Consider the following 104213-nt stretch of genomic DNA (forward strand, 5'->3'; position numbering starts at 1 on the left):
CTTTAAAGACTTGTGTATGACTTAGGCATATAATTTTTTATTTATTTTTCAACAAGTAGTAACTGGGTCCCACTTAAAAAAGGGCCCTAACTTCTTTTTCCTCTTCCTTTGGTGACGTTTTTCCCTCTTCTCTTTTACTTTTTATTTTTTTATTTGATTTTTCGCTCGATTATTATTTCAGATTTGTATTTTATATTTTAATAATTTTATTTATGATAAGTAAGAAAAATATTTATAACACTTATATAAATTTGTAATTATTTTTTTAATTTATATGATATCTTTTATTCCTGAAATTCAAGTTAGCTAAAATTCAATAAATATTTTATTTATTTACTTTCCTTATATGTTTCTTAAAAAATAATAAATAAAATGATAACTTTATTAATTTATTCCTTAGAAGACTTCTTTCGACTTTACAAATTTTTATTTATACTTTTGATAAAAAATAATTTTTAGAACAAAAGAAATTATTTATATTTTGATTTTATATATGAAAAATTAAATAAAAACAACTATTTATTAAAATATGAATAAATAACATAAAATAAAAAAAATTAATATAATAAAATAAAAACTTATACGTCATAAAAATCAAATCAAAATTCACTACATAAAAAAAAACAGAAACTAATTAGATTAGCTAAAGATATTTTAAATGAAAAAAAAATATTGAAATAAGTGTAAAACAAAAAATAATTAAAGAAAAGCATAAACTAATTAGATTAGTTAAGAAAAAAACATTTTAAAAAATAAAACAAAAAATATATTGAAATAAGTGCAAAACTAAAAAATAAATGGGAAAATTTCATATATGACAAACTTATTTGATTAAACAACATTATATGGGTATAGTTTACCTAATTACATTATATGGGTATAGTTTAGTTATTAAAGGTGTCTTTAATTTTGTATATAATTTATTATTATTATTTATACAATTCTATTTTAAAAAGTTGTTTGTAACTTAAGCATTAAATATGGTAACAATAAATCAACATAATGCCACAATTTTAGGGAAACGTCCCTTTTTTTAAGCTAAACGTTCAAATTCAAAAAAAAAATTCATACAGCCATTGAAACAAAAAAATAATTATTATTTTTTTGCTCTTTGTGAAACTGAAGTTCAGCAATTTTTGCAATCGAATACAGGTAAGTTTTTATTCGATGAAATTTCTTGTTTATTATTGCAATAACTATACAATGTTAAATTGGTTTTAGAATTTGTGAATTGTTTTCGATCGTTTGTTTTTTAAAAAAAAAATCAAAATATGATTTTGTTAAGCTGAATTTGTGTTCATTCGTTAGTGTGAGTGGTTTTTTAAAAAAAAAATTCAAAATATGATTTTGTTAAGTTGAAATTTTGCAATATACAATTATTACTGTTCATGTAATTGTATATGTGATTCGCGGTATTTGTATATTTTGAAAGCGACAATATTTAATCAGTGTTCATAATTGTATATATTCATAAATCATGTGTTTTATTTTTGATAGAATTACATACTATTGTAGATGTAGTCTTTGTATATTAAAAAGAATAACAGTATAAAAATTCTATGTCATACGATTTATTTTTGGAAGAAGTATACACTATTGTAGATGTAGTGTTTGTATATTAAAAAGAATAACAGTATAAAATTTCTATAATTTGATTGTATAAAAATTGTTTTATTAATTGTATATATGATCTCATTGAATTATTTGAAATATATATAAATATTCTTTTCATAAATGTACAGATAATGGGCTCATTAGCTATTTTGGTCATGCATTCTGGAAAATGGGACGATACAAAGAGTTACGTTGATTATACTATAGAGGGAGTAGTTTTTAAGGAACAGTCAACGTTTCTTGATTTTTATACTACTATTGCCAAACAGATTGGCGTTGATATGATTAATAAGACTTTGAAGATTGAGTACAAGGTTGAAGAAAGCAATAAACGAATGATTATACACAATGACATGGGTGTCACAGTTTACGTAATGCTAAAAAAGGCCAACATTGATAGACAGATTTGTATATGTATATATACTCAATATATACTAACTTCAATAATTGTATATAACTATATAATATACAAATTCTAATCATATATTTAAATTTTCAATCTGTATAACTAAATTCAATTTTTTTTATATATATATACAAAAAAAATATAAGTTATATTGATATGTGTACATGAATATATAAGTTAAAGATGATATTATATTCAATAATTTGTATATAACTACTACAATATACAAATTATACTCACATATGATATTTTCCCATTTATATGACTAAATCCAACTACAATATGTGTACATGAATATATTAGTTAAACATGACATTATATTAAATAATTTGTATATAACTACTACAATATACAAATTATAATCACATATGATATTTTCCCATCTATATAACTAAATCCAATTACTTTGTGTACTAACTTCAATAATTTGTATATAACTAATAGAATATACAAATTCTAATCATATATTCCCATATACAATACTTAAATATACTATATACAATTACTAAAACATGGAATATACTATATACAATACTTAATTTAATATTTTTTGTATATTGACAACTAATTAACCAAAAAATTGTATGTAACATTGTGTTTTAAGACAGTACCTCTTGATTATAAAGTTCTTCAGATCCGACTACTTCAGAAGCATTTTCCTCTGATTCAATGTTTACAGCTTTCCTCTTTCTTCTTCCTTGTACAATTTTAATGCCTCTAGCTTTGGCATTTTTAATAACTTGTTGTACTGCCATAGGGTCGTTTTTTTTCTTTGATCTCAGCTCTTCCATGGTTTGTTCTTGTATAACTTTATTTGATTTCCCCAAAGAACCCACATCAACCCCAAAATCTTGTGTTAGCCCCATTGAAAAGGATGGTAAAATGTCAACAACATTGACATGCAAAGGACTACCTCTTGTAATCCTCAATGATGAAGATGATTCATTCATTGTTTGACCAAATTTAAATCTATCAAGAACAAAAAATTGATTATTTCATCAAAATATATGAAAAATAATAATAAACAGAACACATATACAAATTTTAAATAAGTAAAAAAAAAGGTAAACAACTAAAATTAAGGAGTACTTACGAAATTGATTCAACTTGGGGAGGGAACTTCGACTTCGGGAGGGAGAAATCTAATTTTAGATAACAATTTGAATTTCAAACCGGCTAGCTGGAGTATTAAATGTAGGAGAAAACGTTGGAATGTTAAAAGGAGAGAGAAAATTGTATGTGAAAAGGAGAGAGAAAATTATTTTTTGTATAATTATATACAAAATTAGAAAATAAAGTTTTTATACAATTGGTTACATAATAGGTTGTGGACCCCATTAAATATAGCAAAAAAAAAACTAAAATTATATAAGGTAAATAAATTAAACTATACCCCTAAGATATAATTAGTTATGAATGTTTGCCATTTCATATAATTTTCCCAAAATAAAACATAAACTAATTAGATTAGTTAAGAAAACACGTGTTAAAAAATAAAAACAAAAAATATGTTTGAAATAAGAATAAAACAAAAAATAAAAAAACATCAACTAATTAGATTGTTTAAAAAAAATATTTTAAACAACTAAAAATAAAAAAATATTGAAATAAGTGAAAAATAAAAAAAGGAAAAATGGTCAAGTATCTCCTCAACCTCTGTCCAAAATTAAAATTTTAGGGACACACTTATACTATAATAAGGTCCTATTACCCCTGAACTTATTTTATAAGTAATTTTCTACCCCTTTCAACCTACGTGGCACTAACTTTTAAAAAAAGAGTCAACCAGCGTTGGATCTCAATATAGTGTCACATAAACTGAAAAGGGTAAGTTCCGGGGTAATAAGACCTTAGTATAATATAAGTGTGTATCTGAGATTTCGGACATACCAAAAGGACTTAATAGATGTCACTTGTCACTTGACAGATGGATCATATCCCATTTATTAATTAAATAATGTCTCACACAAGTATGATTTGACATACCTCATACAAAATAAAATTTTTTGATATAATTATTCTATCAAGATACATAAAAGTAATATTTTTAAAAAATAAATTTTAAAAATATTATATATAAACTGAAACGTAGACTTACAATTCTGAGATGGGCTTTTATTGAATATGGAACAGAAGTAATCAGCCCAAAGCTATTAACTAGACTGGATACTCTCTTCATGTGGAGTCCAGCGTAATTGTTGTTTACTATTTTCTATGTAGAGCAACTTTCACATATAGCAAACAAAAAAATCATATTTGTATGTTATAGCAAACTTTGCATAATTGCGCTCCGTAGCAAACATAAAAACTGTATAATTCGCTATACATATACAAGTGTATAATTCGCTGGCCTAAATTGTATAATTCGCTGGCCTATTTCGCCGCAATTGTATAATTCGCTTTGCATATAGTTGAATCGAATTAAAATGTATGTATATTGCATAATTATAAGTGTATAGCAAGAAGATATATGTTTTTCTCGCTTTATACAAAAACAGAAACACAATATATACACTTCTGTTGTATAAAACTAGAGAAAATTGTATTTCACTGCAATTGTATAATTCGCAATTGTATAATTCGTTGGCCTTTTTCTCTGCAATATTTGAAGTAAAATGTTTGTAAATTGTATAATTAAGTGTATAACACGAAGATATACATTTTTGCATGTGTATATACAATTTTCTCTCGCTTTATACAAAACAGAAACAGAATTATACACTTCTGTGTATAAAGCGTGAGAGGTGAGCGAGAACGGTGAGTGGCGAGTGAAATTTTTGGGAGAGAGACGCTGGCAAATTGTAGCTAATGTTTGCTATGGAGCACAATTAAATTAAACCCTAGCTATTCCATTTAATTTAGATTATTAGTTTGCTATTATATACAATTTTTCCTTTTATATATTGGTTGGGCTTTAATGATTTTCGCAAAAAGCTACAAACTGTTTCTTCACTTTCAAATTTTAGAAAGTCCATTTTGTAAGGTCTACTTTTTAGAGAAGTTTCCAAGAACCAAGTCCATTTTGAATTGAATCTTTATAAATGTGCTTTTAGTTTTATGTCTTATTTGATAAAAAAAATAAAAATAAAAGAGTGTGACATAAATTAGACAAAGAAGTATATAATATTGGCATTAGCATGACCTCAAGGCAAAATACTTAGGCCCGTTTGGATGGGCTTAATAAAAGCAGCTTTAAAAAACTACTTTTAAAAGTGCTGAAACTTATTTTTAAAATAAGCAGTTATGTGTTTGGATAAAAGTGCTGAAGTTAAAAAAAAGTTGTTGGTGTGTTTGGCAAATAAGTGCTGATAAACAACTTTTTAAATCAAAATGTCTGAAATACCCTTAAAAGCTGTTAACATAATAAAAGTTAATTAATTTATATTTTACAGCCATAAATAATTATATTTTGCTATCATTCACATATTTCTTTCTCATCACAAATTATTTATAAGAGGAATATAAACTTATTATAGATTTTAAAAATATATAATTTGAATAGATTAAAGAACGATTTAAGATTTTATTTTAGTTTCATCCATAGGTAATAATAATTGTCTATCATTCACATATTTCTTTATTATCACAAATTATTTATAAGAGGAATATAAATTTTTATTTAAGTTATATGTGCAACTTATTTTACATTTTAATAATATATAATTTAAATAGATCACTTGAAAGATTTAAGATTTATTTTATTTTCATAATTAGTGATAGCAATTGTCTATGATCCACACATGAAAAGGGAAAAATAGAAGAAAGAGATGTTAGGGTTATGTGGGTAATTTGGAGATTGCATAAAAATAATAAGGGCAAAAAGGTAAAAATATGGTCAACTACCCCTACCCAGCTTTTAACTTTTGGCTTAAAATAAGTTTTTCTTAACTTAAAATAAGTTGTTTTGACTATTGCCAAACAACTAAATAAGTCAAAAACCAGCTTTTAAGTCAGTTTGACAAGCTTTTAAGCTGAGCCAAACAACTCTTAACCATTAGAAAGAATCCATCTATGCATACTTCTCAGTTAAAGACACAAATCATCTTACTACATACTAACAATAATTAATATATACTATTGGATGAAAGCTGCAGTAACATGCAAATGAGTATATATGGCTTTAACAAATTAAGAGAATAACAAAAAATTTTGAGCTGGGGATACCCTGCTTTCCTTGTTCTCCATGAAAGGAATCGAAATATCTAAAGAGAGAAAAATAAAAAAACAAAGTAAAGTAGAATAAAGAGGCCTTTCAAGACAAAGGAAGACTTTTTCTCCATAGGCTCCAGCTAATCTTACTCATATTTCATATACAAACATTAAGTATTAGGTTTCTTGCATCCATTCCTTTATTCAGATTCTCACGTTGGACTCCATTTTATTTTTTTTTTGCTGTTTTTCATGCATTCTCTATGTTTGTATAAAAGGGTATCCCCTGTTTTTCCATGAAGATTATCAGCCATCTCTAATTTCAAATTAATTAATCAACTAGATGGCTAAAAACATTGGCATTCTTGTTTGTCTTCTTCTTGTGATTTTGGATGTTGCTGCTGGTATACTAGGAATTCAAGCTGAGGTAGAACAAAATAAGGTAAATGACAATTCATTCGGAAATTATGATTAGTATAAAATGTTTAAATGTGTAGTCGTCTCATCTAATAACTTTAGGTTAGAGCATACTTTTAGTTAGTTAATTACATTCTTAACACGTGCCTACCTGATTTGTTATTCACGGGGCAATCTTTTTTTTTGATAGTGGGTAGTAGGGAGACAGGAAGCTAGAATTTTTGTCTGTTCTTATCCCATGTTAAATGTCTGGTCATCTCGTCTAAAATACTTAAGTATTGAGAGGGTATACTTTAATCTACTTAATTACATTTTGTGGCAATTAACACAATTAGGCTTGATTTGTTGGAACAGGTTCAGGACTTAAAGGTGTGGATCTTTGAATGTAGAGATCCAAGCTATGAAGCTTTTAAGCTAGGATTGGCTGCAACAGTACTTTTGGTTCTGGCACAAGTTATTTCTAATCTGCTTGCTGGTTGTATTTGCATCCAGTCCAAGGAAGAGCTGGATAAGGCCTCTTCTAACAAACAACTTGCATTTGCTTCATTTGTATTCCAATGGTAATTTTCCAAACCCCCCTCTCGTCTCCCATTCCGACTTGTTTAGATTTGCACTGGGTAGAACCATTAAGGGGTAAAACTTTCTTTGTCAAAAGGTTCTCCATATGCAGAAAGAGCTCGAACCTGAGACCTCTTGTTAATGGTTCAATTCACATTATATCCCCTAGTGGTAACATGGACAGATTTATTTATGAGGGCAATGAATGTTGTGGTGCTAATAAATTGTGCACTTTGTTTATGTATTACTTATCTTATTCATGGTTGTAGATTTAAAAAGAAATTGTTCTGATACTAGGATCATTATGGCCATTGCATTCTCATTGCTGGTAGCCGGAACATTGTCAAACGGGAAGGCAAGAAGATCTTGTGGCATATCACACCATCGTTTCTTGTCAATAGGAGGGATATTGTGCTTTATCCATGGACTTTTCTCAGTTTCCTACTACATCTCTGCTACAGCCACCATCCAGGAAGATAAGAAGCTGAATCAACAAGGAGGTCATGCATGAATACAAAAAAAAGTTACTCTCTTCCAATATATGCAGCCTTCGCTAACAGAATTAAATCAACTCAGTGCTCTCTACGGGAGAAATGAAAGCAGAGCATGTATGGAGAACTCATCATAACCGAGTCCCATATTTCCCTTTAAAAAATTCCTAATATTTCATGTAACATTTCTTGAATTTTTATGTTATTTGTAACTTTTTCTTGACCCTAGTGTAATTTGATGTTCATAATATATGTCCTGAGCAAACAGTAACGTGAGCTGTGTTGTTTTCCCAAAAGAAGAGAGAATGTATTAAAAGCATTGTTGGTCTGACTCAAAACTTATACTAGTTCAGTATTCAATGTAATTTTTGCAACTACTTTGGGGCTTAATCTGAATATGATTTCACTGCTTCTTTTCCAATTAGCATCCTTGCTGTTACTAATCTATTCCTCTGCATGCTAACACGATACTTAACATTCAAAGTACTTAAATTTGAGTCAAGTAGGACGACTATGTAGATTTGGAGGGTTAGGTTTGGTCATGTAGCTCTGGTGTTGCAAGCCAGAAGACTTAAGACAGAAGATGTAGTGAAACTTCATGATTGAGGTAGATTTTTATGTGAAACAAATTAAAGATTAAGCAACACATTCAGTAATCTGGAATGGTGCAACCATGTTTATCATTTGCAGGCCTCAATCAAGTGAAATTCCCAATCAAAATCACATGCAGAACTCAAGTTGAGGCTCTCGGATGCAGCACTAGTTGTTTCAGATTTTAAACAATTCTTCCAAAATCATTCTTCACAATTGATTCAAGAAGTATTCGTTAACTTACAGGAAGTAATAACATAGTAGAGAAAAATTTTCTAGCCCAGGTTGGCCAAAACATCATTTAAGGTAGTTACAGTTTCAGCATAGTACTTCTGTGCTTCAGCACTGTTCTTGGTCTTTGCTGCATGGTCCAGCTGAGGAAAGAAAATGAGAAATCTTTTGTCAGAAAAAAGCGAAATCATAAGCAACCCATCCAATTACTATGTCATTCATGTTATTAACCAAGAATTTAGACATTTGACTTACATCACTAATGGTCTTAAAGAGCTTTCCAGACAGATCCTGGAGTTTTCCCTTCTGTTCTTTTGGCATAGCAGAGATAACAGTCTTAAGGTCATAGCGAAGGTATTCTGCTCTGAGACGAAGGTCATTCTGGACGTAAGGCCAGGCCTTCTTGTCGATGAAATCCTTGACACTAACAATCTCCTTGGCTGAATCCTTAACTCTCTGGGCTGCCTCAGCTGGAGTCAACGGTTGAAGGTAAAACCTATTCTTCAATGGCAAACTGAAGTCCCTTGCCTCATCTGAGTTCAAAGTTCCAGCTGCCCAAACCAAATTTCAGCATCAGTACGGAAATTCCATACATTATCCTTTCTAGTTCAAATTGTTGGAATTTTCTGTACATCTAATTTTACCAAAATGAGAAATCATGATAGTTCCAACTGCATGTATATAACTACTTCTAAATCTTGCATTCCTGCAAGAGGCTATTACCACAACAACTCGAACAACTTTACCAGCTACGGCTAGGCTCCCCTCACACAATATTACTATTAAAATTAGAAGGGATTGAAATCATCTTGTCAAAATGCAATCTTTAACTACTTCATATGAGCCCCTCATTTTTTTTGTCTTTCTCAAGTTTAATTCTCTCTTTTAATTTACTTAAAGACCTTTCTGTTTGACATGATCTAATAACAAATCTAAATCAATCTATTCCTTGATCTATCTTTCAATTGGAAATGCTGATATAAATATCAACTTGCTTGATCTAAAGGTTCAAACTACTAAAAATTGAAATGCAGCATTGGAGGGTCACTCCTAGGTTCTCTGTCTTGCATATCTGAATCTTACACTATATCAATTGTCCGCAAATATATCTGTTATGATATTACTATTGTATCGTTCGATTAATCAGTGATGAATCTAGACTAGGCGCGTGTAATTCAGAATTTATAAATCTATGTCTATAAAAGAAGGAAATTGATTCATCAGCAGGAAAGAAAGCAAAAGGACGACTTACGCAATCCACCCGAGGGAGGAGGTGGGGGGCCAACCTTAATTGACCTGGCTTCAGCAAAAGCTGCTTTAGCAACGGAACCAGCTAGGCCAGCAGCAACAAGACCAATCATGGCTCTACGGCTAGTTTCGATGTCAACAGACCCCTGTTGGGCTCTGACAGTGAGTCCTGGTCTAGACAAGGCAATTCTGTTGGTGCTAACAGTACTCAAGCGGGCTGAGCCACTAAGCTGGAGGCTACCATCCAAGACAGTTTGTGAAGAACCAATTAGGCCACCCATAGAAGCCATAGCATGAGCCATTCCTCAGGACCTTTTTGTTTTGGTGATAAAATAAAATGTTTCAGGTAAGACTTGATTACAAATGTTTGGGAATTATAAGTTAATGTTTGTGGTACGTATGATTTGGATATTGCAATTTCTGGTGCCTGTGATGCAGAGTGATTACACTTAGGATCACCTTATCTGGTTTTGGATATTCCATCAGCCAATCAATGCATTAATTGTTGACATGTTGGATTCGGGTTACTTTACAAGCTGTAGCATCTTGACACCTGGACCAAGCAGATTTTGGGTGTACACATCATCATATATGACAGATATTTGTTGAAATTGATGAAACTTTTAGAGCTCGTCAAATGAATAAAAAAATAGTTCAAAAGCACTAAACTTCTATTATACTGATAACTTAATAGTGTCGCATAAAAAGTGATTCTTTCCTTTCGTTGGAAATTGATTTCCCAGTTGCAAATGTACGTCTCTCAGATTGTTTCTTCATTAGAAAGTTTTCACCTTTTGGGGTTTAACACGTACGTACAATTGGAAATTCCAAATTGATGTTTGTTACAAATTACTTTACCTCAAATTTTTTACATATAAGTGATTATAAGGATGCGAAGATTAAGAAATTGTACAAAACTTCTGAGATTTAGCCAAATTTGTACAAGTATCAAAATTATCATCACTTAAAATAAGAGAAAAAAAGGTTAAAATACCCTTTAAAGATATGCAAAATTCAATATTTGTTGTTCGCTAATAATTTGTCCCAACCCTGCTCCTAAAAACCTAACTGAGCATAATTTTAAAGCATAAAGTTTTTTTTCTAAAAATTTCACTGGACAACTTATGATAATTTAAGATTTCTGCCATAATTTAAAAATATTTCTAACTAAATTCTAACATTACCATAACTTGTTAAGGCACATCTTGTGACTAAAATTATGACAATTTGTCAGAATTTCTTGTGACCAAAATTATGATAATCACAACAAATTATTAGTAAGGAAAACTTGCTCAATATCAATTACAGTGATTTTCTTTTGGGCTGACAAACCAGAATTTTGCTCCTACTTTAGGTGAAATGATTATTTAATTTATTTTTACACTTTTTTAAATTGAGGTTAAATTTTAAATAGTGCCACGGGAAGTTTCTATATGTGCAAATCAGCTCGGCCCTCTAATGTGTCAGACCCAGGTCAGCCCATGTGACATCCTTATATTTGGTTAATTTTCTTAGCAGGCAATACCCAACAATTATAAATGGAGCCATAAATTTTTACTCCTTGCGTTTAAAAAAAAATATTTTTATTTTATTTTTAATTTATTAATTTTTTTAAAATTATATTTTAGCTTTTCACGTGATATATTTAAGATCACAAAATTAAAGGGCATTTTGATACGGGTTTGCCGTAATGCTAAAACTATGGCGAATGCATCTATCGTCATTGATGCATAAATAAAGATACCAATAACTTTAGAAATATAATATTAAATTCCAAATCAAATTAGAATATCTTTTTTAAACCAAGAGAATAGTAAAACTTCAACTCAACCATTGAAGTTTGTTGCAGAATCGAACCCGATCAATAAGTTGTAGTCCAAATGATAATAGAATTACTTAAATTTCATATACATCTTAGGTTACACGATATTTTTACTCTCTCTTATGTGTGCTCCAGAATGCTACTGCAATTCCTAAATCACCACTATAATTGTGCAGTTGTGCCAAACCCAAAAATCAGATGAGGAAAGGACAATCGTAAGTTTTAAAAAATCATGATTAATTTCTACTTGTATTATTAAAAATAAAACCAGATAAGGAAGAAACTTCGAAAAAGGTCCAAAATTTCTATCAATCTATTCTTAGCCAAAAATGTATAACTCATAAGGCGGGGTCCAATTCTTAATTCTATTCGGAAATTTTTTAGACCTTTTTCATCTTTTAAGTGACTATTTTGGATAAACACAAACTTGGCCTTCTCAATTTTGAATAATGGAAGTTGAAGAACAGGGGACCAAATCAAGAGTTGTCAAGGTAAACTCTAAGGAATCATGGGATTTTCATGTAAATCAAGCCACACTTCAAGGATGCCCTGTAAGTAAAGCCTGAATGCTTATAAAAGTTTTTATTTTTGTTTCTGAAAAGTTGGTATCTTTATTGAAGTTTCCAATGTCTAGTATGTGTAAAAATTCATTTTTTCCTTGTGGGTATTTGTAGATTGTGGCACACTTTACGGCTGTTTGGTGTATTCCCTCTGTGGCTATGAAACCCTTTATGGAGGAGTTGGCTTATATGTACCAAAATATGTCTTTTCTCACAGTTGATGTGGATGAGGTCAAGGTGAGGTCTTTTAGCCCTTTGGTGTAAAAGACACAACTTTAAAGCCTAAAAGATGAGAAAAAAAGGATGCAGAAATTTGCCTTGCTTAACATACTTGTAAGGGCTAGTCTAGTTATGAGAGGTTACTTGCCTGTGGCATCCCTTTGAGAGATATAGGCTTAACCTTGTTAATGGTAGTTTATATTATATTGTATCATTGTGTGTCTCTCTGGTCGGCTTTTTAAAGTGTAGTCCACTTCCTGAGTAAATAGCTGAGTGTATTCTAGATGTTCGAGTTAATTTGCATGACTTAAAGGCATGTGGCATAGTAATAACTTCGGTATAGATTTGAATAATTGTCATTTTGTCTTGATCATGTATGATTTGTATCAAGAAATTCACAACGGGATTGCTAGTGCAATATGTTCAATTATTCAAGGAAATGCTAGAAGCGTGTGGTTCTTCATTGATTAAAGGTTACAATTAAATGAACGAGAAAGGGTAAGAGCTGGAAAACATTTACCGCGTAAGAGGTAGTTTTTATGAGCCAGTTTACTTGATAAAAGAATAGCGAGTTGATGTCTTATACTAGAGCTGTAAAGGTCCTTCTTTAGCTTTCTGGTAGTATATTTCTCTAATTAAATATAGCATGTTGAGATCTCATAACAAAGTATAAAAGATGCGAGGATCCAATTATTGGGCTAAAATTCATCCTTGTTTACAAATTTTTCGGAAATGCGCTCCGTCTGAAAGCTCACAGCTTGATTAGGAAGCACATTTGAGATGGATATTTTGAGGAGTATGTGATATTTTGGACTTAATGTATCCTCTGATCAAATAATGAATGGTACTGGACTGTTTGGTTTCTACCTGCCCTGGGTTTAATTTATGTTGCTTTTACAGCAGAGTTCAACGTCATGGATAGGGATGTCATTTGGCGTCAGGGGGGTCTTTTATAAATCCTCTACACCAAGTCAAAATTTATGACTCTTGAAATGTCCTTAATTGAAACCATCTCTTGTATCTTCTCCTTCACTCAAACATTTAATTTATGAAAACAAGTCATTTCTCACTAGTCTGAGAATAATATTCAGTCTCTTTAGTTTCATGAGCTACTGGCGTGGACATATTGTGCCTGTTCTCCGACAGTTGCTTAGTTACATGGTCAAACTTATGTTCATCTGTCCTACTGTCTAGTGTCTGGAGGCTAGTCCTTGATTATGATGAATCATTCATGCAATGAGGTAAGAGTGACCTAGGCATATAATATGCCAATATCACATCGTGCAACAAGAATATATTCGTAGACAAAGTGATAACTCATTTACGTTCATAAAAAGTTGATTAGTTTTGTTCTTCCCTTTGATTCTCTTGGCTTGTCTACTATCCTGGGCCTTTCAATCAGACGAGGAGGCAACTCCTGTTGTACAAAAGCTGAGTCCTTTTCTACCTAGTTAATAATTTAGTATCATCCACTTGAAATGGAGATTTGCATGAAAAAAGGAACTGTTTGGACTATAAGATGCTTCTGGTGGGATTTGTTATACTAAAGGTCCTGCAACACCCGACATAAAAGGCCTAGATTGACATCTTCATCGTTTTTCTGAATATTTTTTCTACCCTTTCTATTTTCTGATGGAATATCCCAAGTTCCATTTTTTGCTTATAATCTGATCTAGTCTATTAAAGGCATTTATTCTCTAGTTGTCTCAACTTGACACTTCAGGCTATTTGGCTTCTACCCTTCTACAAAGTCATTTGATATTATTTACATGCTTGTCAAAGGTCAACAGAGTCAACCATAATATTTTTTTTATCAAGTTTTCACCCGGTGACAAAAGTTTGTTTTGCTGCTTCTCATTTTCTAAAACATTAAGCAATCAGAAAGACTCACATGCTCACTATAATACTAGAATCCTCCTTTACCTTTTCTCAAAAAGTAAATGTTACTTGAATTATGAAGATATTAAAACCATGAAATTATTTACGAAGAAGTGACGGACAAACACACCTCTTTTGGATTTCCCATATTGAATGAGAGAATAATGATATCTGAGATATAAGCTCTTCCAACTGTGCTGTCATTTATTTTGTTATTTATGATATAAGCTCGTTGATCTTTAAGACATTAGAGAATAGAATAGTCATTTCAATTATTTGCAAGTTGCCAAGTTGAGAGATTCTTGCTCTCCTGGTTGCAATTCCTAACCGCAATTAGCCGTGGAATCTGCATATATTTTGTCTAGGGAAAGGCTTCACCTTTTACCAGTCACTTCAGATACTTTTTTGCATTGCTCAAGATTTGTTAGATTAAGACTACTGGATTCCCATTTGTGGAGTGACTTTGATGATTATCTAACCGAATTATTTTTCAGTGAGTCCTGATCTTTTCTCTATTACTTGTGGTTGGAGAATCTCATTAATTTAATTAGGCTGTAGCATAATTTTGGTATTTCCAAAAGAGTAATTCTAGTTGCGTTATTCTCACAATGCTCCTCTGCTGTCAATTTGATCTGTTGAAAATCCAGTTGCACAAATTTCTATAGACTGTTGAGTTTCTCGATGTTGTCCATAGAAACCATTGTCCAATTATATGATGATTATATGTAACTGAATTACTGTTATTTGAAGATTTGTTATTTATCTTTCACTTGTTAAAAAAAAAGATTTGTTATTTCTCTTTCAACAAGGGGTATTCCTAAAATCCATTCGAGTAGTAATATTCTGGTTTAATATGCTAACATAATCTTAGAAGATGGAAGCTTTTGTTCAGTTGATCGATAGACATAGTTGGCTGATATAATTATGGGCTACCACTTAGTTTCACAACCTTGATCCTTTTTACAACTTGAATGTTTGGTCATATTTTTTTCAATCCCGTGTTCAGATTCAAGCAACAATGCTAGTTCTGATATATGCGAATACAAAAGCATCAGGACAATAAAAGGTGCTTGAGGAACTCAAGATAAATCATATTGTTGAAGTTAATTCTACCTAATATACACACTTTTTGTTTTGCGGTACCTAGGAGGTGGCTAGCAAATATGAGGTGAAAGCCATGCCAACATTTCTGCTGCTGAAAGGTGGAGTGCCAGTTGACAAGATAGTTGGTGCAAATCCAGATGAGATGAAGAAAAGGATCCACAGTCTTGCTCAATCCAACCCCACAGATATACCCTAGTCCAAGTACATATCACATATACAAACATAAATATATACTGATATGCAGTGTGCCAGTACTACAGAAGCTTCTTTTGTTTGTGTGGCTTCTGCTGTTTCATCTTTAAATGTCAGATAATTCCATATCCACTTATAGTTGAGTGTTAAAAACAGTTATGTATTCAAGGTTTCTATGAATAATGTAACAAGTTAATGAACGTAATACGCGGTGAATGGCTTTTCTGGACACTGAGAAGGTATTTGGCCTTGTATTATAAGTAGTGGTCCTGGAATCTATGTGCATGCATCCTGAAAACGGAAGGTCTTCAATTTCTCTTTGCACCAGTAAATGTGTGATAAATGAACTTGCCACGAATATGTTAAAATACATTTTTCCTTTTGTTATGGGAAGAGCCACGTAGGCTCCAGGACAGTCTTCATCGAAAAATTATGCTATATATATACGTATAATTTTAATTTAATATTGACATATATAGAATTTGGACTCCTAAAAATTGTAAATAAGGCGCAGCAGCGTTGGTAATAGCTGGCGATATCCTACTCTTTGCCCGGGTTTGATTTCTCCATAAGGGTATTTCTTTTTTCTTTAATTATTTTGATGTAAACCCGAGTTCAAATCCCTCTTTCACTAATTTTTTTTCAATTAAAAATAAATTATTTCTTTAAATTTTAATACCTTTTCAGTGTGGAATAAGATTTCCTAAAATTTAATACTTTTTCCTCGTGGATTTTTTTTCAATTAAAATAGAATTATTTCCTTAAATTTTATTACATTTTCCTTATGTAATAATAGTTCCTCAAATTTTTTTAAAAAATTGCCTCATTGAATAAGGTTTTCTTTTTCTATAAATAGGAGACTCGATAATTCAAATTATATTACCATATTATAAAAAGAATAGAATCTCAATATTTCTAGACGGTTGTATAGTGTCTTATGTAGAAAAGAAAATATTTCATCGAGTATAATTGCACTAACATTTTTAAATTATGTTTTCAATAGTATTTTATTTTCTTCGTGTTAGTTTTGAATTTTACACTTGTAATTCTATTTAAAAAATTACTTATATTTAATTAAATATTGTTTAACTTAATTATTTGTTTTGATAGTTTAAATTATCATTTTTTTTTAAAAAACAAAGAATTATTATTAAAAGTTTGGACACCCTTGATAAAATTCCTGCCACTGGACTCACTCATGGATGTCGTTAAATTGCAACTAGAGAAAGAGTTAGATCAGTGAGAGGTGAATCTAATATATGTGGGTATTCACTATTCATTCATTTTTTCATATGTATGCATAGGTCGAGACAATTATGGAAGTACTAGCTTCCTGGATCAAGATGTTTTACCAACAGTATATTTTTTTGGTACCAACGTAGAGATTCGTCTAGCACATATGTATTGCTGTATTAGGCATTGACGTAAACGAGTGGAGAAATAGAGTGTGGTTTTCTCACGCTTTAGTTGTTTTCAAGAAAGTATCAAATATATTACGATGGCTACATGTTAACTCGATTTTATTGATAGTTTAAGACCATCCCGTCTATTTCTTAGCGTGAATTGGATACTCATCCTTTTACATCTTTCTACTTATAAGGACGTGAATTACGAAAATAGTGAGTATATGGAATCTCTTTTTCAGGATACTGAAATAATGAAAGATTTTTTTTTTATGTAATTGAAAGCTAAGCAAAGTCATGAAACTAACTAACCACGTCATGGAGCAAGACCTAGAGTGTGGTGGCTGAACTCTCCTCAAGTGTTCCATACTGAAAGGAAAATAAAGGCATTTTTACTCTATGATTTAAGAAATGTCCAAATTATTATACACAAGTTTCCTGTACATTTATATGTAAAAAAAAATAAAAAAAATCTTTAAGCTATGAACCCAATCACATAACCAAATACATTTTACGGTTGTATCAAGACTCTCCAATCTCCCCTGCTTGTCAAAGAGGAATAATATATTTTCACAAAATGTATGTTTGGTATGGAGGAAAACATTTTCTGTTTTCTTATATCTGGGAAAATAATTTTTTAGGAAAATAAGTTTCTCAAAAATGAGAAAAATGACTTTCTTAATAGATACAGGGATAATAAGTTCTACAAGTGACATTTTATGTTTATGGCCGGTATATATCTTCCTACCCATTCAAGACCCCCAATCTGTACCCCTTTACCATCCAACTCCCCACTCACACTTCCCTCTGCCTCCCATTACATATAAATTGCTTTTGAGATAATAATTTTTCCTTTTGCCTACTTACTTACCAACACTAGAAAACAAACAAGAAATCAACTTTTGTTTCAAGAAAACACTTTCTTAAAAAATAAAAAAAATTTTAGATAGCCAATCAACTGAATTATTAAGATGATGGTATATATCACATATCACACTTCTCAGAGTGACTTGTTGCATTAATTGGGATACATAAATAAATGGATAGTTGCTTTCACGTAAATTATTGCTACTAATAAGTTTGGTTACATGAATGAATGAAGTCAAAAAAAGGAATAGTTGAAAAAGCAACGTCCACTAATGGATGGAAGATAGGCATATAAGATTTCTTTGGAATAAAATATCTAGGCATAAATGTGCATAGGAGGGGACCATTAGAGAAAAAGAGACATTGTTAATGGTGGTAATAATTTTGAAACACTTTGAAGGGCTCTGAATGCCTTATTCTCAAAGACAAACAGCATCCTTTCTTTTTTTCTTTTTTTTTTCTAATATATGATTCTTGAATCCATACTCAAATTAATATTTTTGTCATAACAAATAGGACGAGAATAATAGCGGAGTAATAAATAAAACATCCTAAAACTATATAAACATTAAGCTGTAGTCGTGACACACTATGACACCAGTACATTTTAACTACTAGTAATAAAAGTATACAAATAAGAAACATAGAATCATAGATCACTCATTTTAGATCTTGAATTTGAAATATAAAGGGACTTTTGGAAATTCTCTAAAAAAAAAATTCAAAAAAATATTCTAATTTATTACATGCACAAGCTAAGAGAAGTAACAGATTATTAAATTACTCAAGGTGTTTTAAAAATTCTTTCTTGAAAACTAATCCAATTTTTTCAAGGATAAGGCTCTAAAATCTATTCGACTATGGTGAAACTGTAAATTGCACACCTATTTATGTCTAGTTTTTCTTATTGTTTTTTGTGCAATTAAGAAAAGTAATAAAATCCTCACGTAATTTAAGGTGCGTAACTTACAATTTCAATATATATAAAGATTCTTTATGCCTTTTTTTTTTCTAGTGATGAATAGGAATGATACAACTTTTCACAGAACATACAAAAATCTTCACAAAAGTTGACTGTTCAAACACGTTTTACATACACTCTTTACTAACAAAGTTATCCAAAAGTCGTCCACATGCATTAAAATAAATAATATTAGTGACAATAAATATGAATATTAACAAAAATATATTAAGTCTTTGTGGATATTAGTTAATTATTATTGGATCTAAAGTTATTATAATCTTTAGAAATATTTACAAAAAATTATTAATTATCACTAAATATGTATTAAAATAGTTAAAGATTAATGATTAAACTATAAAACCTAATGGCCCAACACTAATATATGCACTATCCCAAATAATTCAGAATGATAATTAAGAGCTCTTGTTCATGCATAATGTACTTAGGAGTCGTTTGTTTGCTGATATGAGTCAGGAATGTGTTAGTAACGCACATGATTAACTACGTAGAATTTAATTAGTTTGCCTATATAAAATTATAATTTATGTATAGGTTGACTGATAATTCATATATATATATTTAATTATGTGAAATTTAAAATGATAATCAAACATGATGACTGGTGTGCTGAATATTATATAAAATGAAAATGAAAAAAATGTTTCAAATATATTTAAATTTTAATAATAGTTGTAACTGGTCCAAATTCTTGGCAAGACTTATTTTTCCTACATTATTTAATAGTATATTTTAAAGTTATATAGGTGATTATATGACACAATGAAGTAATATGTTCAGCTATATACTTATAATATTTGAAATACACTATTAAATAATGCATGGCGTAATATATAGGTTATGTCCAAAATTTTGAGATTGTTATAACAATAAAATTTAAACATATTTCATACCTTTTTCTCCTAAAAAAAACTAAACCTAATTAATTTTCTTTCTAACGGGGAATCAAATCACCTTCTAAATTTTATCGAAATAAAATAAGACCAACGAGTAGCCACTATTCAAATGGTATTCCCTCGACAATTGAATTATTCTAATAAAGAAAAAATATATTTTTTTAGAGAACTACCATTGATTATTCTTTTGGAACAATTTTATCTCCTCTTTTGACATGGTATAATATATCACGTCTAGTGAATTAAACAAGTCATTAAAAGATACTAAAAGAAAACAGAAGTTACAAGACTTATGATTATACTTTATAGATTTTAGCTTTTTTTCTCTTATAATAATTAATAATATCGAAAAAATATTGAAAACAGATTTTAATCGATATAATATACAAGGACAAGTGGCATTTTACAAGACTATATTGATAATTACTTAGAACAAAAAGTAATTAAACAAAGTCCTCCCAAGTAGGGATATATTCACTTTTAACCAAAAATTTGCATTTCAAATTTGAATTTATAGGAAGAATTTTATCTTTACCTCAATGGACATTCATTCATACTGAAAATACGAATTCAAGCGAGCCAGTAACTTTTTAACAAGTATTACTCCCTTTATGCTTTAAAATAGAATATATAGTTATGTTTTTGTTTTTCCTTTCGGTTTGTACTTAATTTGATTCTCGATTATTCAAAATATATGTCATAAGTCTCACTTTAAAATAGACTATAAACAGCTTAGGGATTAAGATTTTGATTAATTAATTAAAAAATACGGGATAAGACATATGTACTTTCTAAGATATATGTACATCTAAATCTCATAAACATACTTAAATTTAATTAATATTATATTACCTGTTAAAACTTGTTTTTTTCCCCCATATTATTGTGCAGTTTTTGTTTTGACATGACATCTTCAGTCAATACATATTGATTGTATTTATAAACATTTGTCTATGTGTTTAAATTTTATTTTTTTAATTAAAATATTATTTTTAATTTTTTTTTCTTTATCTGTATTTAGATTAAGTTAATACATTTCTTTTCCCTTGTATCAGAACTCTTTTTTTTTTACTTTTATTCATTTCTTTTTTTTTATCTTTTAATTTTATTTTCTTTGTATGATGTTTTGATTTAATCTTAAATTTAATTCTATAAAGAAAATAATAAAAAATAATTAAATATATATAAGTTTTAAATCAATAATTATGTATACTAACTAATTATAAAGTTATCAATAAAAAATGACATGTATTCAATTTGTGACATGTCAACGTTTGTGGTGTATTTATTTCATCTAAAATTAGTTTGTGGAGTGGGGATAATAGGCCCTAATTAAGTTTATGTGTATTTTTGAAATTTTGGTCAAAATGTACTTATGTCTTATCCCAAAAAAAAGTAAATATTATCACTCGTTTATATAAATCTAGTGGTCAAAAGAAGAATGAAAAAATAATTGAATTTAACATAAATTATTAATTTCATTCTTAAATTATTTATAACTATAAAAATACTTTTCTACGCAACTAACTAAATTCAAATATAAACCTTAATTCGCCATATGACATAACAAATTATTTCACACTTATAAATGCATAAGATTCTTAATAAAAGAATATAAAAATACTCATAAGAGAATTTAAACATGTATATAAAATGGGACTGTATTTTTAAATTTAATAAATTAAATATATATTTTTGAAGAGTAAATTAATAATTCGGATCCAGTATGTAACGGTGTCAAAAGCCCATGCAAGTGAAAGCTAAAAATAAATAATAAAAAAAAAGTGCCAGTGAACGCTGACGTCAAAAGTAGGGGAAGTCTCAACTTTTTCACAGTGAAAAACAAAATCTCCCTCCACCACACATATAATTTCCTTCCACTTCTCCTTCTCCTCCTCATTTTCCTCCTTTTTTCCTCTTCCACCTAACACCCAACTGGAATTGGGATACCCTACAATCTTCAACTGAAATTTTCCGGCACCGGTACTCCTCACGTCGGAGAAAATGGCGGAAACAGAGGAAGACGGATCAAATTGGCTCATAGAATTAGGGTTAATGGAAGACCTTCCTTCTCTTGAACCCAATGCTCAATGGCCCTCCAACGCTTTTTCCCTTCCAAATAATCTCAGGTTCTTAATTTATAGGGTTTCTTTTTCTCAACAGATTTAATTAAATTAATCGATTTTTTGCCCTTTTTTTTTTGTTTGAACGTTTTGTCTAACGATTCAAGTTTCATTCTTTAATTGTTCTTCTTTTTTAAATAATTAAGTGGTAAAATGGGAATGTGGGGTTGAATTTTTCTTGAATAAAGAACTTGAAGTGAACTATTCAAAATATCAAAAAATAAAATAAAGAACTCTTCTCAAGTGTACTACTTAAAAAAGATAATAGAAACATTTTTTTTTTCTGAAGTGTATGTTGCTAATTATCACTAGACTGCTAACTATCAAGTAGTTTTAGCTTGTTCACTTTCTTATTAAAATTGACAAAGATGATTTTTTTTTTTTGCTTGGTCACTTGTAAAATAGCTTTAGTTCCAGTTTCGATGGGCAGAGGTAAGTTCAATCTAGGTTCTGGGTGATTTTGTAGCTAAGCTGGTCTATTTCAGAATAAGGGAGGCTGTGGGTAAGATGAAGGTTATGTAAATGTTTTGTTTGTGACAAATCCCACAAGAGACACAAACACTTTTGGTGATCTTTCCATCTGTCCTAGCCAACATGTTGGCGGGAGGTGATAGGCATCACTGGGAACTACACGAGGTGCGAGAAAGTTGACCCAGACACCACAATTATCAAAAAGAAACTTTTGTAGTATGTTCAAGTTTATTCCTCAACTGCCAACGTCTTTTGCATCATCTATAGCATAAAAGTAAGAAGATTTTGTTAGTCTAGTTGGATTTGGTCTAGGTGCCTCACTGCTGTCAAATGATTGGTTTTATTGTTGTTTAACTCTTTGTTGGATTGGGTTATCGATAAACATATTGGTCTTCAAGGGTTTCCAGGTTAGATGTTTTAGCTAATCATGTAAAATACTGAATGGATAAATTAGGAGTTTTGCTGAGATGCAGAGATCACAAATAAAAGAAGCTCCAAATGAATATGAGTAAATGATTTCTTTGGCCTTCTTTCGTCTGCACTCATTTCCTTTTCTCAAACAACAACTAACCTTAGTCCCAAACAGGTTGGAGTCAACTATATGAGTTTATGAGCTATGTTTCTTCATTTTCCTTTTCCCCAACAAGTTAAAAAGAACCAATTTAATGATTGAGCATGGATATGTTTTGAATATATGAAGTTGAAGGTTTAGATACTTGATTTTGAAAAAGATTTTCCATTTTTGTGTTGTACAACTAAACTAATTGATAATCAAATCAGTGTGGTGAATGTGATGTGTTTCTTACCTAATTACAGTTCTGGATTAGAAGATTCCTATGGCAACTCAGATAGTTTGAAGGAATGCGGCTCCAAAAAGAGGTATTTTTCTTTTAATCAGTTACTTGATTGGAGTTTTTGAAGGAAGAAATAAAAGAGTCGAAAATAGTAGCCTTTAGCACCTAACATTAGAATATGTCTTGTGCTATGTATATCAGAAAATTGAAAAGCAGCACTGATGCTTGTGGCATCATCTAACGTATCATGTCCTTCCTGTGTTTGTGAAGTGTTTCTTTTTCCTCTTCCCTATATGATAGAGACTCTTAATTTATTTCAGGGTGAGATCTGGAGCATGTGCATCTGATTCAAAAGCACATAGGGAGAAAATGCGCAGGGACAAGCTGAATGACAGGCATACACTCTCCCTCTCTCTCTCTCCCTCCTTTCTCTTTCTGTGTGCATGCTTGAGTGATGGCTGTGCTGCAATTATACTTCTGTTTGCTTCTTATTCAATATTTTTAGAATACGACAAGAACATACTAGTGTAATCTCACAAGTGGGATACTTTTAGAATATAAAATTGTTTTAATATTCTTCTCTGTTTTTCTTTTCAAGGTTTCAAGAATTAAGTTCTATTCTGGAACCAGGAAAGCAGCCAAAAATGGATAAATCTGTTATCCTAGGTGATGCGGTTCGTATGGTGGTGCAGTTGAGAGATGAAGCTCAGAAGCTGAAAGAGTCGAACAACAACTTGCAGGAGAAGGTTATTGAATTGAAGGTGCGATGATTATCTGGTTATTATACTGATTCACTTTTTCCCTAATCCCTATCTTATTATTCTGTTTAATGAGCTATGTATAAAGTGGTTCTTGATGGGGCTTTTGCAGGCTGAGAAAAATGAACTCCGAGATGAGAAACAAAAGCTAAAAGCAGAGAAAGACAAACTCGAGCAGCATCTGAAGGCCATGAACACTCAACCTGGATTTCTACCACACCCTCCTGCAATGCCTTCCCCTTTCTCAGCCCCACATCAAGTCTTTGCAAGCAAAATGATGCCATATATTGGCTACCCTGGAATCCCTATGTGGCAGTTTGTGCCTCCTGCTGCAGTTGATACCTCAGAAGATCATTCTCTCCGTCCTCCAGTTGCTTAAATTGTGGTGACTTCTTGTTACCAGAATTATGCAAATGTTTGTTTCCTATGTCAACAATTTTGTTGACGTTTGTTGACATTTTGTTCTCCTAATATGAGCAGATTGGTACATATACTATAATGAGGTAGTTGATCAACTGATTATGTACACTAATATGTAAATCTCGTTGAAGTTTACATGAATACCTCCCTTATGTTCTATCATCTAACCAAACATAGCATCCTCAAGACATGCCATTCTTGGTTGTTAAGTTGACTCTACAATTTTTGAATCTGGTTTGCACTCAGTTAAATAGCTTCTAGTTGTTAGAGTTAGTTCATTCTCTTCTATGTGAACAATCCATAGAGTGGACTGTGTATGAATGCTACCTTCTGCTCTCTTTTTTCCATGTACTCCGTAGATCATATATCATCAGCTACTAGCTCTACTTTTTATGGACTTGAAAAGATCTTGAACACTCATTTGATTAGTCAGCTCTACATTGCAATTTATTTGTTAAAACTTGTTTTTTTTTGCAATTTGTTTGTTGAGAGTCATGTTTGTCCACCGAACAACTTTTTACTCTACATCGTAGTTTAACTATTTCAGAAACTCTGTTTGATACTGTAAGTAGGTTTTCATTGAAGAAACTTCTTCTGTATATCATGTCATTCCATATTTGCCAAGTAAAGATTAACTGGAAATTTGCTTCTATGAGAGACAGTAGTAATACAAGCTAATACTCATGGCTTAAACATAACAATTGGAAATACACAGGTATTTGTAATAATCATGTGATAACTCATAGTCCAGATTACAGACATTTCATAGCCCCAATTCACCCGTGTTATCTAATAGTATGATTTTTTCTTAACAAAAGCTTCGCAAGAAGCATCTAATTCTTTATTAGAGCATTAAAATGCAAGATTTGGACAATGCCTTGAATTGGACCATCTCTCAAGGCTTCTTCGTTTTCTTATCTTAGCAAGGCTGCTTGAATCCCATGTAATTCCCACTAGTGTAATCCCTCCAGATATCAACAGCTCCAAAACTAGTCATGAGAACAGTGCTTAAAGCCATAACTGTGCCAACAGAAAATACCATAAGGGATGCTCTCCCATGATGCTCTATGGCTCTCTGAACCACTAGTAATCCAATGATTGAGGCAATGCAACATACAACTGCAAAGATGAGGGCATCGTCCACGTGTTCCATCCCTAGAAATAGATATTGCACAGCTGACATGGTAGAGGAAAAAAACACCATAAATGAGCAGGTTGCTGCTGTCACCTGGTGCAAAACAAAGTCATCAGTGTTATGAGGAAAAGACTCACAAATATAAGGATAAGTAAGATGGAAGAAGAGCAAGTAGCAAAGCTTACTTCAGGAGTTATTCCGACTTGGATTAAAAGGGGACTAATTAGCATTCCACCACCAATTCCAAAAACGCCTCCTAGAACCCCTGCTAGTAGTGCCATTATCGGGAAGATAAGCTTCCCTGAAGGTCCATGTTTAGTTTCACTGGTTCCTTCCTGCTTTTAACGAATCAAGTTAGTTCTTAGTCAATAAGTTTAAGCAAACAACATAGTCTCTTATAACTTGTAAATACCGGTTTCTTGGAAGGCATGTTCTGCTGACTTCCTCTATTATACAAGATCCATGATGTAAAGATGATAGCCAAAGGAAACTGAACTGATGAAATGATCCAGTATCCCACTCCACATGCCTCCATAGGAATGATGCCCTGTACATAGATTTGAACAGTTTCTGTTACAATGTTACAAACAAGTAAACCTAGCTTTTAAAAAAACTTACTGCCTCATCATCATTTATCCTTTTCTTTCCACGTCTTGCAATTAGCGTCCTTAAAATTAGCAATAACACATCTCAAGTCTATAATCTAAGGTACTACACCTACTTTGTTTCCCGTTTTAAGATCGAAGAAAGTGAAAGATAATGTGTATCTCTCAACTAAATGTCTTTTAGTCTATTATTATGCTAGAAAGGGACTAGAGTCGTATGTCATATTCTAAGCTGAATCTAAGTAATTCTTCCTGTTTCATTTTTTTTGTCTTACTTTTATAGTCTCAAGTTCTCACAATTCTGAAAGAAGACAGGAATGATGCTACCAACTACCAAGAGTAGTGTAAAAATGAAGATGAGAAATACAAATGAACTTAACCTTCAAGGGAACAGAGAAAAGTACCAAATACCTAAAGTAAATTAGATTACTTGCAGGGACTAATTTAGTCACATGAACATCATATAAAAAGACTAAGTTATGGCATGAAGTGTCCAAAAAAGGAAAATGCAAGACAAATTAAAAAGAAACGTGTACTCGAAAGAAGAGAAGTGAACAAGATAAAAGTAGGCATACTTGTCCATATTGATTTCCACGAAGAAGATAGAGGAAAAAGAAGGAAAACCAGAACATCACCAATATCCCCATTTTCATCCATGGAATGTTGCTAATTCTTCCTTCCTTCTTCTCCAACAAAGCTTCATCATCTTCATCACAACTTTCATTTTTCAGCAACCCATTTTCCAATTCTTTTTTTCCTTTTTCCGATTCTGATTCCAATTTCCAATAAAAGAATCCTGATTTACATGTCTTGAAAGTGCAAAAACAAAGAAACAGAGCAAACAGTATAGTGATAAGCCATTCTGGGAGTACCCTATTGCATATAACTCCAATGCTGACACCCAACAACATGCATGGCTCCGAAAGCAATGCTATATCAAAATCAATCAAAATCTTGCCTCCATATTTAGGACTTTTAACAAACATGTTAGTTACAACATTAGCAATAGAGCCACCTGTGACCATAAATGCAGAAAAACTTGAAGCTGTTTTGAGGTCTACACCAGCAATTATAGTAAGAATAGGTACGTACAACCCTCCACCACCTATACCACCAGCACTTGATATAGAGGCTGCTAAAAAACAGAGGACCCCTGCTACTACAGTTGAAACTCCAAATTTTAAACCCACATCTTCTTGTTTCTGTTTCTGATTAGCCCTCCATTCATAAATTGCATTCAAGAATTGATCCAATTTGGGGATATTTGAGGTGGGGTTTGTCTGTTTTGCTATAGAAAATCTACAAGATGCCAAAAAAACAAGAAAAAATATAAACTTTATGTAGTTGTTATGACAGTTCATTTTCTTGAATTTTTTTTTCTGTCACAATGAGAGAGTGCTTTGGAGTAGGAGGGGCTTTTATGATCGTGTTGTGGCTTAAAAAGAATGATGAATTAAAAATAGACATAATACACATGCTTCTTATATGAAATCTTACGTGGGTATAATATATCACGTAAAATGTATATGTCTATTTATTTAATTTTATACAAATTTAAAAATCTATTCGTAGGTATGATACATTTGTGAGACTTAGGGAAGCTATAGATAGTACAAAATGCATGGGGGTTAGTAGAATTGTTTTGCCACTTGTCAACCAATTGTATACATCATCAACATCCAAGCATATATTTGGCTTGTTAACAGTGGAGTTGCTTCTTAGGATGGTATAATATATAGTATATCAGATACATAATAATGACTGATCAAATTGCTACTCTTTTAAGCGAAGAAATTGAAGGGGTTGAAGAATAAGTTGAAATCGAGACAGATGAATGCTTAAAGACATTAATTGTCTTTATGGCAATAGCACGTATTTGAGAACAATAAATAAGCAGAATCTGAAAATGACTAGTTGAGAAAATTTAAGGCTCTGAATTTGAATTACCAAAAGGAACAAAAAGATGGACGCTCCTTAGATGATTTTTTTTTTAGAAAACAGAAGTAGGAGCATATATGCATCAAATGCAAGTATCCTAAGACGTTGAAAACCTTAGACGTAGGATGGGGCATTAATTTAAAAAAAAATTAGTTACGATATGTTGTTAATCTGTTGCGAAATAATATGCAGCTAACAGAATTTTTTAATAATTCGTCACTGACCTATCCGTAACCTATTAAAATTACGATTTTTATTGTTTATATAATGTTGTTTATATGCCGCGGAAGTGTTAAAAGTATTGATTGAAAATGTCTCGTATACGAAGACTTAAAATAACTAATATAAAACCAAAAAATCTATATAATAATTTAAAATTTCAAAAAATAAAAATAAAAAATTAAAATATCCAACAAACTAAATAAAATAATAATAAATTTAATAAAAATTTAAATAAACAAACTAATAAGTACTATTCAGTAGACCGGTGCTGGATAAGAAAAACAAATTCAATTTTATTCTCATTAATGCAACCTAAAAATGTTGAGTCCCACATTAAGCTGATTCTAATTCTATAACTTGCAAATGTCACAATGATCGAGCCTGGTACTCCCAATATTGACGGAGCTAGAAATTTAGCTAAGGTATGCAATTTTATTTTTTATTTGTGATAAGAGTGTACAAAATTATATAAACATTCATAATATTTAATTTTTGTACATCATATAATCTTTCATCAAATAGTGTATGTCGAACCAATCTTTTGACTTAGATGGCTCCGCCCATACCTAGGTAGAATATAATAGACGAAAATGACGTGTGTAACTTGCTTTTAAATCAATTGATACACCACTCGAATAAACTTTATTTTGGAGTGCTTGTGTAACAAAAACTCATGAAATGAAGCTTCTTGGATTTGATAAGTTGGATGATTAATTTTTGGCTTCCTAGCTTGGGGTGAACTTGGAAAAATATGAATGCATGTGCTCACCATTTACATATCATGAGGAACAATAAATATGTATTATTATTATTTTTAAACACTATAATAAAAGTGATCATAGTAATTGTTACTTTTTGTATATATTCTTAAAGTCTTTAGCGACATTGATTCTAATGACACTTAACTAATGTCAGTAGAAATTTTAACACTCTTTTTTAATATCAATATTTAATGCTGCTAAAAATTATTTTTATAATAATGATATATATATATGTTCACGGTTATCAATTAAATATAGTTCATTAATATACATTTTCAGGGTGTAGGTAATTTTTTATTTTATTTTTGCAAAACTTTTTTCATTTGAAAAATCACCAAACACCTCAATTATTTCCTAATAGCTACTAATGAGATTAGTACTAGTATACCTAATTCTGTCTAACTTTTATTTTTTTCATATTTATAATTAGTAGAGGTTCGTTATCTCATTAGATCGAATTAACAAGATAAGGCCCAGCACCTTGTTAATTAGTAGAGGTTATTCATAATTGACAATTGAATTACTAGTAACTAAGACATGTATTTGAGCACAAAAACAAATAACAAAACATTTTATCTTGAGATTATAATGTTAATTAACAATATGACTTTATTTCTTTTTAAAAAAACCATTAGAACCTATTAACACAATCAAGACTAAAATATTTTTTTCTTTTTCAGCTACTCCTACTAAGACAAGGTTGGTTTCAGCGGCAATTGCACCTGTAACCTGGGAAATGGTAAAAATAACGTGTCTATACCAACTTTGATAGTTTAAACAAAAGAAAAGAAAATCAAATCACTTATATCTAATTAAGTGATAGATGTGTATATATCGACACATGTCTATTGATTTGATGTAAACATTTAATGTTAATAAATATCTATGTAGAAAAAGTGAATACTCTATTCAAATTATATATATATAGGTAGCAATAAAGTTTTCAAGAGCATATATCTAGTTGGATGATTGAGCCTCTAGAATCCATCTTTTTGATGTTCTTATCCACAGTGAATCAAATATATCCAAAGAAACCATCTTTTTTACCTTTGCACACTTCCAAAGAATTTTGAGCATTTTTTGCTTAATAGGCAGCAAATTTTCCTAGTATTTTTGTAAAAAACAAAAAATTTGCATGAAGATAATATCTTTCAGTACATTATCAGATGCTACATGTAAGTGGAAAAGGGTACAAGAAAAATGGCTGGGATACGAAAATGACTGAAAGTTTGGTTATATAGCTTTAATTTGTATAGTATAGCTTTTTAATATTGGTTGTCGTACCGATTTATATTCATGCTCTTCAATATTCCAAAAGTGGTTTCTTCTCGAATCTTATCGTCTTTAAAATCTGGCCGTAGTGATGAAAGATTAGATGGTACCACCAATTCATCTCCTTCAATTTTTAAATTTTGAGATTTAAACGAGTTTATTTTTTTATCTTTTAAATATTTTGAATTGTCAATCTTTATAGTACTTTTTAAGTAGTTTATAAATATATAAATTTCATTTAAATCTTTTTTAAAGATTTCGTACGCAAATTCCTGATCAAACTTAATCTGTTTAATTCTAGAAAAAAGTAAAGTACCACGTACATTGGGACAGAGAAAATATTCTTTTTTAGAGGAATAAGATAGTGATATCTAAACTAATTAGATTCAAGCTAGTTAAATGAAGTTGATGACATTCTTCTTTTATCAGTTTTCTCTGTAATTTCAAGCAATATATGTATCCTTTTACACTAAATGAGATTATAAATACTGTCTATCCTTTTAACCAAATGCAGTTTGCTGTGCACATTTAAGCATCGTAATTTAAATGCATGTTGTTTTGCAAATTTATCACTTTGTTATATATCTTTATATATTTTTCATTTTGCAGTATGTTCTTTTTCTTTTCTTTAACTGTTTTGACTTTTTATTGGAACAATCAAAATTGACATATCAATAAGAGTTGTAGTTGAATAAAACATTATTTATATCAAATTTTGTATCGTAATAGTATATGATAAGCGCAATAAAAAGATAGTCTTTGCAAGCCATGGAATTCCAAGTGAGTAATTAGAGCTAGAGAAAACGTATTGAAAGGTGCAGTAGACTGGACTATATTTGTATGAGCAGAAAAAAAACGTTTACAATTTCTGAGAAACACACGTTAATCAGTTATTAAATATGATAGACCATATTCATGAATGACCACCTAACGTTTCACACCAGTTTTCATTTTGACGCTTCAACTAAGACTTGTACATATTGTATTCACATGCAAGATGCATCTATTGATATTTCAAGTGATAGTTATGGAGAAGTTTTATTTTGAGTGAGACTGGAACACCTATAATTGTTAGACCAAGTGGAGAAGTGGACTCCTTCAAATTAAAACTCCACGGAAACAAAACGAAAACAGTCAGGGACGGATCCAGTAGCTTTTGCTCAAATTCTGTATATTTATAAAATTATTCACTTAATATTTGACTGTAAACCTATTTATTAGTATAAACCTATGTATTATTGTTTATTAACTTGAAATTGTTGTACGGACCCATAAACTTTCTTATATCCTCTCTGATTTTTTTGTTGAAGCTGATTGATCTGGATACCCTACTCATATGCGTTGATACAAAATTCATCAGCTTCATCTTTACAGCTTTATTGCTGCTTTGAGTTTCTCCTTTGGTGACTCAAATCCAAAATCTTAGGGTTAGAGGTGAGGAGTGATTACCATTCGAGCAACTCTCTCTTGTTGAAATGGTGGCAGATCAACATCTGATTTTTCTTTGGAATTGACTAAGTGACTAAGAATTTATTGAATTCTAACAACTCTTATGTATGTATACAGGACTCAGGAGTAGATGAGAACAAGCCAACAAGGTTGGAAATTTTGGGCCTACTTGTTCCTCTTTGAATATGATTTCAGAAAAGAAACTCAACTCATATAGTCATATTTACTTGTATCCTCTTATTTTTCAACCTATGTTTTTGTAGAAGATAGTGGAATCGGCCGGGACCCTGTAATTGATTATGTTTGAAGTGTAATTAGTTAGTCACGTAACTGCAATAAGTTAGAAATCAGTCTAAATATATAGCAGTTTCATTAGTGTAATAACTAATACATATGAAACAAGTTGGAATTTTGTATGAAGCACACAAACAATTAATAAATCAATCTCGTGAATTCTAGACTAACTAGAGTTAGGAACAAACAACAAACTAATTCACAACACTCAGGAAAGAAGGGTATTATGTCTAAGGATGTTAACCAGGGGATAACTCAGTTATCGATGCCTCATTATGTGATGAACTAATAGATTTACTTTTGGCTAATTCTCTAGGTCCTGATGATCTTGAATTGTATTCTTGAGTAAGTGAGATCCCTGAAGTAATATCGTTGTGTGTATAGTATGCAGGCCCTGAAGGCAGGGGAAGATTCAAGGATAGGCTACTGAGCATGAGAACTACTGCAGCCATGGTTGGTCTATCAGAAATATTTTCTTGAACGCACAGTAATGCTATGTGAATGCATCTCATTATGTCACGAGCCATTCCTGAGCTTTCCCTCAACATGGGGTCTATCAAATTTGTAGTTGTTTCTTCGCGCCAGTTCATCCAAGCCTGTCACATTTTAATTCAGAGTTTGAAATCTTACATTGATTATGTAAAAGAATTTGATGCATAAGGATGGTGTCCCACCTAGTTTAGTTGATTAATTAACTTGGTTACTTACATTGCTTAGTAGGTCTTCCACTGATTCTCCATTTTTGAAACAAGTATTCTTTTGGCCACTTATAATTTCAAGGACTAGCACTCCAAAGCTAAAAACATCCGATTTGACTGAGAATTGCCCGTGCATTGCATACTCCGGTGCCATATATCCACTGCAAAGAGAACATTAAATTACAAGATTTTTCTAGCAATGGGTATCTTAATTGAGGTGCAAAACAAAAATGAGATTACGTTCCTGAAGCAACTAGATGATAACAAACTAAAACTCATCTTACACATTCTAGTAATTTCAAGGAATCATTTCTCTTACGAGTAGTATTGAGGTTTTGGTTCTTGCTTGTTAAATGGTTAATGAATCCTTCCGAACCATATGAAATCAAACAGTCTTATCTAATGAGAGTTGTATAACTTACTAGGTCCCAACAATTCTGGTTGTGCTGCCTTGAGTTTCATCCAGCGTAAATAACCTTGCCATGCCAAAGTCTGAGATTTTAGGATTCATTTCTGCATCGAGTAGAACATTACTCGCTTTGAGATCACGATGAATGATCCGAAGCCTAGAATCCTCATGAAGATAAAGGATCCCCTTAGCAACGCCTCCTATGATTTTGGATCTCTTTTCCCAATTCAATTGCTTACGTTTATCTGGATCTGTGTTACCATTGGACAAATGTTAAACGAAGAGCATATATTATTAATGCTCAAGCACCATATCTTACAAAAGATTTAGCTTATATATATGAAAAGTGTAGAAGAATTACACTATCAAGTTAATTAAATGTTAAACAATACATACCAAATAAAAATTGGTCAAGGCTTGCATTAGGAACAAATTCATAGACAAGAAGTCTCTCTGTTCCATCGAAACAAAATCCTTGCAATCTAACCAAATTCCTATGTTGAAGCCTTGCAACCAACAAGACCTCGTTTTTGAATTCTAGATCTCCTTGGCCTGAATCTACTGACAATCTTTTGACTGCTACTTCTTGTCCATTTGAAAGCACACCCTGAAGCATATCATAACAAGTGGAAATCATGAATTTGAAGTGAAACTAACTCTTGGACATCATTTTTTTTGGATACTATCGCGTTATTATGCAACAATTAGGACTAATCACCTTGTACACAGGACCAAATCCACCTTCTCCCAACTTATTAGAACTTGAGAAGTTATCTGTTGCTGCTCTAATTGTAGAGAGATCATACTGCAAGGATTCTGCAGTAATATCAATATCGTCCACATGTCTACCTTTGTCAACATAGCAGTTTAAAACAAATCAGCAAAGCATAGATTTAGAAATCAACTTTCCTTTAATCATTATCTATTAACAAACCACTCTTACTCTGAATTTTGTGCATAAGCTTCCTCTTTCTCATCTTCATCAAGATGACAAAAGTACAAAGCATAAAAATTATCGTTGCAACAGTTGACACAACAATGATAATGACTATTCTAGCAGATTTATCCTCCTTTCCTGCAAAGGCGCTCCGACCTAGCATCAATCTAATTAGCAATAAATTCTAGTATTTATTAAGTATCAGCTAAAGTTATATAAGGCCAATTAATCCTCTTCTTTACACAATATAGGAATCACCTGGTGGTGGAGAATGAGATTGGACAGCCACCTGTTTGAAGAAGCGATAGCTCTGATAACGGAAGTTGCACCTAGGTCCTATTTGTCTACTGCCTCTATTGCCATTACAGGGACAAGTAGCCATAGCTCCATAAGCATTCGTTAAGCAATCGGAGCAATCCTGAGGAGATAAATCAGGAGTACATTGCACGAGTGCATATATAGTCTGATCATTTGGATCCGTGGCACTACCAGTGGCATATTTGCGAAGAGGATCACCATTTGCAGCTTCCCCTCGTAATCTATCCACTAATTTCTTGAGCTCCCGGTTAAACTCTTCGGGTTTAGAGGCATTTCCAGAATCCCACATGTAGAGCAGAGGATCATTCGACGAGGTACCAATGATTGATCGAGAAGTATACTGTAACATACAGTCATCATACCCACCAAAAGCTTCTTTCTGTTCTGGACATGACCGTACAAGCTTATGAGCAGTGTTATTGACACAATTGCGACATTCTTGCAGCTCCACATCTCCTCTACAGAGCACAATAGCACTGACTATGTCGGTGTTTCGGCCAATGGAAGTGTTGTAGAAACCATATTCATCCATATTTGAAGAAAGGGAGGAAAGGAGTGTGTTAAGATTGCTCTGGTATGCACTATTTTGAGTGTAGTTACCATTGAGACCACAATCGGAGAATAGTAAATCAGGCTGAGCTATGATGAGGCAGTGAAAAATATGAAAAATAAGAAAAATTTGCAATTTCTGTTGATTTGCCATGGAAGGTAAGCTTAATCAGAACTAAGATACTTTAAATAAGGTTTGATAGAATGTTTGGCTGCAATTGATCCGTGCTTATAGTAGGGGTGTCAAAACAAATTGTACTGATGAGTTAATAAAGAGTTGGGTCGTAGGTAAAAAATGTGTCATAAATTATAATTCAATATATGTAAAAAAAAATTCATTTACCTTTGGTTATTATATAAAATATCTTTTTATATTTATAATTTTTTTACTGGATTAAATTGAGCTACGTATCACTTTAATTTTTAGATGATATGGAAATGAGTTAGGCTAGAAATGTTTTGACGTTATAAATAGGAAGTCAATCAACTCTTGACTTAGGTGTTCTCTTTGGCCGACGATGACAAGTTTGACTTTTAGACAACACATCGAAATGGTGGGAAATTTCCACTTATTTACACGTTTTTTTAATCTTTTCTTTTCTTTTTACAATTTTATACTTTCTCTCCCTATTTACTTACTTCTCAATTTTTTCTTTTTATAGTTTTCATTAATAATTTTTTTTTGACAAATAAAAAAATAATTCTTTTAACTATTATATTCTCAATTAATTACTTTGAATAAAATATTAAAATTTTTTACCTTTCGTTTTTAATACATTTATTTTATAATTAATAAGGGTAAAATGGTAAACTCATTATATCAATAATTATTTTCTTATTCAATAAATATGTCAATTCCAAAGTATACAAGTAATTAGGGATAGAGAAACAATATATACACTGGGATGAATTTTAACTTCTAGAATTAGCTATCTCATAGAAAAATCTACACGGCTTGTACTTGATACAAAAATATGTAAAGATATACATATAAAATCATATCATCGTTATTTATTTAATAACCGCAAAGCCTTGAAGTGACTGAAATATCCATTAGATATTGAGTTCATTTAACCCTTCAAGCACTCATTATTTTAAGAAATTTAAGTGAACACAATGAATGGCCAGTTTTTAATAATTCAATCTATTAGTAAGATGAATACCTTTGATTTTTTTAAATAGTGCATGTAATAAGGCTCAAGGGTGAAATACCTAATTATGAAGAACTAAAGAGTCGGACGTTATACCTTTACCATGCATTAAACTTCTTCAAAATTAGTGCACAAGTACATAAAATATACTTTTATATGAATATAATATAATTATTAATCATGCTTGGTAAAACTAAATAACATCATAATCATATTAAAAATAAAGAATATCCAGGAAAAAAAAAGTATAGAACATTCATACGTATCTTCTCTATTATATAACCGTAATTGAGAAAAGTAATAAAAATATATCTAAATTTGGTATAAATTATTACTTTCATTTTGAAATGTGCCTAGTAAAGTACTGGTAGACTTGAGTATATGAATATAAAAATGATCTCGATCTGTTGCAAGGGTGGCACATCAGCATTTGATTTGGTTTGGAATTGACTTAGAATTTATGGAGTTCTAACAACTCTTATTGGACTAAGGAGTGGACGAGAACAAGGCAACAAGGTTAGAAATTTTGGGCCTAATTGTTCTTCTTTGAATATGATTGAACTGATCCTTGTATTATATTTTCGTTTTCTCCTCGTACGTTTTTGTAGAAGATAGTGGAAGCGGCCAGAACCCTGTAATAAGTGTAACTAGTTAGTTACATAACTGCAATGATATTAGTATAGAAGCCATCACTGTGTATGTTACGCGAAAGAGAGGAGAGAAGGTTTGTGCGGTATGTACCATTTGGAGGGTACGATTGAAAAGTGAAATTAAGCTGTGCTATGGTGAGGTAGAATTGGAATATTAGAATGATCAGCCATTTCAACAAACCCATAGCTGTTTGCCCAATCTTCATTAGCGTGTTTGAGAGACTATAAATACAAGTTATGACTTCAGTGTTTCGAGTGTACACAATCTCTTTACTTTTTGGGAGATTGACTAAGCCGTTTAGTATGAAATTCTATCAACTTTTTTTTTTTTTAATTTTGGAGCCAGCAAGAACGGGAAATTTAATCTGGTACTTGTTCTCTTTGAATTATCTGATTCTAGAAAACGAAATCCAACTTATTTGTATCTATTTCTTTTTCCTTGTATTTCAAACTTCACTCCATGTTATTTTGACATGTACGTATCTCAGAGAAAACATATTAACTTGTTAAAAGGGATTAAAATTGAATTGACAAAGCAATTAACAATGGAAGCTGTCAAGCAACGCAAACAATGTTCACTTTCTTAATGTTAATACTCTCTCACTCCCATCAGTTTCCTTTTTACCCGTACATTAAGAAATCATGAATAAGAGGATAGTTTTGTCAATTTATTCCCTTAAAGAACTTCTTTGAAACTTTACAAACACGTCTGAACACTTCTAAAAATAATTTATGGCAAGGATATTATGGGAAAAAATCAATAAAAATATTTTCTTAATTTAATTTAGTAAGGCGATCAACTAATATGAGACAATTTTTTTTAATATGGTGAAATAGTACCATGTGTTGACATCCTTTGAATGGGAGCAGCGCGATGACTCAATTAAAAAAAAATTTAGTTTAAAAGAATTTTAAAACGGATAAAAAGAGTTAAAAGGGGTAAAATGAGTTTAAAAGAATTAAAGGAATCGCCACCTAATTTTTAAGAAAACTAGAAAACCAATTAATAATCTAAAAGATAATATACGAAACCAATTTGATTTCTAGATAAAAGGTTTAAGTTTATTCCGAAGGGAAGGGGTTAGACACCCTTCAAAATTTATAATTGTGGTTCTCGACTTAGTTCATTCTTTTTTAAATTGAGGAGGAGAATAAAATAATGTACAAATATAATAAAGATGCAATATACATAATAAAATAAAATAGTAATATCAGCCTAAGATTTGCCTAACATCAATATATATAAAATAATGAATTGAAAAATATAATTCGAACTCCTTTCGAATAGCTTCAACGAAGCAAGTCTTGGGATACCTATAAACACACTTAGTAGAAGTGTAAGTAATAAATAAATATGAATAAAATTGAATATATGAAATACTAACTTAAAAATAAAAATCCGTCTTATTAACATGGAAGACCTTGGAAATCGACGGTAATTTCTTCATCGGCCAATTTAACAAATAAAAATATATGAACTTAAATTAAATTTCCGTCTTTTAAAATAAGAATGCCTCGAAATCCGACGGAGAAAATTTTCATTGACCATTCTCAACTTATAAAAAAAGTCATTAAACTAATGCAAATCAATTTAAAGGAAAATGCAATAACCAAATGATAACGGCATAACAAAATTGTAATTATAATAATACTAACTAACACCACTGCTGGACATTAAATATTGCTCTTAGACTAACTAAAATAAATTAAGAATAAAGGCTAAATTAATAAAATAATCACACAAAGTCATAAAAGAAATAGAAAAAGTAACACACTAAATATAGCAAATAAGAAAGATACAATAATAACATAACAGTGACAATATTAACAAAAATGTTTGATGAAAAATAAGCCAAATAAGTTAGTGGTAATCAATTAAAGGAGAAAAATAACGTTGATGATAATTGAAAGTAGAAAGCAACAGAACAAATTGTCAAACTCATAATACAGATAACTAACCATAATAATAATAATAAATAAGAAACTTAACAATCGAAGAAAACAAATAAGGTCATATAATCATAACACCCATTAGCAATATAAAAATTAACCGAATAAAGTATATAAACAAAGACGGAAGACACATAATTTAGACATAAAAAAAAAGTTAATCACAACTAAGTATGATATATAACAAATCACACCAAACCAAAAATAAAACGAAAATGGTTGAAACATTTGAAACAATATACGGTAAAAATGGAACAATAGCAAGGTAGTCATGGTTAACAGAGACAAAACAATTTTACCTTTTCTCCAGCAGAAATCGGAGATGGAGCTCGCTGCTCAGTTGTTGCTGGGAGAGGCAGCGAATTTCAGGTGGATTTGGTTGAATTCCGGCGTAGTTGTTGTTGAGGAAGATGGGGAGGGTGAAGGAGATGTCGCCCACCATAGTTTTGATGAAATACGTGCAAAATGGAGGAGAATCGTGAAAGGGGAGAGGGGAGAGGAGAGGCACCGAGTTTGGTTCATTGTTTAGCTTCGATTCATCGGAACTTTGAGCCCCTTGTCGGTGTGACTCGTTGCAGCAAATAAAAGAGGAAACGAGGGTGGGGTTTTTCCATTGATCTGGCGGTCTGCGGTGATGCGATGTGATGTGCTTTTGGTGGTTTTGGGTGGTCTGAAAGGTCATTTCCGCTGGTTGTTGAGTTGCAAAACCATGCTGAAATTCATGGTCATTGTTGTTGTTATTCACTGGTTCGAAATTTGGTGGCGATTTGGGGTTGTTCCAGCCGAGGTTCTGGCCGGGGTTTTGGTCGGAAGAGAGAAAAAATCGCAAAGGGGGTTTGGTGGTATGGTTGTGTTCTTGGAGAAAAGAATAGGCAGTGAAACGAGAAAAAAAGAGAAGAGGGGTGGGTCAACCAGTGTGGTATCATTGTGGTGGTGACTGGTTGGAGTTCCGGCAAAAGTTTGCCGGAGAAAGATAATAAACTACAGAAAAAATTTGAAAATTGAACCCCCAAATTCTAAAATTAATACCACAAAAAATCAAATGGACCAATTATTTCATATATAGGGACTTGAAAACTATGAATCAAGTTATGGCTTGAGGTTCGTGACCAAAAATTATCATTAATAGTAAAATATATGTGTGTGTAAATTGTATTCGAATTTAATGATTTTTTAGATTGCATAGACTATCAAAATGAATATTAATAATGTAACAGAAAAAAAATAAATATGAAAAAATATAATAAACGTAATCAATTACATATAAAAAAATGCAATTTAACAGAAATAATGATTTTATAAAAATAAACAAATATTTGAAGGTCTGATTGTGACAAAATAATTTAAATATAAGAATCAATAAAAATTCTAATACTTTGAGAAAGAGGATAATTATGAACAAATTTCATTAAAATGACAAAAATATGTATTTTGAACTATTAAAATAAAATATTCAAACAAATGAAGGTTTGAAGAAATAACATATAATAGATACTACTTAACTACATTCACAAAAGGGAAAAACTGTCCAACTCCTATCATCTTGGATCTAACTCACTTATGGACATCTCATTTTTTGATAAGCAAATTGATTTATTTTTGTCTGGTCGATTAGATTCTGATATTACTCTTGATTTGTATCCTTGAATAGGTGAAATATTTGGGCTAACATCAATTTGCATATAATATCCGGGCTTTGAAGGCACTGGAAGAGCCAGAGAGAGACTACTGAGCATGAGAACTACTGCAGCCATAGTTGGTCTATCAGCAACATTTTCCTGAACGCACAATAAGGCTATGTGGATGCATCTCGTTATGTCAGAAACCAGTCCCGAGCTTCCCCTCAACATGGGATCTACTAGATTTGATGTTGTTCCTTCGCGCCAATTCCTCCAAGCCTGTGACAGTTAAATTTAAGAATTTCAACACTAACACTGTAAAATAATTGACAAGCACCTGACCCTTACAAATTTGAAATTGAAACTTAAAGCTGATTAATCGGCTTGATTACTACTTACGTAGCTTAGGAGGTTGCCCACATATTCTCCATTTCTGAAACAAGTGTTTCTTTGGCCACCTAAAATTTCCAGGACTAAGACTCCAAAGCTAAAAACATCTGATTTGACTGACATTTTCCCCTGCATTGCATACTCTGGAGCCATATATCCACTGCAAAGCCAAAACAGCAATTACATAACATTTGGCAACTTAGATATGATTCAGTTGTTTAATTTTTTGTTCGGCGTATAGATTTTGTTTTTTCTTCAACAGACGTAAGGTAAAAAGGCTAAAAAAAACTCATTTCTGGGGTTTGGTAGTGCAAATAGTGGGATCAGCATAACTGAATAACCTGTCACAACAGGGAACTACTTGATGTTAAAAGCCAGAACTACATATTCCGTTATAAGACATTTTCTAATAGAATTAGGAGGTACAGTGGTGAAATGTTGTGCTGCAAATTGGGTATTTATGAACAATCTATCTAATGTGAGATATAAAACTTACTACGTCCCAGCAATATTGTTTGTGATTCCTTGAGATTCATCCATTGCAAATAACCTTGCCATGCCAAAGTCAGCGATTTTAGGATTCATTTCTGCATCTAGTAGAACATTACTAGCTTTGAGATCACGATGAATGATCCGAAGCCTAGAATCCTCATGAAGATAAAGGATCCCCCGAGCAACGCCTCCAATGATTTTGGATCTCCTTTCCCAATCCAGTTCCCTGCGTTTAACTGGATCTGTGTTCCCATTGGACAAATGTTAAACCTAGAGCACTTATAAAAGATTTAACTTCTATATTTGGACAGTATATATAGAAGAATTACACTATCAAGTAAAATAAATGTACAACAATACCTACCAAATAAAAAGTGGTCAAGGCTTGCATTGGGAACAAATTCATAGACGAGAAGTCTCTCTGTTCCATCAAAGCAAAATCCGAGTAACCTAACCAAATTCCTGTGTTCAAGCCTGGCCACCAATAAGACCTCGTTTTTGAATTCTAGATCTCCTTGGCTTGAATCTATTGACAATCTTTTCACTGCTACTTCTTGTCCATTTGGAAGCTTACCCTGAAACATAATATGAGAACAAGTTGAAAGGTTATGAATTATAACTAAGTAGTATTGTTCCTTCAACGAGGTTGTTATGCAACACGGTCCTCATTTGTATACACTGACAGTTTAAAGAGTCGTTACAACCTAAATAACTCTCACCTTGTACACAGGACCAAATCCACCTTGCCCCAACTTATTAGCATCTAAGAAGTTATCCGTTGCTGCACTAATTGCTGAAAAATCATATTGCAAAGATTCTGCAATACTATCATCTTCCATAGATAGACCTTCAACAACTAGATGCAATAGCAAAGAACAAATTAGTGAAAAATGGTCTTCTAAGTAAAATTCAATTTTCCTTGATCATTGCAGGTTAATAAACCACACTTACTCTCTCTTCTGGTCACCAACTTCCTCTTTCGCCTCCTCATCAAGATAACAGAAATACAACCAATAAGAATAACAATTGTGACAATGGGTACAAGAATAATGATGACAGTTTGTGCGGTTTTGTCATCCTTTCCTACAAAAATGCTTCAAATTAGTATAACAAGCACAACAGAGTATAGAACTAACGTTTATAGTCCACTATTAAGTTACTCATGCTAATTACTCTATAATCTGGACCTAAAGATGTTGAACTTGAACATGTCCCCGGCCTGAAGCCGAATACAAAACGAAGTGACTAACAAGATAATTCCACAAAGATTTCAAATACCTGCTGGTGGTGGTGGCAATAAGGCTGGCTCCGGAGGTGACAATAAGGGTGGCGGAGCTTCAGTCAATAATGATTCATTGAAGAATGAGTAAGGTTCATACCGAACAACGCAGCTGGGCATCAAATGATAGTTTCCTCTCTTTGCATAACATTCACAGTCAGGTAAACTTGAATAGACAGCACTTAAACAATCGTAGCAGCCTTGAGCTGATAAATCGGATGTGCACTGTACAAGTGCATGTATTTCCTGAAAATCAGGGGCATCGAAAACATTAGCAGCAAACTTGTGCTTTCCACCCGCTGAAGCTCGAGTTCGTAAGCTTGTCAATACAGGTGTCAGATACTGGTTGAAAAACAATTTGGGGTCCGAGAAATCCCTGTTGTAATAATAAGTATATCGGGGGTCGGTGGACATGGTGCCTATGAAGGACTCATTTGAATATCTTATGAGACACATATCATAAATGCCAAAGGCTGATTTCTTGGAAGGACATTTCTCTAAAATCAAGCGAGTAGCATTATTTATACAGCTGCGGCATGTTTGTAGTTCAACATCTGCTCTACATTGCGCGATGGCACTAACCCTGTTCTGATCTTGGCCTACGGTAGCATTATAGAAGCCATCACTGTCTATGTTACGTGAAAGAGAGGAGAGAAGTGTGTTAAGGTTTGTGTGGTATGTACCATTTAGAGGGTACTCTGTCACATTACCTTCACAGGGCGATTGAAAAGTGAAATTAGGTTGTGCTACGGTGACGTAGAATTGGAATATTAGAACGATCAGCCATTTCAAGAAACCCATATCTGTTTGCCCAGTATAATCTCAATTAGCGTATTTGAGACTCTATAAATACAAGTTATCACTCCAATTTTTCAAGTGTTCACAATCTCTTTATTTTTGTAAGATTGACTCAGTCGTCTATGATGTCAAGTGGAAAATTCAAAATATAAAAGGCAGAAAATTAAAGCATTGAAAATGATGGAAGTAAATAGGGCGATAGCTACTTTGAATTTCTTTAGGTTTGAATTTCCATGTACTCCAAATAAAATTTCGTGTCACCTAAGATGACATCAACTTTTGACTTGGTCTTTTTTTTTTTTTTAAATTTTGGAATTTACAACTCTAACTTACGGACAGGAGTGGATGCGAAGAAGCCAGCAAGAACAGGAAATTTTGGCTGTTACTTGTTCTTCTTTGAATTATATGATTCCAGAAAACAAAATTCAATTTATTTGTATCTATCTCTGTTTCCTTGTATTTTAAACTTCACCCCATGATTTTTCTTCTATTTTGACATGTACATATCTCAGAGAAAACATATTAACTTCTTAAAAGGGATTAAAATTAAATTGACAAAGCAATTAACAATGGAAGCTGCCAAGCAGCGCAAACAATGTCCACTTTCTTAATGTTAATACTCCCTCAGTCCCAGATTAACTGAATAGGAGGATAGGTTTACTGATTTATCCCTTAAGAACTTCTTTGTAACTTTACAACAAGTCTGAGCACTTTCAAAAATAATTAATTGCAAGGGTATTTATGGGAAAAACCAAATTAATATTTTCTTAATTTAGTAAGGTGATCAGCTAATATGATGAAATTATTTTTATTATAGTGAAATAGTACCATGTTACCATGTTCTTTTTTTATTAGGAGTTGCTAATGGTATACGTCTCTGTGAATATCCCCATATTAAATCCTTAATCATAAATAATCTGTCATTCTCAAACAAATGAAGGTTTGAAGAAATAAAATATAATATATAGTACTAAACTACATTCAGAAGAGGAAAAATCTCTCCAACTCTTATCATCTTGGATCTAACTCACTTATGGACATCTCATTTTTTGATAAGCAAATTGATTTACTTTTGTCTGGTCGATTAGATTCTGATATTACTCTTGATTTGTATCCTTGAATAGGTGAAATATTTGGGCTAACATCAATTTGCATATAATATCCGGGCTTAGAAGGCACTGAAAGAGCCAGAGAGAGACTACTGAGCATGAGAACTACTGCAGCCATAGTTGGTCTATCAGCAACATTTTCCTGAACGCACAATAAGGCTATGTGGATGTATCTCGTTATGTCAGAAACCAGTCCCGAGCTTCCCCTCAACATGGGATCTACTAAATTTGATGTTGTTCCTTCGCGCCAATTCCTCCAAGCCTGTGACAGTTAAATTTAAGAATTTCAACACTAACACTGTAAAATAATTGACAAGCACCTGACCCTTACAAATTTGAAATTGAAACTTAAAGCTGATTAATCGGCTTGATTACTACTTACGTAGCTTAGGAGGTTTCCCACATATTCTCCGTTTCTGATACTAGTGTTTCTTTGGCCACCTAAAATTTCCAGGACTAATACTCCAAAGCTAAAAACATCTGATTTGACTGACATTTTCCCCTGCATTGCATACTCTGGAGCCATATATCCACTGCAAAACAAGAATTACATAACATTCCACAAGTTAAAAATGATTCAATTGTTAAAGTTTTTTGTTACACATAGTTTGCATTCCTATAAACCGGACTTGCTAGGTCCTAGTTCAACAATCTTGAAGCATTATTTCAACAAATGATTTGCAGCATTTAGATCTGGGTAAATGGTTAAAAGTCCTTCCTAGTGATATGTGTTGAATGCCTTGAATCGGACCCGCTACAAACAGAATGGACGGGCCTGTTAGGGCGTAGCTTAGCACTATATATAGACGTTATGGGAAACCTTATTCTGTAATTCTGTTTTTGCCTCTCCATAATAAAACTGCTCCCTCTCTTCCCGTGGACGTAGCCAATTTATTGGTGAACCGCGTAAATCTGTTGTCTTGTTTTTGCGTTTATATTTTCTCGTATTATCTCAAATTCCGCACAACAAATTGGTATCAGAGCCTCTCGGTTAATCGGTGTTCTTGGAGAATTCGAGATGTCTGCTTTGAACGTGAAAATCGACAAATTCACAGGGAGGAACAGTTTCAGTTTATGGCAGATCAAGATGCGGGCCTTGTTGAAACAGCAAGGCTTCTGGGCGCCGTTGTCGAAAGACAAGAACGCCGTCGTTACTCCTGAGATGGCGATTCTGGAGGAAAAGGCGCACTCGACGATCATGCTGTGTCTCGCGGATAACGTCATCACGGAGGTCTCGGATGAAGAGACTGCTGCTGGTCTGTGGTTGAAGCTGGAGAGTTTGTACATGACAAAATCTCTAACCAACAAGCTGCTTCTGAAACAACGTCTATTCGGTTTATGAATGGCTGAAGGTACACAACTCAGGGAACACTTAGAGCAATTGAATACTTTGTTATTAGAATTGCGTAATATCGATGTGAAGATCGAGGATGAAGATGTTGCCCTGATTCTGTTAGTATCTCTCCCAATGTCGTTTGAGAATTTTGTTCAATCGTTCATTGTTGGGAAAGATACTGTGTCACTGGAAGAAGTCAGATCAGCCCTTCATAGCAAGGAATTACGGCATAAGGCTAACGGCACAAGTACGGACATACAGCCTTCCGGTCTGTTCACCAGTAGCGGAAAGGGAAGGAAAAACGGCGGAAAGAAAAATAAGCCGATGTCGAAGGGTGCAAAGCCGGATGATGTTTGTAATTACTGCAAGGAGAAGGGACATTGGAAATTTGATTGTCCGAAGAAGAAGAAGCAATCGGAAAAACAATCAGTGTCTGCTGCTGTTGCTGAAGAAGACACCAATTCTGAAGAAGATATTGCCCTAGTTGCGGATGAGCACACCCATCATTCAGATGTGTGGGTTCTTGATTCTGGGGCATCCTATCACATCTGTCCTAGGAGAGAGTGGTTCACGACTTATGAGCAGGTAGACGGAGGCAGCATCTCGATGGCCAACAGTTCTGTCTGCAAGGTGGTTGGGACAGGCTCGATCAAGATAAGGACACATGACGGTAGCTTCTGCACATTGAACGAGGTCAGGCACGTTCCATTGATGACGAAAAATCTGATATCTCTCAGTCTTTTGGACAGCAAGGGATTCAGCTGGTCGGGAAAAGATGGAGTCTTGCGGGTCTGGAAGGGTTCAAATTTGATTCTGAAAGGTGTCATGCGTGGTACTTTGTATTTTCTACAAGGTTCCACGGTTACAGGTTCAGCCCATGTTGCATCGTCAGAATTTCACCAGAAGGATATGACTAAGTTATGGCACATGAGACTTGGTCATATGGGTGAAAGAGGGATGCAAATTCTGTCAAAGGAGGATTTACTTGCTGATCATAAGGTTAAGAGCCTAGAGTTTTGTGAACATTGTGTTTTTGGAAAACTACATCGCAACAAGTTTCCAAAGGCCATTCATAGAACAAAAGGCACACTTGATTATATCCATTCTGATTGCTGGGGTCCATGCCGGGTTGAGTCTTTGGGAGGCTGCAGATTTTTTGTGTCCATTATTGATGACTACTCAAGGATGACTTGGGTGTACATGATGAAGCATAAAAGTGAAGCCTTCCAGAAGTTCAAGGAGTGGAAAATTTTGATGGAAAATCAAACAGGGAAGAAGATCAAGAGGTTGCGAACTGATAATGGGCTGGAATTCTGTTGGTCTGAATTTGATCAATTCTGTAAGGATGAAGGGATTGCTCGACATCGCACAGTCAGAAATACACCACAGCAGAACGGTGTAGCTGAGCGGATGAATCAAACACTTCTGGAGAGAGCAAGGTGCATGCTCTCTAATGCTGGGCTAGATAGAAGATTCTGGGCAGAAGCGGTTAGTACAGCTTGCTACTTGATTAACTGCGGACCACATACAGGCATACAGTGCAAGACACCTATGGAGATGTGGTCTGGAAAAGCTGCTGATTATTCAAATCTGAAAGCTTTTGGTTGTACGGCTTACTATCACGTCAGTGAAGGTAAGTTAGAACCAAGAGCTAAAAAGGGAGTATTTGTGGGCTACGGAGATGGAGTGAAAGGTTTCAGAATCTGGTCTCCAGCAGAAAAGAGGGTTATTATGAGCAGGAACGTTGTCTTTGATGAAAGTCCTCTGCTTAGAACCATTGTGAAGCCTACAACTATGTCAGAAACTGGGAGTCTTGACAAACAGGTGGAGTTTCAAGTCATTCAGAACGAGAGCGATTTAAAGGAACCTGAAGAGGAGGATCAAGAGCCACAGACTGAAACTGATATTCCAGAATCTATGCCATCAGATATCCATCAGAGTATAGCTCAAGATCGGCCAAGGAGGGTTGGAGTTCGGCCACCTACGAGGTATGGTTTTGAGGACATGGTGGGTTATGCACTGCAGGTTGCTGAAGAGGTAGATACATCTGAGCCGTCTACTTACAAAGAAGCCATTTTAAGTTCTGATTCTGAAAAATGGTTTGCCGCTATGGGAGATGAGATGGAGTCCCTACACAAGAATCAGACATGGGATCTGGTCATACAGCCTTCGGGGAGAAAGATTATTACTTGCAAATGGGTTTTCAAGAAGAAGGAAGGGATATCACCAGCAGAAGGAGTCAAGTATAAAGCCAGGGTTGTTGCCAGAGGTTTCAACCAAAGAGAGGGAGTGGACTACAATGAGATCTTCTCACCAGTGGTCAGACAAAGCCGGTTCCACAGAGCAAGTTTCAACACTGTTTGGACTTGCTCAACATCAGAAGCTGTTAATTGCCCTGCGGGGCAACTCTGAGGAAGAGGGGGAGGCCTGGCACTATCATAGTGCGTCTGAAGAATCTGTTCGGAGAATTCAAGTCAAGGTGGAGATTTGTTGAATGTCTTGAATCGGACCCGCTACAAACAGAATGGACGGTATACAATGTTGTTGTATTGGGCCCTTAATTTTCTGTTGATTCTGTATGTTGGGCCCAAGCCTGTTAGGGCGTAGCTTAGCACTATATATAGACGCTATGGGAAACCTTATTCTGTAATTCTGTTTTTGCCTCTCCATAATAAAACTGCTCCCTCTCTTCCCGTGGACGTAGCCAATTTATTGGTGAACCACGTAAATCTGTTGTCTTGTTTTTGCGTTTATATTTTCTCGTATTATCTCAAATTCCGCACAACAATATGAAAAAGGAGTAACAGTCTATCTAATACTATGAGATGCAAAACTTACTAGGTCCCGACAATTCTACTTGTGTTGCCTTGAGTTTCATCCAATGTAAATAGCCTTGCCATACCAAAGTCTGCAATTTTAGGATTCATTTCTTCGTCAAGTAGAACATTACTTGCTTTGAGATCACGATGAATGATGCGAAGTCTAGAATCCTCATGAAGATAGAGAATTCCCTTGGCAACCCCTCCTATTATTTTGGATCGCCTTTCCCAATCTAATTGCCTACGTTTAACTGGATCTGGGAACAAGATGAAAAATATAATTATGGATTGAGCTTCTATACACGGATAATATAGCAGAATTTTGCAACATCAAGTCACTATTACTATAGGGAACTACCTGTAACAAATGGAATTAGTTCTCCAGAAAATAAGGCAGATAGCTAGATGACAGTCAACATAATAAATTATACTGACAAAACATTAAGCAATACATACCAAATAAAAATTGGTCAAGGCTTGCATTGGGAACAAATTCATAGATAAGAAGTCTCTCTGTTCCATCGATGCAAAATCCCAGTAACCTAACCAAATTCCTGTGTTGAAGTTTAGCAACCAGCATGACTTCATTTTTGAATTCCAGATCACCTTGGCCAGAATCTGCTGACAATCTTTTCACTGCTACTTCTTGACCATTTGAAAGCTTACCCTGAAGAATACAAGCGCAAATTGAAACATATAAGAGTCAGCCATATGAAGTCACAGTGTCCTTTTATGCATCAAGTAGGCTAAATCAGCAATCACCTTGTACACAGGACCAAATCCGCCCTGTCCCAACTTATTATCGCTTGAGAAGTTATCTGTAGCTGATCTTATTGTTGAAAAATCATATTGAAGGTATTCTGCTGTGAAAATATCATCCTCGTGTATACCTTCATCAAAGTAGTAGTAAAACATACGACAAAATTTCAGTGAAATACGGTCTTAACTGTTCAACTTTCCTTAATTATTGCCTGTTAATAACCTATGCCTTACTCTGAATATTTTTCACTAGCTTCCTCCTTCGCCTCCTCCTCATGATGAGAGAAATACAAACAAGAAGAATAACAACTGTAACAGTTGACACAACGATAATGATGACGGTTCGAGTAATTGTTTTATCTGCAGGAACTCTTCAAGTTAGTATTGGCTAGGCTATACTTTGTTTCAGTTTACGTGACCCTATTTCCTTTTTGTTGTGCCTGTCTTCCTAAAATAATGATCACTTTGTAAATTTGGAAACAATTTAATTAAGCTTCTCATTTTATGCTTAATAACAAGATTATATAACCACTTAAATGTTGGGATATATTTTAATATGTTCAATTTTAAAGTCTTGTTATCACATAAATGTTACAATAGTTTTTGAATCTCAAAATTTCGCAAGTGTCTATTTCTTCCTTAAAAATATTCATTTCCTGTAAAAGGCTAAAAGCATGACTTAGCAATTTAAGAGTTTAATTATCTAATAATTCCATAAAGATTTGACATACCTGGTGGTGGAGGTGGGGGTGGCAGTGGTGATGGAAGTGGCGGTGGCGGGGCTTCTGTCAGTGGCTGGTCGAAAAAGGGGCTAGTTTCATACTGAACTTTGCAGCTGGGCATTCTATATCTGAGACCAATCCTACCATAACATGCACATGAGTTAGGTAAAGTTTGATAGCCAGCGTTAAACAATTGATGCAACTTTGAGCTGATAAATCCGCAGTGCACTGTACAAGTACATATATAGTCTCAGAACCAGAGCGCCAAGTACTATTAGTAGCATACTTCCGCTTACCGCCCCGTGAAGCTTGACTCGTAAACTTTCTAGCATGGTTGTTACATCTTTCATAAAATCATCGGGATTCGAGGCATTTACCCCGCTATATAAAGTGTCTTGCGGGCTTATTGAGACGGTGCCTATGATGGGCTCATTTGAATATCGTAGCTGACAACTTTCATAATAACCAAATGCCGATTTCTTGTAAGGACATACCTCTAGAATCTTACGAGTCACGTTACTTATACAATCACGGCATGCCTGTAATTGTACATCCCCTCTACATTGCGCGATGACACTAATCGTGTCGGAGTTTAGGGCTATGGAAGTATTATAGAATTCAAAACTATCCATATTTCGTGAAACAGAGGAGAGGGTTGTGTTAAGGTTAGTGTCATATGAAGTATTTGGAGAGAACTCAGTATCTGCACATACATGAAATTCGAAATCAGGCTGTGCTATGCTGAGATGAAATATGTAATAAAATTGGAACATTACAAGGACCAGCCAACTCATAGCTCTTTTCACCATCTAATGTGTCAAGAGACAAGTGTATAAATAGAATTTCACGCCCAATTTTATTTATTTCAAAAAAATTGACTACGGACTTTTTCATCACTCAAAAGGATGTTTTTCGAGTGGAGAAATAAGGTTAAGCAGAAAATGAGAGTATAAATTAGTGGTGGCTTTCTATGCCTTGAAAATTATTTCAATTGGAACATTAAAATGATGAGTCATTTTAAGAAACTCATAGTTGTGTTCCCCATCCTCTAAGCAAAACTGAACTCGTCAAGCACATGTTTATAAACATAATGGTTACAAAGTCAAAAAGACACAAAAAATTTCATGCTCAATTTTATTATTTTTCTGATCATCTTTGATTGTCCATTATATTATTTTGAAATTTTTAATAATATTTGTCCAGATTATAAAATGAATGAGTAATTTATAATTTTGAATCTATTTTATCTTTTCTATTAAATACTATTTATTTTTCAATATTTAATGAGGATAATTTGATAAAATTACTCTTTTTATCACTTGTTGCTTCTTAAATAAACATCGAGGGAGTACAAGGATTGACTTGGTCACTGAAAAATGAAAATATTGGAAGGTGTTTCCTATGCGTTGATACTTCCAAAGTAATTGACAAGTCAGAAAAAATTAATAGATCAGAAGAACCAGTTTTTGTGAAGGTTCTTTAATTATATCTTTTTTTAATCTCTACGCTCTCAGTTCTATATTAGTTGATCACTTTCTATTTTGCATAGTTCTTAAAAATCATGAATAAAAAGCTGATTTTATTAATTTACCTCCTAAAAAATTTCTTGGGTAAAAATAAATATGAACATGTAAAAAAATAAATAAATTGCAATAGTAATAAAAATAATAATTAATTAAGTGGTTTCTTAAATTAATAAGATAATCAACTAAGTAATATAGGGCATCTATATTTAATAATATGATTAATTAACATGGACGCGGGGGAGTATGTCTATATCTATATATAATGTCAATGCCGCGATTAATCTTCATTTTCAATAAAAAAAAAAACCTATATATAATTAGAGAAAATAAAAATGACACATATCAACACCATAATTAATCTTCAATTTCAATTATATATAAAAGGAGAGATAAAAATATAGACTATTAGTCTTGGTGATTTTAGACAGCTATAGATGCTTTAAGTTTTCAGATTAGAAGAACAAATCAAGGTAATTCCAATACTAGTTGAACTTATTTAACTAGTGTAATAACACAACTAGTACATACCTATCAGAATGAATATCCATATTTACTCATTTAAAAGTGGATAGCTAAATAGGAAAAAAATGTTCATTCATTAAAAGAAAGAAAAGTGATTAGGAATCGGTGGTAAAAGAAGCTTTTTTATTTTTATAAAAAAATTCTTATTATTTTTACATTTTCTTTTGGGATTGGGAGGCTGGTAATTTTTTAGAAAAAGTTTTTATACAAAATTTTAAAAAAATTATATTATTTTTTGGAATGGGGCGGGGAGCGGGGTATTTAGGGGGGTTGGGTGAAAAAAACATTTTTTAACAAGAAAACAAACAAAAATTTTTGGATAAGGGTATGGGGATGGTAAGGAGGGTGGAGTGATAAAAAAAATTAAAAAGATTTATGATTTTAAAACTTTTAACAAGATTTCTACACTAATATGGGTATCCATATTATTTATTGGATAATTCATTTTTTTATTTAAAATGTGAATTGAGTTGTATTGGAAATTAGTTAACTTAGTTGGTTATATTCATTTAGTTAGTTTGTAAAGTTAGTTACATGATAAATATGAAGGGGATTGGTAAAGAGAGGAATGGTCTATACTACCTACTCAGCCAAATTCCAAAAAGAGATGCACATGATGAACAAAATACATTGATAAGCAGTATGGTTTTTAATTCAGAAGGCTTCAAGTGGCATAATAGGCTGGGACATCCCTCCATGAAGGTGTTGAAAAGTTTGTCTTTGATTAAAAAAGGTGAAGATATAAATGAAGATAACCAACTAAGTTAACTAATTTCCAATAAGTCGAGTGTTTTATTCATTTTTATGTAGATCATTTTTAAATATTCATATTTAGCTCGTTTGCTACTCCTGTACATATAAACAAGTTGCCTTTTATGCGGAGCACATAAACCATTAATAAATCAATCTCAATTCAAAACTAATTAGAGTTTGGAACAAATAACAAAAGTAGGGGTATTATTATGTGTAAGGATATTAACGAGGGTGTAACTCAGTTATGGATGCCTCATTACGTGATGAAGAAATAGATTTAGTTTTGGCTAGTTCTCTAGGTTCTAATGATTTTGAATTGTACTCTTTAATGAGTGAAATCTCTGGGCTAATATCATTGTGTGCAGGCCCTGAAGGCACGGGTAGACTCAGAGAGAGGCTACTGAGCATGAGAACTACTGCAGCCATAGTTGGTCTATCGCCAATATTTTCTTGAACGCACAATAAGGCAATGTGGACGTATCTCTTGATGTCACGGACCAGTCCTGAACTTCCCCTAAACATGGGGTCAATCAAATTTGCAGCTGTTCCTTCTTGCCAATTCGTCCATGCCTGCAATATTATAATTCGGAGTTTAAACTCGATACATCGACAATGTAAAAGAATTCGATGGTCCCAACTATTGAAATGTAGTTGATCAATTACTTACATAGCTTAAAAGGTCTTCCACAGATTCTCCATTTCTGAAACAAGTGTTCTTATGTCCACTTAAAATTTCTAGGACTAGTACTCCAAAGCTAAAAACATCGGACTTGACTGAAAATTGTCCATGCATTGCATACTCTGGTGCCATATATCCACTGCAAAACAAGAATTACATAACATTCCACAACTTAGAAATGATTCAGTTGTTAAAGTTTTTTGTTGTTACACATAGTTTGCATTCCTATTAACCGGACTTACTATGTCCTAGTTCAACAATATTGAAGCATTATTTCAACGAATGATTTGCAGCATTTAAATCTGGGTAAATGGTTAAAAGTCCTTCCCAGTGATATAAAAAAGGAGTAACAGTCTATCTAATACTAAGAGATGCAAAACTTACTAGGTCCCGACAATTCTACTTGTGTTGCCTTGAGTTTCATCCAATGTAAATAGCCTTGCCATACCAAAGTCTGCAATTTTAGGATTCATTTCTTCGTCAAGTAGAACATTACTTGCTTTGAGATCACGATGAATGATGCGAAGTCTAGAATCCTCATGAAGATAAAGAATTCCCTTGGCAACCCCTCCTATTATTTTGGATCGTCTTTCCCAATCTAATTGCCTACGTTTAACTGGATCTGGGAACAAAATGAAAAATATAATTATGAATTGAGCTTCTATACACGGACAATATAGCAGAATTTTGCAACATCAAGTCACTATTACTATAGGGAACTACCTGTAACAAGTGGAATTAGTTCTCCAGAAAATAAGGCAGATAGCTAGACGACAGTCAACATAATAAATTATACTGACAAAACATTAAGCAATACATACCAAATAAAAATTGGTCAAGGCTTGCATTGGGAACAAATTCATAGATGAGAAGTCTCTCTGTTCCATCGAAGCAAAATCCCAGTAACCTAACCAAATTCCTGTGTTGAAGTTTAGCAACCAGCATGACTTCATTTTTGAATTCCAGATCACCTTGGCCAGAATCTGCTGACAATCTTTTCACTGCTACTTCTTGACCATTTGAAAGCTTACCCTGAAGAACACAAGCGCAAATTGAAACATATAAGAGTCGGCTATATGAAGTCACAGTGTCCTTTTATGCATCAAATAGGCTAATCAGCAATCACCTTGTACACAGGACCAAATCCGCCCTGTCCCAACTTATTATCGCTTGAGAAGTTATCTGTAGCTGCTCTAATTGTTGAAAAATCATATTGAAAGGATTCTGCAGTGCTAATATCATCACCGTGTATACCTTCATCAAAGTAGTAGTAAAAACATACAACAAAATTTCAGTGAGACATGGTCTTAACAGTTCAACTTTCCTTAATCATTGCTGTTATTAATCGACGGCTTACTCTGAATATCATTCACTAGCTTCCTTCTTCGCCTCCTCATCAAGATGAAAGAAGTACAGACAATAAGAAAAACACCTATAACAGTTGGCACAACGATAATGATGACCGTTCGAGTTGTTTTATCATCTTTTCCTGCAGGAACTTTTCAAGTTAGTATGTGTTAGGCTATACTTTGTTTTAGTTTATGTGACCCTATATCCTTTTTGTTGTGTCTGTTCCTAAAATAATGATCACTTAGCTTCATAGATTTGGAAACAATTTAGTTAAACTTCTCATTTTGTCCTTAATAACAAGATGTAGTAATATCACCAACTTTATAAGTCTTGTAATTATCCGTGAAAAGCATTTTCCTTGGAGCCAAACACACCTTTAGTTAAGAGTTGATGTTGCTAACAATCCATAAATATTTCAGTTACCTGATAGTGGCGGTGGCAGCGGTGATGGGGGTGATAAGGGTGGTGGAGCTTGGGTTGGTCGCTGGTCGAAAAAGGAGTAAATTTCATACCGAAAATTGCAGCTGGGCATCATAAAGTTGAGACCCTGCTTCCTATAACAGGAGCAGCTAGGTAAACTTCTAAAGCCACTGTCTAAACAATTGAAAGCAATCTTGAGCTGTTAAATCCGCAGTGCACTGGACAAGTGCATATATAGTCTGAAAATCAGGGCCCTGAGTACTATTAGTAGCATACTTCTGCATACCGCCCTGTGAAGCTTCACTTCGTAAGTTTTCTAGCATGGTTCTTAGATCTTGCATAAACTCATCCGGACTCGAGGCATTTGCTATGTTAAATAAGATTCTTTCTGGTTGAGTTGCAAGGTTGCCTATAATGGACTCATTTGAATATCGTAGCATACAGTGATCATAATAACCTAAGGCCCATCTCTTGTAAGGACATACCTCTAGAATCTTACGAGTTGCATTACTTATACAATCACGACATGCCTGTAATTGTACATCCCCTCTACATTGGGCGATGACACTAACAGTGTCGGAGTTTAGGCCCATGGAAGAATTATAGAATCCAAAACTATCCATATTTCGCGAAACAGAGGAGAGGATTGTGTTAAGGTTAGTGTCATATGCACTATTTGGGGAGAACTCAGTAATATTAGAATCTGTACTACATACAGAAGAAGTGAAATTCGAAAAGATAATAAAATTGGAACAGTAAAATGACCCGCCATTTCAACAAACTCATAGCTGTGTTCCCCATCATCTACGCAACACTAAACGTATTTAAATAGAATGGCAAGGCTAGCTGTACATCCAAAATTTCCCTGATCAATTTTATTTATTTCAAAAGATTGACTAAAGACTTTTTGGTTTACGAAAAAAATACAACACTGAAAAGGATGGGAGTGGGAGGATTTTAAAAAAACGCGTTTTTGTCAAACTTGTTTATTCCTCAGTTCCACCAAAAAGTCATCCCATCAAACTTATTTTACTCTATGATTAGGTACTCTATTATTTTAGGAATAAATTTAGAGACTTCTCAATTCTATCCTTTCCTAAAACTAATCTTGAAATTACTCTTTTCTCCCTAATTTTTTTTTTCACATTTTCATTTTTAGTTGTCCCTAATTATTATTTCATTTTAATAAATCAAGAAAGGCCAAAAAAAAGTTTTACCTCCTATTATACTGTCAATTAATTCCTTTAAAAAGGGAAGAACTCTTTTCTAAAATTTAAGTTTTTAATTCATCAATTTATAAATAATAATGTAAAATGATAAACTCATTGTGTCAATCATTAGGGACAGAGAGTGTAATAAATAATTATGTTAAGACTAATTTAATCCTTTTTAACAGTATATTATTTTGATTAATTAATTTTATGGAAACTGTTTTAACAAAAAAATAATAATAATAACAACAAAAAGAAGCCATGAAACAGGACACATCAATCTCGTTTAGATAATTACTGAGGAAGGGAAATCATCAAAATATATGTCGTGATTCAATGAATTTAAACTTAATTGAATGATAAAATATTGGGAAAATTATGCGATTATACAAAACTTATACTACTAAATTATTCATCATAGCTATAGTTTGTTATAATTTTCATTCGCGATTGACATTATACATTAATTACGCTGATTGAATTCGAGTTTGTATATGTATAATTCGTTAGAATATACAAATAATTATCTAACCAATATAAATGTACAAGTTATCTCTCTCCCAGTCTCTGCCCTCTTCGCTCGCCTCTCTCCTCCCTCTCTTAATCTCACGTACCATGTATATAAGGGAAAAGGATAAAAAATATCTCTTTAACTTTAGTTCATTAGTTAATTATGTCTTTGCTCTTAAAATAAAATTATTTTTACCCCTGCCTTTACTAATTTCATCATTTATACCCAAATTGACTCAAATTAATCCAAAATTTAAAAAACGACCCGTTCTCCATTTTAAACCCATATCTCGACCCGTCTAAAAACCTCAAATAATAATGATTTTGGGGGCAATCAAAGTTCTGGTTCAACAAAATTGAGTTAACTATTCATGAAGAAATAACAGTTAGCTTACTAGGTTCCCACAATTCTGCTTGTGTTGCCATGAGTTTCAGTCGACTTAAATAACCTCGCCATGCCAAAGTCGGAAATTTTAGGATACATTTTCTCATAACATTACTAGCTTTAAGATTACGATGAATGATTCGAAGTCTAGAATCCTCATGAAGGTAAATAATTTGCCTAGCACCGCCTGTTATGATTGTGGATCGTCATTCTCAATCCAATTGCCCATGTTTAACTGAATCTGCGGACAAGATAATGAATATAACTTACGAGTTGGACTTGTTTACGCTGATCATATAGAAGAATTTTTACAGTAAAATCATTACAAGATAATCACAAGGCAGACAACCACCAGAGTTAAGTTTGTGGGCTCAAGTTTGATTGTGTGTTCTTTCTTTTAGTTATTGTTGTTTTCATTAGTTGGTGTCTTATAACACAGACAAAATAAGTGTTGTGTTAATTGACTGTTTTTAGTGTATATAAGTTAGAAGATTGATAGTTTATTGATGCTCAAGCACATACTTGTAATAAAAAGCTAAGCAGTACATATCAAATAAAAAGTGGTCAAGACTTGCATTGGGAACAAATTCACAGACAAGAAGTCTCTCTGTTCTATCTAGACAAAGTCCCAGCAAATGGACCAAATTCCTGTGTTGAAGTTTGGCAACCAACAAAACCTCGTTTTGAATTCTAGATCACCTTGTCCTGAATCTGCTGACAATCTTTTCACTGCTGTTTGTTTTCCATTTTGAAGCTTACCCTGAAACATAATATTGAAAATATTATGAATTATAACCAGTATTCTTGTTTCAACTAGGGATGGAAAGAATATTTGTACAATAGAAGTTAAACTCATGCATCGATATGTAAGCTTAATCACCCTGTACACGGGACCGAATCCACCTTGTCCCAGTACATTAGCATCTGAGAAGTTATCGTGTCGCTGCTCTAATCGTGGAAAAATCATATTGTAAGGATTCTGTAGTGCTAATATCATCCCCATGTATACCTTCACAAACATAGTACAACAAATTAGTTAGGATTAACATGGTCCTAAAATCTTAACTAATTGTTTGTTATAGTTTATGCTTACTCTGAATTTCGCCCACCAGCTTCTTCTTTAATTTCGCCTACTCATCATGACGACAGAAATACAAGCAATAACAATAATAATTGTGAAAATTGGCCCAACGATAATGATGACTGTTCGAACTGTTTTATCATCACCCCCTTCCTCTACAAAAACGCTTCAAGTTAGTACAATATCAGTTTTTCACGTGAAAATAAGTTACTATTATCTTCCCTTTTCCTTCTCTTGCACTTGCCTTTATTTCAGAAACTATATTTATTAAACATCACAAACATAAGATGAACAGAAGGAATGATAAAAATGTATTCACCTTCAGGTGGCGGAGCTACTGACACTACATCCAACCTGAAAAAACGGGAAGTTCCATAACGGAAGTTGCACCTAGCACCTATGATTCTTCCACCCTTCTTTCCCATGCAGGGACAATTAATCATATCTTCATAAGCTTTCGTTAAGCAATCGAAGCAATTCTGAGGAGGTAAGTCAGGAGTGCACTGCACAAGTGCAAATATATTCTGAAAATCAGGACCTGTCGCATTACCACTAGCATATTTTCTACGGGGATCACCATGTGCAGCAACCACTCTTAATCTAACTAATAATTTTCCTAGCTCCTTGTTAAATTCACCGGGTTTTGAGGCATTCTGAATTTCGTTTAAGTAAAAGAGTTTAGAAAATGTTGTAGCGTCTGTAATGGATTCATTCGAGTACACTAACATACATTTATCATAACCACCAGCAGCTTCTTTTTGGTTAGGACATACTTGTACTAGCTTTTGAGAAACATTATAGACACAATCGCGACATTCTTGTAGCTCCACATCTCCTCTACATAGCACAATAACACTGGCTCTGTCGATGTTTTGGCCAATGGAAGCCTTGTAAAAACCATAGTTATCGATTTTTGAGGGAAGGGAAGTGAGGAGTGTGTTTAGATTGTTCTTGTAGGTACTATTCTCAGTATAGTTACCATTCTCACCGCATGAACCGTAGCGTAAATCAGGCAGCTGCGCTACGATATTGAGAACGCGTATATGCAAAAACAGAATGATCAATAGCCGCTTTTGAATAGTTATGGCCATATATGGTTGTTTGAATTGCTTGATATTTTGAACAAATATAATTGATAGAATTATATTTTGGCTACAAGTTGTAGACTAACTACTAGTATAAAGTAATTTGTTCACAAGATCCCCTTAGAATTGCAAGAGATTGAGAAAACGTAACCCTCTTTATATTATTGGATTGGATTCAAAAATATTCTTTTAAAAAAACAAAAACTTGTACAACTCTTCGTCTTAAACATTGACATGAAATTATTTGATTATAGAAGTATGCCACTAATAATTTAAAAAATGTGAATAATTCTAAATATAAGAATTATACATAAATAAGAAAGCAATGGCAGATAGAAAATGTCAGACAAGAAGACTCCATCTGTCCGTGCCGTACGCATGGGTTTCTACATTTAGAAAAGAAAGAATTGATAAACAAGTTGGAGGGATAATGAATAATTTTTTGAACTTTTGAGTTTTATTTAGTAGGTTGTTTGAATAATCTGACTCAAAGCCTGTTTGGATTGATTTTAAAAAATAATTTAAAATCAAATTAAAATAAATATTAAGTTAAAAAATAAAAAAAATAAGGGAGATTGATTTTTAACTTATTTTAAATTATTTTTAACTTAATTTAACTAAATTGAATTTTAAAAATAAGTTTGATCAACTTTTAAATCAATCCAAACATCCTCTCAGACTTGTTTCAAAGTGATTTCATGTCTAGCTTGACTTTGTTTTTTTATTAGTAGGAAACCTGTTGGCTGGGGGTTCGAATCTCACTCTTGAAATGTTGTAATTTCTGGCAATGACTCTTGCAAAAGAAGTTTAAAGAAATGCTCAACTTCATTGCAATTGATCATCTATATTATATGTAGTTATGACTTAAGTACTAGTATTTTATTTTTTTCTTCTGATTATACACAGGTAATTATTTGTGAACATTTTCAAGCAAACAATGTAAGATGACACCCTTTGTCATAGGGTGCATCCACTCCTGAAGATGGTTAGTCCGAATCAATAAGGAAGAAAGAAAGAAAAATGAAAGGTCCTTAAAAAAGTAAAACAAAAAAATAAGAAATGTCAACTTTTGACTTGGTCTACATCTCAGAAGATGACACATTGAATGCTCAAAGTCGACAAGTCTAATTTATGTTGGTGATGGGACAGGAGAGTATAAGAACAAGCTACCGAGCTACTCCCTCCGTCTCACGTCTCATTTTATGTGATAATATTTGATTTGACAATGATTTTCTCTCCCCTCATAAATATATTAGAAAATTAAGTGGGATCAATAAAAAAAAAATAAAATTATACCTTTAAATACTTATCATATAAAAAAATGTGACATTCTTTTTTAAATTGACCAAAAAAAATGGTGCCGCATAAAATGGACAGAGAAAAAGTATATGATTTTAGTAAACTAAAAGTTATTTGGCTCTTCAAATAGTATAAAGTGGTATGGAATGGAAGGAGGTTCCTAGAAAAAGACTTTTTCCTTTTGCCTCTTCCATAAAGTTGAAAAGACGTGTGAGATGCCCATATGATGCTATCGTACAAAGCAAGCGAGTTAAAACGTATATAGATGTATTTAGCTCAAGTTCAATAAAACTTTACAGTAACTGCTAGCTAGAATACACGTACACTTGAAGTGGTACCAAGGAACACATAAAATAAGTAAACTCAAAGAAAAAGTTTATTATTGTTAACGAGGATATAACTCAGATATGGACGCCTCATTTCGTGATGAACCAATAGAATTACTTTTGGCTACTTCACTAGAGTTTGTCATTCTTGTGTTGTATTCTTGAATAAGCGACGTCTCTGCGGTAACATTACTGTACATATAGAATGCTGGCCCTGAAGGCATTGGAAGACTCAACGAGAAACTACTGAGCATGAGAACAACAGCTGCCATGGTTGGTCTATCAGCCACACTTTCTTGAACACACAATAAAGCTATGTGAATGTTTCTCATTATGTCACGAATCAGTCCTGTGCTTTCCCTCAGCATTGGATCTATAAAAGTTGTAGTTGTTCCATTACGCCAGCTCGACCAAGCCTGTATGTGATAGTTCAATTATCAGAATAAGATGAAATTCTTTGACCATAACAGCATTTCTCAAAATTAATACTTGGTTGATTGGCCAGGTTACTTACAAAACTCAGAAGGTCTTCCACCGATTCTCCATTTCTAAAACAAGTGTTTTTTTGGCCACTTAAAATTTCTAAGACTAGTACTCCAAAGCTGAAAACATCTGACTTGACGGAAAATTGCCCGTGCATTGCATACTCTGGTGCCATATATCCACTGCGAAACAAAAACAAGAATTGCATAACATTCCGCAACTTATATAACATTGCATATTTAGTAGTTCAAACAGTGGGATCAGCAAAACTAAATAGCAGTCATGACAGGGATCTACTTGCTGTTGAAAGTCAGAACTACATGCTTCATTAATGATCTTGGACATTTGTTTAAGGAAGTCGAAAGCATTGTGCAGCAATTAAACTACAAATTGGGTTGTTATGTCTTTACTGCAATGTCAAGACAACATCTTAGATCATTGATCTATTAGATCATTGATCTATTCTTGGCTAAGCGAACAACAAGATTTGATGAGTTAAGACCTATATCTTGTATTTTGCTACCACAGATCATATCTGATAACCTCTTTGAGCAATGAGTGTTCATACACAGAAAAGAAGAAGATATTTTAATTTGTTCTGAACAAAATCAAATTTAGCTTATTCATTTTTCCAGAACTTTGTTTTGGCCGAAAATCTAACTTGTGGAAACGAACTTCATTTTAATCATTGGAGATCGCAACTTTGGTAGTGACCAAATTGAGAACAAAACTCTAGGTATATGACCATCATCTTGAATAATACGAAGTTTGTACACCAGCAAAGTCCTAGTGCAACAAAATTCAGGTAAGCATTCCTAAAGATAAGCACAATGTTGAGCAAAATTCATATTGAAAATTCTAATAACAATTCAAAGAAAGATTATCTTTTGTCTCGAGGCAGCTTTTGTTCTAGCTAAGTTGTTAAATAATCCTTCCTAGCAAAATACTAATAGCAGTCTACCAACAAGAGAGGTAAAACTTACTAGGTCCCAACAATTCTGTTTGTGCTGCCTTGAGTTTCATCTAATTCAAATAGCCTTGCCATGCCAAAATCTGAGATTTTAGGATTCATTTCTGCATCTAGTAGAACATTACTAGCTTTGAGATCACGGTGAATGATCCGAAGCCTAGAATCCTCATGAAGATAAAGAATCCCCTTAGCAATCCCTCCTATGATTTTGGATCGCCTTTCCCAATCCAATTGTCTACGTTTAACTGAATCTGCAAACGAGATGAAGAATATTTAAAAATAATTAATTCCAAATCACTTAAAATGTTACTACAGACAACTGCTCATTATAAGTGCAATTAGTTCTATGGTAAATAAGGCAGACAACCAGACAAGATATCAAATTACATTGACAGATTAACTTTTGTATATAAGTTAAATTCGTGACTTATTTATGCTCAAGCTCAATATTGATAAAAAGTTAAGCAGTACATACCAAATAAGAAGTGGTCAAGACTTGCATTGGGAACAAACTCATAGACAAGAAGCCGCTCTGTTCGGTCTAGGCAAAATCCCAGCAACCTAACCAAATTCCTGTGTTGAAGCTTGGCAACCAACAAGACCTCATTTTTGAATTCTAGATCACCTTGGCCTGAATCTGCTGATAACCTTTTCACTGCTACTTCTTGTCCATTTTGAAGCTTACCCTAAGATATAAATGAAAACAAATTGAAAATTATGAACAAAAACAATGAAATTATAACAAGTACTCTTGTTCCAACTGTGATGTTTGGCATAAAGGAGTTAACTTATACATGTCAGTGGAAAGAATATTTGTTCTTTACAAGTTAAAATCATGCAACAATATGTAAGTTTAATTACCTTGTATACAGGACCAAATCCGCCTTCTCCGAGCTTATTAGCATCTGAGAAGTCATCTGTTGCTGCTCTAATTGCCGAAAAAGCATATTGAAAAGATTCTGCAATACTAGTATCATCCACAGATGTACCTTCACGAACATACAACAAATTAGTGAAATATACTCTCGAGAATCAACTTTCCTGAATTATTGCTTGTTTTTACGCTTACTCTGAATTTCCTTCACCATCTTCCTCTTTCGCCTCCTTATCAAGATGACAGCAATACAAATCATAAGAATAACAATTGTAACAGTTGACACAACGATTATGATGATTGTTCGTGATGTTTTATCATCCTTCCCTGTTGGAGGTGTAATATTTTCCGTCCCTGTTGGAACTGTTCTATTATCATTTCCTACAAAAAAAAAAGAAGTTTCAAGTTGGTATAATATCTTCCCATTTCCAAATCACTTGTCTTACTTTCCTTTTAGTATTAACTAAGAAACTATGCATATTACTTGTTGAATATCACAAATACAATTACTCCTATAATATAGTATGTCATTCCAGCCTTAACTCATGTCCAAGATTTGTGGCTGTGTTGAATTGTATGATCGATCTCATTTAAAGGCTATACATAATACACTCGTGTTTGCTTGACTTGTACATGTCACCTCAAGTGCGAGCCCTAACACAGTAATTCTTCTTGATAGATTTGAATGTAGAACGGTACTATTGAATTGTGTTACTCATTTAAAAACTTGAACCAGATGACTTTTATCTAATTAATTATGTCTTCCGCAGTCGTATCAAAATTGGGATTAGCAAAAGGAACAATAAAAATGTGTTCACCAGCAGGTGGCGGAGCTTCCATGGGCACATCGGCGGTGAAGAAACGGGAAATTTCATAACGGAAATTGCACCTAACCCCTATGATTCTTCCACCGATCTTCCCCAGGCAGGGACATTGAGGCATGCTTCCATAAGCATCAGTTAAGCAATTGAAGCAATTCTGACGAGATAAATCAGGAGTACACTGCACAAGTGCATATATAGGCTGAAGACCTGCTGCCGTATTACCAGTAGCATATTTTTGAAGAGGACCACCCTGTGCAGCACGGTCTCGTAAATTTTCCAATAATTGTCTTAGCTCCTGGTTAAATTCCTCGGGGTTTGAGGCATTCGCAGCATTCCAAAGAAAATATCGAACAGACAATGATGGAGTTTCTATAATGGATTGATTTGAATACTGTAACATACATTCATCATAGCCACCGAAAACTTCTTTTTGGTTAGGACACAACTGTCCAATCTTTTCAACAACATTATCGACACAAACGCGGCAATCGTCTAGCTCCACATCTCCTCTACACAGCACAATAACGCTGGCTCTATCGGTGTTTTGGCCAATGGAAGCATTGTAGAAACCATAGTTATCTATTTTTGAGGGAAGGGATGTGAGGAGTGTGTTTAGATTGTTCTTGTAGGTACTATTCTCAGTATAGTTACCATTCTCACCACATGAACCAAATCGTAACTGAGGCAGCTGGGCTACAATATTGAGAACATGTAAATGCAGAAACAGAAAGAGTAACCACTTTTGAATTACCATGGCTATGTCTGTTTAAGTTGCAAGCAAATTTTGATATTAGTGCTGAATATGTATAACCTAGAAACAGAGTTAGAGAGAAAACGTATGGACTGGGTGCAGTGAACTACATTTGTCTTCGGCAGAAAAAAAGAGCAATTTATGACCTATTAGCTAAGGAAGAAAAGGACATTGATATTTGAAGACTAGCTGCCTAAAATTAACACTCGGTTGTATTGGATTCAAATTTTAAAATAGTATAAAAGATCTTTTAAAATTATTAATAATCTTAAATATCTTGTAACATTTATCTGATAAAATAAAAGTATTGTTGTCGGAAAATGTATAAGTATTCCCTAAACTATGATTAAAATTTTGGAGACACCTTAATTATTTTAACGTCCTATTATCCATAGAAATTATTATTTTGTAATTTTGTACACCTTTTTTACTTACGTGTCATTCAAATATCTCTTACACGCCTCAGTTATATGAAATTAGTGAGTGAGTCATTTAAGACAAAAGTGTATAAAATTAAAAAAAAAATAAGTTTCAACAGGTAATAGAACTTAGTTAAGATATATTTATGAAATTTTGAATATAGCATAGGAATTGCTCGTACATTTTCCCTATTGTTGATAAAGTATAAAATGAAATTATTTTTAGATACGAAATATAAGAAAATATCAAATAAAGTTTAAACAAACTGTAGTTCTTTTGAAATAATGTTACATACAATATATTAATGAAATTAATAACAACGAATAGTACCAACTTTTGACTCGGTCTTTATCTTTGGGTTGAATAATTGACTTTTAAGGGTGCTTTATAGTAGGGACAAAAATATTTTTCTAAAAAATGTATTTTGTTTTGTTGTTAGATTAAAATTTTGAATAATATTTTTTTTAGGAACAAGTTGGAGGAAAATGGCTTTCAAGTTCTATGAAAGGAAATGGTAAAAAGTAGCAAACATTTAATTTTATTTGAATGTTATAGCTATGGTTTAAATTAATTATATCTTGTAATTAATGTTTCGATTATTTTGTCATCTGACTAGGATCCACGGAGAACAAATAGAACATATACAAAATGAATTCAAGTATTTATACAAACACAATTTTCATAGACACAATTGAACTTGTAATGTATATTTATACAAATTTAGAAAAACTAAAAGGTTTTCAGAGATGCAAAGTAAGGTATATGTATACAAATCTAGAAAAATAAAATGTTCCATATAGGAACATCCAATTGATCATAATAAAAATGATAAAGTATAACACAAAGAACATATACATATACAAATTCACGTAAATATACAAACACAATTTTCAAAGATATAAACGCACATGTAATGTATTTGTATACAAATCTAGAAATGAACTAGAATGTTTCATAAACAAATCATCCAATTGTTCATGATAAAAAAAATGACAAAGTATAACACTATAACATATGCATATACAAATTCACGTAAATATATAAATACAACCTCCAGACATGCAAACGAACATGTAATTTATATGTATACAAATATAAAAGAAAAAGCTAGATTGTTTCATATACGAATCATTCAATTGTTCATAATAAAAGTGATAAAGTATAACACATAAAACATACATATACAAATTCACGTAAATATACAAACGCACATATAATGTATATGTATACAAATCTAGAGAAAAAAACTTAAACGTTCCATATATGAATTATCCAATCGTTCATCATAAAAATGAATCTATACATTGCTGATCAATTTATATCATTACACTAAACGTAGAAACGATTAGCAAACATAATATAATTTCATTATTCGATTTGTCAACAATTGAATTATACAAACTTGGTCATTCATATTTACAAATCCAAGTGAAAATATACAGCTTAATTCGTGAATTATATAAATCATGGTTCGCGGATTATACAAATCAGGACTTTCATAGCATACTAAACTAAGCTATGAAGAATAATTATCAAAACTATAATTATAGAGCATTAATTAGATTATTATGTTTAATATTCCTAATATCGTTCTATAATCGGTACTTCATATAGATCGCGTCATTTTCAGTTTTCAACATTTTCTCATATTTATCCCATCCTCGATAGTGCATATCTGCCCACCAAACCATCCTTATATCATATATCTTTTACTAAAATATATAAATATTTTTGAGATAATATTTTTTATTTATAAACCAAATACAAAATAATTATATAAAAAAAACTCATTTATTTTGTTAAATAATTTTTCTGCACAAAATAGTTAAATTCTTACCAAACATACCCTAGATGAATTATTGGAATTTCCACAATCCTAATTTATGGTAGTGATGTGACATGAGTGGAAAATTACAAGCCGTCAAGGTGGGAAAATAATTTGGTCATACTATATGACAGAAGGGGGCGCAACTATATTCTTCCATTTTCTAGATGAAGTTGACAGTTACTCCCCGGTCTCCGTTTCGTTTTAATTGTTATAATAATCGTTTTGCACACTTCTAACAAAAAAATAATCAATAAGAAATGTTGTCTAATCAATATTTCTTTATTATTCTTTTAATCTTATCTCATATAGATTAGATTATATCAATAGTGAAAAGCTTTAAAATAAAAGATTGAATTAGTATTTTGTTCCTATATTAAATTAAAAAAATTATAAAATATCTAATTAATTAAATATTTATTATTTCATATGATATATGGGAAAAATAATGTTATTCTTTAATTTACAAATTAGCAAAAATTTAATTAGATCTCCTCTTTGTAACTCTCAAAAGGTGGAATTGGAGGAGTAAATTGCATTAGTTGAGTTAATATATACTCACCACGTTTAGCAAAATAGTAAAAGTTATTACCACTCAATTAATGAGGAGCTATTCATTTGGCAAATCCAATAAATTAAGAAAAATACAATGATGTACAAATGAAATGATCATTCCGGTCCCAAAATAGTTTGGTTCATTTTTTAATTGATATATCTATAAAGAAAATAATTATTAATATAGTGAGTTTATCATTTCACCTATATTATTTAAGAAATGTATGAATTAAAAAGTTAAGGTTTTCAAAAAGTTTTACTTTTCTTAAAGTAATTAAATGAGAACATAATAGACAAAATACAATTGTTCTTTATTGATTTGTCATAATGGACAAGTAATTAGGAATAATTAAAAAAATGGACAAGTAAATAGAGACAATGGGGATTATTTAACTGTTCTTTTCATTTTATTTTGTTCTTAATAAATCAAGAATTTATCTTCAATATGTTATTTAATATTTTTTACTTCAAATTTATCTAGCTGTTGATCTTGAGATTTCTTTTGCTGGTGTAATTAAGCAGTGGCCAAAGTTTCGTACTTGATGTTGTAGCAAGTGAAGCAACTCATAATAATTTTTCTTCAAGTGGTATTAATTTTATGTGGTAAAATTGTTTTCTCTATTATATAATACGTAATGACATATTTTATGTAACCTAGGTGTTTTAATCAATTTTTAATTTGATTGGTAGGTAGAGTTTGTTTTGCAGAAATTGACATGGCACAATTAATTGAATTTTTCTGATGGAAAGAAACCTTTCATATAAGAGCAAGTATCTAAAACTTCTAGCTTTTGGACGAGGCAAAAAATTGTTATAATTCTATACACCAAATAAGGGAAAGAAGAAAAGTGAATATGAAGAGATGAAATGACATATTATCAGTCGATGACCCAGTGTAAGTTCGTTATTTTTTTTTTATGAAGAAGAACTTTACCGAGGGAATTCATGAAACGTGTATATATATATATATTCCAAAATTAAAAATTGGAAACCTTTCATGTATACTACATTTTTTTTAATAAAAAAAGGAAAAAAAACATTCATGTGTTTTAAGGGGAATGAACATTGACATGATTGATGAATATAACATTAGGTTGATCACGATGCAATTGAAACTAGTATTGGTATTGATTCCAAGTTCCATATATAATTATTAAATTTTTTATTGAGTAATGTTAAGAAGTTCCACATCGGTAGAGGGATGATGATTTAGTCTTCTTATATCAACTTGGACAAATCTTTCCTCATGAGCTAACTTTTGACGTTAAGTTAGGCCCAAATGTCATATTTTCACATAGTAATTGTCAATATTATTAATTTTTTTGCCATCCTTGATATTTTGCTAAATGTTTGATCAGTTAGATTAGTATCTATTTATTTTAGAGATAAGTGTCAAAAACACACCTAAACTATATTTTTTTTTGAGTTTCATATCTAAATTATCACTTTTTAGTTTGAGAAACACATTTCTCTCTTTTATACCACTCTCATCATGGTATGTGTAATACACTCTCTCTTTTATTTTAAAGAATTCCCACGTTACACTCCACATGGACAAAATATTCAACCTTGACAATAAATAAATAAATTATTAGTATTAGCTAAAATTAAAAATTTAAAAACTATTATAAAAAATAATATTTTCTTTATAAAATAAAATGTAAAATATTTTTCTTACCCCATATCATTTTTTAAAGTTTTTTATTTTGCTTAAATATAAAAGTATTTCATTTTTTACTTCATCTCCTCACCCTTATCAAATACTAATTTAGAATATTATTTTATTTTTCTTAAAAATATAATTCTACCCAGCCCACTTAACCCTCTGCTTTCAATTTTTTTTTTTCAGTGTTTAGATATACATATCAAAAATATTTTTTACTTGTCACTTTTTATATTTTTTAGTTGTTTATATTCGATATATTAGTAGAATTTTTTTCTCTAAAAATATATGTACATGCATATCTAACACAAAATAAAGAGAGAGTGCACTACACATATACACCACGCCTAAAAATGAATGATATACTTGTGCATATACATAGAGAGATGTATGTATGGATGTTTTATCGAGGATGCAACTCAGTTATCAAATCCTGATTTCCTGAAGAACATATTGATTTACTTTCCGTTATTTTGCTGGACTCAGAAATTGTTGTATAGACATCTCCAAAGTGTAAAATCTGTGGGTTGTGTGGAACTGGAAGACTCAAAGAGCGACTGCTGAGCATGAGAAGTACTTCACCCATGTTTGGTCTATCAGCAACATTTTCTTGAACGCACAATAAAGCAATGTGGATGTATCTCACTATGTCACCAACAAGGCCTGAGCTTCCCCTCAGAATAGGGTCAATCAAATTTGAAACTGTTTCTTCGCACCAGTTCAACCAAGCCTGTAAAAATCATAAATTATAATACCTCTGATTCACATTATGCGTTCCTCTTGAGAAAGACATTTGATGACATTGAGTGTTAGTCTAAATAGCAATTATTTTTCTTTTGAATGTTTCAATTAGTAAACTAGTTTGGAGTTGAGGAATACTTAATTGATTGAGTGATTGACCAGCTAGCTACTTACAACGCTCAGAAGGTCTTCCACTGAATCTCCTTTTCTGGAACAAATGTTTCGTTGACCGCTTATAATTTCCAGGACTAGTACTCCAAAGCTATAAACATCTGATTTCACTGAAAATTGCCCCTGCATTGCATATTCTGGAGCCATATACCCACTGCAAAATCAAAACAAATATCGCTTGACTTCTCTAACAAGGTAGTGTACATTTAGTTAGCCACAATTAATTCGTCATAAGTTGGGAGAGGGGACAAAATATGTTCATCTCGACATATACTACTTTTAGGGACAATCAAGTTAGCTCAACAAAATTGATCCTCTTGAAAATCGCCGTAACATTTCAAGGAAAGATTTTTTTTCATATCAAGGTTCCTATTTTTCTAAAAATGATTAAAGAATGCTTCGTATAATAACAGTCTATCTAGTGTAAGATGTTAAACTTACTAAGTCCCAACAATTCTGTTTGTGTTGCCTTGAGTTTCATCCAATGTAAATAGTCTTGCCATGCCAAAGTCGGCAATTTTAGGATTCATCTCTGCATCAAGTAGAACATTACCAGCTTTGAGATCACGATGAATGATGCGAAGTCTAGAATCCTCATGAAGGTAAACAATTCCCCTAGCTATGCCTCCTATGATTTTGGATCGCCTTTCCCAATCCAGTTGGCTACGTTTAACTTGATCTGGATATAAGAGGAAGATTATAACATTATGATTGCCTTTCCCAATTCATAGCTGTGAACTTAGTTTTCCGTAACAAAAATAAGGCAGATAGCCTTACTACATACGACATGTCAAATTACAGTAACAAAACATTAAGCAATACATACCAAATAAAAATTGGTCAAGGCTTGCATTGGGAACAAATTCATAGACAAGAAGTCTCTCTGTTCCATCAAGGCAAAATCCGAGTAATCTAACCAAATTCCTGTGTTGAAGCCTGGCAACCAACAAGACCTCGTTTTTGAACTCTAGATCACCTTGGCCTGAATCTGCTGACAATCTTTTCACTGCTACTTCTTGTCCATTTTGAAGCTTACCCTGAAACATAATACGAGAGCAAATTGAAGAATCAATTATTATAAGCTCATCAACAGCGAATCCTCAACCCCAAGCTAAGTTGTGGTTTTGTGGTATGAATTGTTAATGTCCATTTTATGCATCAAGCAAGTCTAATCACCTTATACACAGGACCAAATCCTCCCTGTCCCAATTTATTAGCATTTGAGAAGTTTTCTGTTGCTTCTCTAATTATAGAAAAATCATACTGCAACGATTCTACATCGCTAGTATCATCCCCAAGTGTACCTTCACCAAAGTAGTAGTAGTAATAACAAATAGAGTATAGAGTGAAAATTCTACTTTCCTTAATCATATAAATACTATATGCTATCTTACCTAGAATTATGTCCACCAGCTTCCTCTTTCGCTTCTTCATTAAGATGACAGAAATACATACAGTAAGAATAACAACTATAACAGTTGGCACAATGATAATAATGACGAGTCGAGCTTTTTTTTTATCCTGCACTATTGGAGCTGTATTATCATTCCCTGTTGGAGCCGTTTCATTACCATTCCCCATTGGAGCTGTTTTATCATCATTTCCTTAAGAAAATGCTTCAAGTTAGTATAAAATTCTCAGATTTAACAACTCATGTGAAAATAAGTTACTATCTTCCCTTTTCAGAAACTATAGATACTTATTAAATATCACAAATACAATATTGTTATACCTCTAATTTAATATGCTTTGTGTTATGATGGCGATGAACCGTGTGATCCTCCCATCTAAAGTTTTAAGTTATTACATGACAATAACAAATACTTCAGTTCCACACATGTTGGGAAAAAACTTGAATTATTCTACTTAGAGATGACATATTTTATTCACCTTATTATGTTTCAATACATCAATTCATTATTCATGTGTTTGTCTAATTCTTTTTATGTGTCCTATTTGCAACCATCTCGTCTATAGGTTTGATTAAATTAAATTGTTAAATAAGGTAACTAAAGTTCTTATAGTATCTACTTAGGTGTTCAAATGAAAGTGGAAGAATATAATTTACCTGTAGGTGGCGGAGCTTCCACCGACACATCAGCGAAGAAACGGGAAATTTCATAACGGAAGTTGCACCTAGGCCCAATTATTCTTCCACCGATCTTCCCCAGGCAAGGACATTGAGGCATGTTATTATAAATATCAGTTAAGCAATTGAAGCAATTACGAGGAGTTAAATCAGGAGTACACTGCACAAGTGCATATATAGTCTGATCATCTGGACCTGTCACATTACCACTAGCATATTTTCGAAAGGGACCACCATTTATAGCACGGCCTCGTAAATTTTCCAGTAATTTATGCAGTTCCTGGTTAAATTCCTCGGGTTTTGAGGCATTCGCAGCATTCCAAAAGAAATATCGAACAGAGAATGATGGAGTTTCTATAATGGATTGATTATTCGAGTAAAGCAACAAACATTCACCATAGCCACCAAGAACTTCTTTTTGGGTAGGACATAGCTGTACAAGTTTTTGAGCAGCGTTATAGACACAAACGCGGCAATCGTCTAGCTTCACATCTCCTCTACATAGCACAATACCACTGACCTCACCAATAGAATCATAGTAGAAACCATAGCCATCTATTTTTGAGGGAAGGGAAGTGAGGAGTGTGTTTAGATTGTTCTTGTAGGTACTATTCTCAGTATAGTTACCATTCTCACCACATGAACCAAATTGTAACTGAGGCAGCTGGGCTACAATATTGAGAACATGTAAATGCAGAAACAGAAAGAGTAACCACTTTTGAATAACCATGGCTATGTCTGTTTATGTTACAAGCAAATTTTGATATTAGTAACCTAGAAATAGAGTTAGAGAGAAAACGTATGGACTAGGTGCAGTGACCTTTTGAGCGAATTGACCTAGCAAAAGATAAAACTGTAACGATTCAAAAAAAAGAGAATTATGTAAATAAGTATTTAAGGGCATAATTGTCCTTTCACGTTTTAAATGAATAAATAAATAAATAAAACAGATTAGTATTTATTTATTTTAATGTTATTTGACTAATTCTTGAATTAGTCTCCTAATTCAATTAGTCCTCTCTCTCTCACGCTTCTAAACTCCCTCTCTCACGTTCTCCATCTTCCTCACATTATTTCTGCCAAAATATCAATAATTTTCATGCTTGAAGAACTCACAAAAAATTTTTTAAGCAAAAGAAAAAGTAATCAAAACGTCAAGGCTAAGAGAGGTTTGGTGAGTGAGGTGTACGTTGAAGTGAATTGGGAGTGGTTTGGAGGAGTTTTCCGGGCAGCAACATTTAAAGTTTGAACATCGATTAAGGTATGGATTTTCTTCTCTCTTGGTCCCTTTCCCAAGAGACCCCTTAAGGTTCAAGATATTCATTCCGAAAACTAGGGTTGTTCCCTTTTGTATGTCCTTGTCACTAGCTCCCAATGAATTTTAGGTTGGGTATGATTGTTGGTAGATTTAGAGGTATATTATGTTTTCGCGATGAATATGATTATGTTTGTGTACTTGGAATCGTATGAATGGCAATCATGTTTTCTTGAAATTAAGTATGTTACGGTGAATGAGGTTCTCTATGTAATGCTCCAAAAGTTTAATGTAATATGATTGTATTTATTGTGTATTTGATGTGTATAATGGATGTACAAGATGATGTTCATTATGATGAGGTATATAGTAATTGATTAACAATCTTCTAGCTAAACAAACTCATAAAAGATGCACTTAAAAAGTGTTATAATAGTCTACGAATTTTCTTAGGAATTCAAGTGAAAATATTGATAAAAACGAATTGAAAAATGACCAAAAATTTCAGAAACAATGCAACTTTAATATAGACTAAAGTTTAATGAAGGAAATCTGGAAATTTATTAAATTTTAAAGGAATGAGGCCGCCAGGATTCGAACCTGGGACCTCACCTGTGAAGCTGCAGTAGCTCGCAGAAAAAGAAAAAAAAAAGGGGGGCTGGGGGATTCGAAATCGGGTACAGGAAGAGGAAGAAAAGGAAAAAAAAAAAAAAGGGAGATGCTGGGGGCGGGAATCGAACCCCCGACCCCCAGTTCGCGAAAAAGGGAAAAGAAATGGGGCTGAAGGGAATCGAACACGCGACCTGGGGAAAAGAGGGGAAGGGAATTAATTCAGTAAATTAAATGGGAGGCGTGGGATTCGAACCCACGACCTCCAAGTGCGCGCGAGAGAGGGAAAAATGGGAAGAAATAAAACGTGAGGCGTGGGAATCGAACCCACGACCTCAATGACTGTAGCAGAGTATAAAAAAAAAATAAAAATTTGAGGGGCTGTGGGGGTTCGAACCCACCACCTCACAGTCTCCTCTTCAGCGAAAATGAGAGGAAAAATAAGGGGGCTGTGGGGGTTCGAACCCACAACCTCCCTATTCGAGCGAATTTAATTAAAAATAATAATAATAGTAAATTAAAATTCTAATTAAAGTTGGAAAATTAATTCTCTTATGTAAACATCGAGATTTAATTTAGAATTTTAATTAAAAATAGAACATTAATTCTTTTATGTAAATATTGAGATTTAAATTGGAATTCTAATTAAATTAGGAAATTATTCTTTCATGTAAATGATTGAAATTTAATTTAGAATTCTAATTAAAATAGAAAATTTATTATTTCACGAAAATGTTGAGACTTAACTTAGAGTTCTAAATTTTTGAATATTAGAACTAAAATCAATGAAAAATATAAATGATATCCAAATAATTCAAAATTTGGGTTCTCGTGTCCAAACCTCCGTATTGATACATAAGTCATACGTGAGTGAAATATTCAAGAATAATGTCATCTACTTAGATCAAAAATCAAAGATCTTGGCATATATACAAGATACATAAGTCTTGTAATACATAATCTTAGAAAAACAAGGATTCACTTAACGAACTATAAATGAAGTCTCATGGCTTGTATGTATAGATATATAAGTTTAACATACTTCAAGAATAAGTGAACCTAAGATATACGTAACGAAATGAAGAATGTGGTGACAATCATGATGTGAGGTTAATGCATATGATGAGAGCAATCTTAAATGAGCTTAAGTAAATGTTACCGATACATACTCACCAATGAGAGTGTAAGATAATGAAGAGACCAGTCTCTATGAATACTCTAATAAAAATATTGAGTTTAAAACACTTAATACTAATGATGAGATGAGAAATCATCTATTGAGCTATGATGTCTTCATACTAGAAGCAAACTTCTATGATGTATGAGTTGCATGTAATGGAACTTTATACCGAGCACCGATAGGCTAGCTATGAGTGGTGATGCCTTCTTTCGGGAAGGGCGGAGGTTCACGTAATTCTCATGAGATGAGACTGTCCGGCTTGCCGGGTATGGGTCTCCATACATCTCCTAGTCTTTGAACCTATATTGCCACTATAGGGATCTGGCGGGGTTAAATTCCCATATACGCTAGCATGTTATTGAATCGCTTTGACCGGTGATTCCACCTCTTTTCGGTGTGGGGAAGACACTGGATTTCATGATGCTCACATGATCTATGTCGGTTAAAGTTAAAGTTCCCAATGAATGAATGAGGCCAGCCTCAAATGAATCATATAAAGAAATGAATGATACCGAAGGTGTTAGGATAGGAAAATCAAGAGGTGAGCTAGATTCAGGTAATGACATTAGGTCATTCCTGATCATTGCACAGCAAACCCGATGAGAGTCTTAAACTACATCCTAGGTATAGCTGGTGTTCGCACTGGCCTATGAATGAATTGAAATGAAATACGAATGAATGAGTGAAGCAGACTCTGTGTTTGCTAAAGAAGGCTCCCTAGTTGAGGTCCCATATGTTGAGCCCTCATTTTGGAAAGTCTTAAAGTTAAGTCTATGATAATAAGGTCTCATGGTATACGGATGAATAATATGAAAGAAAGTATGTGTTATATGTTATGTGTTATATGAATATGTTATGTTTTGTGTGCTATACGATAATTATAATGATGCATGTCACTCTCATGGCATAACTTTCCCAATCTCAATTTGGCAAGTCCATTGACTTGACTTCCAAAAATCATGTTGTTAGGAAAGAGCTATTCTTCCTCATGCATGTCCCTGGTGTGTACTTGCATATACTCATACTTAGTACAAGTGTGTACTAATTCCATACGAACATCTACTTTTAGGTGCAGGCACAGGTGGACGCTAGAGCTACAGGTTCGTTGTTGCAGCTATCCGGACATCAGTATTCATCCGGAGTTTGGTAGGTCCTCAGGCTTTCGAGGATGCTACTGTTTTACATTCTAGCGTAGTTTTAGAGTTGAGCTAGCGGAGCATGTTTCACTAGCGTTTCTTTCCTGTTTTGGTTCAAACTTTGTATTGGTGCTATTTTGGCCGATATACAATTAATACTTAATGGATTATTTCTTTCAGTTGTTTCTCTCTTAAATGTTAGATGGTTGATGATGAACGATTACGAAATGTTAAGAATGTTCAGCAATTATGATTAAAGAATCAAAAATTTCAAATTTTCCGCTAAAATTAATCTATGTAAAGTAAGAATGACGTAAGCAGGCTTGTCTGCGACCTCTGAGAGGTCAACGACGCCGGTCTCGTCTGGGGTCTACATTCCAGTCGTGACAAAAACTTATGGTCTATATCTTTGGATTTGCCAATTTTTCTCCTTAGAATTTATGAAATTCGCAGACTCTAATATATGGGGATTGAGACAGGAGTAGATACCAAGAAGCCACCAAGGTTGCAAATTTTGACCACTACTTGCTCATCAACTTTATATGATTAGTCCAGAAAATGAAATCCAGCTAATTTTCTACAAAGTACCCATATTTTCCTAGTCTTTTTTTATTTTAATCCACAGTGATTTCTTTAGAATTTTGGCTTCCAGGTTCCTAGTACTGTAATTATCTTCATATCTTGACTGATTCAAAGTGAATTCACAAACAAATCTGTACTTCTGTAGGTATTTGGACATAACATAAATAGCTGATATTTTTTCAACGTGCTTGAAGTGCTGGTAAATTTTTTTAGAATAAATTGTTTTTTTTTTGTAAAACAATTATAACAATTTAAAAGTATTTTTTAAAAAAAGTAATTTCAATTATGTTTGAACGAGAACTAGTGTTTGACCAAACTTTTATATGTGTACTAATTCTGAAAAAGTGTGTTGTACTTTTATTTCAAATTACTTCATATAAATTTTATATTGCAAATAACATATTTTATCCCCTTCAAATCTATTAATATTTTTTAAAAAATCATCATTTTTTCTAAACTATAGATCAAAACTGAATGTGAGAAGCAGAACCAAGCTCATTAATGTAAAGATTCAATCTTTTTCTGAATTTTGACGTGTTACTGAGCAAATACAATGAGGAAACTTCCTAGACTTTTTATCCGAGGCTGATGTATGGAATTCATAAGGGAACATATATAGGAGAGGTAAACTCGAAAATATGCAAAAATTATTGTATAACTTACATAAATTTCATAATTTTAATTACCTTCTATCCCTATTATTTTTCTGATTATACATATCCCATTTTTTTTAGTTGTTTCGGATACATAATTAAAGATTCGGATACATTATTATTATTATTGATACATTATATATCAATGTGTTGCACTTATTAAGAAAAAGATTGGAAAATCAAATTAAGATCTTATCCATCTGTTACACTAATTAAGGGGGAAAAGGTTGAAAATAATACTAAGTCCCATAAATTGTGTTATTTCCTTCCAAATTATTGTCAAAAATTCATTCATATAGTGTAACTATCCAAAATTCAGAAGTTAAATTCTTCTTGTTCATCATTTTCTCTGTTTCATAAAAACTTCTTGTCAAAATTTTAGATAGGCGAGGTGAGTTTTGAAGGACACAAAAGTGATGAAGTTGTTGTTGGACAAATAATTCTTTTGTGAATTTCAAGTTCTTCGAATATCCTTTCAATTTTGATACAAGATTGTTGAAAAATTTTGAGATTCAAAATTCTTCTCCAGTTCATTCAGGATCTTTCAATTTTTATTTATAATTATCGAAAAAATTAAAGATACACATCATAAAGATTCTTTCAAAATCAAGAGAAAATATGTTGTAAAGATATTTAATTAGAAGGTTTGATCAATAATTGAGTGAATTGGCAGCAGGAACATCCGTGTGTTTGAAATTTAAAGCACGAAAAGTCTCTAATAGTTAATTTGTTTCGTGTAGCCAACCAACTAAGCTAGTAAAATTTCCATTCCGTGGGTTTGAACAGATCATAACAATTACTTTCTTTTTTTTTTTACAGATAACAAAGTAAATAAGAAAACATAGAAGAAAAGCCTATTATATCGAAGGATGTTATCGGGGATATAACTCAGTTATGGATGCCTCATTTCATGATGAACAAATTGATTTACTTTTGGCTAGTTTACTTGTCTCTGCCATTCTTGAGTTGGATTCTTCAATAATTGGAAGACTTGAAGAGTGACTATTGAGCATGAGAACAAGTGCACCCATGGTTGGTCTATTTGCAACGTCTTTTTGAACGCACAATAAAGCTATGTGAATGTATCTCGCTATGTCACAAACCGGTCCTGAGCTTCCTGTTAACATGGGGTCGATCAAAATTTGAAAATGTTCCTTCACGCCAATTCAACCAAGCTTGTAACAGTTCAATTATAGGATCACACAAAATCACACAGGTGCTGCTGAATACTTCTGAATAAATATAGTGTACCAAAAGTCTAACAATTAGATATACAACTAGTCGGGTTACTTACATAGCTCAAAAGGCTTTCGGTAGAGTGTCCGTTTCTGAAACAATTGTTTCTTTGGCCACTTACAATTTCAAGGACCAGTACTCCATAGCTAAAAACATCAGATTTGACTTAAAATTGGCCGTGTAGATACTCTGGCGCCATATAACCACTGCAAAACAAAACAAGTGGAAAACTTTTAAGGTCCCAAACCCCCATGATACACAAAATATACTAACAGTTTATTTAATGAGAGATGTAAAACTTACTAGGTCCCAACAAATCTCTCTGTGTTGCCATGAGTTTCATCCAATTTAAATAGCTTTGCCATGCCAAAGTCTGAAATTTTAGGATTCATTTCTGCATCAAGCAGAACATTACTTGCTTTGAGATCATGATGAATGATGCGAAGTCTAGAATCCTCATGAAGGTAAGAATTCCCTTAGCAACACCTCCAATGATTGTTGATCCAATTGCCTACATTTAACTTGATCTGGGTACAACATAACGAGTATAACTTAGGAGTTAAATATCTCTACACTAACATTATATAATTATTTTTTCACTTCAGAGATAATCACAAATAATTGATGCTGAAGCTCCATGTTCTATAATAAGTTAAAGCAATAGATACCAAATAAAAATTTGTCAAGGCTTGCATTGGGAAAGAATTCGTAGACAAGAAGTCTCTCTGTTCCATCTAGACAAAATTCCTTCAACCTAACCAAATTCCTGTGTTGAAGCCTGGCAACCAACAGAACCTCATTTTTGAATTCTAATTCACCTTGGCCAGAAGTTGCTGACTATCTTTTTACTGCTACTTCTTGTCCATGTTGAAGTGTACCCTGCGGATCAGATGAGCACACAATGAAAAATTGATTCAGTTATGAATTGAATAACAAAAGCCTCAATAGTGCTAGTATCAATAGGAAGATCTCACTTCTGTTTACTCAGACGCCTCTTTCTTATCGAAGACTCTGGCAGCTGGAACTCATCGGCAGCGTCCCAAGCATTAAGTTGCATCTTTTTTATGATTTTTTTTCATCAAACAGGCCTTATTAGATATTACCTTGTACACAGGACCAAATCCGCTCTCTCCCAGTTTACTATCATTTGAGAAGTTATTTATCGCTGCTCTGATTGTAGAAAATTCATATTGCAAGGATTCTACCGTGCTAATATCATCCGCGAGTGTACCTTCACCAACCAAATATTCGATGAAACATTGGTCAGGTCTCAAAAGTTCAATATCCCTTAATAATCTAGGTCATCTTGCTCTGAATTTTGTTCACCAGCTTCCTCTTTCGCTTCTTCATTATGATGACAAAAATGCATACACTAATAATAATAACTGTCATAGTTGACACAAATATGATAATAATAATGGGTAGTCGAGTTTTCTTATCATCCGTCCTTGTGATTGGAGCTGTTTTACCATCATTCCCTGTTGGATCTATTTTATTATGATTCCCTACAAAAAGAAAAGCTGTTTTATACTCCATTTCTAATTTTGTGGTCTAAAGTGAAATTTAGAATTAAATAGTTGCCAAAAAGGTAAAGAGATATTCTTTATGAAACGGACTAAAAGAAACTAATTAGAGTATATAGTGTAATTCACCTTCAGGTGGCGGAGCTTCCAACATTACGACGTCAGTGAAGAAACGATAAGTTTCATACCGGAAATAGCAGCTAAGTCCTATAATTCTGCCACTAGTCTTACCCTTGCAGGGACAGCTAGGCATATTCCCATAAGCACCAGTTAAGCAGTTGAAGCAATTCTGAGGAGATAGATTACGGGTGCACTGCACAAGTGCATATATAGTCTGGAAATCTGGACCTGTCGCATTACCACTAGCATATTTTCGACGGGATCACCACCATTTGCAGCTTGTCCTCGCAAATCGACCAATAATTTTTCGAGATCCTGGTTAAATTCCTCTGGTTATGAGGCATTATTATGATTCCAGAAATAATACAGAGTAGGAAATGATGTAGTATCGTTTATGATGGATCGGTTGGAGTACTGCAATGAACATTCATCATAGCCAGCATTAGCTTCTTTTTGGTTAGGACATATCTCTACAAGCCTTTGACCAATGTTATCGACACAATTGCGGCATAGATCAAGCCCTATATCTCCTACACAGCACAATAACACTGACCTTGTCGCTATTTTGGCCAATGGAAGCATTGTAGAAACCATACTCATCGATATTTAAGGAAAGGGAATTGAGGAGGGTGTTTAGATTGCTCTGGCATGCACTACCTTCAGTATAGTTACCATTGCCACCACACTGAACGTATTTTAAATCGGACAGCTGCGCTAGGATGGGAATATGATAAAGATGGATATGCAAAAAAAGAAGGCAGAGTAGCCATGATCTTTCATGGTTATGGCTGTTTAAGTTGCTCAATATATAGAAGCTTAATTAGATATTTCTGAAGAAAATGTAATACATGCTATAATGGATTGGTTACAATTGGTAGGAAGACTGATAGTAATTCAGTGGCCAGTGCTGAATGTGTAACAGTTGACAAATTAACACGCAGAGTTTATGGATTTGGATGACAATAAGGCAACTAGGAGTGAATTTTTGGGTGCTACTTGCTCTTCTTTGAACATTTCAAACTTTATCAGATTCCTATAAGTGTGATCCAACTGATTTGTATCTTATTATCTTTTTTCCTTGTATTAAAGTGATTCAAATTGAATTCACAAAGCCAATTAGCAACAGAAGTGGCCACCTAGCCTGCAGGCGCACATGCTGCTTTGGCCTTTGGAGTACTGGGTTTATCTGCTGAACACACTACTTCAACACTGACTATAAAATTTATGTATAAAATACAATAAAAAGTAAGGGGTTCCAGGATAAAATCTTAAAGATCTCAACCCATAAATCTTAAATCCTGCATTCAACTCGGGTCTATCCAGATTATTAGCATTCTACTCATATACTGATCATTCTGCATAATGTCTAATCGTGTATAGAGGTGAAGCATTTGTTCATGCCATAAACAACATTTTGATAGAAGTATATATACATACGTAGCAAAAATTTTAAAATGTATAAGTGTAATAAGATTATATTCTGAACCCCGTATGATCATTCTATATCCAGATTTCGTCTAGTGATAATAGTGTGTGATTTTCCACTTTGCTGGTCTACGTCGCAATCTGACCTTGCTCTCCCTGGAGTATTACCATCTGATCCAACTGAAAAACGATCACTCAAGTTTATGTTATTTTTCTTACAATAATCTGTATTTATAAGGTTAATAAACAGAAACAGAAATAAGATGAAGCAGAAAAAATATAAAATACAAGAATTAATCCGAGTCCACAGAAATTACTGTGTGTCCTTAAGAAATTTAATCCCCTCACTGCACACAAGGTTATGGATTAATTTCTCCCAAGATAAAACGGATTAAACCTGTTAAAGAAATAGCGGTACCTCAAACTTCTTTAACTTCAACGAACTTAAGAACAACAACAAGTCACACAGACTCAGTCGATCGACACTTTGATTTTATTTTGAGAGAAAAAATAAATGCAGAGAAAGAAAAAAATTTCAGTGTTTGAAAAATCAAAAATTGACTTCCTTTTATAGCCATTTTCAGCAAGGAACATGTCTGTTCAGTGAAATCTGTTCAGACCCATTTTATCCCGAAAGTTGTGTCTTTTGGAAAAAATAACAAATTTTCAAAAAAATGTGTCTGTTAGGAAAATAACTACTTTTTGGAAAGTAACGACTTTTCGGAAAAGTAACAACTTTTCGAAATGTTACCGTTACCCGCAAATTTATGAGAGATAATATTAACAGGATTTATTTGATTTAACAAAAATTGATTAAATAAATTTTGTCCAAAAAATTTATCAATCAATCACATCATTTGTCAAATCCAAAATCAAAATAGTTACCTTACTTTTCATATTCTCTCTTTTCTTTTCCCATTCACACCTGCTAAAACCCAACAGTTTAGCCAATGGTGTTTGATCTTAATGCCCAACATCCGATACTTAATCCTAGTCGCCACATCCACCTGCAATTTAGCAGTACTTTTGTCTGCTATAGATTTGAGCAGCGAACTCCATGTTCTCCTATCAACAATTAGCTGTAATTGCAAAAATGTGGTTGTCTTATGTCTCTTTTGATGTAAACGAGGTATTATTGTCTTTTCAACAGTGTCTTGTTTATGATAACACATTACAGAAGTATCGTCATAGTAAATATCCCAATCTTTATAATTTTTATTCCAAATCTTAATGACAAGAAAAGTAGTACCAATTTCACTTTCATTGTCGTTGATAGGAACAGAAAAATCAAGAAGAGTGTAAACAGGAGTTTTTGGTCGCATACATAGCCATAGAATTAAGACAAGTAGTCCCAACAGGACAACAAATAGTGAAAGACAGTTTGAAGCTTTTGCATAAAAACATGCCTTAATCTTGGTAAAGAACTTATAATATCTTTGTAGAATAACATAAATTCAAAAATTGAATCTTTTGGTCTTTTAGACATTTGGGAATGAAATGTAAGTCCTATATCTCCTTCATGCATTAAGTAAGCTAAATTTACCACATGACCTTAATAAGAAGTTTCGATAATATGTAACAGAACATACAAGAAGTTTCAGTTGATTTATGTCACAAGTGCGAACTTTTGTGGTACAATTTAACAAGTTTTTCACTAGATATTGTTCCGTTGTTACTCATAGTCACATTACTCATATCCGCCGCATATTTTAACCCTCGTTGCTTTGTTCTCCATTCAAATATCTTAAACTTAACTATAGTTTCCAAGACAAGAATGAAATTGATACTTCTACTGTCAATCTCTTGCCAAAATAGCTCATCAACAATATACATTTGGACTTCCTTTCTTGTAATATTTTTGTGGCCTTGGTAGATACCTTTTGTAGAATATTTTCCCACAACGAGACCATTGTAATTCAAAGCGAAATTGATATCATTATAGTAAATGCTCATACCTTTGTTGGGATTAAAAATTTCAACGTTTAAGAGAACAGAATTGTTGCCACTATGAAGAGAAGAATTCTTGATGTTGAAGACAAGAAAGGAGAAATCAACTATTGTGAAAATTGGATTTTTCGGAACGAAACAAAGCCATATGACGACAGAGGTCAAACATAAGACAGCTACAACTTGGAAGAACCAACAGTAGAGATATAAAGAATCTTTAAATATCCTTCGATTATTCATTTTTGGTCAAATACTAGTACAGAGATCAAGAAATTGAAGAAGCAAAATATGTATCTTTTGAAGTGATCATGAAGACTATATTTATAATTGAACATGCTGTTATATATAGTTTGATTAGAAACCTTAGTAGGAAGGATAGCCAAAAAAGTAGTTTATTTGCATTGCATGGTTGTGACTTGTGATCTATTCAGCAATTTAAAGGGCACTTTTTTCAAAAGAAGCAAATTAATTGGTTGGATATTCATATGCCTACACCAAAATGATGCTGGAAAGTAAATGTAGAAAGGACAATGTCTTCTTTTAAGTCAATAATTACTTTTGGTCGAAAACTTAAAGTTGAAGCAAAACAAATAGTTATTATTATATCATCTGCTCCAACTTTTATCTGTGAAAATGTCAATAGTACAACAATCAAATTAACGCCTCTTTGTTAAGTGATTCCATACATTCTAGTTATGATTATCGGATGTGCCCATGGTTCTGATGGAATGAATAAGATTTCTCGGCTTACAAGATGCACATTAAAGGAGAAAGATATAAAAACAGAGGATGCCCTTGCCTTTTAGAGTAATTGTGGCAGGGAAAGAATGTATTGTTCTTCACAATCAAATACAAACAAACAAACGAAAATTCAATGAGACGAAAACATGAATCGAAATGTCTAATTAAAATATTCTGGACATCTCTTATCTATGTAACCAACCAAGATCACACCATCTTGTCCTACTCCAACAGGACAATTAGCATGCATCCTATGATGTTTACTTTTCCACGACCATATCTTAAATCGAATCCTGGCTGTCAATTCCACTCGGAAAACCACCGTTCCTCGAGACCGGTCATCAAGCATTTGCTGCCACTGTGTTCCGGTCACCGTCACCATGGGGCCAGAAAATGTACCCGCAAGAACAGTAGTGTTTTTGGGCAATTGATAAAATGGAGTCAACAATTGTGAAGTTCCAATACTCTGTTCTTGATAAGTCGCTGACATCTGTATTGCATCATAGAAAATCCCAATAACTTGATTTGAATTTCGTGCTGTTACGTTAAAGTTGATTTGGGCACTTTCAGGTCCAATTCCCTGACTTATAGCTGGAATCGAAAAGTCATGTAGGAAAATTCTTGGACGATGAGGGCGCAAACCTAACCATAAAATAAATGCGATGATTCCAAGAATTGAAAGAAAGGTTAGGAAAATTGTACAAATTAATTTGGAAACTCTAGTAGTTAGACTCTCTTTAATATGGTGAGCATAGTATCGAGCCGAATGGTGTCTCCTTACAGGGTGGTCTTGATCTACATAAACAGGTAACTCGTGCGCGTTATCCGTTTTCACAGGATACATGGTTGAGACTAATGTTAGTTGTTCTTGAGGTTGAAGAACATGACCAAATTTAGGGGACATGGTTATATATGTTAAGACTAGTTAGTTAGCTGGAGGACAAAGTAATGTCAAAGAATGTTTCAAATTTTTCAAGTAAGTAAAGAATAATTGAATTGAACTTGTAATATTTCTTGTATAGTGCAATGCAATTCCTAAAGTCATGTGCAAGTATACTTTGTTCAACAGTACTCACAAAAAAATGTTCTTTCTTGCCAAGTATGCTCGTGGAATATACCAAGGCCATTTCTTGGCAAAGCAAAGCCGGAGCTCCAAATAACTAGAGACAAGTTGATGGAACTAATTATTCAAAAGACTTTGAAAAATTTGAACAACATCTAGGATTACTTATTGTTGTGCGGAATTTGAGATAATACGAGAAAATATATAAACGCGAAAAACAAGACAACAGATTTACGTGGTGAAAAACAAGACAACAGATTTACGTGGTTCACCAATAAATTGGCTACGTCCACGGGAAGAGAGGGAGCAGTTTTATTATGGAGAGGCAAAAAACAGAATTACAATATAGGGTTTGCCATAGCGTCTATATATAGTGCTAAGCTACGCCCTAACAGGCTTGGGCCCAACATACAGAATTTACAGAAAATTAAGGGCCCAATACAACAACATTGTATACCGTCGGGCCGGGGCGTCTCCGCCCCCCGGACCCCAGGCCAGGGGGCGCGTCACCCCCCCGGATCCCCCGACTCGCTAACCGGGCAGCGAGACCCCCGTCCTTTCTGTTTGTAGCGGGTCCGATTCAAGGCATTCAACACTTATTAAGTAAACAATACAGAGACCAAGTATAATCACATATTAGAATATTTGGATGAATCATACTTGATAAAATGCTATAGAGATGGGATGTGATTGGGGTGAGAGTTGGAGGATAGCGGGAGTGGGTTGGTCGAACGGTGGGGTGAAGGTGCGGGTGAAAGGGTATATTAGAACTATTTCGAATATTATATGAGTATATTTAAAATCTTTTCCCAAAAAAATTCTTAAAAAGGGTTTTATTCATACCAAACACAAGCGACATATAATAAATCATCATCACACTTGAGTTCTTTTATCACATTATTCATTACTAATATTCTAGTTCTAAAGGTTTCAAATTGTTCATTGAAAATGAATCATCAAACAAACAATTTTGGTTTTTTCTCGAGAATATCCAAATTTTTACGGATTTATTGTTATTCAGTTGATAATGATAATATCTTGTAGCTTGATAAATAACTTACTCTTATTTAAGTAATAATAAGAAGAAGAACATCAAAATGTCTAAATAAATAATTTACTCGTATTTAAGTAATAAGAAGAACATCAAAATATCAAAACAAATAAATTAACTTTTCTCAAGTAACAAGAAGAACATCAAAATATGTTACCATAAAAATAGTACTATTGAAACAAAATAAATTGTCAAAGGACATAAAGAAAATAAGATAGATACTTGATCAATTCTCGTACAATTATATATGTCAGATAGAATGACACTGTAAGGCCCAATGCAATTGTGGCCCAATAAACTAATATGGCCCATATATTTAGGTTGCGAATTAGTCCATTATAAATAGATCTTCAATATACTTCTTACATCTTACACGAGTAACGAGTATCAAGTCTTTTTCACTATATACTCTTTAATTCAATGATATTTTCTCTCTTTCTCTTCTCGTAAGTTCTTCATTCTTCTCCTCGTCCTTAAGGATCTTGAGTATAATAGTAACTCTGTTTAATATACTACATTAAGTTGATCTCATAATAGTTTAGTTCAAGTATGTTATAGTCTATTTTTACGAAAAATCATTACTCGATTATTGAAATCATGATCAAAAAGGTGTAACACATATTCCCAAGCTAATATATTCTTTATTCTTCTTGATGACATCTAAATGTCCACCTATTTATTTATTTTTTGGCAGAGAAGTGATGATGCTTAAGTATATTGGCTCTAATATAATATTATTACTCCAACTAATTAATCACATCACATTCCCCCAAAATTGTGAAATGGTGCGGGGATAATGTGCAAAATTACGTGGAAAGGTAGCAAGAAATCCCTTCAAAAGTTCAAGATAGAGTTAGCTAGGCGGAGTAATAACAATATTATACTATATAGTACTTATCAATGTTTATATCCACGTATTTATTTATCAAAAAAATACTACTACCACAACAACCCATAATCAAATTAATGTGGTGCTCTTTTGGACCGACTGGAATATTCATGTTATAACAATTATCACATCTTAATTGGTCGGTCTCCCACTTTAAAAGTCTTAAAGAGATCGATGACGTGTTCTCTCTCAAGGAAAGAGGGCGATGAAGTAGTTTACAGATGGCTAAAAGTCCTTTATTAGTTGTTTTAATACATAGTCATTCTCTAATTTTAGGAGGATATTTCATCTAAGAGGTGCAAATTAAGTCTGATTATATTTTAATTCAACATTTTAATTTTAAGAAAGTGTTTTAATTAACTTATTTCGATTCAAATTTTAATTATTTTATTTGTTTGTGTGTCCTTATTTTTCTATTAGCTAATTAAGTTAATCACATAAAATGTCATCTTTTATGTTGATTCAAATTTTAATTACTTTGTTTGTGTGTGTTCTTATTCTTCTATTAGCTAGTTAAGTTAGCCATATAAAACATTTCATCTTTTTTAGCAATACGCATTCACTTCACTAAGTCGTACCTCAAAAGTTTTCAACTTGAGATTGACACATACAATTATAAGAGATCTTGAATCAGCACTTATAAGAATAATTTTTTTTTAATGAGTATGTCACGTATAAATCATAGTTCATACAATGCATAATCTTCATTTGAGTCGCAACCCAATATAAATATCAACATTAGGTGGAAATCAATCAAATTATTTAAAAAAAACTTGAACAAGCTAAACCATCAATGACCCTCTAAAATTGACACTATTGTTCATTTAAGACACCTCATGTCATGTCTCGCTGTGTCATTTTGACACTTTTTACTGACACAAGACAGTGAATATGATACACTCCTTATCAGCGCGTGGAGAGCTTAAATATAACCTGTTCTTATTTAATTCTTTTCTTTTTCTTCCCATTTTAGCTATCATTTTTCAAAACTTAAACTCCTTCCATGGAGAAATAGATCTAATAGTGCTACAACACCAAGATATTTCAAGATTAAACAACTTTTCTTATTTTGTAGTCGTTCTTCCTCCTTGAAATGGTTTTTAAAAAATCAAAATATATTTTCTTAAAAGAAAATCTAGAAAATTTTTTTAGGGAACTCTTTGTTTAGATTTGAAGAATTTGGTTTTATATGAAGTTATAAGTAGGAGGAATCATTTTCTGACAAGAAATTGAATTTTGTAAATAATTTCTTTTAAATAGTTAAATTACTATGAAAGTATATATTGGAGAAAAACAATCTGGAATAGGGGGTTGTGAAATGTGGAAAGACAATCTAGTGGAGAAGAGGTTGAGGATCAGGAGTAGGGGTGGTGAAGGAGACAGCATAGGGCTTGTGAGTGGTTAATTCTTTTAAAAATTATTTGGATAAAAATTGAACATGTCATTAAGTCATGGCTTTTTTTAAAAAAAAAACTGAAATTTATTATTTTAAAATTATTTTCAATATGTATGTCACATGACTGTTTAATTCGTCATTTTGATACATCATTGATGAGCCTGTTACATGCGCCTTATATATTTAACTGATTATAAAAAAATTTAAAATAACATAATAAAACATAACATGAATCTATAAAATTATTAAACATTAGTTGACATAATTATGCTCGAACAAATCATTATCTTACTTTACCAACCAGCCATGAGTTAGGCCTTTCTTTATTACATGAAAAAGTTCAAATTGCATTCATTGAACTACCCATAGCATGCGCCGCGCTTTAGTGGCTATTTTTTGGTTTCTTCCTTGTCAACAACTAAACCTTTCATTTCTTTTTTTCTTCACTTTATCATTTAAAATTATAGATGAATATATTTTATATATTCTTGTATTTTTTTTCGTAGCTTAATTTATTGTGAGCTTTGCCAGACTTCATTCCTTATTGATTAGCTGATGATTATCATTTAAAATAATACTAATGAACGGAAACCCCTAATGAACCTTATATTTATAAGTATATTGTTTTTGCCTTTGATTTTATTGATTTCCAACCTAGACACGTGTCACGTTTTGTACGCAAAAAAGGAACTACTATTGAGTTCATAAATTTCAGATTCTATAAAGTTTACTTATTAGATATTGGATAAATTATTTATATGGATCAAATAATTTTTAACAAAAATACAGCGTCTAAGCTACACATTGGGTAGTGTCAAAACCGTAAGCATAACTAGGGTGTGATAGTTGGAATTCTATTTTTACAAAGAAAGGGACTATAGAGGAGCTTACTCAATGCAGTAATATCTCATTGGTCTCTTCCACGGATCAATGAATATGAAATAGAATAAATTCAAGGATAAAATTACCGATATACTGGGATTCAGACCCAGAAAAAGCCAAACATTAGGCAGTAGTGGGTTAGATTGTGAATAAATAGTTGAAATTATGAAAACTAAATTATTACAAGATTGACCACAATTTCATAATTTGTTGTCTCTATGTTTTTGTTTATAAAAAAGGATCAAGAAAAGAATCACGTAATAGAATGGGTGAGGACCACCCTCATTTCTAACCCATATCTATTTCCTAGTTAATTTTTGAGCTATTCATTGATTCAAACATGTAATCAATGAAGAACCAGATTTTATTAGGATATTTACTTTGATACTGTATTTTCATTTTAGTACTACTAACTAGGTGACATATAAACAATTGATCAATTTCTTGGAATCAGATCTTGATAAGCAATTTATATACTTAACAACTTTTAGAATCCAATTGACTACACTTTTGTTTTTTTTGACAATAGATCAGCTTTACATTAAGAAATTATCATTGAAGTTCACTTGGTGGAGAATAAGGAGATGGAGAAGTTGTAATAATATAATCAGCGTGCATGGTAACAATTTATTATACTATAGATCAGCTTTACAGTAATAAATGTTTGTAGTAGCTAAATTCAATTAAAATATTGATTAGATCAGCTTTATAGTAAGATTAATTAGTATATATGACCAAACACTAATTTAGGCGGCTTAGCGTACTAGTTCTATGCCATGTAGCACTTGACAAAGGTATCGAAATTAATTTGGACATCAAAACGTATATGTTGAAAGTTAATGACTTTGGCTTTTGGATTAAATTTAATCAGATTGATAATACTCATTGATTTTTGAAAAGCAAAACGTCCCCTCTCAAATGGTGATTTGGTAAACAACAAAAATTGAAACTATTCTTGAAGACAAATACTAAAAGAAAGCATTATATTTTGCTCTTTTGAGGGTTTGAAAATGAAAGAAATGAGTACAACAACATGTGCGTATCATTTAAATATAAAAATGAATAATGTAAAATAATGTCAAAAGTCGACTGTTGAGTGCTCTCCTATAGGCATGCTAAATAGTATAGTAATAATAGGGGAAAAAGATGGTCCAGTGGAGTTGCCAAAAATGGTCAAAGGCAATAGCTGAGTATGCACTCCATTTACTCATTTTTTGCCTAATTGTCTCCGTATCCGTTCTTTACAACTATATCTATTAATCGACAGATTTTCGAAATATATTGGCTCACTACGTCTTTTTTAAAAACGCAAAGTAAATATTAATAAATTGAAGATATAATAAATGAAAAATATATTTTTTTAATTAAAAATGACATATAAAAATAAAAATTAAATCAAAAATATACGATAAACAAATCGAGATAGAATGGGTAATTTACGGTCCTTTTGTTTCTACACCCCATCCGCAGGCCCCACCACAAAATCTTTCAATTTAAGGTTTCATTTATTTCCATTAAGATTAGACGTTTGAATCTGAATACACATCTGAATATTAAGATATGCATTAAAAAAATAAAAATCTGAATAAGATGCCTCAGAATTTGAATACTAGATTATTGGGATTGTTTGTTTTCAATTATTTGTTTTCAATATACATATGAAATTAAACGCTAAATCAATAAAATATTATAAAAACCTCATTTTAGTCAAAATAATTTTTTTAAACAAAATAATATTTTGCACCTTTTTATCGTAAAAAGGTAATATGATTTATCTATTAAAAATTTAACATTAAGTTACATCATTAATATGACTATTCTTTGCACTCAAAAACTTTGAGAATCTAATATAATGTAAAATAGTTTATATAGAATAGTAATATAATGTTTATGAAAACATTATATTTTATAATGGACATTTGTTATTGTTATCGATCAAATCATTAATAGTTTCTTATTTTCTGAAATCATGCTAAATATTATATCATGAAGTGCTTATCAATTCAAATAGATTGATTAATTGATAATAGTAAAAGATGTATATTAAGTTAATAAGAACAAAAGAAATTAAAAAGATAAGCATGTAATTAACATTAACTAAATAAGAAAAAAAATTATGAGTTGTTATGATGTAGTTGAACTAAAATAAAAGTCTTATTTTTAAGTCTGTGTTACAGATCTGATTCATTCAGATGTATTCAGACCTATTTAGAGACTTGTAAATAAAAATAAAACAAACAAATTTAATGAATTGAATCTGGATAATTAAAATTCAATCCTAAAAAATAAACACACTAAATAAGCGAATTTAATTAATTAAGATTCAAATCCTCGTTAAGTGCAAACAAATGATAATTAACGGAAATAAAACTATTCAAAGTCATTCTATGAAATGAATGGATTTGGGAATTTACCTTTGACAGAAAAAAAGAAGTAAATACTAATTAATGTGTGTGTGAGAGAGAGAGAGCACGATAGATTACAGTTTCAGTATTTTCCCTCATCTTGTATCCAAATATTCCACTTGAGTTTCGTCTCTGATCAGCTAAAGTGGACTTATTTGGTTTAACAAAATTTGTACCACACGCAATAAAAAGCCTCATCTATTTTGTAGGCAAAAGTTAAGATCAAAGCAAAATGAAGAAAATAAACACTTAAACCATAATCTTTGTTTGTCAGTGTGATGCTTAAAATTCATCAGAAACTTTAAAAAAAAATAATTTTTCAATACACCTTGCCATTATAAATCTAAACTAATTGAAACGAGTTCAAAATATAAATGATTAAAGCTGATTAAATAAAACAAAAGGGGCGCAGTTGCTTATTCTACACCCAACCTAATGGACCCATCCCTAAAACAATTCTTAGCCAAAAAAATAATACTATTTCCTTCCTTTCACCAATAATAATTTAATTTATTTTTGATATAAAATTTAAGAAATAAAAAATGATTTTTAATTATATGATTCTAAATTAAAGTAATATTAAATGTATGAAATTATTCTTTAATCTTGTGACCTTAAATATGAAAAATGAAAATTATTATAAAAAAATTATTTTTCTTTAAACAAATTAAAAAAATAACACCAATTCTTTTTTAAACAAAAAAAATAATTACTAATTGACGCTAACAAAGATGGGTCATCTCTTTGATTAATTAACAACTCAATTCAATTAATACAGACATCTAAACAACTTTTTAAAAATAAAATTAAAAAAATAAGTCTCTTTCTACCCACACAACACATGATCTAACTTCCCCGAAAACCCCTCAAATATACCTAGCAAATCAATTCAATTTTACACATCATTCTTTGTAACAAAAAAACAAAAACTTTCCAAAAAAATAAATATTCCTCATATTTATAAATATGTGTTATAACTCGGGAGCTCTAAAGGAATTAGCAGTTCAACAAGAAGAGAAAAAGAAGGGGTGTTTTTTCCTTATTGTAGTTGGTAAGCTAGTTATTTCGTAACCGATAATATCAGTAACAGTTGAAGAAAACTAAAAAAAAGGAGTCTTTCAAATTAATTTACTGCTATTTCTCACCTATATATAGAGTTGTTTATTCGTATACGAAGAAAAAAAGTTTTGACTTTTTAATCGAGACCTCTTCTCTGTTTGTTTTTGTTGTCTCAGGTAACAAACTTTGATTTCTTAATTAGCAGCTTCTTCAATAATTCTCAATTATCCTAAAATGGTGAGTCTTTTTTCTCTCTCTGAATACTGTTCTATTGAATTCTTGTTCTTCAAAGAATTCTCAGCAAAAAAGACTACAGTATTTTCTGATGTTTTGTTAATTAAATTAAATTTGCAGGAGAATATGGGTTTTGAGAAACAGAGACTATTAGGAGAATTTGAAGAAAAGGGTGTTGAGGAAATTTGTATTTCTGATCATATGAATGGATTGCAGTACACAAGCACAAAATCAGATAGCTTTGTTGTGGACATGGAACGATTTTCTCATATCATAGAGAAAGACATAAATGCCAATTCAAGAATTACTGTATGTTTCTATTTTTCATTTTTTGGTCTCTGAGTTTTTGTTCATAATCCTGACAAGTTCTTGATTCAAGTTTATCCCTATTCTAAACCCCTTTGTTAAAGTGATGAGAAAATAACTCATTATTGGTCAATTTTTGTTTACTAGGACTAAGACTTAAACAACTACTGATATATTTAATTTAATTTTTATAAAAAGATGGACCTTAATTTAAAATATTGCTATTTATTTTGTTTTTCTGATATGAATTTAATTTTTCCAAAGTTACAGAGGAACCTTTCAAGAAAAGGATCATTTCGAAGCGGCGAGAAGAAAACAAATTCAAATGCTGTCACTGAGAAAGACACGGCAAATTCCCCTAGAGGTAATACTTTTCTTTTTCTCCTTTTTTATTGCTCCATTTAATATAATATATATATTTTTAAAAAAAAATTGGAAACAAAAACAAATCATTAAATTTGTATTTGTCTACCTGCGTTTCTGTTCTTTTACTAAGCTAATAGCCAAAAAGTGAAAGAAAAAGACTAATATAATATGACCCCTGTGATATTTCTCAAAATTACAACACTTGCATATTAAAAGGAATCAGATTTTTCTCTACATTTATTGCTCCTTGTACAAGTTTTTGATCGTTTTATACCATGTTAATTTTTTCTGTTTCAAACTTCTATGATATAGTTAAGCTACAATCATGGCTAAACATGTGCCACATAGTAGCTATAACACATAGTACCAAACAACAAGAGATTCTCACTCACACAGAAGATCCATGTGGGGAACTCCGCTCTGTTTTTTGTCTTTTCGTATGGCAGTATTACAAGATAGTACAGACTTTCTTCAAACAACTACTTAATGAGACAAATCATTCTATTCCTATTTTTTTTTAATTATATAGTTAAAGATGTGCTAATACGCATTAGTTCTTAGGGCCCATTTGGTCATAGATTTTTTAAATAATATTTAAAAAAAATTTAGTAAATAATTTTTGACCATATAATTTGCCATTATTTGACAAATATCCCAAATCACGTGTTTTGTCTACTTCACAATTTATGGAATGATATTTGTTGCACTTACTTTAAATTACCACATTGTTCTAGAGTCATGGATATTATTTGTTATTGTTGTAACGAACATTCAATTGACTTGTAATGCAAATTTATAGTTAATTTTGATAGTTTTTAAAACTTGTTGGTATAAGTCATATTTTTCCAAAAAGGTGAAATATATTTCCTATCCCATGGCCAAACACATGGTGAAATTTCACCCAAATTTTCACTCAAATAATATTTGCCAAGAATTGTTTGAAAATTTATGACCAAACGCTAACTTAATCAATATATAAATTTCCAGAGCCTTCATTTTCATCTTTTTTTTTTAGGGTGTAAATGTATAACTACAAATTTAAGATTTGAAATCTGTGAATTTGAAATGAATAACACGTAGAGTTCAAGTCAGAAGCAGCAAGTGCGACTAATCTCATTATTAATAATTTATTGCATAATGCAACGGGTCCAATTAAAGTTCATATGGTCCAAGCTTGAAGACTATGATGTCAACATTTCTTTTGAAAAAATTTAGGTTAGAGCTTTTGTTAATCTTGTAGATATATGATTAATAACATAAAGATGCAAAGTGTCATTCCTTTTTGTTTGCATTCATTGCTTTTTGTTTTTTTTTTAAATAAAAAAAAGGGTGGGTTTGCACATGTATCAAAATTGTTGACTAATAAAGAACCATTTAAGCCAACATATACTTATGGCATATAGTATATTCTAATTCTTTATTTTTAAAAATGGAATTAAAAATGCAGCAAGTTCATTGCTAGGAGGAGGTAGCACGCCAGAAAAGGCCATGGCATTGACTACTAGTAGTGATCAACATACCCCACAAACCCATAATCATCAGATCACTATAGTGGCCGGCCATGGCAGCGCCACCGCCACCGAAAGTCAAATAGGTGGCAGGAGATTCAGTTACCGACGATCAACTAATTGGACCATTGATCCTAGGAGGATCCTTCTCTTCTCTGCTACATTGTGAGTTTTACTCTCAACTTCTTTACATACGTGATATATAATAATATTCTTTACGAGTTTAAGTTATCAGCACAAAGTTTTTCAGTTGAGCAATTTTTTTTTTATATAAAATGAAGTTTAATGACTTTCACATAGTTGAGCGATCTTTTAAGTTATCAACTCAAGAATTAATAGGTTATCTAGTAAAAATGATAACTAAAACTTCTGATTTTATCTTTAGTGAGATTTCATATCTGTTAAGATTAGTTTTAGAACACACGTTGCATAAACATTGTGTCTATCGCATAAATTACTATAGGGAGTATATATGGTATAACATGTTTAAATGCACTAGTAATTAACATGAGTTGGTGTGACTTAAATTGTAGACTAACAAAATGTAGTTTCTTAATATATTTATCTAATATGATAGTGCCCTGTCTTTGACAGGACATGTATGGGAACAATATTATTGATTTATTTTACATTATCCATTCCCAAAGTAAATGGAGAAGAGTGATCTTAGTGGATGATATATATAAAGCATGAAGAAGGCACTAGCTAGTTCTAACTCAGAAGCCTGTATATTATATAAATGTAGAAGCTGCAGAGAGACATGAGCATAACAAAGAAAAAGGTTAGTATAAAGGGCTTAAACTACAGATAGAAGTTGCATTACCAAAGTTTCAAAAGAGAAGAATAGAAAGCCATCATGACAAATATTGGCAATAAATATTCTGTTCTAATGAGTACCTTTTCTTTGTTAGGTTCTCTTTTTGTAATATTTCCTCCCGTAGAGTTTAAGTTCTATGTACTGACAGTGTAAAAACTCAATTAAGTTACTTAATTTAACTAGAATCAAGGTTTTATGATAACTTACATGATACTATAGATTGAACTATATATTACTTCAAATCATGTCTGTAAGTACACCATGCCTCCCACTCATTTTGTGGTTCAAAGCCCTATTGTTTCTTTATGTTCTCTGCAGCTTTAATACAGGGGACATATACTTTGATATGAATAGTACTAATAAAACATTATTTGGAGCATGATGGCATGGCACTGAATATTTATTACTACTTAAAAGTAGGCATAGGAGCAGTGCACATTTATCAAACTAGCATACTTATTTGACTTAATGATTTCTATATGAAGTTGTAAGAGGATCAATAGCTTCTAATTAAGCTAATTAGGAGTAGTATTAAGGAAAAATGCACAAGTACTCACTCCCTTAGACTATGACCGAAATCTCAGAGACATATCTTAACTCAACTAAGGTCCTATTACCCTTCGAACTTTTTTTTTGTAATTTTGTACACCTTTTGTCTTACGTGGCACACTGAAGACTGCAAGCAATTGAGGCGCATTTCTGTCATAGTCTAGGAATACTTGTATATTTTTCAGTAGTATTAATGAAATCGGACGTAAATAATAAACATACTATAATAAAGCTAAATATGATTGGGATTATGTTTTAGGCTTTTAAGGAACCTCATAATCTGGACTCTGGATCCATTTGGACTTAAAGGTATATCTAAATCTTTATAAGATCAAACTAGATCAAAGAAACGTATTTCAAATTGTTCGAAAGATTTTAGTCTAAATGTTTGGGCTAATAAACAGTGCAGGTCCCTAATTCTGTGGCCTTTTCCTTGATCACTCACAACTTATATGATAAAATATGATAACATCTATTGATTAATTAGCTAAAGATTAATCTTTATAACTCAACGCTGAAGCCCAATAAATTTGACAGTACCTACCAGCTATATCTTCCAATGAAAAATACCAAATATCTACCCATAAAAGTTTCAAGGTCTCAATAGCCAGAGGTATCATTTTTTGTACTACACCATAAAGATCATTAATAGTTTAATTGTCATTTGTCGGTCACTAAATATGTATTTTTAGAGAAACTTAGCACTTGGTAAAGTGTGTCATCATTTCATCTAAAAGCTTAAGTTGTTAGAGAGAGCATATTTTTATTACTTAATTAACAATTTTTGGAATGTTCTTAAAGCCTATAGAGACGTTGGATCTTGAGAATTAACTAATGCTGATAAAGATTTTAGTATTCTTTGTAAATATATGTTTTTCCTGCCGCTAAAAGTTAAATTTATCGTAAAATCGGCACATCTTTTACCCAAAATCTTTTTTTTTTTTATCTAAAGATAATTTTTTCTATTATTAATGGGTATAATTGGAAATACCTGGACGAGTTGGAAAATGTCACTCCAAAAACATATAGTATCACTTATATATATCAAGTTTCTTAGTGTATAATAATACACACAGATTTTCATTGATATATACAGGAGATACATGCTCGGATATAGAAGGATTAAATACACAAATAATACAAAACACCATTTTGAGATTGAGTTCAAATTCGTCTCCAAAAAACCTTCAAAATTGATATTTAAGCTCGTCTTCAACGAAATTTAATTAATTAATCATGGGTTAAACACATTAATGACTTGATCCTTCAAACAACGCATCCACTCATGTGAAAGTGAGTAATCAATCAAAAATATTACTCCCCAAGAAAGTAAAAATTATATGTAAAGCCTTAATTAAAAAGTTTACCGCTGAAGATGTTACAAATTAAACAAGAGTTTGTCGTTTGAAAGTTTTATTAATGGCAGATGAGTTTTATTAATGGCAGATGAATGACGAGAAGGATATAAGAGTTCAAACTAAACAAAATATATCAAAAATTGCTTTAAAATATTATATATATATATATATATATATATATATATATATATACACGCTATTGAATTTTCAATATTTATTTAATAAATTTCTCAATTATGTACAAAGTCAACATAAATAAAAGTTATTAGGTTTCAAAAATTTAAATATGATACAATAGATCTGCTCCTAATAATACATATTAATATAAGGGTAAATCACATAAATATGCTATATTATAAAAATATTTACCATCTATATCAACATAACTTTTCTAATTAAAATATAACAATTTTTTAGAATTAAGAAAATTGTATGTTTTATCTCCCTTCGTCTCTTTTATTTATTTTTCTTCTTCTTCATCGTCTCTTTTTGTGTATTTTTTCTCTTCCTCTTTTTTTAATTCTTCTTCTTTTTTTTAAAAAAAAATCATTTAAATAACTGTTTTTAGATTAGTTTTTGTCCGTATTGCACTAATTTTATTCAAAAACAACATGAGAAGAGGATAGAAAAATCAAAAAAATTATAATATCATGTTCACAAATAGAAATTTCAAATCTTTAAAATTATAGAAACATAGAAACATATCTAATACAATCATATATATTAGGCATGTTTCATAATTGTATTAAAATCATGAAAGATATATTTATAATACATATTACAAACTTTTACTCCTTTTTAGTGATATCAACTAAAGTAATTTAAGTAACACCCTTGCAATACATTTATAACATTGGCAAAAACATTACTCATGCTCTTTAGATACAAACCAAAATAATTTATAAGACACATATAATACATATTTTATTCATGAATAATATTAGTTTAATTCAATCTATAGACTATTTTCTTGTCTTTCGTTAGTTACATTTTTCATTTATTGTTAATTTTTTCTTCTAATTCAACTTTAATATTATGTGATACACTTTTAACGCAAATTTAATTCATGTTGTAGTTTATTATTTGTTGCTATTAAATTAGTTGTTTAATTCATTATTGATACAAGTTTAATTCACTCTATAAATTATTGTCTAGTGTTTCATTAGTTACATTTTTTATTCATGCTTATTTCTCTTTTCTAATTCAACTTTTATATTTGTGTAATGCACTTTTAATACAAGCTAATTCACTTTGCACTTTATTCGTTTGATTTGTTATGATTGAATTACTTGTTTAATTTATTATTGACACAAGTTTTATTCAATTTACAAATCACATAATGCTCTTTCGTTTGCTACATTTTGAATTCATGTTTAATTCGCTTCTAATTCAACTTTAATACGTGTGTAATATATTTTTAATTCAAGTTTAATTCATTTGGAAGTTCACTATGTCTCTTCATTTGTTACGATTAGATTACTTGCATTTAATTCATTACTATACATGTTTAGTTCATTTTTATAGATCATTGTCTGGTCTATTATTAGTTACGTTTTTTGTTCAAGTTTAATTCTCTCTTCTAGCTGAACTTTAATATTTGTATAACACACTTTTAAATACAAGTTTAATTCATTTTACAATTTTATTGGTTGATTTGTTAAAATTAAATTACTGGTCTAACTCATTTTTTATACAAGTTTTAGTCACTTTATAGATTTAAAAAAAAAAAGCTCTTTCATTTGCTACTCTATTCTAATTCAACTTTAATATATGTGTAATACATTATAAATTGAAGTTTAATTCATTTTAATTTGTAGTTTATTATGTCTCTTTATTTGTTACGATTAAATTACTTGTCTAATTAATTATTAATACAAGTTTTATTCAGTAGAATTATTGATTATTATACAAAAGTAAGTTGAAAAAGAAAGAAAAAAAAGTAAAAGTACGAGGCGGAGAAAGAACATGAAAAAGGAAAGAAAGGAGAAAGATTGAGACAGAGAAAGAACAAGAAGCGAGATAGTAAAAGAAGAAAGAGGCGAGAGAGAAATTTTTATTTAGTAAAATATATAGTATTTTTACATATTACTATAAATGACAATAATCAAAAAGTATAAATAAAATAGGTAATTATTTTTTTTAAAAAATCTATTTAAATAATTAATCCTTAATATATATATAGGTCCATATATTACAACCGTGTATATATATATATATATATATCTTGATCAATCACTTTTTGTATACTCTTAAGATCCTATCGATGAGTACTAGGTGAATAAAAAAAAATATAGACACAATAATACAAGAGAGCACTCAATCGAATTAGAACTTGGTAGATGAAGTTGGAATTTGCTTATTTGTGGTAGTTGTAAAGTTGATGAAATTGACGGTTGAAACGCACAAGACAAGAGTACTATTTTTGTGGGCAAGAAGACATATATATATATATATATATATATATATAAATCTTGTCCAAATATCAACATCAATTATTCCTATATCATACGTATAGTAATTCATACCGACTTAAACAGAACTTGGTAACAACTTGCTCTTCTTTTTTTTCTTCGCAATTCGTTTAGTCTAATCACTATTCACTAGTGGCATTATTTTATCTGATAGAGAAAGTATTGAAAATCGCTTTTGAATTAGTGCAACTTATTAGTTTCGTTTTAACACTTTTAAAATATCTATCTACTTAACTAAATAAGCTTAGCTATGCACTTGATCGACCACATGACATAGCAAGTGTCTAAAACTCTTGTTGGGCTTTAACAAAATGTGAATGGAAAAGAGAAGAGAAAATGGAAAAGTGAGGGAACTAATTTTGGAGGAAAAATGAAAAATCATATACACAGTGCAAATGAAAAGTCATTTCTCTCATATTGATAGAAGAAAGAAAAGTGTTCTCTTCCTATTAAAAAACACTTCATTTACTTCTTAAAAGATTAAGAAGAAGGTGCCCCTCACGCTGTTGTCGCTTTTTATATAGATTATTTTGAACAAAATTTATTTCATCAATCTCATTAATTAAATTCTTTTTCCTAATTTTCTTTCTCTTGTAAATTAATTTTTAGTTAATTGACAGAATTAATTTAATGTAATAGGATTTATTTAAATTCGCGTGTAACGGTAATGTTTTTCCTGAAGGGACATGTTCCTTTCAGAAAATCGTTATTTTTTTCAAAAAGATACAACAGTCTGAAACACATAAGTGTTCACACCATTGTCGAACAGAGGCGTTCCTTTACTGTAAGTGACTATAAATAAGAGATTATTTTCGTTTTTCAAGGCACTGAATTTTTTTCCTCTCTGCATACATTTTCTCTCATAAACTAAATTGTCGATCGACTGAGTCTGTGTATGGTCTTGTTACTGATCTTATGTTGTCAAAGTTATTAAAGTTTGAGGTACCGCTACTTCTTACATGTTATTCCGTTTTATCTTGGGAGAAATTAATATGCAACCTTGGGTACAATGAGGAAATTAAATTTCTTAAGGAAATACAGTAATTTCTGTAGACTCGGAGTTAAAAGTTTTCCATCTATTTCATCTTGTTTCTGCTTTTATATTTTTTGACTAACCTTAATACAGGTGATAACAACTCTTAGTACAAAGCTAAAGAAGTGTTGAATGCACTTCTAAACTTGGCGAGAATTTAAGGATGCATTTCACTCATTTGTAAGATCATAATGTATTTAAGTTTAATTAGTAAAAAAAATATATATATATTTTTTAAGCTGTCAATAGTTTGGAAATAAAACTAATAACAGTTTGAAGACAAAAACTAATATTGCACGTCATTAGAGGTAGTTAAATACTTTTCTCTTATATATATTCTTTTCTTGCAAACCTGAAAAAACAGATATGTGAAGAAATTGTTCACAGAGAGACAAGACAGATAAACAGCTTGAATTTGTCTAATTTGAGCATCTTTTTATGTCATTTCTAAAGAGTTCTTTATTTATTTAATTTGTTTGATTCTTTTCCTGTAAATTCTGCGCATGTCAATTATGCTTCTAAAACTGTAAATTGTCTGTACCCGTAGACTAATCTTTTTTTGACAACTAGAGAAATTATAGTTTGTTTGTTTAAGTTGTCAAGAAGTAAAATATGTTTATTTTAGAGAGTTAGGTATAAGTAAAAAAAAAAAGTAATCTGAGTAGTAGCATAAGTTGTTTTACAAGTCAAGAAAATAGAAAGCACTTTTGAAATCTTAGTCAAGTATAAATTACTCTCTAATATAGCCATAATTTTTCACCAAATTAATTTGTCAAACATCTTTATAGTTTTATTAAAAAAAAAATCTAACAAAGAATATGTTTCAAAATAACCAAATTTTGTTATTTGCCCAAACATGTTGGATATTAATTATCCTGAGTTTCTTACAATAAGTAAGTTTCTCTTTATTAGAAAAAAGAAAATAAAATATCACCATATTTGACTAGTCTTTTTCTTGTAGAAAAAAGTTTAGGATTTTTTAAAATAGAAATTCTTTCCTTCTAAATTAATCAGCATTCATAATTTAGTCTTTGAGAGTTTTGGTTAGGAGAAAATTATTTGGGATACGAGTGATATATATCACCTGTGTGAACTTCCCATGTATTTCGAGTGAATTGGTTGAGACTATTTCTCTCTATATAATAGCACTCTCATGGTAGATTGTTCATCTTTTTTTGTGAACGTATGTCGATTGATAGAACCACGTTAAATCTTTGTGTCTTTTAATATATTTCTCACATATCTTTTTACTCATGGACTTTTAAAGTTTATTTTGCTAACTTTCGCATGACACATAATTACTTTTCGATCCTAATAGAACATGCTATTAATCTCTTGCCAAGTTATATAACTCTCCGTAGGCATCAAAGTTTTAATAGTTAATCATATAATAACTGGACTATACTTCAAATTACAGATATATTAGTCCAATATTATAGACTAATATAATTGGACTAATTCCCTAATTAAAAAAAATTACATTGTATAATTGCCCATCAAAAAATATACATATATTGTATAGTATTATCGTATGGTAATTTTGCTCATATATGGACCAATAATTGAAGGAACAATTGGGCTGGTAATAAAGCATAGAAACACCAACAGAAAGAAATAACAACAATAAGAAAATTTTATATTTGAAAAGGGGAAATTTAGTAAAAAAACCTCTAATTAACCTGCATGAAAAAATAAATAAAAACGATTATTCAGCATAGTCATCAATGGATTTTGTTATCGAGTCACTCTATTTGTTAATGATGGATTGGTTTTTTTTGGGTGGTTGAGTTTTAATTTGGTCTGCTTTTTAAAATTAGTGTTTTAACTTTTTTTTTCCAGAAAATATTAAAGTCGACTAAAATGGTCATTAAAGCGAATTAGATAAAGTAGAATGATTTTATTTCAATCTGAGTTGAGTGAACAATTATTGAAGGACAAGAAATAAATGAATATTTAAATGATGTTTCTTCCACAGATTTTTTTTTTTTTTTTGTATTTCTTATTATTATTACTTGTGAATATTGGGTAGTCCCAATCACCTTGAAAAATTG

The 104213-nt window shown here is 32.0% G+C and overlaps 13 protein-coding genes, 1 long non-coding RNA gene and 3 pseudogenes across 19 annotated transcripts; 4 read left to right on the top strand and 13 right to left on the bottom strand.

Annotated features, from left to right (window-relative positions):
* The first annotated feature begins 6274 nt into the window (after positions 1-6274).
* LOC101266181 (protein DESIGUAL 2-like) lies at positions 6275-8056 on the top strand. The gene is made up of 3 exons (XM_004232708.5): positions 6275-6611; positions 6941-7146; positions 7442-8056. The coding sequence occupies exons 1-3, from the start codon at positions 6513-6515 to the stop codon at positions 7653-7655; spliced, it is 519 nt and encodes a 172-aa protein (XP_004232756.1). The 5' UTR covers positions 6275-6512; the 3' UTR covers positions 7656-8056.
* A 445-nt stretch (positions 8057-8501) lies between these two features.
* PsbQ (photosystem II oxygen-evolving complex protein 3) lies at positions 8502-10007 on the bottom strand. The gene is made up of 3 exons (NM_001247599.1): positions 9710-10007; positions 8713-9008; positions 8502-8600 (listed from the first exon to the last, which is right to left on the bottom strand). Exons 1-3 carry the CDS (start codon positions 10005-10007, stop codon positions 8502-8504), a joined length of 693 nt encoding a protein of 230 aa, NP_001234528.1.
* Positions 10008-11604: 1597 nt separating this feature from the next.
* On the top strand, positions 11605-15685 carry LOC101265882 (thioredoxin-like protein CXXS1). The gene is made up of 3 exons (XM_004232707.5): positions 11605-12078; positions 12202-12324; positions 15332-15685. Exons 1-3 carry the CDS (start codon positions 11977-11979, stop codon positions 15482-15484), a joined length of 378 nt encoding a protein of 125 aa, XP_004232755.1. The 5' UTR covers positions 11605-11976; the 3' UTR covers positions 15485-15685.
* Positions 15686-21306: 5621 nt separating this feature from the next.
* Positions 21307-24366, top strand: LOC101265602 (transcription factor ILR3). Its single transcript, XM_004232706.5, has 5 exons — positions 21307-21757; positions 23039-23101; positions 23337-23411; positions 23615-23777; positions 23887-24366. The coding sequence occupies exons 1-5, from the start codon at positions 21633-21635 to the stop codon at positions 24151-24153; spliced, it is 693 nt and encodes a 230-aa protein (XP_004232754.1). The 5' UTR covers positions 21307-21632; the 3' UTR covers positions 24154-24366.
* A 493-nt stretch (positions 24367-24859) lies between these two features.
* LOC101265296 (sulfite exporter TauE/SafE family protein 5) lies at positions 24860-28761 on the bottom strand. Of its 2 annotated transcripts, none has more exons than XM_004232705.5 (4): positions 26510-28761; positions 25742-25876; positions 25515-25664; positions 24860-25422 (listed from the first exon to the last, which is right to left on the bottom strand). In XM_004232705.5, exons 1-4 carry the CDS (start codon positions 27293-27295, stop codon positions 25114-25116), a joined length of 1380 nt encoding a protein of 459 aa, XP_004232753.1. In that variant the 5' UTR covers positions 27296-28761; the 3' UTR covers positions 24860-25113. The 2 variants fall into 2 exon arrangements, with proteins under 2 accessions (XP_004232753.1, XP_010316623.1); XM_010318321.4 differs by having other exon boundaries at positions 25515-25667.
* A 3151-nt stretch (positions 28762-31912) lies between these two features.
* Positions 31913-35036, bottom strand: LOC101264991 (cysteine-rich receptor-like protein kinase 26). Its single transcript, XM_010318319.4, has 7 exons — positions 34173-35036; positions 33921-34070; positions 33696-33826; positions 33374-33584; positions 32991-33228; positions 32579-32729; positions 31913-32466 (listed from the first exon to the last, which is right to left on the bottom strand). The coding sequence occupies exons 1-7, from the start codon at positions 34933-34935 to the stop codon at positions 32110-32112; spliced, it is 2001 nt and encodes a 666-aa protein (XP_010316621.1). The 5' UTR covers positions 34936-35036; the 3' UTR covers positions 31913-32109.
* Positions 35037-37687: 2651 nt separating this feature from the next.
* On the bottom strand, positions 37688-38948 carry LOC138342232 (uncharacterized). Its single transcript, XR_011215053.1, has 2 exons — positions 38832-38948; positions 37688-37896 (listed from the first exon to the last, which is right to left on the bottom strand). It is a non-coding gene; the product is annotated as an uncharacterized lncRNA (long non-coding RNA).
* Positions 38949-39921: 973 nt separating this feature from the next.
* LOC101259911 (putative cysteine-rich receptor-like protein kinase 20) lies at positions 39922-43236 on the bottom strand. Of its 3 annotated transcripts, none has more exons than XM_010318317.4 (7): positions 42312-43236; positions 41985-42116; positions 41753-41889; positions 41398-41608; positions 41038-41275; positions 40551-40701; positions 39922-40430 (listed from the first exon to the last, which is right to left on the bottom strand). In XM_010318317.4, the coding sequence occupies exons 1-7, from the start codon at positions 43111-43113 to the stop codon at positions 40071-40073; spliced, it is 2031 nt and encodes a 676-aa protein (XP_010316619.1). In that variant the 5' UTR covers positions 43114-43236; the 3' UTR covers positions 39922-40070. The 3 variants fall into 3 exon arrangements, with proteins under 3 accessions (XP_010316619.1, XP_010316620.1, XP_025885208.1); XM_010318318.4 differs by having other exon boundaries at positions 41753-41880; positions 42312-43232; XM_026029423.2 differs by having other exon boundaries at positions 41985-42111; positions 42312-43130.
* Positions 43237-44004: 768 nt separating this feature from the next.
* LOC104646026 (cysteine-rich receptor-like protein kinase 10) lies at positions 44005-50764 on the bottom strand (annotated as a pseudogene).
* A 2033-nt stretch (positions 50765-52797) lies between these two features.
* On the bottom strand, positions 52798-56126 carry LOC101264690 (cysteine-rich receptor-like protein kinase 10). Its single transcript, XM_026029424.2, has 7 exons — positions 55109-56126; positions 54693-54824; positions 54462-54589; positions 54157-54367; positions 53720-53957; positions 53324-53474; positions 52798-53226 (listed from the first exon to the last, which is right to left on the bottom strand). Exons 1-7 carry the CDS (start codon positions 55218-55220, stop codon positions 52879-52881), a joined length of 1320 nt encoding a protein of 439 aa, XP_025885209.1. The 5' UTR covers positions 55221-56126; the 3' UTR covers positions 52798-52878.
* On the bottom strand, positions 55163-55878 carry LOC138342184 (cysteine-rich receptor-like protein kinase 26; the record flags this gene model as incomplete). The annotated part of the gene is made up of 1 exon (XM_069294393.1): positions 55163-55878. A coding segment is annotated over one exon (612 nt), but the record flags the coding sequence as incomplete, so codon positions are not given.
* A 1584-nt stretch (positions 56127-57710) lies between the features above and the next one.
* On the bottom strand, positions 57711-59529 carry LOC101259607 (cysteine-rich receptor-like protein kinase 29; annotated as a pseudogene).
* Positions 59530-60926: 1397 nt separating this feature from the next.
* LOC101264391 (cysteine-rich receptor-like protein kinase 10) lies at positions 60927-65144 on the bottom strand. Its single transcript, XM_004232703.4, has 7 exons — positions 64148-65144; positions 63525-63710; positions 63317-63444; positions 62931-63141; positions 62469-62706; positions 61517-61667; positions 60927-61418 (listed from the first exon to the last, which is right to left on the bottom strand). Exons 1-7 carry the CDS (start codon positions 64905-64907, stop codon positions 61062-61064), a joined length of 2031 nt encoding a protein of 676 aa, XP_004232751.1. The 5' UTR covers positions 64908-65144; the 3' UTR covers positions 60927-61061.
* A 4560-nt stretch (positions 65145-69704) lies between these two features.
* LOC101264083 (cysteine-rich receptor-like protein kinase 10) lies at positions 69705-73221 on the bottom strand. 2 transcript variants are annotated; one of them, XM_026029425.2, is made up of 8 exons: positions 72348-72423; positions 72012-72066; positions 71674-71883; positions 71456-71583; positions 71106-71316; positions 70721-70958; positions 70283-70433; positions 69705-70097 (listed from the first exon to the last, which is right to left on the bottom strand). In XM_026029425.2, the coding sequence occupies exons 3-8, from the start codon at positions 71858-71860 to the stop codon at positions 69771-69773; spliced, it is 1242 nt and encodes a 413-aa protein (XP_025885210.1). In that variant the 5' UTR covers positions 71861-71883; positions 72012-72066; positions 72348-72423; the 3' UTR covers positions 69705-69770. The 2 variants fall into 2 exon arrangements, with proteins under 2 accessions (XP_025885210.1, XP_010316618.1); XM_010318316.3 differs by lacking the exon at positions 72012-72066 and having other exon boundaries at positions 72348-73221.
* A 5340-nt stretch (positions 73222-78561) lies between these two features.
* On the bottom strand, positions 78562-83409 carry LOC101259310 (cysteine-rich receptor-like protein kinase 10; annotated as a pseudogene).
* A 1526-nt stretch (positions 83410-84935) lies between these two features.
* Positions 84936-85679, bottom strand: LOC101259022 (NDR1/HIN1-like protein 26). Its single transcript, XM_004233749.5, has one exon. The coding sequence runs from the start codon at positions 85677-85679 to the stop codon at positions 84936-84938; it is 744 nt and encodes a 247-aa protein (XP_004233797.3).
* A 7562-nt stretch (positions 85680-93241) lies between these two features.
* LOC101263370 (uncharacterized) lies at positions 93242-96953 on the top strand. Of its 2 annotated transcripts, none has more exons than XM_010318315.4 (6): positions 93242-93512; positions 93697-93757; positions 93875-94063; positions 94325-94424; positions 95874-96099; positions 96529-96953. In XM_010318315.4, exons 2-6 carry the CDS (start codon positions 93755-93757, stop codon positions 96596-96598), a joined length of 588 nt encoding a protein of 195 aa, XP_010316617.1. In that variant the 5' UTR covers positions 93242-93512; positions 93697-93754; the 3' UTR covers positions 96599-96953. The 2 variants fall into 2 exon arrangements, with proteins under 2 accessions (XP_010316617.1, XP_004232749.1); XM_004232701.4 differs by having other exon boundaries at positions 93294-93512; positions 94331-94424.
* Positions 96954-104213: the final 7260 nt, after the last annotated feature.

The sequence above is a fragment of the Solanum lycopersicum genome, chromosome 2 (assembly GCF_036512215.1).
Source record: "Solanum lycopersicum chromosome 2, SLM_r2.1".
Lineage (NCBI taxonomy): Eukaryota > Viridiplantae > Streptophyta > Magnoliopsida > Solanales > Solanaceae > Solanum > Solanum lycopersicum.

Bases quoted from the DNA above. Each gene is read 5' to 3' on its own strand.
- LOC101263370 (XM_010318315.4), top strand. The intron at 94,425-95,873 runs GTAATACTTTTC...TTAAAAATGCAG, and splicing joins CACGGCAAATTCCCCTAGAG to CAAGTTCATTGCTAGGAGGA. The intron at 96,100-96,528 runs GTGAGTTTTACT...TGTCTTTGACAG, and splicing joins CTTCTCTTCTCTGCTACATT to GACATGTATGGGAACAATAT.
- LOC101264991 (XM_010318319.4), bottom strand. From the start codon at position 34,935: ATGGCAAATCAACAGAAATTGCAAATTTTTCTTATTTTTCATATTTTT. The intron at 34,071-34,172 runs GTGATTCCTATA...GATTGATGCTAG, and splicing joins ATCTCATTCTCCACCACCAG to GTCGGAGCGCCTTTGCAGGA. The intron at 32,730-32,990 runs GTAAGTTATACA...TTCTCTTTGCAG, and splicing joins ACCAGAATTGTTGGGACCTA to TGGATATATGGCACCGGAGT.
- LOC101265296 (XM_010318321.4), bottom strand. From the start codon at position 27,295: ATGAACTGTCATAACAACTACATAAAGTTTATATTTTTTCTTGTTTTT. The intron at 25,668-25,741 runs GTATTTACAAGT...ATTCGTTAAAAG, and splicing joins ACATGCCTTCCAAGAAACCG to CAGGAAGGAACCAGTGAAAC. The intron at 25,423-25,514 runs GTAAGCTTTGCT...GTTTTGCACCAG, and splicing joins AAGTCGGAATAACTCCTGAA to GTGACAGCAGCAACCTGCTC.
- LOC101265602 (XM_004232706.5), top strand. From the start codon at position 21,633: ATGGCGGAAACAGAGGAAGACGGATCAAATTGGCTCATAGAATTAGGG. The intron at 21,758-23,038 runs GTTCTTAATTTA...ACCTAATTACAG, and splicing joins TCCCTTCCAAATAATCTCAG to TTCTGGATTAGAAGATTCCT. The intron at 23,102-23,336 runs GTATTTTTCTTT...AATTTATTTCAG, and splicing joins GAATGCGGCTCCAAAAAGAG to GGTGAGATCTGGAGCATGTG.
- LOC101259022 (XM_004233749.5), bottom strand. From the start codon at position 85,679: ATGTCCCCTAAATTTGGTCATGTTCTTCAACCTCAAGAACAACTAACA.
- LOC101264690 (XM_026029424.2), bottom strand. From the start codon at position 55,220: ATGATGCCCAGCTGCAATTTTCGGTATGAAATTTACTCCTTTTTCGAC. The intron at 54,590-54,692 runs GTAAGCCGTCGA...ACTTTGATGAAG, and splicing joins GCTAGTGAATGATATTCAGA to GTATACACGGTGATGATATT. The intron at 53,227-53,323 runs GTAAGTAATTGA...ATAATATTGCAG, and splicing joins TGGAAGACCTTTTAAGCTAT to GCATGGACGAATTGGCAAGA.
- PsbQ (NM_001247599.1), bottom strand. From the start codon at position 10,007: ATGGCTCATGCTATGGCTTCTATGGGTGGCCTAATTGGTTCTTCACAA. The intron at 9,009-9,709 runs GTAAGTCGTCCT...TGGTTTGGGCAG, and splicing joins TCCTCCCTCGGGTGGATTGC to CTGGAACTTTGAACTCAGAT. The intron at 8,601-8,712 runs GTAAGTCAAATG...TTCTTTCCTCAG, and splicing joins TCTTTAAGACCATTAGTGAT to CTGGACCATGCAGCAAAGAC.
- LOC101259911 (XM_010318317.4), bottom strand. From the start codon at position 43,113: ATGGGTTTCTTGAAATGGCTGATCGTTCTAATATTCCAATTCTACGTC. The intron at 41,609-41,752 runs GTGAGAGTTATT...ATTATGTTTCAG, and splicing joins GATTTGGTCCTGTGTACAAG to GGTAAGCTTCCAAATGGACA. The intron at 40,702-41,037 runs GTAAGTTTTATA...TTGGCTTTGCAG, and splicing joins AACAATATTGCTGGGACGTA to TGGATATATGGCTCCAGAGT.
- LOC101266181 (XM_004232708.5), top strand. From the start codon at position 6,513: ATGGCTAAAAACATTGGCATTCTTGTTTGTCTTCTTCTTGTGATTTTG. The intron at 6,612-6,940 runs GTAAATGACAAT...TTGTTGGAACAG, and splicing joins CTGAGGTAGAACAAAATAAG to GTTCAGGACTTAAAGGTGTG. The intron at 7,147-7,441 runs GTAATTTTCCAA...TTCTGATACTAG, and splicing joins GCTTCATTTGTATTCCAATG to GATCATTATGGCCATTGCAT.
- LOC101264391 (XM_004232703.4), bottom strand. From the start codon at position 64,907: ATGGTAATTCAAAAGTGGTTACTCTTTCTGTTTCTGCATTTACATGTT. The intron at 63,445-63,524 runs GTAAGCGTAAAA...ATGTTCGTGAAG, and splicing joins GATGGTGAAGGAAATTCAGA to GTACATCTGTGGATGATACT. The intron at 62,707-62,930 runs GTATGTACTGCT...TCTCGTTTGCAG, and splicing joins TCTTGACCACTTCTTATTTG to ATTCAGTTAAACGTAGACAA.
- LOC101265882 (XM_004232707.5), top strand. From the start codon at position 11,977: ATGGAAGTTGAAGAACAGGGGACCAAATCAAGAGTTGTCAAGGTAAAC. The intron at 12,079-12,201 runs GTAAGTAAAGCC...GGGTATTTGTAG, and splicing joins CCACACTTCAAGGATGCCCT to ATTGTGGCACACTTTACGGC. The intron at 12,325-15,331 runs GTGAGGTCTTTT...TGCGGTACCTAG, and splicing joins TTGATGTGGATGAGGTCAAG to GAGGTGGCTAGCAAATATGA.
- LOC101264083 (XM_010318316.3), bottom strand. From the start codon at position 73,098: ATGGTTATTCAAAAGTGGTTACTCTTTCTGTTTCTGCATTTACATGTT. The intron at 71,584-71,673 runs GTAAGATAGCAT...ACTTTGGTGAAG, and splicing joins GCTGGTGGACATAATTCTAG to GTACACTTGGGGATGATACT. The intron at 70,959-71,105 runs GTATGTATTGCT...TCTTATATCCAG, and splicing joins CCTTGACCAATTTTTATTTG to ATCAAGTTAAACGTAGCCAA.